The following is a 139,404-nucleotide window of genomic DNA, read 5'->3' as shown; positions in this document are numbered from 1 at the left end:
ATTGGACCGGGACCAAGGAAAAAGGAATGTCTCTACCGCTGGTGTTACCAATCCCGCAGGTGAGCTGGAAAAACCCCGAACCGGGAACGGATTGTATTAGGTGTTTCCCGTGTTCGATTGGAGCTAACTCGCGAGACGATGGAACGATGGTGTAATGGTGTGGTTCTTCCAGCATCAGGACGTGGGTGAACCAACAATAACGATGAGGATGCCGAAGGCTTCGATTGCACCTTCAAGTAGCGTTGACTTTTTCCGTGCCGTGCGCGCTGAGTGGTTCTACACCCACGACGATTCGGGTGGGAAGATAGCTCAACTTTTCTCTTACCATTTGAAAAATTCCAAACCGACCGACTTGCCCAAAATCACCCTCGCACCTAAACAGGTAAAAAAAAAACAGCTCTCGAGTTCACCGTTGTTTGCTCGCAGACAACCAGTCCAAGGTTTGTGCCGTCTCTGTAGCCCCGTAGGGCTAATGGTATTATAATAACCCGAATCGACCCACTCTTGAAACCGCTCCTACGCATAATATGCAAGTCTGTCTTACTGAGGATACACTCACACACACACGGCTTATGTGCGCTACCACCCGGCTTTTTAAATTTCAACCAAGCAAAACCACCTGATAAGAATGTGGGTGAAGTGGCCTTACCCCTATACCCAGGGCAGTAATTAAAATGGTTTCCAGAAAGGAGGTCTCCTCTTCTCGTGGCCAACAAAATCCGAACAGTATTTGCCAAACATCGACAAAATCAACACCCATGGTATGATGACCTCGGCAGCAAACACCCAGCTTCAAACCGCATCATCAATCAACTCCCGTCGTCTGTCTAGATACTACATCCAAGCCCGCATTCATCACCTCACCCATTTTTTATTAAACTACAAACAAAAAAGTCGAATAAAATGCAACGCTTGTTTGGCGCGTGGGATATCAATGATTTGACTGGATCGTTTGTCTTGTCATCGTTTTGCGCACAAATCAGATCTCGGGTAAGCGCGAATAGCCAGTTACGTACTCAAGTGGATGTTGAGGGAAAACCGACAACATTCAAATGAAGCCGTTTTGTTTCGAGGAGTGAGAAAAAAAACGCATTCCGATTATATTTTTCGATACGGTTTGGCATACAAACGGGGGAATCGTGTTTTGATTTTATTACCAACTCGTTTAACACACAAACGAATCGTTTGAACTTTTGACAAATGGAATAAAATGCATAATTGTGAGTTCTCATTCACCATTTCGGTGTAATCGTTGCAATGCTGATCGACGCCATCACTTCTCCTCAGTTAGAGTCTTCGCTTTCTCTGTCGATTTAGACTACTTTTTTAACAAGAATTTATTCGAGTTGGATTTTCCATTTTTAAACGTTCCACCTCGACGAATCTGGTGAGATTTGTATCTGAGTGTGCGAACAGTATGGACCAGGGCATACAGATGGACTGTATCTATACGGACCTAAAGGCAGCCTTCGATAGTATATCCCATGAAATACTACTCCGTAAGCTCCATGTGCTAGGGTTCCCCGTTAAAATCACGGCATGGTTGAGCTCATACCTCCTCAACCGCACATATCGCGTCCAATTTGGCCAATACACCTCTCGCCCTTTCACCAGCACATCAGGGGTTCCACAAGGAAGCAATCTGGGACCGCTTCTATTTATCCTGTATGTCAACGATCTGTGTTCTGTGTTACCTGACGATGCCTACCTTCTTTACGCCGATGACGTGAAATTGTTTTTGCCTGTAAAAACTGCCGACGATTGTGAAAGACTGCAGCATGCTGTTACTGTTTTTAACCTGTGGTGCGTCCAGAACTCATTGACGGTTTGCACGGAAAAGTGCTTTGTGATGTCTTTCACCCGGGCGCGCTCGCCTGTGAGGTACGACTATCAGATAAACGGAGTCAGTATAGCAAGAACCAAAGAAATGCGTGACCTAGGCGTTTTGATTGACAATAAGCTGACATTCAAGCATCACTATGACAACGTTATTAACCGCGCAAATAGAACATTAGGCCTACTGTTTAAATCGACGAGGGACTTTAATGACCCACATTGTCTAAAATCTCTGTATTGTTCGTTGGTTCGCCCGTTATTAGAATACTGTTCAATTGTGACTTGTCCGTATACTACGATATCTATAAGAAGACTTGAGACCATACAGAAAAAATTCACACGATACGCCATAAGAAAGCTAGGTTGGGCAGACGCATCCTTGCTACCACCCTACAAACAGCGTTGCCTTCTTTTGGGCATGGAAACATTAGAAGTCAGGCGCAGCAGAGCTCAAGTCATCTTTATTGCAGGACTACTACTAGGAAACATAGATGATCCCTCGCTAGTAAGTAGGATTCCGTTTGCTGTTCCGCGATCGGTATCTAGATATCGACAAATGTTGCACGAAACTCGCGCTAAGACAGTATACGGCACTAACGCGCCACTTAAAGCCATGATTAGACGATTCAATCAATGTTCGTGTCAGTTCGATTTTACGATGTCCATGTCCCAATTTAAAAGTTCTTTGCGTTTATTGTAATTCTAAACAATGATCCTCGTTAAACCGTTCTCGGTGGACGAATGAATTAATAAACATTAAACATTCCAATAGCGTCACAACCCCATCGTAATTTGGTCAGTCTAGTTCACAGTACAATGAGTAGATCATCATCATAGCATCTTCTTTACTCTCCTCTGATTATATAAAAAATAAATAAACCGTAACATTGAAGATCAGCAAATCAATACAGCCAAATATTGTCAGCCAAGATCTGGACATACTACCCAGATCTCCGAAGTCTGTACTACTTTAACTCTTCTCCTTTTTTAGTGGACTGTAAAAGTATTAAAATCACCATCATCTAACATCTGGAATTTAAGTATTCCGGTTAGTCAGATCAGATATTCAATTGAGATCTAACAATTGAATGTGAAGTTGTTGCTTTGACAGCTCCTCCAGTGATCACATGTGATCTATATCTGATCAGAGATTAATTTTCTCCGTTTCTGTCTATTCAATAGCTTTAACGAGCGTTACAATTTGAACTTCAAGTATGAGGTAGAATTCCTCATAGGCACAATTCTGAATTTCAAATATCATCGGATTTTCTGAAATATAGGCAATTATCATCTTATCATCTTCTTTAATATGAGTATATCTTGGAGCTGATTAGAGCAAAACACAGACACATTTTTTCTATAACAATTTTTGAGATTCTGATACTTAAAATAGATGATTATTGATGCTGTCATAATCATTCTTCAAAGTTCCGAGTACTTCTCTAGCGGTGGGTTGATAACATCTGGTTGATAAGTGTTCATATTCCATTCGTTGTTTAGGCAACAACTCATTAAACATTAAACAACATTAACATTAAACAATCTTATTAAAGTATTAGCAATCTGAGCACAAAAGAACGAGCAGACGAGTAACCCTGCAAACCATGAATGTAATGATAACAACCCCTTTATTCACCCCTTCCAACAGAAAGCGTTCATGTCCTTAAATTCAACCATGTTTTTTGGTTATCGCAGTAGAAGAAAAAAAACACCTCTAAGTGGTCACTAACACACAGGAACATCTCGCTCGGTGTGTGTCGTTAGTTCAGCTCATGAAGCAAATGCACTTAGCACGTGTTAATTACAGTTCACTCCTTTGTTATTATACACTTAAAATTAACCATCTTATCGGTGGCCGAGTCGTCCGACGTACACTAAAAAATGCACGAATGCACACAATTGTCCCTTTTCTTTTCAACATTCTTAGTCTCTTCATCCCACCGGTGCAATGTGCAAATGCGACACCATAATCGAGTACATTGGCGCAACACCTTTATTCCCGGGTGGTGTTCCGGGACGGAAAACGGTTTTGAGATACAAAAAAAAAAAACAGAATCCAGTTCCAGCGTTTCGATTCACAACGACAGCTCATCACTTTGCCGAGGAGAAGGCGCATCCTTCGTACGCCGGCCAGTCAAACGGTCAATTAGTGTCGGATATGGTTTTTCTTCTCCGTTCGCTTGATCATACGCCCACGTGCCAGGGAAAATCGGATTGCCTACGGATATCATGTCAAACTCTTCCACCCAACAACCGATGACGGTGTGTTCTGGTGATATCCGCAACCAAGGCGAGAGGGAAAAACGGGGCACCTAAATAAATAGTCTTCCATCTCGTCAGTAAATTGACCACCTTTCATCCAGCTACCAGAGCGGTGATGGTGAAGCATTTCGTTATATATTTTTTTTCCTTCCCTTCATTTTCACGGCTTTATTGCATTAGGGAAACAAGCAGCAAAACGGTGCAGTGGCGAGAACAGAGAAGAGAGAGAGAGAGAAAAAAAAGACCCAGAATAGGATCTCTGAACTATCCACCGCACTAACTGCAGCAGTGGAGAGGTGAGCCGCCGAGACTGAGTGAGGGGTTTATTAATATTCATCACTTCCCGTGAAGCGTATGAGCGGTTCTTCAACGGAACAAAAAAAAATTAAACAACAACTACCCGTCAAAAAAGGTCCCAACCGTGTTAAACTAACCCCGTTTTTTCTTTCAAACCCACCCCCCCCAAAGGGATGGCCATTTTTTTATGAAGTGAAGTAAATTAGCATCAGGTTAGCCCGACTATCGCAGGTCGCAGCAACGTGGTTACACAGCCCAGAACCGGAAGCTGATATTCACAGACAGTGCAATCGCTCACGTTGGCAACCGTGAATTAACCTCTAATGGTCGGGTCGTTAGCGTTTCGCAAAGTGCTTGACTCGTGGGAGCTGGGCGCGTTAAAAGGGTGCCTGTCCTGTGCTTCAATTTTGTCACCAGCTGATGGCAGGCAGGACGCTTCAGAAGAATATTGATTCAGAGGATGTCAGAGGTATAGCAAACCAAATGAATTTATGGTAAAGTAATAGTAAAGTGAAGTAAAGAAATGATAAACATTTTATTAAGATAAAAGTCTGATACTGCTTATACTGACCAAAAATTCTTCCAATAATCAATAAAACAGCTCGAACGATTCAATAGATTCATCAACAATTGCCGTCGGCTAGATAAGGAAAGAGTTCCCATTTGAATGCCGAGTTGTGAATGAAAAATGTTTAATCAATCAAAATGAATCCATCGTCGACCCACATTCAGACCAGTAGCACAAATTATCACAACCGTCAACAATCATTACCTCCGGGCAATATCAGAGCAAACCAAACAAAAAATCAACCCGATAAGCACCAACATCAACATCGAGCTATTCCCGGTGAACGATGGGCAACCTTTACGTCAGCGCGATTGGGTTGCCCTGTTCGTAGACAAATGGCAATAACCGTTCCGATGGGAAGATGATGCAAACGGGGCAAAACGGAAATAAGATATAAGCGCCCTATAGGTACCCCGCACGCACGTGCCCTAAATTGTTCCCTCCGTCTTCCTTCCGGTGCGGAGTACGTGCTCAACAATGGGCAGCTGGCACTGGTGGAGAGCACAAATTTGCCGCCTCGTTTATATGAACGCTTCTCCCATCGATTGAGACTCTACTGTCAGGCAACGAGAGTGCTGCCTTACTGGAACTTAAAATCGCTTCTTCACCCGGATGCTTATCGGTTGTGCAGCGACCAAGAAGAGCCCAAGGTTTTCGCGTAATCTCAGCGGAAGGACATAAACATTATGCGCTGCATTATTCCAGCCGGGGATGCAAAAATGAAGCTCTCGAGCTATTCCCATGACGAGAGCATTTTCCTTTGTTTTTCCGCTACTGTTATATGGTGGAATGTAAAAACAAAACATTTTACACAGAAAGCTGAGGTACACTAGAACATCATCATCCTGACACACTAGAGGCGTGAGAGAGGTGAAGGTGATGTGGGGTTTATGCATCGCTGGAAGCAATTTCAGCTCGTCCGAGCTCTAATCCACAGTGGAATCATTCACCGTTAACAGGTATCAGGATTCAACCGTACACAAAAATGGCCTCCGGTGCAGTACCTAATGTTGCATCGTGCAGGGTCTGGCCTTGGGCTATCGACTTTCATGCTCTACACACGGTACGCTAACGTTGAACGAGCTTTCTTTATCGATTGGACAGCTAATCCAGTTAACAATACCCTTCGTTCACGCTAAACACAGCCTCGTTCCATCGTTTGAGGTTTTGCTCCAAGTCCTTTACCTCGTTCGTGTTTATTTTTTTTGTTATATGTTTTCTTTGCGAACTTCGAAAGCATAATTTCTACCATGCCTTTAGGCACTGTATTTGATGGATGAAGTGAAAATTCGGTCCGACCCAGAAAAGGATTGTTGACCATACAGGCGGTAAAGGTGGTGGTGGTGTTGGGAAAAATCAACCATTTTCCACCCGTTGCGTTAAGTGTAAGGATATTCCATTGTGCACCGAGACGAAGCAACAATACTGTCCAAAAGCATAGAAGCATAGAAGAAAAAAAAGGAACCAACCAAAAGCATCCCCCAAACACTTGGACCATTGGCTAACGAGTTTTGGGATCAATGCCCCATCATTTTTATGGCAAATTTTGGACGAACAAATATACATCGCTTTCGGGGCGCTGATAAGGCACAGGGCTGGCACGACGACACATGAAAAGGAACCAATTTGACTGGGTGGGGAAAAACCGACCATTAAACCTGGGTTGGTGCGCCCATTACGTGCGATGGGATGGTCAGTGATCCGAGGAAATGGCGAAACATAAAACCTGGCCAGCGTTTGAGGGGGAATTTTGCTGGGACAGCCAAGAAACGTCGTCCAGAGCATCCATCCAGATGATCATGGCTACCTTTTTGATGTCGCGTGCATTTGCTGCTCCTTCTCCCATACAACGACACAACACACTGAAGCGAAAAGACGAAAAAAAAATGGAACTACAAAAGGAAAATAAAACACCAATCAACCAGCCGAAGACAGAGAACTAATATGAGGACGATAAAAACCCATCAGTCGGCACCGTATCGAAAAAGGGAAAGAAACCGTTCCGAACTGAGCGATCGCTCCATTTCTAGTAATCATTTCACATTAACTTTATGGCACATTTCGGGGCCTTTTGTAATCCGTGAGGCGCTGAAATTGTCGCGCGTTCTTCGGGGCGCACACGAAGAAAATGCGTGAAACTGGTGCTCATGTTTAAAGTACAGTCACCTTCCAATGGTGACCTTGGTGGAAAATTGGACGAAAATAACACAAAAAAACCGTACCCAATTTGTTGTGTAGTTTATGAAGCATTTTTCGTTCATAAAATGCGCAGACTTGTCGTAACTCTTCGCCGTGCACACGCAAAGAAAAGCGCCGGGTGTAACAGATCGATCGAAAACTGTCGTGTGGCGTGTGAATTTTCCAACTGTAACATGCCTGCAAATGCTTGCGCTGATAAAATGTTTTCCATTAGTCACTATAAAAAAACACTTATGGCCAAACGTTTGATAGTAAACAATAGTATTAAATTGATACAAGCCTAACTGTTACTGGATTGTACTGAACGCAGTAGATTTACAGTGATGGTCATTAAAATAGGAGAGCCAATGTATAAAAATATTGTTCAATTATTTAATTTGAAGGAATAAAAAAATGTCCTTTGTCATTACAATAGCAATATTGTGAGTGAAGTGTATAAACTGGCTCATATATCAACTATTTTCTGATTTCTGTAATGCTATTTGCATTTGTACCTGTAATTACTGATAGAGTAGCTAATAAAGTTGAAATTGTTATAATCTTAAATATCGTAGCACTAACATTCTTTCAGGATTCCACAATAAATTCAGGATTTATTTATTTTCTTTGAGGTCCTTCATTCTCATTTCTCATTCTCGAATGCTGGCCAGGGATTCAGGAATCCTCAATAAATAAATAAATAGCATTCTTTCTTTCTTGCAATGTTATTTAAGATACTTCAATAAAATTGTAATAAATGTAAGATTCTAACTAAAAAGATTAAGATATCTAAAAACACATTACTTATGAACAGCTGTCCAGAAATAATGCCCGCGAACTATTCTACATCAGTAGGGAACGCAAGAGTCAATGATATTTGTCACTGGCATTGTCACTGAAGTGGCAAAATATATATTTTACTTTAAATTAGCAAAAGCTGAGCTAAGAATCGCTAAGCAAAAAATAAATCAACTTAAAATATGTAAATGAATTGAAGGTGAATTCTTTAGTGACCATCATTGTATTACCACTAAAGATTACGATTTTTTAAACCACTTTATTTGTTTGATAGGTTCATCCGGCTTTTAACGTCTCATCATTCATTCAAGTAAGTTACTCACATAAATGAGTAAACCCAAAAATTCAACCAGAACGAAAAAAAAAACACTCAAAACACGCACACACGAATCACAACATTAAATCAAACCAACATCAAGTGGTCACTCACAACGGCACCCATTCAATGCGTCTACATCTGTACAATAACACGCAAACCCGAACCATGGCTCTCCCCATAGCTATCGCAAAGGGTCAAGCATTTTACACGTGCAAAAATTATTCTTTCCATATCAAGCCACAAACACATACTAAACGTCCCAACATAAAATTAGCCAGCCAACCGACCGGCGGACCCACGAAGCTCCGGCCGCAATGAAACACCCGAAAAACTATCGTAAACCGCTTACACAATGTAGTTGTGCCAAAAAAAAACAGGGTGGGAAAAGGCTATTCGTTACCTTGCCGACTAAATTCCTTTCCAAACATACCTCTTTTCCCTAAGGGCGCATACGCGTCCCACCAGAAGCGTAGGGCTTGTTCACTGCTTTAACAAATTTAGTTTTTTACTGTTGTTTCCCTACCCTTCCATCTTACAAAAGGGCCTACCAGTACGTTTGAAAGCGCCTTAAAAGAAACACCCCCCCCCCCCCCCCATGTAGGTTCTGTGCTCAGAATTCTCTCCACGAAAAAAAAAAAAAACATCCAACATCGTTCATCAACCCAGACGCCTATATCCCTTCGGCGGAAAAGCAAAGTACCGGCACTAGCGCCCTCACCCGCAGGCCCAAGAAAAACCCCGAAAATAATCAAAAGTGATGAAACCAATGCCAACGAGCAACCTTCGCCATCGTATTATGTGTTCCCGGGAGGGACAAAACCTTCCCCAAAAAAAAAAAAAAAGGTGACAAGGCTTTAGGTCACCGCCGTTTTTGCAGTGCCCACGGTTCTATCGGCGGGTGGCAACACGCAGAGACAACACACCACTTTTCCTGCGAAGAGGCCAAGCAAAATCATGTTACCGGTCCCATCTTTTCGACGCTGTGTGTTGCGCTTGCGAAGGAAGGAGTTCGGGAAAATTTATCGAATTTCCTTCAAACCGGTAGCATGCATGGTGGCGGTGCGAGCGACGAACAACGGGGGACGCGGTTTTTTCGCTGTCGCCAAAATCGGGTTGCTGAAAAGAAAACAAGGTAAAGTAGGCCTAGCGAATGAAATAAAAACACCAACACCGATGCGCCCACTCCACCCCATCATCCGGCCGGCAAAATGGGCAAAACCGATTCACCTTCCACAGCAACCTAGGACGACCTTCTCCGAAGGTACAAATTGAGAAGTTATGTCAAAGCGATGGTCGCCCTTGCACTGTGTGCGGCGGCTCCCAGGTTGTGCAAAAACGGCAAAAAGCCTAACCCCAACTGCTGCACAGCTCCTCATTCTTGAAGGTGGGTTTTTTTCTTGTTCCCGGTCTTTGCCGGCCTTCTTTTTTCCTTGCTGTCCCCATTTGTCGTCAGCACGACGACGCCCGCGTACATGGCGAGTGTGCTGATGGATAAGGAGGCATAATTCTATGCTGAGTTTGAAAATCGGTTTCACTTCGGACGGAACTGGGCAAAAATCGGGCAGAGAACCAACAAAAAAAAAAATAAACACACAAAAAAGGTTGGTGGTGAAAACCAACAAACCGACCGTCAACGTGTCACCTTCCTGCTACCCCACTTGCGTACGTAAGGCCGGATTGGGATAGACAAAACCGGAAGCCGGGACGGAACCACTTCAAAAAACCACACCGTCAGCGGGTTTTCGGTAAGAATATTACACACACATACATACAGTTATATACAGTACAATACCAAAATAAAACCCACACACGCACACACAGCCAAACCTACGTTACAACGCGTCAAAGGAAGTCGGCACCGGAAGCGAGAATAAATGATTCATGTTGCCCAGCGTCGTGAAGTCCGTTGGTTGGAAAATTTGATTCATGCTCCATCCCAAGCGAATGCCCTACCTTCCCTCCCCCAAAAAAAAAAACTGGTAGCTGAAATAGAATAAAGGACCTCAAAGAACCTTACAGCACGAGTGCCAATTTGCTATTCATTTAAAGCGTATCGCAAATGATGGGCAGACTCATCCACATCCAGCAAACTATAAGGTCAGGCTAGAAGTAAACAAATTAATTAGCCGGTATGATTTTTTAATTAATGCTGTCCGAGTGAGTGGACAGTCCTACGTTTGCGTCATGGGGGCAGGGAGATGGAACATCCAAAAAAGAAGTGATGATAATTCTTGCAATAAATTAAAACTATTGGAAGGCTTTCTGCGTCTGCACGACCGAATTATGCTATTGGAAATCTTGGAAGTACAGATCTCAAGAGCCACGAGCCAGAGCTCGTCAATATACGAGCGACCCCTACGTAATGTACGGGGAACTCACTGTCGTACAACGGACTCTTCTGGCTCCGATGGGGTGGTCACGTCATGAGAATGACACCGAACGACCCAGCTCGTAAAGTTCGTTTAGGTGGTCCACATGCACAGAGGAGGCGTTGTTGGTTCAAACTGAGATGGAGTGTTGGCGTTAAAGTGTCCATCAGAAAGGCCGTGACGACGCTCGACCATGACCAGACTAGAGGACTCCAGCAGATATGGAAGTGAGCAAATATTCTCCATTATTATCAAGAACATGGTAACGGAAGAATGAACTGTACTCAGGTGACGAGTTGACATCTTTTGGATTGTCAGAGGAAAGAATCTTCATAGAGAATCCACTGCCTGCCACGGAAGCCTGCTCATATGCAGCGGAGGCTCCACGCCCAGGGAACTGCCCGATTTGCCAAAGCACCTACGGACTAACAACTCCTCAGGCCTCAGAATCTATGCCGGATGGTCCGTTAGGACATTTACGTCGGTGATTTTCCGAGTTGACTTAGACTATTACCTAAAACATAATCTCAACAGCAAGATCTCTAGAGTTGAATGTATCATTAGACAAGGAGTCATAACAAGCATGTCCAAATATATTTGCAGATTATTTAACAAATCCTTGAAAAGAAGTAATTGTTAAGCTGAAACTGTTTCATACGAAAGAATCAATCTCACATCACATTTCATTTGACGAAACGAAACCAAAACCTAAAACCAGACACCGAAAATAGTGGTCTGAGGGACATACACATTACCCCGAAACAGGGTGTTCTTCTCCGGGCTACGCATGTGCATCATTTCACCGATATCTTCCGGATGCGTGACATAATCCGCACGCAGCAAAACCGATACAGGATGACACCGATGGAGCAGCAAGAGAAGCATAGACTGAATGGTGCATGCACTCACACACACACAGAGACGAATCGATCGGGACGCACCTACATGGAACGTGCGTTCGCACGATGCTGTCAGTCAAGATGCAAGGATACGCCAGACACAAAACACACACCCGGGGCACACGAAAAACCACAAGGGGGAAGCGTTCCTAATGCTTCCGTAACCGGATCAATGTACTGTTGGGTTGCAGTTTGCAATGCAGGTGGCGCATGATTCATACCTTCGCTTCGGTTGTGTGGAGGGCGGTGATTACTCCCATGCTTCGGCACATGACGACACCGAGTGTGGAAAAGTTAATTAGAACTGAAAGCATAGGCTGTTAATCTAGTGGCGGTGGGAACAACACCTGGAAAAAAAGGTACCACCGCACCGTGGAGTGAGACAGACCGTGAGGAGGGAGTCTTCCATCAGGACGAGCCTATTTCCTTTTTTTTCAATCTAAAGAAACCCAAGGAACATACCAAACCGATGCGATGAAAATGAGGGCTTGACACGAAACGTCAAAACACCGGCACCAACTTTTGCTGCGGCTAAAGGGAAAGAAAAACCCCCTTGGTTCGCTAAACTCGCTGCAATCGATCGCACTCGGGGGAATGGGTGTATCGCAACATAGCGCCGGGACCTCTTTCAAACTAGGCCAGGGAACTCCTTCGCCTTTTGGTTCATAAACACACACACCTATCAGCAACAGCAATCATCTTTCCTTCCGGCGGCGAGCATGGGGGTTCAAATAGAAAATTTCCCCCATCCCCCCCAAAAGATCGTTGGTCGACCTGAGTCGACAAAGAAAAGAATGTCGCCCAAGGCAAAAGACGAAGGACGATAGACCGGAGCAGCGCCTTAATTCGATAACCTCTCCCCGGATTGGGGTGGGACGTGGGAAGGAGATGGGATGGATGGAGAATGAGCCTACAAAATCTGGTACGGTCGGTGGTGGATCGATAAAATTATGTCCATAAATTGATTGCTGAGCGACCAACAACAAAAAAACACACACACAGCAAGGCGCTGATCAAAAGTCTAACACGGCGTGGCGTAAAAGGGAAAAAGCCCGTGTATGTGTCAAACAACTGCTTAAAACAAAATCTAAAACATAATAAAAGCCCACCGACCTAAAAATCGATCGTCCTACCGGAAGTACCAAACCCTGCTGCCGCCGCAAACAAAAATGAACTAAAAACATAGAACACACCCCAGAGCAAACCCCCGCGGGACACGGGACACGAGAATCTTTAGCCCAAAAGAGAGAATCTCCCTCCTCCGGGGGGGTTGCTTTCTGGTTTACACGCGCGCAGGGACCCTTTATGGGAAAGAGGCGCGTCAAGCACGAATAAAACTCAAATCCAGGACTCTCTTCCTGCCACTGCCGCCCGAAGCAAAACCTTTCCTAAGGATTGTGAGCACTCGTAATAAAATATTTAATCGATTCCCAACACCAGCTCCACCCTCGTGGGTCTTTTTGCTGCCGCTCCCTTTTCTTCTGCGTGTTGCAGTGCTGTGAAATCGAAATAAATTGTTTCGTTTACCGCACTTTCATAAAAGGAAAGGCAGGAGGAAGTGTCTCCTTCCGGGTTTTTTTTTTTTGTTTTCATCCGGTTTTGCTTTATTTGGGACCCCAAAACATGCTGCATTGGCATCAAATATTACTAAAAGACCCTCGTGTTTTTTTGTTGTCTTTCTTTGGGGATTTCTTATTCCTTTCGGCCAGGCTCTTCCTTACCATTCAGCGAAAGATGCGTAATAACATCCGCATAAGCACCCGCAAGTGTTCCTGCACTTGTAGGAGTAAACATTTCCAGAGTCCGGGGAAAAACCTTTATTCCGTTCGATATATTCTTGCCCCAATTTGGGTATTCCAGCGGGTATCGTTGCGCATTTCATCTTTCACGGCGGCTCGCACCGGGTAAGGGCACTCGATCGTGCCCCCCTGGACTGGACACTGGAAGAAAGGGGGGAGGGGGGGAAGGGGGGGGGGGCAACAACAGCCTTCCTTCCCAATCGGCCCCAAGTGCTTCCAATCGTGAAACACCGACGCAACAAGCTAGCAGCCCGATATCTGCTACTAACTGCGAGGTGCTTTCAATTTCTTCCCTGCATAAATCATCCGTCGGCGTAGTAGAGTGTTTTGCTTTCGGTGGCAAGTTTATGAGTTTACTGTCGCATCGTATCGTATCGTATCGGGTGTGCGTGATTTTAGAGCCACCCTTCTCGCATTCGGTTGGCGTTGGCGGGGTTTTCGGGGAACGGAGCAATATTCCACGATGTGACACAGTTCGAACGTTTGCGTACGTTCAGCGTAGTTCATCGCCTAGATGCGGTTCCGATGGCCCAACAAGCGCAGGAACTCACACTTCCCACAATACAACGTAACATCGGCACACATTGACGAGCATCGCCAGTAGGTCCAATTCGTAACGTTTCGCCTACCTTCAGACGCACACACGGCATGCATAAATTGGCCACACATCGCCACCGGATCCCCAGGCCCCCCGCGGGCAGCACCATCTCGTACGCCCCACGCTTGCAAGTGGGGGGATGGGGGGGGGGGAAGGCCAAAATGTAAATCAGCTTATGGTGATTAACTTAGCAGGAAACAACACGACGACGACGCTTTTCGACATTCGCTGTTCCCGGCCAGTTCCTTCCAGCGCGCCGCTAGGTTGGCAGGCACGGCACGTGGGCTGGAAGCGCGGGTGGTTTCACACACACACACACACACACGTGGGAACCGAAAGCTTGCGGGTGTACGCGTTGGCAGCTGGGAAAATTGGCGATGCGTGTATGCGAATGAGCTTCGGGGCGTGCTCATTGACTATCGTAACCAGTTGGAGGTTGAGGTTCACGGCAAAAGTCATCTTACTTCAATGTTCAATAAATTTGCTGCTACCATCTATATGGTGAAACACACCCGGTATGAGTGTGTGTACCCCGAAGATAAGCGAACGAAACATACGTTAAATATTGTAAAAGAGTAAATGGCATAAATTAGTATCACACCACTTCATACCGTTTGGAGTAAAATAGCATCGAAGCTGTACATTCATCTTTAAACACACAGGATTGGTTTTATTTATTTCGTATGTTTCATCAAAAATTTATTTTCAAGTATATCTCGTTTCCCTTTGGAGATCATCTGCATAAAAGAATCGTATTAATTTCCGATAGAATTAAATAAACTGAGCAGCTTTATCTTACAAGGCCCGACTTTACGATAAATCGACTGACTTTTAGGCTAAGATTTATATCAAACAATAAGACTTAATTTAATAAGGGTAAAGTCTTCAAGATTACTAACTACTGGTCATATAACTAACATTCATTAATTCGTATTGTACTATTTTAGGCTGCTTAATTGTGTTTTGCTCCGCAACTCTTTCGAAAAGAAAAGAATCATTCATTTGAATCTTCAGTGAAAAACTCTTGCGAATCATGAGTTTGATGCAAGAGTTTGATTCATTAGGATTAACGAATATCTGAAGATCTATGAACATACGCATATTTGAGCTTTTAGTTCGTATACTCAGAATTTATTACCATAAAGTTTCTGAATGTGGATGACGGAATGTGTCGAACTGATCGTGAAAATTCATTAAGAGTCGTGAATCGTGAATCAATTCAGAATCTTTGAAGATTCATGAATCTTTCGAATGAAGCTCCAAAGTCATTCATTCAACTTCATTAATCGCAGCGAGAACTAATCGTGAAAATCCATTAAGAGTCACACATCGTAAATCCATTCAGAATCTTTGAAGATTCATGAATCTTCCGAATCAAGCTCCAAAGTCATTCATTCAACTTCATTAATCGCAGCGAGAACTGATCGTGAAAATCCATTAAGAGTCGTAAATCGTAAATCCATTCAGAATCTTTGAAGATTCATGAATCTCCAGAATGAAGCTCCAGAGTCATTCGTTTGGGTAAAACATTCCTTCAAATTCATGAATCGCAGTTAGATTCGGTCAAGATTAGTTTGTACTTTGCTTTACATTCAAAAACTATATATCCGACAATTCTACACCTCTACCACTTTCATGTCGCTCGCTAAAAAAGGGTGATCGTTTTGCCCGAACCTGGGTCAAGTACGGTTAACTTCTGTCAATTTTGTCCGATTAAATGATAGCCACACTCGGTCCAAAAACGGTCCGAAGAGTGGAAACAATACGAACTGTGTGCGAACAACATTAGACGCTCGTGTTGCTAAGCTAAAGATTGTGGGCAAGCGCGATTTTTTTAAATATAAAAAATGAAAATAAGAATAACATTCAAGAATTCGCAATTTTAAAAGCAAAATATTTTTCTTATGCCGATAACACGTATGTAAGCAATTTGTTTGCCTGTAATGCATACAAGCTCGATCCCATCCCGAAACGCACACATATTACAGCTAAAGTAAAGGTTTAAAAATCCATACGTGTAACATTTTCCACACAATCGTTCAAATATGTTTCCACCTCGCTGTTATCGCATCGTTGTGGAAAACAAAACAAAAATTTTCCACAAACCCACCAACACGGGGGGAGCTAAACATTGGACCGAAATGTTCCACAATAACAGCCGGCAGAGTGTGATAAAACAGACATCAAAATCAAAGACCCGATTTACGCGTCGAAAACCCGCGAACACGCATCGCAATGCATTGCTATGAGCGTGTGAGCGCGGGAGCGTGCGCGTGCTCGCGCGCCATGGACGGCACTGTTACTGTTTGGCGGGAATGGAATGTTCAGCAACATCTTCGCTCAATCGCGAACCCAGTCGGTGCGGGTGTACGGGGTGTACCGGCACACCACACAACACGCGGCTGAGAAGCAAACAAATCTATTTTTATCGAATTTTAGCCAGTATAAGGCATTGGATTGATGGTTCGATTGTGGGGCGCAAACAAGACGTTCGCGTGTTTGCTGGCAGCAAGGAATGCAACTGGTGGCGTTATTAGTTGCTATTAAGCAGTGATCGAGCTGGGAGAAATACAGCGACAGCAACTGTAACAACGCAATTAATGTGTTTAGAAGTGAAAACCAGTTTAATCACTTATCGCTGAGGATATGTGATGAATTAGAGAGTAGTTATTTCAACTAATTTCATAAATTCGCATCGTTTTCGGAATGGTTCACCATTTTCACATCCAGTTTTAATTGCAAGTCGCAAAATACTGATTCATTAAAATCTTTTTTCAGCTGTCCAAAATCACCCCACATGTGGAGGGTAAAAAACAATTATTTTGTAACTAAATACCATACTTAACTACAGAATTTCAATAACATTATTCTATTGTTTATTCCATTTCTACACGAAGAGGAGCTTCTTATATTGATTCCACATCAAAATTGCAAATGAAAACGATCATTCTAAGTGCACAAAAGCGTCACCCATTTTTGGGATACGCGAGAACCTTACATTATTTCGCGTCACCCACATATTGGGTGACGTGGTGCGAAACATGGTAATACTTTAACAAGTTATAAGAAAAGCACGTTTTTGTGGTACATCTTGCTCCATGCCACACTGCTTAAGTATTCAATCTTGATCGCGTTTAGTTAATGTAGCAATTCATACGCAAATATTGAAATTATTCTGCTTGACCACACAGCACAATGTTCATCTGGTACGTGAGTTGAAATTGATGGATCATTCTTTAAATTTAATTTTATCATTTTAAAGAGAACATAAGATCAGAATACATAATACATCTTTGAGCCAGCAGAGATCATTTAGAATTCCTTACAATTTTTACACAAAAAAGCGCAACCCAATTTTCCATCTCCCAAAGAAAAATTGTTACAAATGGTTTTGGAAACAAAAAAGTTATATTTCAAATTCAATTGGCAACAAATCAGTCCGCCTGTGAAGAATCAAAACAGTAATAGAACCTTTGTTTTCGGTGTTGACCACCATGATAGCCTCAAACATTCCGCACACTTTCCCTGACCGAAACTTATCGGAATGGAATAATAGGATTATGTGAAAATGCCTAACTTTTTTCCGCCCCCACCCCTGGGTAAAGGTACTTCCTTCCGCCGTGGAATTAATCCTGCAATTGAACCCTCGGGGGGTACTACGGGAGACTTTTCGCCATTAAGGATTTTTTGTTTCATTCTTCGTTTCCTCTTCTAAGTGCCACACTTTCCCTTATCTTTCCCTATCTCCAGCGACTGTCTAGCATCGAGTTTAGGCGAAATAAAAAAAAAAGTAGCATTTGAATTTGAATACTTGAGCAATACTTTAGCTACGTTTCCGGTGACCATTATACCGGGGCCATGAGGCGAGCGAGAAACAAATTTTGAGCCGCACGCAATAACAAAATTACGATCAACAACGGACCGACCTTTGGAGAAAATATTTTCTACCCCTCACAAGTAATTCGTTTATCAAAGGGACGTGATGTTACTTATTTATTTCACAGTTTGTCATTTATTAAGCACACGCAAACAATTGTCCAGCGCAACAAAGCAGGGCGAGCTGCAGTTACGTCAGCGGAGTCACAGTTTGTCGTTACCGTGCATTGACTTGGATGGTGGCAGAAGGCGGGTTTTGTATTGCTTTTTTAAAAATTGCCTTTCAATACTGTTCGAGCTTAAGCGCCCGTGGAATGAAGTGATAAGGAATGATGCTGATTTAAGGTTGAATTTGCTACTAAGCGCTATGTGAGTGTACGAGTGTAAAAAAACTGAGTAACATTATAAACAAACAAACAACGCTGTTGTATTGACCGATTCGTCTATTTACCTCTTAATGTACCATAAAATGGAAAGTGTAAACTTAACGCTGTTTCTAATTGATATGGCTGTATCATAAATGCATGCATTATATTATGATGAAATTAAACTTCCACAAGCTTACATATAATTTGATACAAAAATAATATAAATTTCATTTAAACATTCAAATTTCAAAGCTTAATTTTCCGGAATTTTATACCACATCATATTACAAACTGTACAACAAAAAAAAAATTGCTACCAAAGCCGAGCACCATCTATGCACGTGGTAACTCCAGGAATGATCCATTAGGGCGCTGGGTAACAAGATATTAGACGAGCGAAATATGTTGCTGCAATGGACGCTCAAGCATACTTAGAATTGTACGGCATTAAGCATATGTAATCTATAATTAGATTCTAATAACCCTGAATAACATTAAAAGCATGAAAGCAAAACGCTCGACAGGAACATAATCATATCAGAGTAGCAACACCAAAACTTCCATATCAAAGTACTGACCCATATCAGAAGGCTAGGATAGTTCTCTAAAACCCTTTCAGTTCCAATGAATTTGACTGACGCATATCAACATACTGAAATTCGTGACAGCCCTTTTTACAGCGTAACATATTTTCTCGGAAACTGAACTATCTAACACTACTTCAAAAAGGATTTACGGAATTACTGCAGGATTTGCTGATTACTTCAACGAAATATTGCTCCAACACCTGATTTTCCCAGTTCTTGCAATTGGATTCAAAGTTTGTTGCATAATGCTACATGGCGAAAGTTGAAAAAAGGAGCTTTTTTGCAGAAGAACCATACAAATGTAAATTTAAAACAAAAAGTACGACATATAAAATGTGGTGTAATGCTAAGGTTCAACCTCCAATTCTCATAGCTGACAATCTCCAGTGTAGCATATATTTGGTACTTTAGAATTTACGGGAACAGAGTCCCAGAATTAAATTCACTCAATGTTTTCTTCTAGGACGTCCATTAACTATAATTATAGAGCGAGTTGAAGGTTTGTACAATATTATTTTATTCATGACGATCGAGAGGGCAATTGTCGTTTAGGCAAGTAAGGACTTTAGGACCAAGCTGTAGGGTCCGAATATTTGTATCTTCTCAAAACGTTGTCTATTTTAATTATTTTTATTTTAAAATAATTAAAGTATAAACGTTGCCGTCAGAGCTACACCAAATGCATCTAGCGCAACGGAGTCAAAGGAGTGTCCGCATTTAGATCAAAATATCACATTTTGTAGCCAGAGAATGGTAGAATAAACATAATTATTTCCTTCTTGTCTCTTTACTAATCCCTTAATGAAACCAACAAATAAAGCAAAACCCTCAACCCCCCCCATAAATAGTTAAAAATCCGTTAACAATTATGTCACTTGAGATGCGAAAACCAAAACAACCAGAACCAAAAACAAAACCCCACCGGAAAAATGTACACCAATTTGTGGTAACGGATTTTTTTCTTGTTGTTTGCAAAAAATTCAAAAACCTTCCTGCGCGCATACTGCTGACGCGTGCACAAAATGGACCATAACACCGGATATAGCCACCCTACAGCAGTGTCAATCAACGGAAAGGGAAACAAACAAACAAACAAACAAAACCGAAAAAAAGCGACAGGGATCATTTACAGCAAACAAAACCGCAGCATAAAGCCGGTCGGTTCGGCTTTGGCCGCATAAATCCGGTTCGCCGGGATCGGTACAAGGGAGAAAAGGTCCAAAAAGGGGGCAATGAGTTTAGGACGGTCGGTAAAGTTTTCAGTAACGGGACCGAGCACAAGGTATCCTCCAAGTGATCGATAAGTGGGACTTATATCTTCTATCTAGCGATGTCTTTCCCCCGTTTGGTATGGTAAATCGTTTAGCCCTGTGGAACGAGGGGACGAGGGAAAGCGACACACATCGTCATAACGATGGTATGACCATCACACCCAACCCACGGACGATTTCTGCCCGACCAACCCACGGACTTGGTGGCGTGGGCGCTACTTGTGTGTGGGGAGTTGATGATATGCTTCTCGAACGTCGAAAAGCATACAAACGAAAGCTACGGAACATACGGTTGAAGGTGGACGCATAGAAAAATGACCCGTTGGTTGTGTGGTCGCGGGTGAATGCAAAATCTTAAAGCGTTCCGGTGGTCACCATCACCAACTATGTGAAGGAGTCGTCCGGAAACCTACGCAAAGCCAAACCTCCGCATGGGAAGAATTAGTTTTTCTACCACGCGGCACCAATACGGGAGGAAACGATTTTCTTTGACATTTTCCCACCATTTTCCAGCCCATCTCGGCACCGCGGAACTGGTGAAAAACAATCATTTTCATTGCGACGCACCGGTTGGTGCCGACCGTACGCCGCTAGCCGCCCGGAAATGACCTTAAATACTTACATAAACATACAGCCGTCAAATTTCGTGGCCGCCGCTTCACAACGACCGATCGTCAGCATGCGTGTTTTTCTCAACCCCTTCGACCCCCTATACACACCCTTCGCCAAAAAACGAAACCGGTACGGCAAGACACACAAGCGGCAAAGGCCAATGGCCACCACCACCGCTCACTCGCGCTAGCACTTGCTTCTCACTCGCAACCAACTCACACTTTTCACCGGCAGTCAAAGCGAGAGACTGCGAAAGCATGCGAGATATGCTGACAACTCTGCGGGGCTTTTGCTTTTGTTTACCTACCCACACACTGCTGTCGCTTACGTGCGGCTGACACGCACACCGATATACTGCACGCGCGCAACCATTCCTACTCGTACACGCACACACACCACTAATGCCACCAATTCACCTGCACCCACTGTTGACGAGTCGCGAGATGAGGTTTACAAAACACTCGCTGCTTCACGAAAACCGGGATTCTCGCCCAGCATACAATTCACGACACTGAACACGCATTTCACAACCTGCTACCATTGCACGCTGCCAAAGTACGCACATTTGTACACAAAACGCACACACCGTCGCTCTTCCACCTTGTGTCAACGCAGCTTCCGTGCAAAAATTAAAAACATATACCCACCACCAACACCACTACACCCCGAGCAAATGACGGCACACAACTGTCACACGGTGTGATGGACGATGCGAAGAAGCATCGAAATTTCGATGGATGATGCTGGCAACGCGAAAAAGGACACTCGGCATATCGGCTCAAGCGGATGGCTGTGTGGTGGAATTCATCAGCGCAATGCTATTCTAAGTTTGGCTGAACAATTAGATGATGCTATTTTGTGCGGAGAACGAGACCCGGTAACTGGCCGATCTAACATAAACCACAAAGTTTCCCAAACAAGCGGGCACATCCATTTAGCACCCAGAAATGGCTGTCTGGCGGGAACTTTAAAGGACACAATTTCACGACGACACGACTCCTACACGGAACATCGATAATCTGTCAATCACGGCTGAAGTTCCACGGTGTACGCTTGTTTTGCCGCAATGTTTTTTCTTCCCCAAGAACGCACCACACCATTTGCTTGCCAGTGGACAATAACAATCAGCACGTCCCCGTAGTTTAGACAACACGATAAACACGGAATTGATGATGCACGTTGATAAACACTTGACAAACTCTAAACCACAGATACCGGGACCGGACATACAGCACCCTGGTGTGTTGCTGGTGATGCGAAAATCGAGCGATGTGCGTCCTGTTTGACGGTTCGATCGAAACAACAGGCGCGCGTGCGAAAGAATCGTTGTCGATTAATACAATTCCCCGTTCCGTCTGCCCTTTGGACGAGAGCCACAAGCAAAATATGCTGCGCGGATTTGACATATTACGAACCCACGCACACACTGGCAGTGCCGTACGGAGCAAGCATAAACTCAGCTATCTCTTTCTCCTTCTGGCACCTGGTGGCGAAGCGTGTCGAATTGCTCGTGCGCCTGTGTTTTCATGGACGGCATGCATTCCACGCACGCACACTTCCTTGCCTAACCGCACCCACACATAACTGCGAACTTCATATTCATCACGCACACCGATACGTTGATTTGACGTTTGTGCTCAATACAACAAGCTGCTTCAAAATTCAAATAAAAACAAATCATTTCAAATTTTTGAATGCGCATTTTCTTTACAGATTTTGTGTATTATATTAAGTTCTTTCGATGGATGCTTTAATAAAAAATGAATATTTCAAATGAATGGTTAAATGCATCCAATTACAAAGGCTAGATCTATCACGTTTTACACACGTTTGAAGTCCGTTGCCATGGAAATGGAGCAACCATCAACAAATAACAAATATTGCCGTACAACAGAAGTAAAGTGATTTTTCTTCCGTTCATACCTTTTGCTTTTACGCTTAAAACCATGGGTTCCAATTTTGACGACGACATTTACGGTGGATTCAGCGGAGTTACGAACAAACTCTTCAACTACGACGCCAAGGAGGATCAAGCCTTCCAGAATGCGGTCCGCACGTCCAGCTACGGCAAGAAAGCGACCACACCGAAGTTCTTCTGGAACGGTGACAAACTCGGCTCGGCAGAACCGGCAACCGCGATGGCACGACCGTCGACCGCCATCCGTCCCGTCGGCTATTCATCGCACAATTCGAAGCTGTTCGATCCACTGAACCAGGCATCCAAAAAGATAGTGGTGATGGAGAACAAAAAGGAAGAAACGCCCGAACAAAGGTACAAGAATTTGGAGACTAAAATTTACTCCCTGCTGGAAGAATCGATTGTTGCCAGCACGGGATCCAAACCGGATATGGCAACGAGCTTGGCGAAGGCGAAGGAGGCGTCCTCGCTCGATCGTACACTGCTACGGATGCGCGATCAGGACGGGGGGACCTATACGCACAACTTTGATCTGACCTTCTTCGTGCTGTTTAATTTGGCCAACGTGTATGCGAAGAATGAGATGTACATTGAGGCACTGAACACGTACACGCTGATGACGAAGAACAAAATGTTTCCCAACGTGAACCGGCTCAAGATCAACATGGGCAACATTTACTTTCAGCTCGGGCTGTACACGAAAGCGATCAAGATGTACCGGATGGCGCTGGATCAGGTGCCGGGCAATCAGAAGGAGCTGCGGCTGAAGATTACGCACAATATAGGGATCCTGTTCATCAGGATGGGCCAGTACTCGGATGCGGCAACAAGCTTTGAGTTTATCATGTCGGAAAAGGGTGATCTTAAGACGGGTTTGCACCTGATACTGTGCTATTACGCGCTGGGCGATGTGGAGAAGATCAAGCACGCGTTCCAGCTACTGCTGGACATCCAGATCGACTACAACGAGGAGGAGAAAGTGTTCCAAGCGAATGTGAGAATGGTTTTCATTGGAAATATTGCCGGATAATGTACAGCATCTCTCCCATTTCTCTTTCCTTAGTCAAATCCTTCATACGAGTACATTAACGAGCTGATCAAATCGGACGAACTGCATAGCTACGAACGGAAATTGCGCCACCTGGCGGAAAAGAACATACTCATCTCGGCAAACTTAATTTCCACGATCATCGACGATTACTTCAACGATGGATATAGCTGGTGTGTGGAAACGATCAAGAATTCTTACTTCTCATCGTTGGCAACCGATCTGGAGCTTAAGAAGGCGGTCATATACTTGAAGCAGGACGACTTCCAGCAGGCAATCGATACGCTGAAGTATTTCGAGAAGAAGGAATCCAACATTGCCATAAACGCGGCAATAAACTTGAGCTTTATTTATATACTGGTAAGTGCGAGATCACTATTTGCAAGGAGATCAATATTTACGGTGTAATGATTGTACCGTTTCAGAAAAAGGATGTTACTGCAGCTGAGAACTACGCTGAGGCTGCTAAAAAGATAGACAGCTATTGCCCGGCGGCTTTTATCAATAGTGGCGTTTGCTTCTTCATGAAAACTGACTATGAAACGGCAAAGCTGATGTTCACCAGTGCGCTCGATATCGATTCTACTTCGTTCGAGGCGCTGTACAACATGGGACTGATCTTTAAGAAGCTCGGTGATTATAACAGTGCGTTGCTGTATTTCCGTAAGATTATTTCGAGCCTAGGGCACGAGCAACACCCGGAGGTGTTGTACCAGATCGCGAGCCTTTACGATCTGCTCGGAGATGTTGGAACGGCTCTGGAGTACTACCTGCAGCTGCTCAGTTTGGTGCAGCAGGATAATCGCATCATCCAGAAGATCGGGGAACTGTACGAGGCGGACAGTGAACGGCAGCAGGCCTACCACTATCACCATGAATCGTACCGTATCTATCCGATAGAGGCAACCGTCGTTAACTGGCTCTGTTCGCACTACATCGAACTGCAGGTGGTGGAGAAAGCGATTGGATTCTACGAAAAGGCGGTCCTACGGAACCCACTCGATCCGTACTACCTGCTGCGCATTGCAGGCTGCTACAGACGGATCGGCAATCAGCAACGATCGATGGCATTGTTTCGCATGATCCACGAGATATATCCGGAGAATACGGATTGTTTGCGGGCGTTGATGCATCTTGCCCAATCGCAGGGCAATGGGGAACTTTATGAGCGGTACAGTGGAGAGTTGCAGAAGCTCGAGAAGCAGAAGGAGGTACGCCAACGCATCGGCACGAGCAGACCAACGAATTCTGGAAGTAAGTTGTTTGTGTATGCCATGACCGGTGTTTGTCCATCTACGTTTTCTTCTGAGCTTTTAAACTCTATTTCTTCTACATTATCCAATACAGGTTCACGAATGTCTAGCGGTGACTACAGCGTACGTTCGGCTGGTCACGAAGGGTATCAACCTCCCGCGACTGGAACTGGCTCCGGCCACTCATCTGCCGGATTGCCATCGAAAAGTGCCGATGTATCGCCCGATTACAGCAACAACTTTACTCCTCACACCGGTTACGGTTATGCGGATCCACTTGGACCACCGCAGGAACGACCACGTACCGGCGTGCGTAAGAATCTCACCTTTGACGATGATTCCGATGAGGATATCAACACCATCGATCTATTGCCCGCATAAGTTGGCGTTTTATTGGTATGAATCTTTGACAAATATTTAACATTACTTCATTATTACCGTAAAGCACTCATAAATTAATTATGTCCTAATAAAAAACGAACTCCCCAAAGCTAATCACAACAATAGTTGTTATCACGTTAGATTATCGTCAGCGACGGGTCTACTTCCGTCAGGAACATTATCCATTGGTGAAAGAGTGCTTTTTCATCCGGTGATGCGATCTTTTTTAGTTGCTGTTCGATTAGCAGCAGGTACTTTACATCGTCCCGATACTCCAACAGCAGCTCTGCACTCATGGCAACGCCTTGGAAAATCATCCGGTCATCGGGAATGATTTGCGGTACAATGCGCGCTCCTGGTGGACAAACATGCGAATTGGCTTGAGCCTCCCGTAGTGTTGCATCGATGGTAGAAGACGTTTCGGGTGCTGGTTGCACCATAATCTCACGGAAGTAGGCAGGTAGCTGATGCATATCACAGTATGCCCGTAGACCGATCAACAGCAGGTCAACGTATTGTTTCTGAAAGATTTCACATGTTTTCATGCGGGTACGCTGGGTGTTAAGCACTGGATAAGCAGAAGCTGATTGGCCGGAGCCGCCAGGAGCTTCATTCGGCGCACAATCTAACCATCCTCGGTTGAGTAGCTGCTGAAAGAAACTGCGCACATTGCGAAATTTCAGGCTACGATTGAACTTCTGCAGCAAATGCTCCGCAAGGTGAAGCTGTAGGAATGGCGATCGTAGGCTATGGATCGTACTGAGACATAAAGGTATGGTAAAGTATCCGGACGATTCTAGTGTTTTCCATAGCTGTCTTGCGTAATGAACGCTGTTATCCTTCACACTCGGGTACTCTATCTGCCCCTCGTTGTGTTGGAACTCGCTGAGATTCACTGCCACCGTGACAATGTTCAACAGGCGCTAAAAGAAGGGAAGGTTTTCATTTGGTAAATCATTTTATCCTTCAAAAATGCATTCCAACCCTACCGAAACAACGGTGATGTCATCTCGCGGGTATTGCAGCACATTCATATTAATAAACATTTTGAAAAGCTTTTTGATGAAGAGATTCACACTGCCGTGATCACCGTTCCAGACCAGCTGAGCCACCAGAGGGCTCCGCGACGGATTGCATAGGTTTTGATGTGTTTTGGTTGGATTGCTGAAACGGAAAGAAATGAGGCATTAACAGCGAGGACAATTCATCTCAACCGTGTTCTGACCAGCCCTACCGAAGAATCCACATGGCAAAATCCATCTCCAGCAGTTTGACCAATATTTGCAGCACCGCAAACAATCGTTCAAACTGTTCCACGCGCGATAGCTTATTGAAATCGTAGCACAATCTGTTCGTCTGCATCCAGGTGTTGTAGTTGTACGAATGCATCTCATCGTCTTCGATCATTTGGACACGTTTGATTGTTCGTTTCCTTAGCCCAGAATGGTGCACCAGTTCACGGTCCGTTTCGATGTTATGTTCGATTAGATGGAGCACATTACGAAGCAAACCTTCACGTTGATCGCACTGTCCAAAACACGCGGCATCTAGCTGGCCAAACACGACGCGATGATAGGCGGACCGTAAATCCCATCGGCAGGGTGGAAAGTATTTTAGGCACTTTTCCAATACTTCACCCATTCCCACCACTATGTCCACGGTGCCGTACTCGACCTGCAGCTCTTCCGAGGGACGATTAATCGTTAGCATTAGCTGTGTACCGGCTACGAACAACTCCGAGCCAATGAATTCCTGGCGCATTATGGCTTGGTTCAGAAATCCTACGAACTGATCCGGCTGCAACTCTCGGATTTGGTCGAGGGTGTTTGCCTGCCGCATCAAGCTGACACATTTGGTACGCGGGCTGCGCTTGCAAACGTGCCGCTGTGCACACTCGGCAATATTCCTCACGCAGTGGGGCACATAGTCAAGCGCCAAACGTTGACAAACATCGAAATAGTGTCGGCCCAGTACGAACCGCAACCTTTCGAAAGCAACCAGTTCCGGCTGGGACGGGTGGGCACATTCCTGCGGTGGATTTGGGTCGGATTTTCTCTTCTTTTTCGCAGGCGATTCCTCGCCGGTTGACATCCTGAGCGTGTTGGTAATGTTGCGTAGTTTCGTCTGTATGGGATTGATGTGGCCGGAATTTTCATTTTGCGGATGCTTTGGAACAGACTTGGCCGCGGCTCGTGTGTGTCGCTTTGTGGTAGACATTTTGCTTCGAATTTAGATACCGCTCGATTATCATAGTACAGTTAAAACGTAATTTATAGCTTAAAACGCGATGCCTACTGCTAGTTTCGGGTTCACGATAAACAAACACAGACGCTTTGAGAGCATTTCGGCGCCATTCCGATTATCCGTGTGCTGTCACCGAATATTCGAACGGCACGGATTATTGGGTGTTGGAGAAATTTGAATTGTTCTAAGCAAATGACGAATCAATTTCAAATTTATTTTTCCGTTGCCAACTGAAACGGCATGAATAAATAATAATGTTATCCACACATATTTCTAACATAAGAAATCAATATTAGCAGACAGACAGACACAATCTAGTCTTCCTTCATTAAACTTAATAGACAATACATCGTCAAACCTACTGCTTACTCGCCATTACATTCATTCTGTTTTAAAAATGTCACATGATATTCGTAAGGATTGCCAGTCGCAGTCCAATAAGCAACCATCCAATGTTCGCAGCATATAGATTAGCATCAATTACGTTCAGATTGGACTTGTGCAAATTCCAACATGAATGATTTCCGGTGACCAATGTCCCTTACATCAAAAACTTTAAATTGAAAATCAGTCACCTCCACCGTATCTGTTGTTGCCTTTCTCTCGCATGGAAAAATGCAAGCCCGTAACGATTTCCACACCGATTCCGTTTGTCTGTGCCACGATCGGCGACGTAATGCGGTCGTGTTGACACCTTGTTCCTTACGCTTGAAACCATGTTAATTTACCGAAACTGGATCGATTATTCGTACGCATCGCACCACCAGCAGCAGGCAGTTTGGGTCGCCAACATTCTCTAAGGTACGGGTTTTTCGTACATTTAGTTTGTTTAATATAATTAATAATGCAACCACCGTCCCGAAGGCAACGGACCATTTGCGCCTCGATGCTTCGCAACAGTGCACGATTTTAATGCTTGACGATGCTGAGCTATATGCGCGCGTCTCGGTGCGCAATAACAATCGCACCGGCTAGATTGTATGCTCACTGTTCGGTACTAGCGCTTTGACGAGCTTTTTCGCGAATCTGTTGTGGGTCGAATGGAAAATAAACCATAAAGAAAGCCCATCACCGGGAGGGGTGATCCGACGGAGGTAAGGCGTAGGGTAAAATAACCTCAAACATGAACGCATGTATTATGCAACTGAGGCGATCCAAATCGGCGGGATCAAGATTCGTACGATTGTTCATCAACCTCAGCATGTTGATGGTTTGGCATGAAAAAATGAAAGAAAGAAAAAGTCATACCATGCCAAGCCATCCCGGCATTGATCGACGGGCACTGTCGTCATCATGGACATGATTTGCAGTATTTTCTTTTTACTTAGTTTTCCCACTCTGTATTCGGGCTGTGATAAACCAGTGGTTCGTGCATGGCTGAAGGTGAGTTGAGGAAATGGGTTGAGAAACTGACAGCATCACGGTGGATGTGCTCCAGATAGAAAGAAATCAATTTTCCGACGATCAAAGAATCGGATTGGTGCACCGGTTGTCACTTTCATGAGCTAAAAGGAAGAATGAGCAAGACTAGATGAATGGGGGGTATGGAATGAAGAGTGAAAACTCGAACACGAAATTTAGTACACGAGATGAGACAAATTGTGTTTGAGAAAGGTGCTTTATGGTTTCAAACAAATTTTTTAACTTGAATCTCTGAGTAATTAGGTTGGAATTAGTCAAGTAGCTACTCCAATTGCAGTTTTGTTTACTTCCTTTTTACTTCAATCGCTTCGTTTTTTTGTTGATTTTCCCACAAATACTTCCTTTATTTCGCTAAGCCTGAAGTTATGCAAACATAATTTATGAAATGATTAATTACCTACCAATATGTTGCATTCCTTCAAGAGCCCAGGAAACGAAGATTATTTTTTAATAACCCCGCTACAATTTATTTACAAACAATCTATTTCTTATTTACCACTTTAATTAGCATATTTTACAGCTCTTAACAGTAAACACAGCAACTTTTTAGAAATATAAATTATTGTTGTAGTAACATTAATAATGTTCTTCTAAAATCACATCAGCTTACACCTAAAATACATTAAATTGTGTACAACAACAACCAAACGAAGAAGCAAACTTCACATTAGCCAATTATTCCATATCTGATGTACCAAATTACATTTGATGCGTCCAATTTCGGCGATCAAACATTCCGCCAGGTTAAATAGAAAAGTACCAGAAAAATGGGTAAAGTGGGAAGAGATTTAATTAACTGCACACAAACCCATATCTACTTCACCTTGAAGTATTACTTTTTGTGTAAATTTCGCAAATACCTAACCAGCTCCTCGTGCACCTGGCCACCTTGACAGCCAGGCCGCCAAACACAGCGCGATCAAAATTTGCGAACCATACCGGTCCGGTGCGCACCTGGAACGATCTCAGACCAACTGCTGTCGAATGCGAAAAACTAATGTAAAACCGCTTTACACAATCACACAACAATTCGCTACAATTCATTACTGCGGTGGAGGAAAACTTGGTTGCCAGTACCGTCTGGGTGGGTACCGAGCGTACCGAGCGTTACACGTGAAGCAAAGCGAGGCTTTTTGCACCGCCATTTACATTAGCCACCGGCTGGAGTGAAATGCGGTGACCGAATGGATGATTATGCTAGTGATCGATCGGTTTTGGTTTGGTCCAACCCGCAGCCAGACGTTCACGTTGACTGATTCTGTGTAATGGACCATGTTTCACAAGTTGACAAGTGGGAATGGTCCGGGAAGTTTGCGTGTGGATGTGTTTTTTTTTTTGTTCAGGGAAATCATTACTGAGCCCATAGTGTGCGCTAGCGACACATTAGTTTTGCATTGTTACTTTTGTTTGCTTCATTTCTTTCCGTTTTAATTATTTGGTAAAGCTAAAGTTGTGTTGTTTGTTATATGATAATGAACATTATCGTTTCCGTCGGAAATGTAGATGAAGTGGAGGACATTTAGTCGTATGTCATTGTCCAGAAGCTAAAGACCGACCATAACAGAGTTTTAAACAATTTACCCAAAAGCCCAAAATACCCAAAAGATATTAAAAAAAGGTTATCATCTCAAATGGTGCCCAAAACCAGGACTAACGACCAGGAAAATTGTACCGCGTATTTGGTGGGACGGGAAGAAAATCGTGTATTATGAGTTACTTCCACTAACCACTAACTACAGAATTATATTATTAACAACTAGACCGTTTGACGATAGCGATTGGCCAGTAACAGCCAAAATCGACTAGGAGAAAACTTGTTGTGTTGTGTTGGAGCTTTTAACGTTATCTATTATTGAGATTATTTAATATAATTTATACTATAAAAAAGACTGAATTTCGATTTATATATATACAACTTTCATTACCATACGCTCATAACCTTTCCGTATCGCCTCATTAGGGTAGTTAGATTGATTTACAAAATTCATACCACTTCCCAATACCATTGGCAATTTATTTTAATGATCAGCAATGTTGATCGATGCAAACAATATTGCACCCGCCGCTGTGCACTAAACATAATGCATTAGCCTGGAACATCCTTACTGTAGCACAAAGAAAAAAACGAACGATCAAATTATACGATCGACGGACGGTTGGATCGTGTAACTGCAGGTAAAAGCGCCACCAAAAGCAATGGCGTCGGCCACACGAACCCGCGCAGTACGTCGGCCCTGGCTGTTGGGTGATAATTAATTTGCAGCCAACTTTATGCTGCTCCTAATTAGGTGCATTGTTTAGGGCCGTGTGTTTTGCCGTCCGCTTCGCGCTTCCGGACGCGTCGTATTAAGGAATTCGCATCGGAACATGGGCACAGGCCGGGAGAGCATCCTTTCGTCTGTCGATGTGCGGTCATTCATAAATAACGGCTAATCAATCTTCATCTGTACGGTATGATCGCGATCGCATAATCGGATCGCCGTGGGATGATAACTGCACGCGGTACGGCGCGATTGCGCGTAAATACATTAACGTAACGCGCGTAAGCTTCCCGACGTACCAGCTAATCGTGCCGGCAATGAAAGCAAAACCGAAGCAGAAAAAAAACATCCACCGCTTACACCAAATAGCGTGTAATTCGTCTTAATGCTTAACATGCATACACACACTCACACACGCGTCGGTACACGTGGTTAATTCGATATGTATGAAATAAATTTGCCGGCCAAAAGGCACCGTGCTCTAATGGTAAATGGTGTTGAAGCAGTTTTGGTTCGTACTGATTTGACCACAAATTGTTATTATATTTTTTATCTCGACAGTTTTTATGATTATAATCAATGTTACATTTATCTATTACGATTTTCTCAGCTATTTATCAGATTTTACAGTAGTTACTAATTTGTTAAGTTAATTTAATTCAATTAATAATTCTATTTATGCTTGAATTTTACATTTTTTTGGATTGTAAAATAATGTTCAAAGTTATGTTTCTGTTTTTTGTATGTATGTATGTTTATGTTTTTTTGAGTTTAGTTTCTTTCATTTCTTGTTTCGTGTTTTGTATTAATTTTTTAAATGAATTACTTTTTTTGTATTTGCTGTCCAAACTTTCTGTATCGTAATAGCACATTTATTTGTTTTTCATAATCAATTTCTTTTACAGTATTACTTGCTCTTAAGTGTTGTTAGTTTTATCTACGCTTTTTTGAATAATTCACTCTCCCAATTTTACACTTAATTTTTTCTAATTTATATACCAAATTTTTCATAAAAATTAATTGTATATTTTTGATTTTTTTATATTTATATTTGAATCCTTTCTATTGCACAGTGCTCGCTTTCCTGAGGTACTTTTACCGTAGAGACACATTTTCCAGTAATAATTACCTTATCACGCAGATCATTATCACCCCTCATCGGTTTCTGCATTCAACCAATAAGCTAATAGTTTCCAATGTTGCATCCCCTTTACCATCATCATTCAATCATCCCTTCCGGCGCCTCACTTCAAAAGCTCAATCATCACGATCATGATCACATTTTGGGCAGATCGTTCTTCGTCTTTTCGTGTGTGTTTTTTTTATTTAATGTAGCCTCTTTTTTGTACACCACACGCTCGTTTTTCACGTCACATCAATTCCCCCCGGTGGTGGCGGCGGTTTTTGTTGCGGTTGTAATTTTTTTTTGCGTTCGTTCGCATCAGTCTTTTGCTGCCATCCTTTTCGGTGCCGGTACCCGATTCGATTTTCCCTACGCTTTTCCACATTAAATAATCAAACTTAACGCGCCGTCATGGTTGTGCCCTTCTGTCCCCTACCTTCACCACCCTCCCGATCATGAAAGTTTCTCGTGTAATTCGCGGCTTTTCTTAAATAACATTTCTTTTTTGTTGTTGTTATAGCTGCTATTTTTAACACACCTTCAACGTCTGATTGTGGCAGGTGTGCGAACGGGAGGGCACTACTAAAAGAAAAAGGTTCGTCGTCTGCTTTCCACCGAAATCGTTTGTTTGAAGGTATTGGTTTGCTGGGTATATGGTTTGCGTTGTTTTTAGGGAACAAAACAGCAATGCGGGCCATTTTTTCGGTGCGGTTCCCTCTATTGTTTAAGGGTATAAATATTGTTGTGCGCCACCGGGAATGGCACAGTCGAGCGGTGCTTTCCATCGAAGAAAGAAGCAATAGTCAGCCAGATCGAAGCGGCTCCGTAGTTCGTGCAAGAAAAGTGGGGAAAAAGGCAGGAAAAACAAATCATAACGATGGCTTTTCTATTCAAGGTGGGTTGATTACCGTGGTGCAGTGTGAGAGATTAATGGTCGAGTTAATAGTGCTGTCCATCACTGTGGGAGATAGTGGTGAAAGGAGTTCAGCTGTGTGTTCTTCGGTTGAGAGTGAAAGTGATGAGGCTGGAAATTAAGCTCGGACTGATCGGGAAGCGTTATGATGCCGTAAAATGCATGATGTGTCCAGATGCAGTGAATGTGAATGAAGACACAGCATGCAGTAGGGGGTGCTTATATCATGTGTGCCATGCCGAGTCCTCCTGACCCATAGCAGTGTGGTCTAGTGTGGTCATGGTGTTATGCAAATCCTTTTGTAGCGCCGCTGCACGTCCCCTCAGCTGTGACTTATCATTGTGTGGTTTTTCTTCTTGTGGTTCTTTTGCAGACCGTTACCTGCTTGGCGCTGCTGTCAGTCGCTGCCTGTGAGTACGGCGGCGAGGAGGAGCACCACGGACACCATAGCGTAGGCTATTCGTACGCCAAGTTCAGTGGACCGGTGAGTGGACCGGCGCACGAAATCCACGTCGAGGACAAGCACGGCCACGGGCACCAGATTGACTACGTCGCGAAGCCGGACTATGTGTTCGAGTACGGCGTGGAGGATCCGAAGAGCAAGGTGTCCCAGAGCCGCAAGGAGCACCGGCACGAGGATGAGCTGCATGGCGAGTACAGCCTGCATCAGCCCGACGGCAAGCTGCGCACGGTCAAGTACAGCTCGAGCAAGCACAATGGATTCCAGGCTGAAGTATTGATCGATGGAAAGCCGCTGCACGAGGAGGAGCTGGCCAAGCTGGCACATGAGGCCGCCGCCCAGAGTGCGCACGGTGCCCAGCTGCACCAGCACCAGCATCAGCACCAGTTCCACCATCAGCACCAGGACGAGCACAAGGCGTACGGTGGCGCCGAACAGCAGACCTACGGCGGTGAATCGTCCTACGGTGGCGGTGCCGAGGGTGGCGAGGAGGGAGCGCACGAAGAGTACTACCACTAGAACCATCGGCATCGGTGGCAGGCTGTTCAACTGTGAACGAAACGTTCAGCATTACCACGATACCCCGCAGCAAAATGAGAGCACTTCCCATCAGGTGGGAGCTGGAAAAAGAACTGATGCGCATACACATCCTTCCGTACGCTTTGCGTGATGCTCACCGAAGCGTTGACCAATGTTCCTAAGCTTTAAGAATGCTCTTTAAGACTATCTCGCTGGCTCGCCCGCATAGCAACGACCGAATTTAGTCAAACATTTTGGTTCTAATTTTTTTAATGACGGTCAGTTCAAACGAGTCACAACTACCTTCGGTGCTGTAAGCGCACTGCTTAACTATTTCACAAAAGAAATTTTGATTTCCTTGCTCTAGGCTCACGCAGTTCAATCGCTGGCACTTGTGAGAGATTGAACTTCGGGCTGACATTTTATGGTGCACGTTAACCCTACGGGGCATGTTAACTAGTGTAGTAGTCTCGTGTAAAACCAAATGAAATGAACGACTCTTCCATGCTGGAAGAACGAAATAAAACTTATTGAATTATACAATTGTGGTTTTGTATTACCTTAACTAAAAAATAAATCAATCATTAACAGCGTTTCCGTGGTGTAGCGGTTATCACATCTGCCTAACACGCAGAAGGCCCCCGGTTCGATCCCGGGCGGAAACAACATCAACGGACATGATCCACATGATGGGTGAATCTTCAATGATCTCCCCATTGCGAATTACTATGAGTAGCATAGATGGTGGTGAATTTCTCCTTTTGTTGAAATATTTCGAATTTTTTGAAATTGAAGTACTAGCAGCATAAATCGTTGTCTAGGAAGACGAAGAAACAATAGAAGTTTCCGTGGTGTAGCGGTTATCACATCTGCCTAACACGCAGAAGGCCCCCGGTTCGATCCCGGGCGGAAACAACATCAACGGACATGATCCACATGATGGGTGAATCTTCAATGATCTCCCCATTGCGAATTACTATGAGTAGCACAGGTGGTGGTGAATTCCTCCTTTTGTTGAAATATTTCGAATTTTTTGAAATTAAAGTACTAGCAGCATAAATAATTGTCTAGGAGGACGAAGAAACAATAGAAGTTTCCGTGGTGTAGCGGTTATCACGTCTGCTTCACACGCAGAAGGTCCCCGGTTCGATCCCGGGCGGAAACAACATCACCGGATATGATCAACAGGGATCTTCAATGGTCTCCCCATTGTGAGATTACTATGAATAGCATAAGGTGGTGGTGAATTTCTCCTTTTGTTGAAATGTATCGAATTGTTTGTCTCTGAAGTACTAACAACATAAATCATTGTCTAGGAATACGAAGAAACAATAGAAGTTTCCGTGGTGTAGCGGTTATCACGTCTGCTTCACACGCAGAAGGTCCCCGGTTCGATCCCGGGCGGAAACAACATCACCGGATATGATCAACAGGAATCTTCAATGGTCTCCCCATTGTGAGATTACTATGAATAGCATAGGTGGTGGTGAATTTCTCCTTTTGTTGAAATATTTCGAATTGTTTATCTCTGAAGAACTAACAACATAAATTTCTATAGAGGAGGACGAAGAAACAATAGAAGTTTCCGTGGTGTAGCGGTTATCACGTCTGCTTTACACGCAGAAGGTCCCCGGTTCGATCCCGGGTGGAAACAGAATTGCTTTAGCCAAGCAACATGCCTGCAATTTTTTTTTTTTGAGAGTATCATTTACCATAGCAAGAGAAAAGTTTTGGGTATAAGTTACAAATAGTATAAGTATACAAATAAAACAAAAACCTGCTTATTTCATTGAGCTTTCGGTTCCTTAAAAGACAATACTATGATTTAAAATTGATCATAAGGGTTATAAGAAGCTCCATGAAATAAATTCACCACTTCCTTGACTTGCAGTTTTGCGCCTAAATGTATGCAATAGTACGGTGTGACGATGTATTTTCAACCACTGCATCGAATTCAACCCTGCCACAACATAAGCACCACTTGCACAAAAGCAACACGTGTTACCTTTGCAGCATAAACGTTATGCTCGGTTAGCAATCGTTTTACTGTGCTGCATCCCCTTTTATACGTTCACCAAATGGATGGTTTAGCATTCCTTTTGAGGAAAATGGTTGCAGCGCATATGTGTGTGCATTGAAGACAAAATGCACTGTACCCTAATCAACCGTTCTGAACGCAAAAAAGGTCCAGTGCATTGCTTGACGTTGCAGACACTATTACATCGGACATCCATTTCTGGTTAGGTAAATGCCGCACGGTGGTCGAGGCGCTAATTAACGATTTAGATAGACGCAGCGACGAATTAAGGAACGAGATAGGTAGATGCGTTTTTTGGTTTTGTTTGGCTGACTGAGCAAGCATTTTAATCGCTATGTCCATCGCTATCTTATCTTCATTGGGTGCTTAATTAATTTAAATGATCAGATTAAATACACCGATGAAATGTGTGTTGCTGATTTTAGCGCGCTTGTGCCAAACACAGTGCATAGAACATTCATCCGATAGTCAATTCGCGTAATTCGGCACAGCATCAGGCTGGAAGTTAGACAGGACAAGTAAATCACTTATCGCTTTTCTTTCCTATAATCACCTTTCAAGTCGAGACGAGAGGAGATCCGGGAGTGGGAAAGAAAGCAAGAAGGTGCATAAACGATGTGATGGAGATCGCTACCGGTTGATCAAGATTCGCGCTGGACGCCCATTTTGGGTACGTTACAATTTACCGTCCCGTAGCCGGGAGGAGCATCGATTCGGCAAGCATGGATTCTAGGTTTGCCACGTGTGTCTGAAAGAAAAACCGCACCGGGTTCGCAAATCAAGCTGATCGCGCTACCGCCGATCGGGCCACGAATAAGGTAGTAATTAGCGTTTGACTGGCTAGTTATTATTATTTCGCAAGCCCTGTCGAACCATCGGTCCGGGCGGTTAAAGTGAATAAGTCGCGCGATTTTACACGTTGCGAACACATATAGCGCGGCAAAGGGACGAACAAATAAAACGCATAGGAAGGCGTAGAGACAATAATTGGCACGTTTGCGAAGTGATTTATAATTTTAAAGTGCACGAGCTTTTCCGAACCGTGGTCGCAGGAAGCGAAACACCGCCGTCTAACGGTGCGAACGATCATGCAAATGTGGGTTAGCCTGTTTATTTTTAGTTTTTGGCGCTTTGCAACACTATTAATGGGTGATTTATTTTTAGAAATTTCGACTTATTTTTTTATCGTTTATTTGAGTTAGCGTAAATATATAGTACAAGCACATTGATAGTTTGACGGTGGATCTAGTTTTGATTGACCTACTTTTGTACCAACTTGATGGCTGAAGTATCGTACGACAAACTCCATGATCGATCATAATTGGTAGTTTGTGGGGATTATACGTTTAAACGGAGGTTTGGAAAAAATGCATTGGAAACTTCCGCATATTGATGTTATTAGCTATTCATTGAATAATAGGCAACAATTTATTTTAATTAAATTTATTCTTTAAGCACCTTGATTTTCTAATATAATCAATACTTATTTTAGATGAATTGAACTCCTTCGTACATTCCGATATTGCTCATTGCATTCTTTCCACGTTTACTTTGGCAGTAGTTTGAATTGAAGGGAATAAAAAATAATGTTTAAAAAGTACAATCATGCGTGCAGTGAAAATGCGGCTGGCACGCATTCTGCAACTGATTTATTATGACTTAATTAGAGCAAAATGTTCGACCCCACCTCCGGTCCCGAGGTTAATAGTGGTCAAGCGAGGGCAACAGGGAAAAGTATGCTGCACGCAATTCGCGATTGCGTTGCATTAATATAATTAGTAAAAGCTGTCACTCTCCTGCTCGCGATCGTACTACCCAAGTAACCGCGTACCGCATCGGACACGTTTCGGCCCTAGCAACGTTAACGTGAGCGTTAGGGAGAGCGAAAAAAAAATGGACAAGAGTACACCATTGAGGTAGGCGAAAAATCAAGTCGTGCTTGTTTTGCCCTGACAGGGTTTCCCTCAAACGGGACCAAAACCTTCCCACCTTCGGTGAGTACGGACAGGGAGCATACTTAGAATCCGAACGCAGTTGGATTTCGTTACGTTATGTAATGTGGTCTGGGTGACCGGTTCGATGGTGGTCGCTTGGTGCTGCCTGTGCTTAAGCTACCGACTCACTGAATGCATCGACACCACGTGGAATGCTAGCTATGAGCACTGGCATGTGCAGTGAACGAGAGGATCGCGAATGATCGCACAGTGCCCTGTGCTTTTTCATTGCGGGTTGAGGGTTGAAAATTCTTAAAACGATTGAGTGAAATAATTTTATACTACTTATTGCATGATGTCTTTCAGAGTCTAGGAGGTGCCACGGTGATGGTGAATAAAAAGGTACAATAAACATGCAGGTCTATAGAGTTTAAGGATAAGTTTAGTTTAGAAAGTTTAGTTGAAAACAATATTAATTCGAATGTGATGGATTGATGGATGATGTCAATAGTAAGTTTATACAATATCCTAATTTAACATAAGTAGCTTATAAAGAAGTTTAAAAATATATAATTTGATTAATTTTCCATTGACACTTTCTTCGGGAATGCGTAGAGTCACAATGGTAAAAATGTGATCCAACCTTTCCGTCATCTAATTTCGATGCTTATATGCTAGAGACTCAAACTTGTTGTAGAGTACGGTTCTTCTAATATATCTTTCTTTTGCTCAAATTGTGGTATGGGTGATACTCATCATAGGTTAAGACTTGGTTTCTGGTCAATTCTACAGGATTCTAGTCATTTCGGAAGATTTCAATAATATTGGTTGCAACGATTCCGAGTTGGACTAAACTCGCCATTAGAACAGTTGTTGATAAATTGGAGCGTTATCTAACAGAAATGTATGTGGATCGGGTAGCAACACATTCCTTGGGCTATACGGATTTATTCCGTATTTAAACTGGCAAAAGCATCAATATCCTTTGTCAGTTTAAGGTTTACAGACTTCTGAATTCCCAGGGGATCATCTTCCACGAACGATGGCGATAAGATAAACGTCAATAACATCTCGCTGTTGTAAATCTATAGCTCAATATTATTTATGATACTCGTCCTGCTAAAGTGTGCTACAGTCTGTACGCAGATGAAAATCCTGGAACACAGATTTGTCAAGTGCTCTACTGCTGCTGGAAATAATGGTCACCATTCTAGACCATACTCAAAACTTCCTCATTTAGTAAATGTTTTTAAGTAATCCCTTGATGTATTTCGCGCATAGAATGTTTGTCAACTAAAACAAAAGTTGTTTTTAAAAAACCATGATTTATATCCTTTAGGGCGCAAGAATATGTATGCAAACAAGGAATAGATAGCATCAATGTTTTATAATTTATCGTCTTGTATAAGAACTAAAACAAGTAACTAACACGTTTATTTTATCAGTCTCTTTAATCAAAAATCATACAATATGTTCATGTAGAGTTTAAGGTGAGGAATAAATATAATTGGGAAGTATCATTAGAATTAGACTAAGTTATATTTAGCGATAGCAGTGTGGGCCTGTTGTTCGTTGTACAACATTTTATTACCACGCAGCAGGGTTTTAATACCCTGTCTGTCATCTATAATTAATAAGCTTGACGTTAATGTTTTCTTCGAGGGATAAGGATTTTTTTTCTTGCAGCAAAAACACAAAAAAACACCTCTTCACAGCATCAGCAGAAGCATTGTGGGAGTGTTGCTGTTGATTTATGATGCACAAGCACTGCCATGATTAACTCTGGTACCTCATCGCAAGTATCAATCATCGGCGGACATCGGCGGGCCGTTTATGCTCGTCCATTTAAAGATTGCAATTTTGTAGCAAAACCTGCACCGGGATTTTTTTCTCTCTCTCTCTCATCCTCCCCTGCACTGTTTAACCGCCCCACAGTTGGAGGTGTTTTGTGTGTGTGTGTGTAAAGAATGAAGAAAAAGCCGAAGGTGCAGAAGGGCAAAAAATGAGCCACATTGCGAGCGAAAAATCCTCATTACAAACATCTAAACTGTCGCTGCATACTAAGGCTGCGATGTTCGATCGCGCCGTCGATCGCAAAAGGGAAGCCCAACCGGTCGTACGGTTCGGTTTTGCGACCAACCACGGGCAATGGAATCTGGGGGCGGTGCGTTTGTGCCGAACCGGACTGCAGCACTGATGATGCTGTTTGCTGCCGGTGGTGATGATGAGGATGATGAAGTTAGCAAACCAAGCCATGAAGGTGTACAGTGTTCGTGTGTTTTTCTGTTGTTTCTTCTGCTGCGTTTCGATAATGGCCATTAGTTGATACCATTTATGTGTACGTATACGTTCGGAAACAGTGTGCTTTTTTTGGTGCCGCATGGACGCGCATGGGATGATTCGGAAACCACCTCGCTTCGGATTCGCACCTCAATCAGCAACCGATCGGGTTGAACGATTTCCATTTATCGATTCATTAGCCTGGTTTCGCGATCGATCCGTTCGGTATCGATGTGAGATGTAGTGCACTTTTCAATGCTGCTGGACTTCCCCAAGTGCAGCGTCAACTGCAGCAGCATGAAAAGAAGAGTTAAAAACAGCCAAAGGGCCGTACAAGAGCCGGCTATCTAGCGTGATCGAGCTCGATCATTCGAGGAACTGTGACACACACGCGAACACACACGAGTGCTCGTGTTCGCGCTGTGGTCCACTGGCCGACTGCACGAGTAACCTGACCCATTTTCCAAACCCCGGCATGCACCAGTACGACCGTTGGTCTGACGGGTGGCCCTCGGAGGTGTAGAAAACTCGACAAACTCCCCGGTTCGAGCGAGCCCTGTGAGACACGCGGATACGGATTATGTAATGTCCGCCCGCGTGACACTGTCACCACGACCTACGTTATAGCACGGTCTGTCTGCAAGTGTGCCTGCATGTGTGGTTTGGCCGTGTAGGTGAATGAGGTGGTCGCCTGCAGGGGCCCTTTTGCCTTTGCCTGCTGCGGGGAACTTCAGCCGTCTGTGAATGGAAGTTTTTTTTTGTGAAACACACCGTCGGGATCTTGGACTTTTCACGTCTTCACCACTCGCGTCTGGCGTGTTCTGGCATCCCCATTGAAACTGGTGGCAGTAATCAGCTGTTTCGGGTTGGGAGATCGAAGCTCGCGTGTGTTTCGTTCCAACCTCAGCGCAGTTCATGGGAGGTTGGTTTCGGCCTGCTCCGTACCATCGGTTCGGTTGTTCGGGTGTTCGAATTGTCATAAAATCGAAAATTATAGATCATCTCGGAGACACGCTGTACGCGAAACGGTCCCGTTTCGATTGACGGTGATGCTGAACGGACGTGGACATTGCCTGACGCACGATACACCACTAGTGGCGGCGCTACTGACGAAGCGATTGCAACATCTTTCGGTTTCGGACCGATGCTGCGCATTGGCTGTCACGCTGCTGAACCCGTGCGGGTATAGGTGAGCGTTTTTATTTTTCGATCATTTGCAATAATTAGGTTCGACGTTCGTTCCATTGAAGAGGTTTTGAATGAGATTTTTGAACGGTGTGAGTTTTGTATTTGAAAGCAATATTAAATTATTGAACTTAAGCTAAGTTTTATATTACTCTTGATATATTAAAATGAAATGAAGTAGCAAAACGAATTTGAGGTTATTTTATGTATTAAATTATTATGTTATTCCGAAAACAGTTGTTAATTTACATGTTTTAGTGTTATAATTTTTATAATAATAATAATAGTTAATAATTCATATTTTATAATTTTTTGTTCATTTAGGCTTCTGTTTTTTGTTTAATTTTTACTTTTTGTTTTTATTGTTTAGTTCCTGGTTTTAGTTCTCATTTCATGTTTTTCAATTCGTTTTTCTATTAACTTTTACATGCTCTATTTCTTTAGTATTTGATAGGTTTATAACAATAACAACAATAATAATTAATAAATCGTATTTTATAAATTAATTTTCATTTTAACTTTTGCTTTTTTGGTTTGATTATTTGCTTTTTGTTTTTGTTGTTTAGTTCCAGTTTTTTTATTTCACATTTCATGCTTTTCAATTGGTTTTTCTATTTACTTTTTCATTCTTCATTTCTTTAGTAGTTGATCGGTTTATTAATTTTGTTATTGATTTATTTATTTCTTAGTTCAGTTGTTAAGTCATTTTCTAGTTGCTTTAAAAACATTATAGCTTTGGTTTAGGTTAGGTTAAAAACATTTAACTAAAACATGATCTACAAAGGCTGAAAATGTGTTTGTCTATGATTTATATTACTCACAAAATATATCTTTCCATTCCTTGCATTTAATTACCCCGCACATAACTGCATCTGCTTAGGCGCCGATGCCGTTTTACCACCGTAACGCGATATTGCACGTACAATGCAAAGCATAAACTCACTCGCAGGTCATCATATTTCTGCCGGCAAGGAACATGAGTCACGATTTTCGTACGGTGTGCCCTTTTGCATTCGATCGCATGGGCATCGATCTTACGCGGGTTGAGGTTAGTTTTTGTTTCTTTTTTTCTGCGCAAAACACTGTTGTAGGTGCATTTTGTGAAGTTTGTTGCACCGGTGTGGTGCAACGATGGCTGCAGATGAATTTAACGTTGGCAGCGAAGTAATTAGGAGCTTTATACGGTCGATTGTCGAGCTGAAATGTGCATCGTGCGCTCTAGGAAGGGGGGTAAGTGTGTCTGAGTATATCAAGTGTCAGGTGTTTTATGATCAGGTGGAGATTCTCGTTGGTTGCATAGGCGTTGATGAAGTGATAACTTGATGATAGTGCTTGGCCAAGCGTGATGAAATTGCTAAATTGAACTAATGAAAATCTTGAGGAAATTGGCAGGCATTGCATAGTTTAGCGGCATATTTATGTATAAATAAATAAACAGTTGTAAGAAAATATTACAGTTTTAACTTTGAATAACTGCCAAGGCTAACGCATACCGTACCTTTAAATGGCGTTAAAGCCATGTTCGTTTTGAGAAGGTTGTTTTAGGAGCATTAAAAAAAGTCATCCATAATTCTGCAACGGCAAATATCGCCTGCATTATATCTAATCACGCGTTCAAGAGCATCATTCCACACCGCAATGGAACGTATCTGGCCAAGGTTAGTCGTTCACGGGCATCGAGAGACCAAGACCCATCGAGAGACCCACATTCTGCGTCCGTTGCGATCCGTTCGCAGCATCGCCTAGCCCGACCGATGATTACAGAATTGGTAGAGCCGGTGTCGTTACGTTGTTGTTGTTGTTGTTGCATCGTTACTCCTCCAATTCCCCCACACGCATCCGAATGCGATCTAATATTTATTTTGTCGAGCGTCTTGCGCAAAGGGACCTTGTTAACATTGCGCGCGTCCGTCCGTTTGCGTAATGAGGCATTCCTTGGGGCGCTCGAGGATGCGTGCGGTGGGAAACGTGACCGATCGAAATCGGACCACCGTCGTAAAGCAGCAACAAAAAAAACAGGGGCTACCAGCAGCATCAGAAGACGACGAAAAAGCGGGAAAGAAAACCTCCTCAATCTCATAATAAACATCAATCAACCGGACGACGTTCTAGAGACGCTAGCAAATGGTGGCTGAAGTGTCGATGCCGCAAGGGAACTTTTCGATCGTAATAGGGTTTTGTGCGAGCACAGCGACGAGCGGGACCTTTTTCTTTTGAAGCACATTGTTAAAGTCAAATAACGATCCGCCACATGTAGGCAATTTTATTATCTAGCACGAAAAGCGGTTTCATTAAATATAGAAATAAATAAGCTTGGGGGAAAATGAAAACATTATTTGTATGATTTAACCATCCGCGATTTGGATTGTGTACAACAAAATTGGCAAAAAGGAAACTAACTACTGGAACATATGCCTCCTGCATACGGCACGCTAATGAACTCTACTCTTTAATGCTAATTTATGTTTCGATTATTCTAGCCCCGTATTTCATTCCGATTGCTCACTTAAGGACCGGCGGGCATCCGACACCAGATCGGCCAAACGGTAATGGATCGATTGTTTCCTATGCACCTGAAACAGAACGGTGTCGTTAGTCGCGCGACGAGATGCAAATGACGGTGCATCGGTTACGACAGCGTGGCGGTCGAGGCAGTAGTAGACAGGTGGAAACTCGGTTCGTCGCTTGGTATGAATAAATCGATAAATTTTGTTCACTACAGACAAACCCTTCGTCCATCGCTAAATGACTTCATTCCTACGCTGCTGGCACGCTAGTGTGTGTTTGTGTGTTTGTAGTTATAAATATTCGATAGGGAGATTAGACGATCGAAAGACTTCAACGAGGGCAGCGAGCAAGAGAGGTAAAGAAAGAGATCAACGTTTTTGAGGTTCATTCCCATCCAATCTAATGGGGTAGTGGTATAAACTGGCGCATGCTTGGTCACGACTGTCAATGTTTGTGGTCCGATCGGGCATAAGATTGATCGGTGGATTGATCGCGCGGGTTGCTCAAGACTACAAAGGATGCCATTTTTAACCGGTGGCTATGATTTAGAGTTTCGCGGAGTAGGAGTTTTCCCTGTGTTTAGCGTGAGAGTTGGAAAAGTGACGTGTGTTACATATTGTTACGGTTTTATTTTTGATATCGTTTCACTACAAAAATCTGTCTTTAGATTGAAAATTAAACCATTTAAAAGGAAAATCATAATCTGTTTCAGGGGTTTATTCTTTAACTGGATAGTTCATCATGCGTACCCAACATTCTATAACAATATCAGTACATTCTAGCATGAATCGACACCACAACGATCTCCGACTATGCCGGCAAAACTCGACGGCAACCCATAACATTTACGAGTATGAAACAAAACTCTGCAGAGTTTGCAAAGTTCGTGATGCAATTAAAGTTATTTAATAGTGCCATGACGAGGTGCTGTGAGTGTGCCAAGATTTTCGCAACAAAATGTCCATTTTCTATTTCCATCCTTCCGTGGGTAAATTATACGATCGCAATGGTGGCCACCGTGCCACCGGTTTTGCGAGCGAAATAATTATACTCTGTTTTGACACGTCGCTGTTTTGCAGCGCCTCGGCCATATTGATAAGTAACCTTGTCAAAAGCCGGGCGCGTGCAGGGTGCTCGGGATGCAATAAAATTGCATCGAATAATTCACGATCACCGCTCGTTAGTTCAAGGATACCGCTTAAGCCCTCCGCCACTCGAGGGGAAAACTTTACACCCGCAGCAACCAGTTGTCATTCGCATTGCCGCTGCAAAGCGTCAATTGCATCACATCCTCCGTTTCCGGCGCAAAGCCCGCAGGGAGAGCTCGCGGTGTTCCATGTGCCGTCGTGGAGACCTTTCGTTGCTTGACCCAACCGAACCACAGCGATCGGGCGGGCGGGTGCACTAACCCATACGAAATTGACGGTAAAGATTCCCCGTTCAGACTTAGCCATAAATGCCACAGTACCCGGTCGTGTACTTTGCCCGAATTCACACCGGCTTCGTTCGCCAGTGTGTTTGCACTGGTGATTAATAATCAAAGCCCGTAATGCAGTCACGATTATGATTATTTCGAGTGCTGGCGCGTCCTAAGATCAGCATGATGCAGCGCAATTCTCGAGTGCGGGTTGGACAGAACTCGCGTTCGGGTTCTCTGTCGTCCGTCCGTCCGCGCGTTTGGCACGCTCGCCAAGCAAGAGTGTAATTATGTCAACCAGAGCCTTGAACGTGGAAGGTGGCGATGCTGGGTGGTGGGTCAAAATAAATAACCAACATTTGCCGGTGCATAAACCGGTACATTAGGAACGGCTCCTCCGGCCCGCTGGATACAGTGTGTTCCGATAGGTGATTAATTATTTTATACCTTCAGAGAAGACTTGAAACGACAACTGTGGTGATGGATGCGAAGTTTCTTTGCTAGCAGTATCTCTTACCGATGAATCATCCGCATCGGTTTCTATGCGGATGAATGACACTCGAGGTGGGAGGAAATTGTTTTAAAATTGATGCTAATTTCAACCGACAGATGGCAAATCGATGCAATTTTGCGATTCAAAGTGTGTGTCTGTGAGTGGTTTATTGTTTTTTTTATATGGAGCTACAGCAAGGAGAGTTATTTAATTGATTTTTGTATGATGTTTTTTTTTCAATTGTTTTGAAGTCTGTTGTGTTAAATGAGAAGAATATGTTGTCGAGTTTCTTTGATTTTTTTGTTGTGAGTATTCTTATAAAGGATTTGTTTTGTAAATTAGCTGATGAATGAGCTCTAAATTTAAAATAACGGATTGGATTATTTAATTGCTAGACGTACGAAAGGTTTCGAGCACTAAAGAACAAATTGCCACTGAAAATCGGGTTCGTCGCTTACAAAACTACAAGCAATCGAACCAAGTCTTTTGTTATGCGCGTGATTGATGTTCAGCTTTACGTTCGTTCTGTTCATTGCGGAACGGTATGAAGACTGACGGTGAGTTTATAAAACCTTACCAAAAGCTTAGGATGGGCAGCATTTAGCAAATCTATTGGCATCTGAATGCGTGGTAAGCAAGTACCACGGGTATGTGTTAATAAGTACCGCTTCGTTCGGGACCCAATTGGGACAACGCGCAAAGCGACATTCGAGGACAAATAGTTCAGCGAATGAGTGAGTGTGTCGTGCCGTGTACACCGGAGCTACCCTTAAAATGCAAATATCTCCCAATCCGGTGGACAGCGCGCTCGGTGGAGAGTGTGAGCGCAAATTTCGAAATGCCATAAATCTTGTGCCAGTGTGTCACGGAAAGGCCCCGTGCACATGCAACCGGAGCGCAAAGAGTCACATTGGGCCTTGCGCGAGGTTTCGCGGAAAAGCGATGGCTTTTAAAGGAGAAAAGGTACTGTTAAAGAGAGAGAGATAGAGAGAACGGGAAGCAAAAATAAGGAGCGAGAGATAAAAAGAAAGGGCAAGAAGCCATTCTGTACCGTGAGCATATGAAGTACTCATTTGAAGCCGATTTACTCTGACCGCGGTCCAGTCATTTGATCTAGTGCGAGTATGTCTGAAGACAGCTTTTAGTAGACTGAGGCCGTTGTGGTGAGCAATTGAAATGGGCTTAAAAGTGATGAGGCATTTAAATAAAATGGTCAATGTAATATGCTAAAGCGGAGTAATTACTGCCAGCTCGCTTTACCATCGGTTGGTTGGCTCGTAAATTAAACTCAATTGCAACTCTCTGTAGGTTGATTTATGCAGCTGAAAAATAATAAACACTATAGTGATTTAATGAATTTTAACAATCCCTCTGTTGGTGTCAGGTGTATGATTGCTCGTGACTGAGAGTCATACACAACATTGATTTAAAATAACGATTTATGGTGCAATACAAACAATTAAATCATCGTATTACGTTTTACATAAAGACGTAGAGCATCAGCACTATGAGCTTCGTTTGCTTGATATAACCCAACACCGATCTGCTGACTGGCCACCACAAAGCCAAGGGTCAATGCGATGAAGTTACACGTAAATGTTTCGATCGTAGCAATTTGTAGTGGATCGGTCGGGTAATACCGTTCGCATAGGTCACCCGGTGGGCTGTACGGTTCGTGCAGCATAAAGGGTTCGTGCAGTGCAGAAAGGATCAACCGGGCTGTTGTCGGGTAATTTACTCCCGCTTGTTCTCCCTTCCCTGTTCGTGGGCGCTTACAGGGCCAGACACGCTTGCGAGCATGTTCAAAAAGCTGCTGCTGCTGCTGCTGCACCTGTGACAATCGTACAAAACCCATTTTCGTCGTCGTCGTCGCCGCGTCGTCGTGCCGTGGCTTCCTTCTGGTGGGATTGCAAAAAGGTTTGGCAAAAGCTAATTGTTGGTTCGCCTAAACAATGGGGTCACCATGTGCAAAACGGTTCACAGCGTTCAAGCGGATTTTTGCTTTGTTTCCGAGCGGTATGTGCGAGCGGTTGTGTGGACAAGGACACGCGAAGCTGTGGGCAAAGAATGACGATTTGAGGGACAGATTTGGGACAATGGTGCTGGTGCACAATTTGGAGGTGTATGTTTCGTATGAGGTGTTGATCAACCGCGCGTTTGCATGAAGGTCGTGAAGAGAAAAGTTTTATTTAAATATAATTGTTTGCAGTGCGGTAAGATACATTTATTGGGGCACTTACGTGAGCATTTTTTGGGTAACGCTATCAACATTTTAGTTAATTTACTAAAAAAAAAATTAGATTGAAATATATTTCATTCCCATACAAAGCTTCATTTGCATGGAATTAGTTAGTATGAAATGTGTGCGCCGTTAGAACGTAGACATTAAATAACGCTGTCAACCCCGTGAACGATATATTACGTGACATCGCCTTCATTTCAATTGTTTTCTTTCATTTCCTCAGAAAATCTTATTTCCGCCGTGAATACTAAACAAAAGCTTTCTAATATCATAAGATTCGTACGTCCAGCGAATTGTGCACTCGAACCTGCACCGTTGGTGCAACTTTGTTGTTGAGTTGAAGTTGCATCGAGACGGCATTTCACCGGGCATAAGTTACGACAGCGAACCAACACCATGGCGTTGACAAGCTCGGACGGTGTCGCGTGGTTTCGTGATGATCGTCCGTGGCGTCAAGCGTTCATCAAGCAAAATGTCAACCGTTGTGCAGAGGGAAAATTGAACGCAAAAAAACGGACCACGCTATCCGAATGAGGAACCGGAGAAGTCGCACGTGAAGCTTGCTCGGTACTCACTTACCTGCGCATTGGTGACAAGTAGCCCGGAAAGTGATTAAGAGACACTTTCAAACGGTTTGATATCTATATCTTATATATATACGGACAGGGCCATGAAGATGGCATCGGAGCTGGTGAGGGACGGTACGGAGTTGCCCAAAGAGTTGCCATCATCAGGTTGAATTGATAAGGCGTTTAGGGGTGAAGGGAAGATAAATTGATGGGACACTCGCGAATGTGACAGGATCGTCTGCCAATGGGATGAAAAATGTGATTGATTGATCGCTGAGTGACGTGTGCTGATGTTGAGAAGAAATCGTAATGGATATTGGGTGTTGAAAGACGCATGCCTATGTTGATATGTGGCTATTTCTGAGGGAGCTTTAGCATTAATGTAGACAATTCAATTCTAAGATTGCATTTGATTGTATCTCTACTATGGATGTTGCATCGGTTTTGCTATTTAATGCATAGTTTGTTCGGAAATTTGCTATTGATTTTCCAAATAAAAAAAAATTTTAGGATTGTTTCTATGAATTACAGATGTCTTTTTTGCAATAAATTGCAAATTCTACTTCCGATATGATTATTATTATTGATTAACTAATTTTAATTTACCATAATATATTGTATACTCAAGCTAATATATTCTATTTGCAAATACAACTTAGGATTAAAGTTGCTTTAGTTAATTAAGCAAGGAATACCTTTGCTAGTTTCAATGCTGATTCTAAGAATAAATAACTAGGGTAATATTTTTCCAGTGGTGTGAAAACCGAAACCCTTCTCGCGGTGGCCAGTACGATTTGTGGTCTGTGATCTCGTTAGAAATGACTAAAATCGGTTTGCTAATTGACAGGAGCGATACGTTTTATGATTACATAAAATTATGGCATTAACCATTTGATAATTGCGAGCGAACGGCGTTCGTCCAGGGCAACCGGCATCGGTACAGTTTAATAATCTTTGCGCCCGGTATGTTTCAGATGCTGCCTCCATCGACGAACGCCGGCGATGCCAACATGCAGTGCGATTTCGCGTTCGGTTCGGCCAGACCCGGCTAACAAGCGTTCTCTTGCCCGTGCGCCTGCCTAATGCCAGCCGGGCCGGGTGCGCCGTGCGTTCGTCAAATCGGATAACAGGTTTGTTTCGCCGCATTTGCCAGATTATGCGGCGCGTCTAGGAAGAGAAAGACTGCCCGGCACGGTTTTATAGAGCAGAATGTTGCAATCGTTCGTTCGGTTCGTGCGTGTCCGTGCGGTTGCGGTCGTTTGGGGGCTTTGGCGGATTTGGTGACAATGTTTATGAGTTCCATTTCTCCATCGTCGGACGAGTTGTCGCTCGGTGGTATAACGGTGAGGTGCACGAAAGATAGTTAGTCTGAAGAAAAAACGGCACTGAGAGATCAAAAGCACAGACGCACAAATGCATACATACAGAGCAACATTCATGTGGACTTGCGATCGATCGTCCATTGATTGGACAAGATGCCATTTCAATCGCTGCGAACGAACGCGAACGAACGCGACAAACCAGATGACCCACTGACATGCGGGTAAAAATCCAGTACACCTAATAAACAACGTGTCAGGGCCGAATGTGAGCAGAATTTCTTCTTCGGGGTTCGTTTAATTTGAACGTTGCTGCAACTAGCAGGTGATAAAGCACCGAACGTAAATTTTCTTTTTCATTGCTGAGTACTGAGCCATAGTAAAAGTGTGAATTGTGAGTATTAAACATGTTGAAATGTATAGAGCCACTTTCAAGATTTTAGTATGGAACTTATTATGTGGGATTGGCACATCAAGTTAACACTTTTGTGATTTGACAATTAATTATATTTTGGTAATTTGCGTGCAATTTGTTAAAAAATCTAAACCTGTAATTAAAAATCTGGTGCAATTTATGCTTATGCTTCAGCTGATCTTATTCTGGCGATCAGATTAGATCAGTATTACAGCACACAATGTCGCAATTCGTTGAACTTTTTAGCATTAACTGCATATATAAAATCATTAAGACCGCATTTTCTTCAAAAATAACCTTCAAAAGGACACCTAGATCACCTAGCCTTCCCGCATACTGCTGGATCATTTATGTTGTAAGAATAGAATGCCTTAAAATTGTGATGCTGTTGCGCACATTTAAATTTAAATCGTAGGGTAATACAAACGATAAATTCACCCAAACACTAATTGATAAATATTACATAATTTAAAAGTCAATTTATAAAATAGGGACGGAAGCATAATCTCATTGATTCAGGATGGTCTACTCCTTCGAATAAGTTTAAATGAAGTCGGCTTATTTTCTGTTCTACATGCTGTTCAAAATCTGTAATAATGTTATTGACTATTTTTGTGGTGATCGTGCGATAATTAAATGTGATTAAAATGGTAAGATAATTGAAAACAATATTCGACTCATTCGACCAAACACATGGCGGTAAATGAACAACATACGATATCCATTCAAGCTCAGCGCCAGATTCACCATCGTACCCTTAGCCCCACCGGGGGGTCAACCGGTGTCGGTCGGACGATTAATGTACGAAGCTGAGCAACCAGCGGGCGGGAAGGTTGCAATGTTAATAGTGCCGATACATTAACTATCGTCGAAAGCGATCATTCATTTGTAGGCCGAAGCAGCAGGCATCGAGCCGGTAAGGTTAGAGGCCGCATCCGCGGTATCGGCCGCGCAGGGTCCGAAGAGTGGCAGACGATGTTGATCTGGGAACCTGCGAATCATCCACGTTCCGCACCGGAGTGGGACTAAACAACACCGACGACCGGCATCAGATCGGTATCGAGGTGAACCCCGTTCGCAGCGTCACGGCGTTAACCTTTTGCACGGATCGTTTCAGCAGCAGCAGCAGCAGCAGAAGGAGACGTTATTGATTTTGCACCGGCCCTACACGGTACCTTCATTACGGTAAGAAACAGTCACAGCTGGTTCACAGGAGACGATGCGATTGAAGGATAGGTTAGATGTTGTTCTCTTTGTCTTTTTCTCATCGCTAGCGTGCGGTTTTCTGGCGATCCTGCTAGAAATTGCACGGAGAGCAGCAACGATCATGCAGCCCGAACCGAGGGGACATCGGGTCTCTGAAGTTTGCCATGCGGGAAGGGAGAAAGAAAACCAACACGTGTTCTGCCGGTGTGTTTGTGTGCCGTCGCCTCAGTAGGTTAGCGGAAAAAAGCGCACCCTGATCACCCCGATTCGCTGGCCCTTTTTGGCGAGCAGGGAATCAAACAAGGGAAGAGAGCCAGCAGCAGCCGCAGCAGCAGCAGGGACCCAGCGCATTATGTAATCCGTTTAATTGTGCACGTAGTTCAAATGGTTCAGAATTTGCATACGCGATCATGGACCGGGCCTCCTTCAGCTCCGGAGCCGATCGATCGATTCGATCGGTGTGGGTATTATTTTTCGCAAGCTGCAGCATACTTCTATCGTTCAACAAATTTCCAATCGTTTCAATGGCTTACTTACTTTAGCCAAGTACATCACAACGGGTCGAAAAGCGATGCTTTCTGTCATAAGCTAATGGGTTCGTCCGTAATGCTGCTTTGTCCTTTGATGATGCTTCGGTGTAACACTTCGTCAATACGGATGTAATTGAGTGGCCAATTTTTTGTAATAGACCACGCGGTAACGGACAATTTTGACCTGTCAAAGTAAGGTGATTATGCAAATTGGACATCAGTGTCCGTCGCTTTAAAAGTAAAGGATTTGATTGTTTGTATTGTTCTCATGGTATATTTATATTATATAGTCCAATAGTGGACTAAAAGGAAGTTCATTCTTTAGCTCTTAATGTTGTTAAGAAAGTTCCAATTCGAATGATTGTATATATCATCGGTTTCGTTTCTTTAATACCTGTGTTTAAGCATTTAACTTAAAGAGTATAAAAAAATTTTCCACAAACATTAATCATCACTCTCCCACACAAAGTTAAGGAAACAAACTTATTGTACTTATTTACATAAACATTCAACTTTAGTACGACCAATCTACCAGACTACAATGTACTATCGATGAAGCACAATGTAATGACCGATTACGCGCGTTCAGGCTTAAAATAACTAAAGATTATTTGTGAGATTACACTTTGCACAACACGATGTGACACTCCATCGAAACATTCCTTTCGCCGGGTGAGAAAACAAACCAGAAACAAAAAACTTTTCCAACCAACGCGTAATCTCCAACTCCAGTTTCAGCCGAAGAAGTCCACCGATTGGCCTGCGAGGGGCAGAGTAGATTAGCTTGAACATACCTTGGCAGACCTTGGGTACTTAATCCGTCTGTCAATCGAGACGCCAATGCCAGAACAGTGTTTCCCCCCCCCCGGCGGTCGGTCATTCGGTGCGGTTTGTCGTTGACGTTTTTTTTGTCTTACAATGCACGCACCTTTTTGGTGACCACCCCCGCATCAAAGCTCGAGTCGCAAACGAATTCGAAATCGTGGGTTTGTGCTGGATAAGGACGATGTGAAGTGAAAGATATTGTAGTGGTTCTTTTGTATAAATCACGGTTTTGCACAATCATAAATCAGACGCGCAGGAGATAGAAGCCGCTGATGACAGACGACAGGTAGCGCGATCGTGATGACCCCATTGCGTTCATCGGTAATGATTGAAAGACGGAGCTGGGCTGGGATGAAAATGTGGCCAAATTTGAAGCCTCACGCAGTCGGTGGCGGTAGCGTGTTAATGCCTGGCTATTGTCATTTGGACAAGTTGTCCCAATCAAATTAATCTTTTTTAGGGGCTTATGTGGAAGTTTGATTGTTAATATTAGTGTTTTAATTTGGATTAAAACTTATAAACTTTCATACAATTTTTTTATGTTTGGTTATCCGTGCAAGAAAGTTTTCTGGGGTTTAAAGTGGAAATTTAATTTATTAGGATATATTAATAATATCTATATAAATGCAGGTAGAAGGTAAGGGTATAATATTCCATAATATTTTAAAGGCTAGACACAAAGAAATGCCTGTATATCGATTGAAGGAGTCAGGGTGACTCCCTTAGAGAGTTTCAATCAGACAGCAATCGTAGGCAGAACGCTAACATGAACCTTTCCTATAGACGGCGCAAAACTTAAGCATAACGAAGCACCGTACCGGGTCATCAAAACTGGCATACGAAAGTAATATTGTTTAATGGTGTGGCTGACTTGGTGAATAAATAATTATTGTGCTAGAAGCGTAGTTTTTTCCTTATGAAAACTCTACCACGCACATCTGTTAAAGTTTTATGTATAGAGCGAGGCTCGGAGCAAACAGGAAATGAGTCGATGCATCATTTTTATGAGACGAAGTTTTGCTTTAATTAGTTTCCCTGTTACACTGATTATGATCGATTGGCGAAGGAGATGCAGGATATGGTAAAGGTCGCTGCTCAAGGACATCGGGTTAGTTCTTGCGATCATTTTTGCGAAACGATTTTTTATAGCTTTTCTTCGTCTAACCAACTAGCTCTGGTTTAATAGTTCAATAAAATCTTTAGGGATTATTTAAACGGGGGTGCAGTAAAACAGAAACATGAATTCTATCTCGGTTGGTTTATTGAGAACGAATGTGGGCACCTTTTGACTGGTAACAACGAAGTCGCTGATAGTTTGAGGTATAAAGATCTAATATATTGTAAGAGCTTGAAAGAAGGAAAAATTTGCAATGCAATGAACGCATGCAATAATGTATAAAAGAAATATATTTGAGCAATAAAGACTAATTTCGTATCAAATTGCCATGGTTTTTGCTCCCATTGGATGGAATTCTTCTGGGAATGAATAGAAAATTCTTCGTCTTTTTGAAGTAAAAATGAGCTCCTTCCTGGGCAATCTTTCGATTCGCTTTCCCCACCACTCCTGGGTAACGGTGACAACTGCAATTTGGCCTAAAAAAAACCATCTGACCCGATCGCATGTAACCTTCGCCAACGCGAACCATCGGTGGAAATGACTGCGAAGTAGGTTTATGTCCCACACCTGTGACCTGCACCGATTGACAGCGACAGCTAATGCAAAGCAATATCTCCACCGCATTAAGATATCAAATCAAGCAACGCAGACTGTGGCGACGACCGTGGCGTCTACTTACGGGTTTAGTACAGCTTTCGGTGCGTAAATTCGCGCAAGGTCTGGAACTGTTTTGCAATTTCTACAACCCGAGCGCTGGGGCGAGCAAGAGTAAGTTAATGCCGGACAGTTCCGAAATGGTTTCGATTTTGGACGGTGAGGATAATTTACGTTCCACCTTTTTTTCTGCTCTCTTCTACTTGCATTTTGCTCGCATGTGTGTTGCACCGGGTGGTGCTAAACGGTTTGCTAAACTGAATGCGTATAAGTGTCATCGAATAAGGTCGTAAAAATTCGAGTAGCACCGAATGGTGACCGACCCCGAATGACCCTGGCCGCTCGTTGGTGGTGCGAAAGGTTGGAAAATGGATCTTTCTTGCGTTGCGATCGTGTGGTCAGGTTAAGTGCGACGATCATCGGACGGTTTCGTCGTCACCATTGCGCGGCCGTTGCCGAAATCAAAACCAATCGATGGCGAGTGCGTGTGTGGTGTACGGTTTGGGGGAGGCGGTGGGTGTTTCGCAGGAAGAACTAACACAAAAAAGAACGAAATGTACGCAGCAAATGAGAACTGATTACGAAATTGGCTCTTTTCCTTTCCTTCGCTTTCATCTTTCAATAACGGGTGCACCGGCAAGAGGTGCTCTCTTCGGTGGGTTTGAGTGACTGCCCGTGCTGGTGGCCGCCACGGTAGATGAAACGTTCGTGCAGCAGCCATAAGACCCGCAACGAGATGTGGTGGCGCAGTTGGCAGTTTCACATGGATTGAGAAATTCCGCTACAAGCGCTGCAGTGCTACGGTGCGCTCGTGTTCTTCTCGCGACACCCCGGGTTCGGTTGGGTCGACCCGTACCATGTTCCAGGCCCGCGGGACGATCGCCTCTGGGGACATAAATAAATCTCCAATATCTACCATGTGCGAGCGGCTGCCCGACCGTTCAGCTAGGCAGACTGTCAGGCAACCCCGAGGCATTGAATGCAATGCATCCGTTCGGTGTTCCAAGCAAAGGCACGATGGCTGCGAGTGCGTTTTGATTGAGCTTCCTCGTTGTAACGCTGCTAATGTACAGTATGTGTGTGTGTGTGTGCGTGTGTGTTTCAGGTTTTATTTTGTATTTTTCACTCCTCCCACAGCCCTTGACCCAAATCGAGCAAATCTTTCAAACAAATCTAAAGAAAAACAAAAACACACACAAAAAAGGGTTCGTCGCTTGTTTGCGCGTATGCGCGCGCACAAGTCTTTCGTTCTTGTTTCTTCCTCCAAAATCGATTGCAGCGCTACAATGGAGGTGTTGTGCCACCGTGCCGTATACGGTGATGGAACGTTAATCGATGGGTTTGGGGGGAGGGGGGGCATGTTAGGGGTTTAGCCCTTCCTTGCTCGGCTGTAAAAACCCCTCACCCTTCCCTTCCCCACACACAAACCCACCAAACGAAAGGCGAAGAAATGGTAGCATGAACGAGACAAGCCAACCATTTTTACGATACGATCGGTGTCTGTTATCGTGCTGGTTGTACGATTAATTATTTTTAAAACTAAAAGACCCACTCAACCCATGCACGGGCTACCGGTTGCCACACTTTGCGAGCTGCGCTTTGTCGCTTTCAATGTGTGATGATTTATCTTCGTTCGGGTGCCGCTGTTGCTGTTGATTGCCGTTTATGTGTGAATTTGATGATACATCTATTAAAAGCTCATTAAAATGATGAGATGTTGAATCGTACGAGCAGACGAGCTGGTTGTGGTTAGGATAGGAATTCATCGAAAATATATTTCAAGCGTTTTTAGCAGATTTTTGCCCGTTTCGTAGAACTGTCAAGGAACTTTTCATCAAGTAGGCACAGCTCAAATAATTAACGTTCAAATAATTAAGTATTTAAACGTAAGAACGAATTAAAAAATTTAAACGTAAAGTTAAGTCTGAAATTTTGAATTGAATTTTAAAGTCTTCAAATTGGTGTAGGATTCAAATTTATGAAATAGCTAGAATAGTTATTTGTAACTTATTTATATTAAACGATTACCTTTGACATTGCAACAGTTTTAAAAGCAAATATCAACGATTAATTGGAACACATTCAAGGATGGAATGGTCAAAGCAGTTTGTACGATCGAATTGTTAGTGTCTTAATTAAAAGGGACAAAAATAGGGGGTAATGACACAAATTATGTACCATTTGATGTCGCATTCCTTTTATGGAGCCCTATTTACCTATCCACAATCGCTAAATTGTATTGTCGCGCTACGTCGGACGCCGGTGAAGCGAAACGATTACAGCGCCCGATAGTGTTTTTTGGCTGCGGATCGAAACAGACCGGGCGGCCCAAGGCAGTCAGAAACTACGCAGCCACCGCCGGCCAATAAGATGCGCCATAAAAAAGCATCGATAGATAGATCGTGACTGAAATTATGGTCGATTCTTGTGCTGCATTTTAACCCATTCCCATTTTTACGTGCCACAATGGGTTGGAGCGCACGCGCCCTTGCCTGACGTTCAACGAAAAGGCGAATGCCATTTCCTCGGGCCATTCCTCGGCTCATCAAGATCAAGATCAATCGCACACGCCAGCCAGGCGAACGGAAGGCGGGAGTTGGTGGGTAGATGTTTTGGCGCGGCAATCAATCTCCACCGCATCCTTCTTGGGGAGACGTGCGCGATGTCTGTTTTTATTTCGTTTGTTGTTAAAGATTGATTTCGTCTGCGTCGCGCACCGCAGTCTCTCGTTCTCGTCTCTGGTAGTGTTTGCGTTCGGCCACATCGCGTTTCGCGTTTCTAATCAATTTTCAAACACTCTGTTCAGCGTTTGGCCCTCCAATGTCACCGGCACGTGATGCGTCCCTGGCATCGCTTCCCGGGGCACAATAATTACACGAAGCCGGAATGACGCATTCCATTTTCTGTATCAGGTTTTGCATCATCCGAGATACGGTTACGTTTAAAAGTTTAGTGTTCGGTTTTTTTTTTACCAGACCCAATCTCAGCAACAGCAATCGATCGATCGGAAGAAACTAGCGTGACATAAACATACATAAAATGGCAGCCCGCAGCGTTGGGAGAAGTCCCCGAGTAGTGCCAGCGTTTAGCGGGGCTTCGATGCACGATTATAAACGGCAGTAGAGTCCGGCACGAATGAAGTTCTCACACATATGGCCTTTGGCCGTGATGTGAAGTTTGTGATGCGTTTTTACTCCCTCTCTCTCTCTGTCTCGCAGTCGCTCTATGTTTTCAACGGGAAAACATTCAACAGCCCCAGCGGGGCATCTTGGGCAATCATGCTGCGCCGGCGTTTACGCCGCCAAACGGTTTCGTGGTTTTTGGGCACAATTATGAGTGTTCTAGTAGTGGTGGTGGTGGTTCACGCGTGGTAATTGAAACCTTGTAAAGTGTGTGGTAAACGAATCGAAACCAACCACACCGGGAGTCAGAGGGGAGTTTGTATGTTTTTTTTTCTCTTTCCGTGTTACTTTTCTTACCGTTGCTGTTTTGTTACTTATACATTGCTACCGATCCGGTACGGTAAATGGGCAAATCTAATGCGTGCAAAAATTAAACGAACAGCATGAAATCATCAAAATCGCTTTCCGTTTTTGTCGGTTCGTTTAACCTACCATCAATTATGCCTTCGTTAAGTGATGAAGAGATCATATGAGGTTGCTTGCGGCTTAAAAAACGGAAGATTAGTATAAAGGTTACTAGCGTAGCGTTGAACTTGATGAAAATATGGCGAATTCATCTTATTTGCTTTATATTTCAGGGTCATCCTCATTCAAGTACGGTGCGAAAGTGATTTAAGCTACAGCAACATCAATTGCATTTGACTGAAGCAAGAATTCTTTGCGCAGAAAATATCTTAGACTGATTCAAATCATAATTAAAATTTAAATTGAAGCACAAACTTCTTAAAGTCATTTTAGTATTTGTAATATATTGAATATTGAGTATCATTTCAAAGTTCAAGAACATATCTTATGATCTTATTCAGTCTTCAGGATATTTGTTTCTTTTGAATAATATTTTTCTTAATATTATATTATTTTTAGTATAATTGATATTATTAATAATATTATTGAAACTTTTTACTGTGTGAATAACACAAAATTCATTCATTCTATTTTATATTTTTAATTTGTGTAGCCAAGTGTAGCCAAGGAGAAGAATCTGTGTATGTTAAAATATCGAGCTATGGCTTTTTATTTATGTTTCCTAAATTAAATGAATTCTCCTTCAATAAGTATGTGCTTTTCTAATGTTCTGATATCTGACGTTGTGGAAACCTAATAAGAGCCATGATGCATAAGTTGAGCCACGAATTGTATGAGAACCACGGTATAATTTATCAATAAAAATCTTAAGCAACCATTTAATGTTTCGGTATTACAGAACATATACGACGAGATTTATTTCATTACAGAATTTTGTATTTATTGATATAAATAGCATATAGCATTTTAAATTAACAAAGGGAATTTCTAACTTCTCCTAAAAAAAATAAAACACAAGAGTGACACATGGGGACGTTTCTCTTCGACGACAAAGTACTTAAATGAGTAATCAAGTAGTCCAATTTTTAAAATCTCCTTTCTAAAATAGCTTATGTTTAATGTTAAAAAACAAATAGCTTCGAATTGTTGTCACTATTTTTTCTTTAAATAAAACAAGCTCACTAAAAAACAGTTCTCGTTGAGTGCTAATAAATTACTTAAAGAACCTGACCAAAATTTCTGTTTAATCAGTTCACAAATTTTCAAATGTTCTGGGGTCAAAAAGGCGCATATTATTTGCATTTTTTATCTGCAATTTCTTCAAAAATTACGAAAACGAGAATACAATAAAAACAGAAGTTTTATTTCGAATATGCTCATTGTTTTTTTATAACTTAAACACTTCTTTTGTAAAATGTTCTTTTCTTCTTAAGTTTTAAGGTGAAACATGCTAATAAAACTTTTTCAGCAATTTGGAATTTCCATTGATTTTAATGTACTTTCCGAAACACCAATCACTCGTTAAAAAATAAATATTTCAATTCGTGAACAAGCACCAACTACATAACAAATCAACGTTTTATTGTAACGAATAATTTTGTAATTCTTTCTTCGGTTCTTCCTAATATTTTACGATGAAAAGAAAATTAACACTGCACAACGCTACAACATGACACAAAATAGATCACATCCATAATGGACATCCAAAAACACACAAAACGATTCGATCCGACCATTGCGGTCAAACGATCCAGAATGAAGTATGCGCTACGATGGCCGCGGAAGCATTAGCGACACAACGCTCGCGCACGGTTGCGGCCGCCGGGACAAGGGCAAAACGAGCCCGCTGGAAAACTGAGAGATGGATTGAGAAGAAATCCTCCACCTAACGCGATCATGCGCCGCGATCATCGATCCGCACGGTGGAGAGGGAACCATTCGTACCGAATCGTGGATCGGGTCCGAAGATTGGGCTGTGTTCTACCCTTCCGAAACGCGTGCTTGCCAGCATGGTTGCCATCGCGGCCACGCGCTCTTCCCCGAATCTCCCCATCCCCCATCGCAGGACCAATGTGTACCCAAGTGTCCTACTCATTACTCTCACTTTTAATCGCGTATCGCGGCACGTTATGTTGGCTACGTTTGGTGGTAACGATTTCATTGCTTCCTCTCGCTCACTCTCACAAGCTCTTTCTGTCTCTGTCCGTGGTTCTCTTGCATGATTTCAATTCCTCCCTTGAGTTTCCCTTTCCACCCTCTGATCTTAACTTTCGCTTTCGATCTCACTCTCGCTTTCCTGTGCATCGCGTGCATAGAACGGTGCTGGCAAAGAAGATCGAATGGCACGGACCCACCAGACTCGGTCAGCCTCGGTCTGCTCCTCCGTGGCGGGGTTTAGGGGGAGGCTTTTGGAACTTTTCAATGAAAACTTGTACCGCGTTGAGTTCCTTTTTCGCGATCACCCATCGCGACCCAACCAACCCCGCTAAGGACCCCGCGAACGCAACGATGGTTCGTGGGAGTGTGTTTGGATTCGGTGTTTGCCCAATGGTCTCCCCCAGCACCTTCCCCCCTTTCCCTTCGTTCCACCACTTCGTCTGGTGGCTCCCTTCTCAGCGAGTGCTTTTTTCGCCCGCACGGGGTAGGAGTACGGTACAGCCTCCCGGCGGTTTATGCGACATGTTCGATCGAGAAACATGAGCGAAGATCACCACTCCACCGTTGAGACCCCATAACGTCCCCACAACTGCCGTACCGTTGGGTGCCGTGCAAGCCATTCTTGGCGCGTGGAGTTGAATTTCGGTATAAAAGACGTTTTGGCCATAGCAGTCGGCATCAGTTCAGTTTTGGTTCTCACCGAAGTGTCACAGCAAGTACGGACACACACTCACGCATTCCTTCAGCACAGTACAGTAGCAGTACAAAACTCCTCCAAACATGAAGGTACGGAATACGGGTTTTGCATGTGAACTTTAGTGAAATTAAAACAAATAGAGTGCGAATGAACAGTGAATATTGCAAGATAAATTCTAAATGACAATAGAATTCGCTTTCTGCCTCAGTGCATGACGAATTTCAACTCAATTGTGATCCTCTTTTTCGAGAGGATAAAGTGTCCTAAGTTTACCGTACTTTAAGATCATCGTGATACAGTGCGAACCCGGATGAATGCTTAAATGGTTTTCGTTTTGTTTCATCTACTTTTGTAGTGCTTCGTTGCCATTGCTCTGCTCGCCGTTGCCGTCAGTGCATCGCCGGTCGAATACGGTCACTATGGTGCGCCCGCTCTGGTCCACGCCCCGCTCGCAGTGCATGCCCCGGTGCTGAAGCACGTCGTTGCCGAGCCAGTGGTAAGTATTGCAAACGCAACCAGCAAACACAGCAATGTTAACCCTGCGGGTCGTTTCGTGATTTCGTTTTCCGGCAACAGGCCTACCCGAAGTACTCGTTCAACTACGGAATTAAGGACCCGCATACCGGTGACATCAAGTCGCAGGCCGAGGAACGCGACGGTGATGTCGTCAAGGGCCAGTACTCGCTGGTGGAGCCCGACGGTTCGGTGCGCACCGTCGACTACACCGCCGATGACCACAACGGATTCAACGCGGTCGTCCACAAGTCTGCCCCGGTTGCCCACAAGGTCGTCGCTGCCCCGGTTGCCCACTACGCTCCGGCCCCAGTCCTGAGCCACTACGTGCACTAAGCGGTCCATGGGGCTTCGTCTGGGTTGTTTGGGGAAAAAAACGGGCTGACTGAAGCTGCCTGGATTGATACCGACGGCCTGATAGCTCCCGGATTTTTTTTCCTGCCACCCATCGCGACCAGACAAAACACTCATTCAACTCAAGCCAATTTATCCACTTCTGCTAGAAATCGTAGTCACACCACTCTCACTCTCACCACTATCTCACCGCGTAGAACGTAGACCAACGAAAGCAGGTTTATACGAAGGAAGGATGTAGCGTAGCGACTCACTCACCCTGGACATCCCAGGGGACCCAACCCCCCCGGGGAGTGTTCCAACTGGATTCGGCCCACAGGACAGAATCCAAAACCAATCCAAGCCCAAGCCGTACTAGAGCATTTTATTTTTCATTTGATTATTGCGATCAATGGAGCCATTGGATATAAATGAGCGCTCAGCTCAGTTTTGCTGCGATGTGAATGCTGGACATTCGGAGTTAAGCGCCGGGTAGGGTGGTGAATTCGCTAAACGCCTAAATGGCTGCAATTCGCTGCACAGCTCGAGCAAAGGAGCTTTTTTTGTAAGCTTCCTGCTTCCGGTGCGCTCCAGTGCACGAAGTGTGGCGAACCTTAATCGTTTCCATCCTTCCATTCGATTTTCTCCATTTCCGGTCAGTTCCGGTTCTGTTCCTGCTTATGCTCGCCGCTCACCGGTGAGTGGGACCAGCCAAACTCCTTTCCAAATGATCTTCTACCGTTCGACGGGGTGCCAAACGGGGCCATCTCCGCGAACAAAGCGTACCTCCCGCGTATGTAACTCGATATTACACACACAACACAACACTCTATCTCTCTGTGATCTGTTACTGCTACTATAACTTACTTACTTTACTTACTTACCAATGTTACTATTTGCTGCTTTTGCTGCACAATGCACCCGGCAAAGGGCACCGTCCTTATAGGGTCGGGCGCTTTCCCAAAAAAAAACCCATTGGCAGCGAAATTGCACGAAAATCGTGTTACCCCCCTTTCCTGCTCCCACCGCATGTCATTTGCGGGCGATGGGATGTACGGGGGGGTGCAGAGCCAAAAAAAGAAACAAAAAAACAAGAAGGAATGCAAAAATGAACAACAAGCGAAGCAATCATTTACATCCATGTGAAACCAGTTGCAAATATCGACACTGTAAATAATGAATAAAAACCAATCAATGTTTTTTTTATATATATATAAAAGTATTATGGATTCAACATTGTTTACTCTCCCATGAGAAAGAAACTATAAGTGGTGATGTATAACTCTTTCATTTATATTTGATTAAATAGTTGTTATCCGTATCTTATTTATTTTCATTCAAATTACTTCAAAAATATTCCTGATGCTTTCATAACATATAAGCCTTTGGCGAATATTACTGTGTTTATTAATTCTTTCTTAAGATTACATCAAGAAATGACCTAAAATGTGTCCTTTTTTACATTTCCTGTACATTTGACGTGGAAATGCAATAAAATTGAAACTTCTCTATTATATCGAGGTCACTGCTGACATCAGTAAATGTCAACCCATAACCTGATACAATGCTTCTAGAAGTCAACATGGAGTCCCTGGAATGATGAGGTAAAACGCAAATCAATTCTAATGAAAAGCTTAGGTGACAATTCGCGATCAAATCTGTAGCATTCCGAACTCTGGATCTGTTTCTTGACTGAAGTTCGAATCCAAACTCAAGATTAACAAAAAGCTCCTGTTCCAATCCGAACTCTGCATCGGACCTTCGTATTAATGCCTGATTGAGCAAAGAAAAATCGATAGATCTGAAGCAGTGTGGACTGTTGGTATAACTATAGAAAAGTTAGAAGGAATTCGAGTGATCTAAAGCAGACAAAATAGTCCATAGTATTGTTAAATAATCTGGTGGAAGCTGGAAGAACCCGGAAATAATCTGAATGTACAAAGTCGGAACTTCAGCGGAGTCTTTTGTAAAGAAAGTTGTGGAGATTGGGATTCCAATTGTGGTTAGATTCGTGGATCTATTGATGGTCATGGCTTTATTTTTCTACAAACCTAGCTTCAATAATAGGCTTCAATAAAATTTGCCCACAAACTTCTCCAGGGCACATGTCGAACTATCAAAATATGTATACTCACATATACTTTATATTCATGATCTTATGTGCGTTTGTTTGTACATTACAAAATCAAAATCGTAGTTCTACGAAGAGGATTGTAATTCAAAACAGGGTAAGCAGAGCTGAAATCTGGAGAATATGAATGTTACTCCTAAAATGCCTTCAGAATGGCGTAATAACTTCGTTTTTAACAACTTTGAATAAACCCATCTATAGAGAAAGTTATACCGCACACAACGGTAGCACCCTTAAGCATCACACAAAAATGTTAGCGAAAGTGTCGTTGACGGTCAAGGAATGACGTCGCCCCGCATTTGTGGTTTATTTGTTCCTTCAACTAAGGCACACCACTCTAGGGAAACCGTTCAGAAGCCGTTACCACACCTTATCTCACCGTCGAGAACGAGCTATGAATCATTTGCCGAAATGAAAGTTATCTGACCCATAGACACAGACACGGTAACGTTTGTGCCATTTGTCCTAGATTTGTCTTTACATCCAGGAAGCAGCAGCATTTAATTGCACACCACCATAATGCTAGCATTGTTTGACATTTACATCCCATGCGGCAGGATCATAAATAAGTACGTGCTCATTTCTCACCAGCAATGAGTCACCGTCACACCGGCGCAAAGATGCCACGATTTTGTCGCATTAATTTCGCACTAAATCTTTTAACCGCTTGGCGGACTCATCACTTAGCATTGTTCTGCCCAAATGTGCTGTACCCGGGAGAAGAAAAGGCACACGCATCGTTTACATTTGTCATACTGTCGCTGAAAACGGTACCGGCGGCGTGCAGAGGGCTAGCGCCAAGCATACCGGTTCAGCTTCCGATTCCGGAGAGCAACTGCAGTTGCTGGCTTGCAATGCCCGGGGCACGTGATGACCGAACGTTACGCCCACCGGTATCGGTTTCACGATCGAGCGTCAGTTGACAAATGTGTTGCTTTAAAAAAAATGTGACCACCAAAAAGCATCCAAGCGCCACTCTCGTGGGAAAGAACTTTCTTATACACGCGCATGAATGATGAAGAATGACGAAGATGGTTGTTTAAATCCGCTTTTCATGTTGCCCCATTAAATCTCTTCTAAAAACTTAACGATCGCAGTGATCTCGGTGACCACGGGCAAATAAAATTCTTGTCACCACTGCGGGAAGGCGTAGATAAAACGCCTTCAGCCCTCCCATATGTTATCGTGCCACTTTTTTCGTGGCATTATGTTCTCACACTCCCCAGCAAGTCGCAACGATTATTTTGCGCACATTTTAACGTGTTCGTCAGAAAGTTTTGCAATTTGTCAAGTGTCCAAAATTTGTGTGCCTCTCACCGGTATGTGATCTGCAAAGAATGGTTTCCTTTGATTTCCACACCTTGCCGCACCGGTAGAGAGAAACAGCTATAAAGCGCAATGTATGAATCTGCGAAGCTCGCTTTCGCTTGTTTTGAAACGACGCCACCTCTAAACTCGTCCATTTACAATGGCTTTTCGGGGGCACGGTGCCATGAGCGTTGAAGGGTGGACACTCTGTGCGTATGTGTGTGTGTGTAGGTGTGTTAGTATGTGCGGAAAGTTGCTTGGACCGTTGACGAACTGCCAAAATTTTTATAAAAACACACAACAAACGGTGATCGCAGATCAGTCTGAGCGAGGGCGATCATTCGATAGGAAGTAGCAACTTCCGCAAACCAATAGGGGTTGCATAGTTGTGAGGAAGTGGCAGAAAACGCGAGGGCAAATTGAATGGTGTGAAAAATTGTGTAAATTACGTTCTGTTACGGTATAGATGCTGTAAAAACCGAGAATAGAGACCGCGGACGAGTAAGTGTAGTGAGCCGAGTGGGCAAAATCAAATTCGAACGCAATTACGTCACAGTTCAGTTTGCAAGCATGATGAGGGCGAAATATCGGGTGAGTTATGATTAAGCCGAAAGTATATCAGTGGAACATTATCAAACTTAGTGACATACAATAATGGTGCTTTATTAGTGATAAAGGCAGACTCATAGTAAAGAATTATTGTACTGAAAGTTATTTTTCTGCTTGAAGAAATTATTCGTACAGTGTGGCGGATATCAAATGGTACAAAGGATAAAGGATAAACATAGTTTCAAAAATAAGTTTACTTTATTATATTTAACGAAAATGTTATTGTAAATATAATCACGAAGAAAACAAAAATTACGTAAAAAGTGATAAGTTTTCTTAAAGTTTAGTGGTACATTAATATATTATAAACATGTTAAGTATTATGACTAGTAGCAAAGTAAATATGCATTAAGTATACTATTTTTGAAACTATTCTAAATCGAATAATTTTTGTGGTTAACATACTGAGCAATTTTTTATTAAGAAAAACTTGTATTATGCAAATTTGTTCATTCGTCATTTTGTTATAAATTGTGATTGTTTTCAATTTACATGTATATATTCCCTTAAGAGTAACTGTGCAAGCATTCTTGGTGAAACTGTCTTGTGAAATTTGGTGAAAGAATTTGACAGATGTTGTAATGAAAATTTGAAAAGTTTGTTTGTTTTTTTTTATTTTTTTTGTAGATGCTTAATCATATTACAATAATAATAATAATGACCCTAGACCAATTAGAACACGAAAAGTTAGATAAATTATACGTAGATAATATTAAGGACAACAATTATCATTGATTAAATGAACAGCAAATATTGCTCTATGTAAAATAGCAAGCTTATCAGTATAGTGGTTGACACTCAAACAACAAACCAAATAGATTTATTCCCAAAGTTCCCACATGGATGCATTTATGAGAGTTAACTGACGATAAAAAAAATCATTGATATTCACTAAAAATCCTGAAGAAGCAATATAATACATCATAAACATTTTATTTCTTCGATAAGACAAATCGTTTCGTCGATAGTCTCACTCAAGCTTCAGCTAACGGAACGGGCATTATTCCTCATATCCGGATGGAATCGTTCAAATGTTGAATGAGATTTTCGTCTATAACGATAGGAAGAACTCTAAGTCGATTATAATTGCGGATTAGAACATCTTAATGAGCGTGGCAAATTGCAATATGATCGGATTTATTCCACAACCTGACGAAAGATGTGAAGGTGTTCTTAGCATCCACACCAGCTGTAAATCATATTCTCCCCCTCCTAATGATTCTAGAAGAGAAGCTAGTCTAACAACAAACATTAGCTTCCATGGACGAGGTTTGAAAATGGTCGGGTGACCATTTTTGGACCATGGCCTATATTTAGCTTCCTAGAACAGGTTTGCTTCACTAGCAAGCATCAATTGGTCAGCATGGGATCGTAATGAACACACAGAACGCCGGAGATGAACGCTGCCGCAAATGAGCACGCCTTCAGTCACGCTTCCTTCCTTCATTTGCGCAGTTCGTTCACCTTTTACCGGCTGTCTGTCAGAAAACGGCAACCAAACGATACGAAATTTAATTAAGAATTGAGCGATCAACCTACTCCGCGTGCGTGCGTGTGGTAGTGGTGGTGGTGGTACAGCACGGATGCACTCACGGGTGCAGTTGCAACCCGCTGTGAAAGTGTTCCCGCGAATGGGGGTGTGGACGAAATTCTAACAGTTACCTGTGAAACGTCCTGATTCAACCGAAATGCATTGGCTTTCGAATGGTACGTTCGTCGCTTGTTCTTCGCACAACTCCTAAAACAGATGCCGCGCGCAGCACGGCATTTGGGATGCGTGAAGAAAAAAGAAACCCCGGCACTAAACGACACCGTGCCCGGGTCAATGTGTGCAGTGGGTGGATTGAGTAGAATCGGAATTGAATTCGGTGGAACACAGGGCAGCGGCCTACACGCGACCGCGATCACTTGAGCGGCAGATGAGATGTTTGTAAATTGCCTCTCAAGTGTTTCGTGTTCGGTGGTTTTTTTGTTGCCTTCCTGCTCGTTGAGTGCACTCAGCGTCAGATCATCGTCGCTGGGGCAGATCAAGCGATACTTTAATTGGAATATGATGCCGGTGTCATCAATTGAGGAAGAATAACGATCTCGTAAAGTGTCGTTGTTTCAAAGTGGACAGTTGCTCAATTAATCAGGTTACTCCCTTGTAGGAACTGTGAGAGCCAAAGCTTCGGAGAAGGTGCATAATTTTAGTGTTTCCGAAAAGCTCGATAGTATACTCGATCGTTGGAAATGTATGTGATAATTCGGGTGGGAAAATATTTATTATAATTGGTGATTGTATATTATCTCATGGTGTGGGGTCTTTAGAGGTTTAGTTTTATGACATTATATTGTGCTTGGAAAATGGCAGTATTATCCCATTCACTAAATTTGGTTAATTTATCATAACTTACAGCAAAAGCCAACGAGAATTTAAATCCTCAAATCGTTTATAGAGCAATAACTTTTAAAATGGTACATGGGGTGGGATTTATAATACGGTTCTTTCAGTACTATACATTTTTGCGTGTTTAATGGTCAAGTGAAGAGAATTGTTTTATTTTTATTTCATTTAGGAGGATCAATAAAAAAATATTTGGACCTATCAAAAATAATTAAAATTTCAAGTCCAGAATTTCAAATTTTATTGTTGTTGGAATTGTGCCCTGACAAGTTTAATTAACACTTATCTCTTCGCATTCATATAAGACCTATGTTTATGCTGTGGGAATCATCGTTTCCAACATAAACGTAGACAGGGTGTCAGTAACGTGAAAAACTTCATCCCCTGCTTATGGAATACTTTCATTCGTATCGTCCTTCCAGGCGCTACTGATGCTAGCGCTATACGCCTGCGCTTATGCAACCGACGAAGCACCACTCAACCAACGACAGCGAACAGCGAAGCTGATACGGAACTATCCCGACTTCGAACCGATCACCCAGCGCGTTCAATCTTTGGAGAGTCCCATGTACAACTTTATTGACCCTTATGGTACTAAGCTTTATAGTAATTTGGTCTATATTATGCCTACTGAACTGTTGCATTTTTACGATCCTTCCTTCAGGTCCCGGTACATATGCATTTGGGTATGAAATCGAGGATCCCAAGAGTGGTAACGTACAGTTTCGTGATGAGGAGAAGTTGAGCAATGGTACCGTGCGCGGTTCGTACGGTTATATGCAACCGGATGGGTCGGTAATCATCACCAGCTTCGTTGCGGACGAGGGTGGCTACAGAGCAAAAACGGAGATCAAGCGAGCCAACGGACAAACGGTTGCATCCTTCCCAGCACCAGCACCCCAGCAGGATCGCTACTTTCCGGCGTACGATCAGCAAGCCAGCACCATCAATCCAGCAGTCGCAGCCGCACTTCAGCAACAGCAGCATATCAACCTGAATCCCACGTACAATCCCATCCTAGATCCGGGCGTTATCGATCCTCAGTACGCGGCAGCAATATTGGGCCACATACGCGACCAGCAGTACAGCCCCGGGCAAGGTTTGGTTCAGTATCCGTACGGCATTCCCAATACACCTTTCCAAACGCCTCACCATCATCAGTATCAGCACCATCCTCAGCACCCACAGCACGCCCCTCTGTACGATGCACCACCGAATGCGTTCTCCAACTTTATCGGCCAACTGCCGGCCAATCTGAACCCGTACAATCTGTACCAAAACCTGCAGTCCTCTTTTCCCCAGGTCCTACCACAGCAGAACCCACTGGATCAGCTAGCCACTAGCATACAGGGGAACTTTCCACAGCAAGGTCCGGGATCGGGATTTGGTAATTTCTTCAACGGTGCCCAGAACTCTTTCCAACAGCTGGTACCGCAGGGTTTCGGTAGCTGGATTGGTCAAAACCGTGTACCGGTTGCTGTTCCCGGACAGCAGCAGTTCCTCCCAGGGGGGTATGGCTTTCAGCAACAGGTACCGCACCAGCAGATCCTCTCGTCGAACAGACCAACGAATGTTCTGGGCGATATGCCAATAACCGGACCCGGCTCGATGGGATCGATGATGATGAATGGTCAGTACGTTCCGACTACGAGACGCCGCAAGCTAACCGGTACGACAAAGAAACGCAACAAAATAAAAACCCGTGACGGTATGGATTGGTTTGATGATTTTCTCGAGAATCGAAAGCGGCAGGTAATGTACGGTGCAGGAACTGCCACCACACCGGAAACGATCACGGAGACGGCACTGCAAGATGTCCCTGAGTAATTGGAAGTAATTGGAGAATGGACCGACTGGTACAATATTTATATATTTATTGACTAACTATTTATTACTATTTCAAGTAAGATGAGCAATAGTTTAGAAACGCCTAAAGGTATGCAATTCAACGTAAAATAGTGTTTTTTGGGATGTTAAAAGGACAACTCCTTAAAAGCATTGCGAATTAAGAAAAATCATTCTACTAATGCAGGACAAATACACTTAAAGTAAAAAAGAAATCACTATTGATAAGGATCATAAATGAAGTCAATATAACAGTAGGATTGAAAGAATATACAACCAACGTTTATTTAAGTACTTACCTCAGGTGAAACACTAGATAACAAACCAACCACAAATAAACTCCAAGTGAGCACTAACAAAACTCATCACAAAACTGCTCAACCCGTGAAGATCGCTTGTAATTTTATCAACATGAATAAACATTTATTTTACTAGAGTTTTTGTTCGTTTTTTTGGGGTATGTTTTCTACTTTCATTGTTTGTTGTTTTGACATGCCTGTTTTTGTTGTTGCTGTTTCTACTGGGTTTGAAGTTTAAAATTGACCTTTTCATTATTATATTTGGAAGTTTACTGTACCATTGTGTATATCAGTGCGGGTTTGCCGGGCATTTAATTGAAGCTATTGATCATTTCGTATATTTTGTGTGTGTGTTGCTTTAACGTTCCGTTTTGGTTTCAAATACTGTGCATGCAACCGGCCGAACGCTAGGTACAGGAGGGTAGGTTATTACGGGTGCGTGAATTATTCTACGGAAGAGATGAACATTAAAAGGGTTTTACTAACTGATCTGCTTACTAAATTTGTCTACCAACAAGGTTTTGCAGTGATTGTGTAATACATGTCCCATATATTGTGTTGCAGTTTTTCTGTAAAAAGTACTTTCACTAATACCCAACAAACAGATTCGCCGCTACTTAGATATATACGAACCATTCGCCTAATGTTTTGTAGTGGTACCTTGTTTGCTTCGGTAAGATTATGCACTAGGGGGTAAAGAGTTGCTTCATCAATCTTGCTTTGTTTTGTCTAAAAATCAGTCAAATTTTAATACCGCTTTTATGTGTACACGTACTTGCATCTTTTAGCTACAAAAAAAAATCGAACAATCTTTTTCACTTATGTTTGATGGGAGCAGTTTTTTTTTGCCTTCTCCCGTCAATACACGTGTTGCTCATTCGGTTAGTCTAAACCCGCTACACCACCAACATACATGCAATGCAATTGTTCTACTATTTTGGGGACTTTTTTTTCCTTTTTGTTATATTTTGTTTATAATTGTATTTTTAAAAACTTTTATACTTTTGTTTACCAGTACCAGCCCAATACTGCTACGATCTGTGGAAATTTCGTACGCCCGTTATGACAAATCGAGAAATTGTCTAGTAAATTCCATTTCAACCGATACACCTGAAGAAACCGGCAAAATTCACACTTCAAAAAGTCTTCTCCCGGATGCCGCATGGAACCATGATTGTTTGTTTGGTGGCACAAGGAATTAGAACGGCTACGGGGTGCATTGATTTGTCTTTTGTTTTCTGTATACAACGAATTCGCTCGCACAACGGTTTGCGGAGCACCATTTTGTTATTTTGTTATTTCAGAATACGATTAAAGTGTTCATGAGCGAAACATCTTCCTTTTTTTGTTATTGATTTGACTCTTTTCTATACACACAACCACGGCCATTTGCCAGTTTCAATGGTTTGAATTTAAATTGCTCAAAACTTGTAAAAGATGATTAATTTTATCGCAATAGATAGCAATTAAAGTACATCGTGTTTGTTGGATGATAATATTCTTGTTTTGTTTTTTTTTTGCTTTGTTTTTGGTTTCGATTCCTAGGAAATTCTATCGACTGATCGACTATCAGTGGTTTTCACTACTTCCCATCGCCTGTTCGTTTGCACGGTTGTGCTCAGATGCAGTCAACCATATAAGGTACAATAAATAGTGCTCGAAAGAGAAAAAAAAACAACAGTTACTAAAGCTATTAAAATCATAACCTTCTTCGGTTGGGTGCTTCGGTCATTTGAAGCGATGAGATAAGGGTTTGGGAAGGGGAAATATAGGGCAGGATTATGTTCAATATATCTACGCTTACTGTTCACCGATCTATTTGTAGCTGCTGGCTAAAATGTGTAAACTACAGCTCCTGTCCTCCGGTTTTTTTTGTCCGTATGTACAACCAACTAATTGTAGTGCTTTACTGTTAAGATGCACTTACGCTACGATTCGGTTGTGATTTGCAAATAAATAACTTAACGATAAGAGACGGATAGATTCATAAATTAAATTAAAAAAAAAAGTTCGGTAATGTGTGCTTTTGCTACTTGCGATTGTTTCTTTTTTTAATTTACAGTTAAATATGTACCTTTGATAAGTATATCTTTACATCTTGTCTAAAATGTTTCCATTTCGCTCCTTCTCTCATTTCTTTGTTGCTCTGATTTATTGTAACACTTTTCAGTATTCTTCATACATGAACAACAGTTCTGGTTTAACCTTTCTTTTTTCGACAGTTCTGGCATGAATCAATGCTGCATGAATTCTGATCGTTTTGGGTGGGTTTTTATCTGTGAAATGCAAAGAACAGACAGGTTTTATGTGAGCGTTTATTCACATTCCACGGAGCGCGTGTTACCAACCTGCCAAAAGCGCATGTGCCGCTGTGTTGGACGTCGATGTAAAATCCCGTCGTGCAGGAATCCTTCTGCATGTGGCACCAGGAGTGATATGTTCGATTGTTGGTACCGCATAGTTTGATGTGATCGTTGAATGCATAGTTTTTGGCATCACGGTACGCTTTTCCGTAGCCCTGCTAGAATGAAAAACCGGAGGAAATGAAAACTTTACTCTCTATCTTGCGGCAGTCTAAGATCAAGAACTTGTACGATCAGTCCTATGTATGGAAGTTAAACTGTATTTTTGAAGGATTCAAATATGTTTCTAAATTCTGTACTTCGTTCTGATTCGTTTCTGAACCGTCTGATGTCTCGACGAATGTCTCTAACACGTCATAAAAGCCTTGGGAATATAAATAACTTTAAATAAAATAATATATTGCACCACTATAAATCTGTTCACCAATGCTGTAAGATTTTCCCGCAACAAAATGAAATAGTTCCCATTGGCAATCGTTCCCGCAATACATAAATCTCGACCTCTAAAAAAAGGGGAGGGAGAAAAAAAAACTACCGAAAAACTTTCCAATATTTCCATCAATGTCGCCGTCTATCAACGTGCAACCAGCGACGGATCGTGATGCATCTGCGATGCAATCAATCGCCAACCGGCGCAGCAGGTGTCTACGTTCGGTTTTTGCGCATATTTTGGGTCCATAAATACACAGCACCGTGTGTCCTTCTCTGTCTCTCCATCGGGGTCTCTTTCGTCTGTGTGAATATTTGCGCGAGTTTTTCTTTTATTGCTTGCCTCTCCGCGCTTCAATCGGTGGTTTGGTCGAAATAAATGACATGCTGCAAGCATAACCTCCTCAAGGCGGAATGAGGGGGAGAGGAAGGAGAAAAACTTTTTAAAAAATCCGCGCAACATTTCTGTGGAAAGCAACACTTTTTTTATCTGGGGATCTTTCATCGTACCAGCGACGTTGACGTGTGGATGTCCGTGGAAGGAAATACTCTTCGGTTGTGTGATGGAAACGAACCGTACGCTTCCCGTTTTCGGTGGCATGCAAATATGCACGCATTGGTTTAGGTTATTCGAGGGGGAGAAAGAGAGTGGGGCAAAAAAAAAACAAACGATCCCCAGGAGGAGCCATGAATTATGATCACGCCCAATTGCATTGACAAGGATCTTAGCCTAACGCTTTGAAGCGCCTTCTCGGGATGTGCGCACTTTGCATGCTCACATTGCTGGCGCGCCGGCAATCGGAATCGTGGAAGTGAAGGCAAGGGAAAAGCCACGAAGGGAAAGACGTTCTGCCGCAGCGGCCAACGCCAAATTCGATTGAAAGCATAATGGACGCTCATTGAAAAGCAATCGACAAATCGATTCGAGTGTGCCACGGGAGTGCACGGTGTGGGAATAATGGTTCCGTTTCGGCAGCGTTCGATCGATCGATCGATCGATCGGTAACCGAAGCACAGGCCGAATGCATTAGGCAATCGAGCCACGATTCCCGTTCTGCTGTTACACACGCTGGGAAAGGATTAACATGTGCCGGTGCGCTTGGCAACGGGTTTGGACCCGGGGCAGATGAAATTTGCATTTTTGTTTACAATCGACTTAGGAGTTCTGATTATGGGCGATGGGTGGCGGAGGCAGCGAGTGGACAGAACCTGAATGATTGTATTTTGCTTATAATCCAGCCCGGTCTGTAGCTCCCCTTTTTATCGCCGTACGATGCAGACGCGGAACTTCGGGCTCGCCATCGAACCGTTCGGCGCAGACAGAATGCATCAATCACGGTTGCATTGCATCGACAGAACAGTGGAACCAACGAGAAGCAGATACAGCAAGGAACCAACAACAACAGAAAAAAACCAAGCAGAGAAGATAAAATAAACGAAAGTAGAAAGAAAAACACGTGAAACCGTGAGGTGACACTTACCTGCTGGCGTTTCATCCGGGGACATTTGTAGCTGCAGCTGACACACCGCGGTTTATGCGTTTTCAGATCCGTTAGACAGTGCTGCCGATCCTTGCACTTGATCGTCTCGCATGTGGCGGCTTCTGTTGCCGATGTGAGGGTTGATGGTGGTGGTGGTGGTGGTGTAAAAAAGAGATGGAGAGAAAGAGCAAAGAAAGAGCAACAAAAGAGACATTTTAGTAAAAAGGTTCTTATTTTTTGTTTTGTTTCGCCATCGGTGCAGTTTCCGTCTGCGTTTTTGGTTTGTTGCAGTTTTGTTGAAGCATCCGGAACGGCACAAGCAACCGGCACACACCGGGGAGGGGAAACGCTGCATCAAAGATCCACACCAGAATGGCGCTATGGTGTGGGGAAAAGGGTGTAGGCACGAAGCGAGGAGACCCCAATTAAAAGGCAATTTGGTTGGTGGTTGAAAGTTTATGGCGCATCCTGCGATTGGAGGATACCCCGCCACCATCCATCGCCGTCCCCCCCATTTCGGCACATTCCGGCACAGCCACGTTGCGGATTGCAGCCCGACGGGCAGAATTTTACGGCACGATCATTTAATTTATGCTCGGACTGTAGATTGTAGACATAATTTCCAAGCGCCCGGGCCCTTTTTGACCATCCGGTAACGGTTCGGAACTGGGCGAGAAGTGGATAGAAAGGGTGGGAGTAAGACGTTTGGGGGAGAAGACTTTTGTAGGGTGAAGGAGATAAAGGTGCAACCAGTGTTGGCCAAATACAAATGCCGGAATTGGTTGTGTGCGTTCGCTTGTGCGCATATCCGCCGGTCTTAGATCTTCGCGTTTCGATCTTCGGTGCCCAGCCGCCGCCGCGAGTCGGATATTTCGGTCCGGAACGCAACAGCAAGCAGCTACTTGCTATTTTGCCATTGCTGTCAATATTTTTACGACTGAATTTTATTTTTACCTTAGACGTAGTGTGGTCATTAAAATGGGTTTTAATGGCGTTTTACGTATGTATTTAACTCTTTTCTCTCTTTGTGATGTTTTTTCCCCCCCTTCTTGACCTTCTGCTGCCTGCTGCACCATGTGCTACACCCGACCGTTTGCACCACCCTGCGTGCAGTGTAGGATTTTGACAAAATTATATTTTATATCACATTTTATCGCCTGCGTAACGGTGTACACTGTATGGCTGTATTTTATCCCGAAAGATTAACACGCCACAGCTGGTTGGTGCGCTCGTCCAAAACAAAAAACCGCGGAAAGGATTATGAGGAAATTCAATTTAAATACCTAATCATGATCGTACGTTAGTGGTTTGCACCTTATTTATGGTTCAGAAATTAAAATAAAATTTAAAGTGCTAAAATGAGAGTAATTAAACTTTTCCATACGGTTATAAACATTATGGTTGACAAAAATTAATATTTTAATTCGAGGCTGTCATATTGCAATACTTATAGAACAAAAACGATATTCTGTATATTTGTTGCACAATGTTATTTGTATTGTTTGACATTTACACTAAAATTCTTGGACGGTTCCCAGTACCTTTGAACCACGATTAATGATCAGAGTTATACAATTGTATCAAAAATCTTGTTTTGAAATATTCGAATTATGTAAAATCCCAAATTGTTTTTTTTTATTTCATTATCTGCAGGTCAGATGTATTTAGATGTATTTTACCATTTGTTTTTGTATTTTTTTATCTAAAACAAAACTTAATAAATAATTTTACATGATAATTGAAAAGACGCGTTTATTTTGTTAAACATTTGAAACAAATGGGTGTGTATTTTTAAACTAACCCCAACACTGCCGATCAACAAAAAATGGCCCATTATGCATCCATTTTATTTTATTACTTTCATAAAAAAAATCCACTAATGTTTTTTGACTCACCCCATGCATATATTTAGGAATGTCCTATCCAATTACTTCATTCATAATTACTAACGACAGCGTGGGATAGTTAACCTGCTTAACGTATGCTGCACCACAGACGAAGAAAAAAAAATACAACATTCGCCTGAATCGATCAATGTAAATAAAATTGTGGTTAAACATTCTTGGCACCGTTGCGAAAAAGTACGCCGACAGCGGGCACGATGGAATGCTTGGCAAACGTTTTTGCGTACCGTTTTGTCATAGCTCGTTTTGTCATTGCCAAAAGTTAAATCGAAACATATTTACAACACGTCTGCTATACCCTACGCAAAACCCTCTCGTCCGCGAGGAGTGTTGCACGGTTGTATTTTTTTTTTCTTCATGTCGGAAAGGCGGAATTTGACCATTCCCGTGGCTGAGATGGACGCAACAATGTTGCCGGTACGATTTTGACAGCGAATTATGTGCATGATTTCGCAATCCGCCCGCTGACGAGCGTAGTGTCAAATTGTGCTCATAAATATCGGAAGAAGCGGGATGGGGTCGAAATGGGGGCCTTCATCTCGGCGACCGGACCGTTTGGTTGCAGTCGGGACCGTCCCACGGATATGTGGGTCCCCCCGCCCCGGCGGGACAGATGTCCATCGAAAGGATAATAACTTGTGCGCAATGAGCTTAACGTTGCCTGTTCCGCTTGTCGTGTCGCTGCACGCGAACATCAGCATACAATGTTGCTCTCCCGGAGCCGGAGCTTGGAATGGTAGAAAATGTTCGTAGCTTTATGCAGTTAATAAATATGTCATTGCCTTATCCTTATCTTGAATGTTTATTTATCGTGGGGCCCAGTAAAAAAAAGGTCTTGAACATGGTGCATTTGTTGTGCAAGAGGTTCTTGAATCTGCATTTGTTAAACATCCAACTGTACATTATGTTTTGCCCATTCCCGCAACGGGATGTGCCAGCTGGGATGCAAAAAACCGTCCTATCTTAGGGGTAAGAACAAAATTGTTGAAAGACAAAAACAAAACAAAACAAAAAACGCCATACCCCACAAGCTTGCAGGGAAAATGGAATTGTTTCCGAAACATATTTTTGCCCTTGTGTTCGCTTACATTCTACTGGACGATGACCACTTGACACAGGGGAACGCTACGTTCCCTTAATCGTCGAACGTTTCGAAAAAACTGCAAGCGGCCGATAGTATGCCGACAAGGAAAAGGAGAAGAAAAAAACATTATCATCCCCCTGTGGGACAGGCTTATGATTTTACGCTCTTTTTTATACTTCCGGCTTAGTAGAGCAACGAAGGTTTTCTGCTTTTTTTGTTAAAGCATTACTACCCCTAAAGAAAATAAAGCACTGTGCAATGATCGCCACGAGTGAAACAATCTGTTGTCCATGGAATGTTCTTGTCCGGAAAACAACGTTCCAACGTTCCAGCGTTGAAAACGGAACGATTTTGCAATTTGCCCAGATCGATTTCAACGGCAGCTAGTGATGGATTTTATGGCATCCGTACGACGGGTGGAAATTTTTTCCTTTCCTCTGGATAATGTTGTGTTTTTCTCTTACAATATTTGCTCTTAGTAGACGCTTCCATCAACGGAAAATAGCTGTGGTATTTTATTGCATCAAGATTAAAGCAATATTTTTTATAACAAAATAAATATAGTATAATTGAAAGAAGACAATAACGTATGCAATGTGCATCTAGTTTTTTATAGTAAAACAGTTAAGAACAAAATTGAAGTCAAGATGTAAAACTACCATCTTTACTATTCTTAAAACCATACACACGTACGTAGGTGGATGTCTCTTTAAAACTGTTGTTGTTCAATGTTATTTATTTATTTATTATTGTGTTATGCTCATCGACATTGACGGACAGCTGTGTGACGGACGTGCGAATGTGTGCAGGGCGTTGCAAAAACCGATTCAGACATCATTGGCAGGCGCATGTGGCGTAAGTGTCTCAGCGACACCTGGACACAAAACCGTCCGCGAGCACCAGCAAAACCGTTGACACTGGCGATCTCAACAGTGACAGGCGACGAACCCCGCGCACACACGCAAACAGTCCCGGTCGATGCAACCGTCAATAAAGCTGTCTCGTGTCAAGTGTAATGCGTAAACCGCTACCTGTCACCAAATCGCGTGATACGCAACAGATCAATCAAGCTGCACGTTACTGCAACGTGCACGAAAAAAATCAAACACGCTCGCTAAATGTTTCTTTGTCCATACGGTTGAAAAAAAAAGCAGAGGATGAAATGTGCATTTTATTTATAGCAGAAAAAAAACGAAGCTTTTCCATCTATTTCAACGGACTCTAATAGTATCAATTAAGTTTGCAGCCGCACAGGGAAAAAAAAAACATGTAAAGTCGCGATGGCAACAAAAAAAAAATGTAATTAATTCTCCATAGCCGCTAATTACCAGTACCAGCTGATTAGTTGTTATCACATCAAAAATGCATTCCATCAAGACGTTTGATACACTATATCGAAGCGGTATGTTTACACTAGTAGCAAATACTGCTCCATGTTGTCTGCAAAGTGCAAACTTAATTAGCATAATTATGTTAACGATCATTCGCGCTCGGGTATCGTGCAGGTAGCTGAATGCTCTCTATCCGCTGGGTGTGTTTTTTTTTCTTTGCTTCATTTTGTTTTGGAAGCAATCCAATAGAAGGCGTTTACAGGCTCCCCTGGAGCTTGTTCTTGTGATGTGTGAACAACAAGTAATACCAATAATATTAATAATAATAATAATAAGAGCGCAGCAGAAAAAAAACATACACACACCCAACTAATTATCACTTCTTTTATTTGCCACACCATCGGCAGCGTTTCGCAGCGGCGGCATTGCGTCCTGTGGCTGGCAACTTGGGCAAAGCTGGGCGAAATGATAATCAGTGTCAAGCCCGACGTTTGGAGCGCCCGGCGAGATATGGCGCACGGCGTGCAGGTCTAAAGTTATGCTAAGCTATTCCACCAGCTGTCACTGTTGATGATCGTCAGCCGCAAGGGTACACGGTGTAGTTATCAGCACTGAAAGTGACACTAATTTTCCGCGCAGTAAGCGGGGAGAAGAAAAAAAAAGTGTCACGGTGCAATGAGTGCAGGTTATGATGTTTGTTGAATTGAGGATTTTTTTTTCTCTTTGCTCCAACTAGTTTTAATGATGAAAATTAATGATTTGTTATGACCAGTTCATTAACACAAATTATTGTCTTTTTATTAATTCCTGATGAAGCTTACTCATTATGTTTTGAGGTGTAATAAATTTAAAATAAACAGTTAATAAATCTCGAGTAGTTAACACTAATAATTGTTGGTGAAGAACAAGATTTCATACGGATCACTAAAGCCCTGCCCTGCCCTTTATGCTCCCACGAGGAGATTTGGGGGATTTAGTGTTTCAGCGTACCTTCAGTGTGGTGCATTCTCTTACAGGAAGTAAAAGTCATCGTACTTGACCATTTCCTAGTCTTCATTTCATTGCACACACCTGTGTAAACTCTGATAGTAGTCTCTAGTAAGTATCCCTCTATCATTTTGTGACCTAAAAATTTCAATTATGTTTAACAAACACTGCTAAATATTATGTTTCATTGGGTAGTTTTTAATTTAATGTTTTGCTTCTTCGAGCAAGGTATGTAGAAAACTCTTTCCCGATTCCGGACACACCAACAACTCTATCCCACTGACCATCGGCAGTTACAGATGAATCGAACGGACTTCGTGTTTGAAGCGGACTAATTTCCGCCCCGGCTCGATCGGTTCATCCGGTGCATCTGACCCGGTTTGCTGAGGGTGAGTGCTTTTTCTCGTGGCACATCGCCCCCGGAGCAGCAGGATGAAGCGTGAATAATTACCCAGCTGTAAATCAATTTGGTGTGGTGTCTCTGGGAGGAGTTGGAAAGCACAAGTGTAACCTGACGGCGCTTCAGGTGAGTGAACTGAGAGTGAAATCAATTATGCAAATCGGTACATGCCACTGATGTACACACCGGGTCGGGTTCGTATGACACAAATATATCTGTCTATCGGTGTACTGCACTGTTTCGATGTTGTTTTTTTTTTATTGAGTAATACTGTCAATGTAAAGACAGGTTCTTGGCTTGGTTTGGAAGTATCTAATCAACAATAGGTGGGCTTGGTAGATTTTCATTTAAATGTTTCCGTTTAAACAGTCCTGCGGTACCCCCATAACTAGACATTCAAACAAACTCCGGGCTGGACGGGCATTGTTACTGAGCAATTTAACCTATTCTCGTCTATTATCCCCCGTTCCTGCAAAGGCAACCGGATAGCAATAATTTCACGGTTTATGTTCCGGAAAAGCCCAAAACCCGCAACCTTAGTCGAAGCCGAAGCGGAATCCTTGATTGCCCGTTCCCGCAATCCGACGGACGGATTCACAACCCCAACACGAAATGCATTGACTGTGGCCATGGTTTTGTCTCGAAGCGAACCGACGCGACGGACGCATTTCGCATGCGGGATGCTGCCGGCCAGAAGGGATGATGCATTATTCAGAAGGTTTCGGTCTTGAATTCGAATTGCAAAACCCGAACCCCGGGAGGAGCCGCCCGGGATGATTTAATGGCTGGGTAACTAAACTCGGAACAGGAACGTACAGAGCGGTACATACACACAAACACACATTCACACGACCCGTTGGAGGACAATGTCGTCGTCCTCGGATGTTGACGGCAGTAAAGTAAAGGGGAGGGTACAGAGTTTGGATGGGAAGGGTTTGGATCAAATGTACGTCGAAAACAATGGCAAAACAATTGTATTTGATTTATTGTCTGAACTTTCGATCGAGTGTTGGGGTTATGCAATTGATGAAAATCGTTTGCATTCACCATTTTCTGGACGGCAACACACAGAAAGAGGAACGTTTTTCATGGCGCAAAGAAATGCCAACAGGAACAGTGTTGCTGAATACAACAAATTACAATGGTTTTGTGGCAATAATAAGGAAGAAAGACTTTTGTCTTAGTCTGTTGTCTTCAATCACTAATCGTAAATGTCAGACCCGGGCAATAGGTCTTTATTATCATGAAATTGATAAAAAGCCTAATGAAGGAACATTAAAAAAAAGGGCGAAAGAGCAATCGATAAGAGATTTATACACTTTTCCTATTCGCTAGCATTTTTTTCCGCTTTCAATAATTCTCAATCTCACCACGAACAAATCAATGCCTTTCCTACCACACTGGATCAGATTGATAGTATCGGCATGGGAACAAAGCGTTTTTTATTATACTGGCAATTTTACATAAAAATGCAATCGATCATCAAACAGGTATCATGATGATCTCGCGAACCGCCTCTGTCGACACAATGAATGGCGTCACGCGTGGAAATGATACAACAATCGCGCTCCTCCCGACATCCATCTGTGGCAGGCAGTATTAACGAGACGAAAAAGGGGGAAAAAAAAACCAGGGAGAATAAAGAACTAAATGGGAAAGCAACAGAGCGTATGCGTCAGTGAGGTGCCCCAATCGAACCGTCTCGGGATGGGTGCATCTTTATGATAATGAGTCGATTTGCAATAAAAATAATGATAATAATGATAAGTTGGTTCAGCCTCCGGTTTCATGGTGGCGCATCGAATGATGCTGCACACAAGGCACCGTGGCCTTGTTTATTAAACGGGCAAGGTGAACGCTACGTTCGGTAGAACGGTCTTTTCTCAGCCAAGTTTTGTCTCGGAATGGGTGAAGCGAGGGAGGAGGAAGCTTTTGATGAGGTGTAAATTATAGCCTGGTATCTAATAGCACCTAACTGTCGCCTGTACAATCATGCGATGTTTTTAAGCGGTGCGATGCAACACCCCAGCAGAACCGTTGCAGGATCGGTTGAGGATGATTTCGTTCGTTTCGTTGAGTAATATCAGCCAAGAAAATATTAAACCAAGCGCAAACAGCTCACAAATCCGCTGGAGCCGTGAAGAAAAACATTAGCAAATGATTGATCGCAAGATGATCCCCCCAAGGGACAACCGCACGGGACCGCGTCGGCAGAGAGAAGAGCCCGCGATCGACGAGCCGCACTGCTTCACGGCGAGAATCCTGCCCGTGTCCGCGACACATCACGGTCATTTTTTAATTCCCCAGAGCCTACGATCGGCTGCGTAATCCAATCCGCAACAGGTTGCGATCAAGGTGCATCGGTACAGAGGCAATTTGTAGCATCCATGGCAATGGCCGACGGCTGCCGTAAGGGATACCCGGGCTAATTGTGGATTTATGAGCCCGACGACCATTATTATTACGGCCTCCAGCCCGCGGTCCCGGGGTAATTTGTTTCCTAATAAGTGCAATTAATTCACACACATTTAGTCCACACAACAGCAACAAAAAAGGGAGGGAGGGCAACAAATCGTCACGCAAATCGTCGGCCATCCTTGGGATCATCCTGTACCGTAGCATCCGCTTGCATTAGGGACGCTGGCATCGCACCACACAGTATCAGTGGAAGGTGTTGAAACACGGACCGCCACCAAGGTTTGCTGATGCTGATTGCAGATGCAAACAACAACAACAAAATCGCAATTTGTATCGGATAGCTCATTTTCATTTGCGCGCAAGATGTGTTGCGCACTTCAGTGCGGTGCAGTGCAATATAGTTGCAGCGGCAAGAGGCTGCAGCTAGAAGATGTTGACCGATGAAGAAATGTTACGCTCTCGGTATTCGCGGCTACGATTGCAATTACTGTTATTATCGTTGGCGCATTTCGCTGATGAGGGTGACCGTAGGGTAGAACTAGATCCGGATGCGGTGATACGCCGCGGACGATAATGGGTGCGAATTGGGAACGAAAAGCGTTAGCACGAAGCGGAACATTAATGTTGTTTTTAAGGCGCATGTTGTGGTACCGAACAAGTCTCGTTTTAATCGGGTTTAATGCAGGCTAGAAATGAGCAATCTCTGCTTTCCGCTAACCTTTTTCGTCATGTCATGGGGAAGGGTGGAAATCTAAGCTGAGTGCGATTTTCCACCGTTACAAGACTGGCCGTTTGTTGGTTGGTTGGTGCGCTAAAAATTGTAGGCTATCACATTTAAAAACTATCCAACCGAAAGGGCACATAATTTGAGTGTCAGTCATGTTAAATATCAAGCACGAAGTGATGCTGTACCTTTGCGTGGAACAATTATTCCATTTGTCATTAGCTTACTATGTTGATAGGGTAAACAGTTAATAATTGAGGGTCACTCCGTAGATTAAGCAAACAGAACTATCAATTACATTGTTCGTTACTGCGTTTTCGTGCACAAGTAATAACGTTATTACAACGACGAGGATTGTATTTACGATGTTCTGCAATGTGCTGTGGTGAATTAGAAATGCTTCAAGCTTTTTGCAACTGTTTGAAAATTATTGTATTTGAATGTCTTTCCCACATTTGGAATACTTTTAGTGAGTTCAGTCAAGAAATCTTCGAATAGAATTGATTTTGGAATGGATTTCGGTTGGCAAAGTTTCCCAAAAAAGGGAAAACTGTTGGTTACGATAGATGGGACAGCTGTTCTAGCTTCTATATTGTTATCTTCTTATATATAATTATATTATATTCTTCAAGAAAGCATATTATGTAGTAAATTGATACAAAAACGTATGATCGAAGTCGATGTTTTAGGAATGTAGGGACTTTTATGGTCAAACTTCAAGTCAAGATTTAAATAATTCTTACATGAAACGGCGATATAAATTGATAATGATTCTGTAGTTGTTTTATTCAATTTATTTTTCAATAGACTGAACTATCGGAATATTAAAGATTCCGAACTGAAAATTTAAGATTGAAGATTGAGATGAAGATTGAGATTGAAAATAAAAGAAAAAAGTAATTTATTCGCTGACTGTAATCATAGCATTGTGGAACTAATAGTTTCCTAGGCTAATAATTGCAATATTAAACGATGGTTCTGGAATATCATCAATTTTCCAATCAAATCGCTCTATTACTCGTCATTTGCGGTACATTCGAGATACATTTACATTCGTTACAATGCACCATTTTTTTGTACCATCTGTTCCGGTCGGTTGCAGTTGCATCGCTCGCTGGGTGTGCATTTCCTCACACAATGTCGCTGCGATTGATTGCCGTTGTCGGTCGGTGTGCATTGTTGATGCCGTTGCGCAGCGGTAAGAAGAAACCAATTACGGTCCCATGCCATTCAAAGCACGCGCGTCAAGACGTCTAGTTCCAGACGGAGCCCGCGGGGTCTTAAAGTTGAAAGTTGGTGCTGCTGGTCCTTTGTAGCTTTGCGATCGATGCGATCGCGCACTGTGTGGCTGTGTGTGATGTTTTTTTTTTTGAACCGTACAAACAGGCACAATGAAGAAAAGCGACCACACTTCACTTATCGTACCAGCGCTATCTTAATCGGCTCCATCTTAACCAGCCGGGCGACCAGGTTACAAATCCCGCGCCAGAACCGGCCCCATCGAAAATTATGCCTCGTTTCGCAGACTGGAGTGCAATTTCGTTGCAAATTTGTATTACTTTTTATTGCAACCAGGGCTGGCCGCCGGCTAGTGGGTGTAGTTGGCCTCGGTTGTGGACATAGGGGGAAGGAAGCAGCGGAGATGGAAAGACCGGTAAAGAGAGGGGCATTGTAATCGCTCACGTTTTGTCTGGTGGGCTATACGGCTTTTTGTTTTATTTGGAAGGATAATTGAATTCGGATGCTGATGTCCGTGATGCCCGAGATGGACATAAGCACAGAACTGAGGAGAAAACTTCTTAAATGCCTCACAGCATTTCTGTAATATCTGACTCTCCTCGCGTCTTCTGAAGATAGAGCGAGATATGCAGCTAGGAAGGATGGATAACATCGATTCAACTACTCCTTAGGAAGGTCCACATTGCTCGGGCAACGCTTTCGTGGAGATCATTCGAACGTCTTACTTTTCCTTCCAAACCTCTTCCCTCGCGTATCTCCACAACCAACGTTCCGGAAACGGTGAATCTGACCAGCTTTACGGTACCAGGCAGGAAAAAGAGGCGAATGCGAAAGAAAATCCACATAAAAGCGCAAGGTTGTGGAGGTTACAGCCACAACGCGAAGGTCACCCGAAGATGCACTTTGCTTGCACGTCTTGTGCCGTCCACAGGGCAGCGCACGGAGCGAACAGGAACACGAGGGATCCCGGTTTGCAATTAAAACCCCACAGCAGAACGATCCATCATTGTTTTCCTACCGTCCGTTTTCCCTTTCTCCCATCCGGTGCGTCCCGGTTTTCGTTGGCCGGCACTACGAAACGTGCGCTTTTGGGAAAGCGTTTGTGGCCGCCATGCAACCGATGCACTCGCGCGAATGCACTTCTGCCACAAGCCAAAGAACGAAGAGCGAGCGAGCAAGCGAAAAGTTCGCAAACGGGATGGAGCGAGCTGGAAGCAGCCGCAAAAGAAAAGACATGCAAACCGTCTAGACTTCTTAATGATTTCGTTGTTGTTATATAATTTTTGTTATTACACAAAACTCCCGGCTATCGAAAACAATTTGTTCATACCCCAAAGTTGCATCGCATGACCGCACGGGAACTTTCGTTTCCGCGCTGCGGCTGTGTGTTCCTGTGCCGGCTACCGGTGAGCTTGAGCCTGTAGCACCGGCTCGTGTGCAGCACGTGGGAAGGTGATTGCAGTTGCGTTGCAACCCCGTTGCAGTGGAATCTGGAGCTGGAAAAACCGCCGCACCCGACCAATTCCCTGTTGCGGCGTCCCTTCAGGTGGTTGTGTGGTGCGCAAAACGGAAGAATCTTGCACGTTCATGGTTGAGCGCAACGACACGGCGATGCACTTGCGAGCTGAGCGAAAGGTGCGTGATCGAGTAGGGAAACGGGGAGGGGAGGGAGACATAGCTTTTGATGTAACAATTAAATGTGTAGCTTTTATCATTCGGCGCCGTCTGCGTGCTTGCCATAAGCGATTAAGCATCGGATTGAAACCCATCCCGGGGTCCAGCTCACGAGGGGTTTAGCAGTGAGTGTCTTAGAGTTGTAATTGGAAACATCTTGAGCGCAAATCATGAATAAATTCACATCATGTTCCGTACTAATGAAAATGGACGAACAGTGCCGGGCTACACATATGGGCAATTGAGGGTCGTATTGAATTAAACAGGTTTTCTTATCGGATGCGTTTTCTGTTCCATCTGATGAGTACCATTCAATAAGCGGAGATTTCCATTACACAATTATTTATGATCAATTTACAATAACTTCATAATAATGATAATAGTGATTGTTTAGGATAAACTACGACAATAATTCGAAGTTGTAACTTATTGGAATTTTTACATTTTTAATAATTAATCATAGAAATTTTTGAAAATTTGTTGTAACAATTTCAGCAACGACGAATAAATTATCTTTTATAAGAACTTTTCTCTAATATAAGTAGAGTTTTCTTATAGCCCTATGGTCCACGCTCTAAAAATTGTCCTTTCGACTTCTAACATCAAGATTTTAAACTATTTCATAGAAACTTCAATAAATAATCAAGGAAATAGTAGCTAACCCAATCATTAAACTAATACGTGAGAATATCATAAACACAATAACTTGAGTTAATAATTATAGTTGAATTTTGCGCATAGGTTTAACTCTTCAATATGTTTAATCTTCTCTTTATAACTTAAATCTTTTTGCATGTTGTACATTTTGAACAGAATGAATTCCCAAGAATGTTAAATTTTCAACGGACGGCGGATTGTGTTTTTATTAGAAAAAAGTTATTGTTTGTTTTAGGTTAGCTTTCTATTATTTTTTTGTAAATTTTTAATTACTTCATCATTTTACTATATTTGTGTATACATTTTTATTTATTTACTTACTTTTGTTCATTGTATTTAAATTTTTATAGCAAATATAAAAGTAAATAAATAAATAAATGAATAAATAAACAAAACCGTTTTTAATACACGTTTTTTTAGCACAAAACACAAAAGAACACAAAATAAAACAACAACGTTGAACACTGAAATTAATATCTCCAAGAAGGAATAAAGCCAAACTAACGTTGCGTTCGAACACACATTGAATTGAACAAGCGTAATTTTGCACAAAAAATTGAGTGAAAAAGATGTGTTACAGCTTGCTAGCCGCCAACTTAATAGCATCCTCATCCAAACCATATTAGACCCCGTCATCAGTCACGGGACCGTACAGGCCGAGCCCGATGCACGTGGTCGTCGCCCGTCTGCCAGCGGTCGGGCCCCACCGTTCGACCCAATTCTGTCCGTCTAAGTTTACGTCAATTGCCGGTTAGCCGGGGCAGTATCACGAACGCTGCTCGATACCAGTGATCAAAGTTTGATTGCATTTTGAAACGCAATCGGTTCTAATTGATAGCTGAGCAAAAACCCGTTGGCGATCGGGCGTTCGTACACTAGCCACGGTGCACTCGTTTGCCGTGCGGCTGAGGGTGCACTTCTGATCGGAAGTGAGACGGTGATGGCACTGACGGGAAGAAGATCAAATTTCTGGTAGCAGGCCCGGCGATGGGAAGGTCCAGGCAAGCACTAGAAATGGAGTGTTTCCTTCCTTTCATGGACGATGTGCTTTGCCGGACAGCCCATTCATAACTTGAGGCGCTCTCGTGTGCAGCACGGTACGATATGTAATATTTCGCCCGAGCAAAACACGCCGCACATGCAGCTGTTCCGTGCGCGAATCGCTGCACATATGAGAACGGTTTTTTTTATGTTGCTGCAGAGAATAGGTTAAGCAAGGCAAAATACTGTGAGGTCGAACAGATAGTAAGAAAAGAAAATGAACGTAAAACTTCCCACACTACTGGAGTTGGGGATGAAAGCGTGCGAGCGTAATTAACTCTTTCTACAAGGCAACGTTCAGCCGGGGGAATCATCGTTTTCGATGTAATCAAACTAAAATTGGGTTGCTGGCTGGGTGTTTGTGTGTATAGTTTATTTTCCTGTTGGCTTAAATCTGAAGTTGTTTACCATTCTATGCATCTTTGCAATTCGGTTCCGGACGAGTTTGGTCCGGGGTGGAGACTGAAAATTTATTGAGGAAATGCCCCAATTTTCTGTGTGGGTACTATTTCTATTTGGCTGGACGTTTGGAGTTGGGTGTTTGTAGTCCGATCCTTGCAATCAATTGGTGTAGATGCAGGATTTTTTTTTGCTGAAGGTTCAGTTAAAGTAAATAAAATGAAATAAATCCCAGTTGAAAAAATAAATCATGTGAAATCTCCTTTCTTCCATTTGAAGTTCATGTTTGTTGGAATTCGTCACGTATAGATAAATTGCTGTAGGTCATGATTTTTGTCCAAAATACATAAATTAAATTCTGTAACTTTGATAAAAATTAACAAAACAAATAAATTAATCATTGAAATTTAATCATAAAAAAATCATTAAGAACAAATTCAAATGAATCGATGAAGTATTTTATGATTATTAATTTTGAATTAATATTAGCGAATAATAAAATAGGAATGACAAATGACAGCATTTGTATCATTACTGGCGATGCATTGTAACTACTTACAAGCAGTAAAATGGTAACATGCTGGTGCGACACTTCACACAGCTACCGTTCCATAACAACCTCCTTAAAACCCCCCCAACCAGTAGCAGTCAACAACCCAATTACACAACTTTTGACTCCAACAAAAAATAAATAAAAACCGTTGCATTAATAGTCCTTGCACACTTCTACCCCCGGCCCCAAGTCCACTTGCAAGGCGTCCGCGAGATGACAGTGTTACAGTATCTTTTTTTCTCTTTAAATTTATTTTATTTTATTTACATCTTTTCACCATAAGTGCGGTACACTTATTAATGCGTTGCACTTGTGGTGCGTGCGGCAAATATCCGAGAGTGCATCCGAGGGCGTAAGTGACTCACCGATAAAAGTGCACCCCGCACATACGCACAAGCACACACACGCACACACGCACACACTCGCAGGCATATGCAGAGGGGCATAAAAGTGGAATCGGACAAGCGGGTCAACCCAAGTCGTGGCGTTGCGTGCGTTTTTCATCATCTTCGTCCTTACCGGTGCCGCCCTGCCTGATACGCCGACACGATGCACGCGATGCAAACGCACGCACACACACACACAATCACACACGCGCGCCGGCACCGGGTCGTTGGAGTAATTTAAAATCTTGTTTTGACACTTTGCGCTTTGCGTGTGCTGCCCATTAAGAAGAAGTGTTTGCCTTTAAGCCGGTTGCTTCCCAGGCGCCTTTGGGGTAGTTATGTGTGGTTATTCTTTTTCGCTTATTATTATATCTCCATTGGTCTCTTCTTTCTTTGGCTTATTTTAGTGGTAAAGCAAGAAAAAAAAAACAACATAACCGGGACGTGTGCGTTGGACGCGTGGACATTTTAAATGGGTCGCGTCAGGGTCGGCGGCACGGTAGGCAGTAAAAGGTCGGGACTATTCCGAAGCCAACGCCGGAACGAAGCGTAAACTGGGGCTGGTTTATTTATTGGCGATGCTTATTTGGCCGGCCCATTTGGAGGACCGTCGAGGACAACAATTGATGAGCGACATCGGTCATGGTATTGTAAGGTTTTATACCTACAGGTGAGGTACTCAACGGCGAAACAGTTGGGGAATGGTAGGCGATCGGGCTCTAGTACACCGAGGTATTTAGTACCGTGGAGGACTTCCGGATCGCAGGGGTGTAGTATAGTTTAATTTAATTGTAGTAGTAGTATAATTTAATGTAGCATATACAGTTTTACAATATATAAAAAAAGGTTTGTATACGTAACTAAAGCGAAGTTCAATTTTTTTTCGCGAGTAATACATCCAGGTTCATTTGAGTAGATACGTACAGTTTAGCATGTGACAATACATTTTTTCCACTTTCTCAAAGTAGAAGATCTCTGAAACATCTTGAACTCATCCTCAACAAAAACAGAAATGTCCTCCAAAAAGCCTTCAGTAAGAACAAAAGTCTTTACGTTGCAACACTGTGGTTTGCAACTCGTTATTTAGAAATTCTCATAGTCTTTAGCAAATTGAACTTCATAGATTTTCGAAATCAGACATTTGTGGATTTTACCAATATCCTGCACATCGTGTATTCTTCAGATATGTATTATTGAAGGAGGTTTTCTACGTTTAAAAAATAATATTATTTGTTTAAGATCAACAATCCCTCATTCACTGTTCGTTAAGGATACCATAGTCAAACTAATTTAATTTAATTTAATGATTACTTAGGTTATAATGTAATAACCATTGTTAAAATTAAACAGAAAGGAGAAAAGAAGGCGATTGAGTTAAATCAGATGATGTAGGAATATTATCACTCTTTTATAGTTGGTGTAAACTTGCGATAAAAGCATATTCTTGAAAAAAAAAAAGTACATTTATAACTGCATGTATTTAGAATAACAGAAACCACTTACCCACGCAACGGCCCCGATAAGCAACCGGAATGGCACGACCAGTGAGACATGCTTGACGCTTCAGCTCGCAGATGCTCGGATAGGTGATCCCATCCGTGCCGCATACAACTGATTTGGGCGATCGATCTGCACGGCACTCCGTTCCACCGCAGGATACACAGTGTGGTGTCGCATTCTGGTCCTCGATGCAACGCTTCCCATCCGGACACTGGACAAACTTACAGGACGCTAAGAGAGCACGGGGTAAAGCGGTAAGAAAAGAATAACCGTATTAGCACACTTTGACACGTTACCGTGGGGTGTAACGAGAAGGTTGATGTGTTTTTTTAATGTACATTCTTGAATCAGCACGCGCAACAACTGTGTCCACTACGGCACGAGACGATTCCAACTGTGACGATAAACATACCGCTCGGTGGCCCTGCAATACACACCTTGCACGCGCGATTTTAATGCTTGCCCGCCCGCTGTGAGGCCGATGCCACGCTTCTTAGGTGAAAGATAGCGGTTAAGTGTGTGCTCCCACACGGCCAACCCTCCAGTTCACACTTGCACACGGTATGGGCAGTTACTTGTAGTTATATTTATTTTTTTGTGTAGTTGATTTAATTTTCTCGCCACTGTTAATCACCTGGGCCCCGAGGCCACCTTATGGCGGGCGTGTGCCAAAAGTCGACACGCCACACCAATCGTTGATGAGTTGCGGCTGCCTGAGCAGCCTCAGGGCTGCACGGGGCGATGTGCATGTGCAGTGACAAAACCAACCACAAAAAAATACTTAAATTGCAATGCACATGCATGCATGTTTATTTACCGGTGATTTGAACGTGCAAAAAAAGACATCAATTTGCTGCTTTTCATCTGGCTGCCAAACCCCTACCGCCATTGGAAATGGAGTGGATGGCAATGAGTGTTCATGGGCGGAGAGTCCTGTTAGTTTTCGTTTCGTACATCATAACCACTGATTGGTGCATGCTTGTGAAAGGAGAGTGCATATTGTCATACGCGTTAAGATAATTATGAACCGTTTATTGGTGCGGAGTTTGGGGTGCTTTTGCGCTGAAATTGGCGAAGCAAATTGATCCAGGCGAATAAAATGTGGCGCAAGTTTTTCCCCGCACGAAACTAGTTTTCTCGCAGGGGTGAATGTTGATCAATTCTCAAGAAACGATTAAGATAAGAATCACAACGTGATGTATGACATTTCGAAGAGGTTATGCAATTGAAGCAATGGTCGGTAATGCAAGCAAATGTCATATCCAGTACAAGGTGAGTTTAAGCTGAAAATGTATATTATACTTTTAGCGACGAAAATCATGCTGTATTTCGAAACTTCTCTTTCAAATTATTTTTAAACTATTTGAATGTAAAAGAGAAAGACGATATGGCCCTCCTGCAGAAGAAAATGACTCTACTTTCGCTACGCAAACAAGTTTTGTCCGTACGCCAGGCTAATAAAAGGGTAACTAATTCACCCACGACTAGAGAAAACAAACCGGCACCGTGTCCGATGATCGTTCGCGATCGTTAAACCTACACCGTGGTATGCAATTACATCCCATCACCCTCAGCTGAAAGGCTGGTGATCAGAAGCAGCATCGTAAATACTTCAACCGCTGATACAGCCCAGACCGATGATTACCGTGCACCACGGCAAGAACAATAATCTTCACTGAATTCCGCACATGATGATCACCAATTTCCATCAGCATTTGTGCACTAACTATGGGCACCCGGCGCACCGCTCACTTCATGCAGTAGGGGTCAGTTTCCTTCGCGTTCGACAAACAAACGTAGACCCTAGCGGATTCCCATCTTCAAAGCAGTGGATGCAGTGGAGCAAACGCACCCGTACCCGCCTGATCGCATCGTTAATCGTGCGTCCTCCACCGCCGGTAATCGTCAGTCACGCAGCGCGGATGAGGGTGAAAATAAATCAGAGTAAAATTTACGACCGCCAGCGTTGCGGCCCCGTGACGATGCAGACGACACGATCGTCTTCCGTTAAAAGTTTGCGACCCCGGGGGAAGGGTTTGCGCTTTTTTTTTTTTTGGACAGTGTGTGATGGAGCAGAACGGTTTGATCTAGTGGTTCGCGTGTTGCGCGAAGTGCTGAAGCATTCTGTCATCAAAGTGAGCGTTCACTGCGGTGTAGGTGAGGGGGATTGTTTGATGTTTAGTTTGGCTCCGCACATACTGCCGCTGACAGCTTGCTCAGTACGATGGATGCAGGAAGCCATGTTTTTCCCGGCCGCACTCGATCATGTGCGGGAGGTGCTGTAATTAGCTTCGGCAGTATTGCTTTTCAACGGTTTAGAGCGCATTCCGACGAATGTTATCTTGGCATCCACAAAATTAGGATGCATTTTAACGATGGGTTTGTCGGTCAGGAATGGTCATCTTATTTCACGTGGTTGAAGGTTGAACAGTGTAAATTTTACGCAGAATTCTTCAAAATTATTAGTATGAGACTCAACAACATCTACGGTTTTTATCGCAAAAGGGTCCATTTTTATGCCTTCAGAATCTCCAACTATATTTATTAAAGTTATTGAACTTTATGAAAGGAAAACTCCCAATTATTATCGCAACCATGCACGCGGAACATGAATGATGAATTAACTATTAAAAAATATGAAGAATATTTCCACGGATTTTTGGTTCAAGTGACAAATTGGGAACCATCTCTGGTATCTGTTCATGAAGAACTAGAAATATTTGAAACTTTTACAAGCTAAATGTGCTTAAATGTTGCTTAAATCCAACATAATTGATTTTCCAAACATTCCATTTCCAACAATAGCAAATATTGTAAAGGAAACTGGGCGTTATGCATCGAATTTATTAATATTCGCAAACTTCAGCTTCTTAAAGTGCAATGAAAAATGTCTATAATATTAAAAAAATAATTCCTATCAATTTCTTCAAAAACGAAACACTTAATAATAAGACTTATACTTAGAATAATACTTACTTTGGCAATGTCCTTTGTAGGCAACCAACAAGGAGGTAATTTCCTGCCTGCAAGCCCGCTTTTTCAACTGACATTCGGTTTTGTACGTTCTACCGTCTGTACCACAGACTGGATTGTAGAAGTTTGTTTGATGCTGCAATAAAAAAGGGGAGTTTTTAGCATTAGAACTCAAGTGCCGACAAAATAAAATAAAATGCAAAACTATGACTCAAACTAAGAAATAAATAGTCTATTGGTGCTTGTATAAAACGCTCTAAAAATAAAATAAAATCAAATTTAAATGCCTCAACCTCAATCCAACAACCAAAAAGGCACAACAGAATTAAAGAATTCGTTCCAAAACGCGTGCAGATGATCTTACCATAATTTCATTGCCCCAGTAATCTGCCATCGGCAGGCCCTGGTGCTTTCGATTTCTTCGCTGCTGCTGGTGATAGTTCTCGATGAAGAAGACGTCGTCCACATAGTTTGGCTCGCGGCGCGGTACCCGTACCGCCGTGCCGTTCTGCTTGCGACCGACCCGCGGAACACGCAGCAACTTTGGCTTCCCGAACGCGATGAACGGTGCGACGGTGGTCGACTTTCGGTGGGTTTGTTCGTTCATCGTCTGATTGCCCCGGACCGGCGCATCCTTCCGATGGTGGCGACGCGTTGTGGTGGGTGGCATAAAGGTCGATACAGCACCGCGTCCTCGGCCCTTGGCCGCTGCACCCTTGCCGCCGGTGGGATTGAAATTTAAAGCTAACCCGCTCTGCTGCAGTACGATCCGTTCGCCACCGGTCCAGTCGCGCCCGGATGGGGTGCAGCCGGGCGGTACGGGACCGTAACTCGCCGCAGTACAGTTGCGGGGCTGGTGGGTGAGACCTTTGGACGTGCTGGTGCCACTACTTCTACTATGCTTACTGCTATTACTACTACTGCCACCCCGACTACTACTCACTAATGTCACAGATTCCAATAAATTATGCTTCTTATCCTTAGCGTTATCCTTGGCGCTGGGTTTTGCGCTCGCTCTTTGGCTACCACCGGGTGATCGGTTTTCACTTAGGCTAGACTTTTTTACACTCCTGCCGCCGCGTCCGTCGACCGTGTCCGGGCCGGTGTACCGTAGCTGGCGCGGCCTCGGTTGCCGCCCGGTGTCGGCGAAATACTGTCGGTGGTTTCGCTGGCTTTCGCTCAGGTTGATCACCTTAATGTTTTGCTGGTGAAAGCGGGGCTGCTGCTCGTGTTGCTGCTGGGGCTGGTGCAGCTGATGCAGCCGGTTGTTGCGTCTGGATGACTGTGGGCGCCGTTTGTTGCTGCCACCGCTGCACGTCGGTGCACAGATGCATTTGGGACGATTGCGGCGCATCACACAACGTTTATTTGGGCCACATTTTGCACGGTCGCAGGTATCTGTTGGATGAGGATAAACAGTAGTTTAAACCTTCTGGTAAGAATTCCCTAAAAACAAGGATTCATTCATTCATTCGTATTTTGCTCTCTTTAAAAAGTACAGAGACTCTTTAAAATATGTGTGGAGTAATATTTCGGACAGTTTAACTTACAAAAATTCTAAAATTTATAATTGTTAGAGCAGTTGAGTCTACTTCTTCCCAATATATTAATACAAATTATTTAAAAAAATTTGTCAATTTCAGTATGAGTATGAGAATCAGTGATGCTTGTTAAAAAATGAAAACTATTTCTTAAATTCATTAGGTGAAGGGCCACGAGAGTTGACAAAATGCTGACAAATTTGTCAAGTGACAAAATCAGTTTGTCAACTGCGAAAATCCACTATACCGTTGCCGCGCCCACAATTTTACTCTTTGACAATATAAATTGACAAGAATATTCACATGATCGACGGAGCATTCGACAGTTGTTACTAAAATAATAAATGATTTCATGATTTTATTTTTTGTGTAAACATTAACAGACTTGAGGAAAAATGATAAAATATAAGTTATAGTTCATTAAAAAATCAAGCTTATGTACTTCAAATGCAGAATAAAATATAATTGTCCGATAAAACGGTGCCACATTTTTGTCTTGTATTGCAGCTGTCACAAAAAATTTTGTCAGCTTTTTGTCAACTTTTTGTCGTGGATTTTCTTCAAAATGAAGTTTGATAAAAGCTCACAAAAAGTGACAAAAGCTCCGTTTTGACAAATTTATCGCCATTTTGACAGCTCGAGTGGCCCTGCACCTATTGCCACTGGAAAAGTATGTTGCACAAATTTATTAACACTTCAAAACATATGTATCGTTGCGGTTTAATTAACAGTCAATATGTCAAATATTTAATAAATTTTCATTATTTCCCCATCGCTGACATAAAAAACTATCGAGTGAAATATAAACCGACATTGGGCTTAACAAAGAAAAGGATATTTCACCTACCTAAACATGACGAGCACTCCATCCCATCGTTAAACGCGTTGATGAAGAACAGACCAACATCCGGAATGTCCCGCTCGCTGAAGCCCTTCCCGCCATTAGCGCCGGCCCCGCAGCAACTCTCTCGCGTCACATTACGAGCGAACAGCTGACTGCACTTTCCCGACGACTCGTACCGCCGCAACCAACAGGTACCGGCTGGAATGGAAGCAAAAACAATAAAAAAAAAATCAACCAAATGAGATAAAAGCTGAAATAGCAACCCTGAAATGCAATCATCAATAACGCCACACCACGGCGGGCGGCATGGCAACACCGTGGTCCGTGGTCAAAGATCGCCGATAGGATGGTGCAACAGGTCGCCTCATACGAACCGGGAGTTTTTTTTTTCTTCTGCCCCAGCTCGGATGCACTCCGTTCACACGGTACACGGGTTGGACGCTTGATTGCAAATAGTGAAATCATAAATTCAATATAATAGATGCCGCGATCAATTAGCCTCCCGGTACGGTGCGGCGACGGATGGAAACCGAAGCGAAAGCCCCATACACGGCACCGCCTGCAACGGATCGTGCACCGCCTGGCAACGAGATGGGTCGATATACGGACGGGACCACCACCGTCGGTTGGCTGCGGTGGTTGCATCGTGTGTGAAACCATTTCGTGGCCGCGGTCCAGATGATAGACGGTACGTCGCATCAACGCACGTGTTGCACCCGTACGGTGCAACGTGGCCCAGAGTGTGAGGTTGCGGTCTCTTTGATTGAAACCGAAGATGCATCTCTCTCGACGATACGGCAGCAAACGGTACTGGCAAATTGGTTGAAGGTGCCGGTTAAACTCTGTTGGTTTAAAATTTCGATCGGCAACTGACATGTATCCGTTTTGGTGTGTGGTTTATAGTATTCTAGGTCGAGTCCATCAATCCGTTCAGTTTCAATAAATGTGTCAAGCTTTACGCAATACTTAAAATTGATTTTATACTGAAAATGCGAACGTATTTGATTATTTACATTAAAGGAAAATAACCCAATCATGAAGCTAATTGAAGGAGATTATTTTGTGATATGAAGTTAGCACAGAGCAATCAAACGCTATATTACAGATAGTTTCTCACATTCTACTGGCTATTCAGCACACAGTGAAGGACAACAATACAGCATTAATCGGCTACGCTTGATTGTGAAAGAACCACGCGAATGTATCTAAAAACTCGCTATCAACTTTCCCATCTGCGATCGGTTTGCGTCGGTAATCTGCGCGGGCACATATATATCTGTATATATTTTCCGTACATATATTCCGTGCACGTGCACCCATTTCCACCGATGGCAATCATTCATTTTCTATAGCCAGCGTGTCGGGAATGGGAAATGAGATGGTACAGCGCAACGCAAAAAAAGGAGGCCTTATTCACTCTGAACAAAACCGTATCTCAATTGCATTCATCCCCGAGAAGCCATCATTAGGCTGCTCATGGCAGGCGCACACAGCGCAGCCTCCTGTGGAGAAGCACCGATTCTGATCGCGCGCACCAATTATCGTGGGTATCGATTTGAAGTGTCTTGTTTGATCAAGCATCCGTCATGTTGTTTTTACTGGGTGTTTTTTTTCGTTTTTTGTTGAACTATCCCACAATAGCTCATTAATCTTGCGACATGCGGCCACGAGGTAGGAGAAAAGTTTGTTCATATGTCGAGATAAAGGGTTCACCGGTGGTATTTTAATGGTTTGAGTGTGTGTGTTTTTTTTTCCTTTTTGCTCTGCACGGATTTCGTTTCGATTTATGTGACGGCACACTGAATGGAGGACGTTCGTTAGAGGGAAAGTCCATTGAGCTAGGAGAGTTAACGTACGTCCGTGAAACAGGAATCGCTCAAACATCGCCGATTGTTTCGCTTCGCAATACATCTATTCATTACAACCTTCCATTAAGTGACCTGCGCTTGTTTTTATCTGCACACAGAAAACCTCATCTAATAAGGAGCTTTGTACGCTGGCCTATGTTGCCCAAGCCAGTTGAATGGACGGTGTGAGCAAAAAAGTTGAAACATTTAAATACCTTCGCTGCTTACAGGTTGCAAACCGTCGTTAGTTGAAGGTTTACCGGGGAGCTCAGTGACGGGCTTGTCAGAAAATGCAATTGGAGCATAACCGTTCGACCACCCAGCGGTTTTTGCGAGCTGAAACCTGATCCTGCATTATGCAGGAGCGCCATTTTGTATTCAATTAATATGATCACCCGATCGCACCCGAACACACACGCCACCGGTGGTATAAAAGTTCGTGAATCATCGGTAGCTCACAAATATCGCCACATCACAGTTTTCAACTTCGGGGGTGGCGCACAGCATCGCGATGGAGGCGCACGGTCCGTCAAGGTTAATTGTTTGAAAAATGCATTTTTATCCCCGGAACGGTGTCAATTAACGGTAAACTAATGATGACCGTTAAGATCGGCAATGCCGGCTGACGTTAAGGGGTGGTTGGGGCTACCGTGCTTTGATGTCTTTGACAGGGCTCAAACCGCTCAAGCCGCGGTCCCGGCGCATTCAATTAACACAAACGTTCACTGCACGAAGAAAATGCATCAGATTTGGGGTTGCGCAAAAGAAGGGTTTTTCACACAGCGGTGGAACTTTTGATTTTTGCGATCAGTGATCCGAGATTCAGCACACGGCGAGAAGATGGTGCAAAATGGGGTTTGGTGGCAGAACGTGACGTGGTGGCAAGCGTGAACCCGGGGCAATGCGGCGAATGAAAATCATAAACTAGATCGCATTTCAACTTTGTATGCTGCACAGGGAATGCTGTGCGGCGGTGAACTGAATGGGTTACCTGGTTTTACAATTTTACGACTGTTTGGAATGCACAACATTGCTTGTTTGCAATGTTCGGTATTTGGTCGGCGCGATTGCGATACCGTATTAATTATTTCATTAATGTTGTCTCCATTAGCCGCGAGATGTCTTTTTTTTCTTCAAACCACCTCATTATTGTTTCATGTACCGGCGGCGTTGACTGATCGATACATCAGTAAATTGAATTGATCTATTTAGCCGCCGGCCGTGTACTGCCCGTACGTGATCGGGGTGTTTTATGTTTCGTTTGTCGGTAAAATTTAAAACATGCTGCACGTATCTTATGAATCGAGCGCATTTCCACTTTTTTATTATACGCATTACAGCACATACTGCTTGATTAATGCATTATGTTGCCTTTTTGCTTTACTTCACTGTGACATTGTACAGTTGAGAGACCTAAACGTTAGATAAAAGTAAAATGAATTTAATTAGTCTAATGTTAAAAAATGTCAATGATTTTATTTAATTTAAGCAACATAACCTTTTTATATACAACAACCTCAAGAGGTCTAGGGCTGTCATTTTGTATAACAGGTGTGTTTAGAAATGATTATTAATTTTATAATAATAATAAAAAAAAAACAATTTTATACAATAATTCGAAACTGCAATTCCATCATGATAGGATAACAAATGAAAAAAAAAACAAACTCAAATCAGATATATAATAATTAAATAAAAAGAATGGTTGATTTAAATAAGTTATTTAACATAAACTAGTCAGACATATAGAATAGACCTCACTTGATTAGGAGACCGAAGAAAAGATAGATAAAACATGGAGAATAAAGGAGAACAGAAATTCAACAAGCGTGTACACAGTGCACGCGATCACAAACGGTAGATATTTTCATAGCTAATGTATGCTAATGCGTGGACTCTAATGTGACGGCAGTGATGTATATTTAAGCATCTTCGATGGTTTTACACATCATTCAACTGATCTCTGCTTATTTCTTCCCATCCAGCTTGCAGGATCCTGAACCATTCGTAACGCGCAGTGCGTCATCAATCATTATTTTAATGTTGTTGCCCATCGTTACACTCTATTTAGCATACGCCTCTTGTCCGGTGACGTCTTCAAAGCGACGAACAAACTTAAAACAACACCAACCGCAACCGCAAGAAAACTGCCAGCAAGAACGAAAAAAAAAACTGTGCTCATTAGCAAGTCACAACTGTTGGCAAAACACACTTTATTTTAACTGAATGAATATTATTTCCAAACAAGGTGAAGCTATAGAAAATATGGATTACTCAAATCAAATAAACGTTAATGAACGAAATTTCTTGAGAATATATAATGAAAGATCATAAGTACGGTGTTAAAGCAGCGATTATTGTGATGAAACCGTTCAAAAGACATTTTCCGCCTCTCGGAGCGACGTTTAAAGAAACTTTTTCATCTTGACCAGATTGTTACGCGAGGGGTAAAAAAATTATCCCAAAAAAACTAAGACTTTTACAAGTGGATGGATTTTTGTACAGCACCTAGTTTTATATGAAGCACCGCAGCAAAGCAGAAGCCCAACCACGGAGTTTGTGGCGTAAAGTTTCCGGCACGAAGGCATACCGTGTCCATGAGTAACCGTATTAGAGTGTTTTTCCTGAAGATATTCTCTTCTCTTTCCCTCCCGGTACAAACTGACAAAATGTTCTCGTCTAGAAACGCACGATGAACACAATCTGGTGAATCACGACGCAACGTACCATTTCAATTAGAAGCCGTTTGGTTGGTATGCTAAAACTTTGCAGACGCTCGAAGAAAAAACGCGTATGCTGGCTTTCCTTTTGGGTATTCTAACCTTCGTTTCGACTGACCAGAGCATCACGTGTACGATTGTTTGATGGTAGTAAAACATTAAAAAAATAGCTTTAGACTGATACGGTTTACAGAAGATGGGATGTTTGGGATGTAAGTGTTTTAAGCTAACTTGGTGCGTACTTCTTCGGAAAATAAAATAATATATGTTTGAATAAATCAAGATTTGACTAATCAAAATTCGTAATGGAGACGCCTGGCAATTTTCAACAGTGTTGACATCTACAGTATATAGAACTAGATTTTTTGAATGAGACTTGTAATTAGAAGGTTTATTTATTTTCATACAACTATTAAGCGAAATAAGCCTGCATGTTGAAACTTAGATTAATTTCTCTTTTATTTTCTTATTTACACTGTGTGAGTTACTAACCTTTGTGACTAAGGGTAGAAGGGTGGCAACCCTATGGCTTTTGACTTTTGGAAAAAAACATAGCTAAATAAGAAAATAGTTTGAGTTCTGACAATATATATGGCTTTCTGTTTGTGAATTTAAGTAAGGATTGTTATTCACCATAAAATTTGTGTCGAACCCCAAATCACTTATACATAGTCTAGGAAGTCTATCCGTCTAAATGATGTCAAATATGTCCATGTCAGCTTTCACTTTTACGAGATCTCAATACATTATTCCGGACCTCGAAACATTACTCATTAGCCCTTGGTTTGGATAGTATTTCTAAAGAAAAGTTTAAACCAATTATTTGAAAAATAGTAAAACAATGCACAGTTTTTAGTGACTTTAATAACCTTTGGTACAGTTAGGTCAAGGTTCCAAAGTTTTCCAGCCAAAGTTTACTAGATTATTTGTTGTTTATTTTATTTTTTTTATAGTAAAGTCCGGCCGTACCAAAAACCTGCTTGTGCTATGCGCGTCTTCAAAATTTTACAATTTCAACAAAATAATTCCGAATATCAATAAACACAAAATCAGATTCCTCATACAACAGTCACAATCGTTGTATGGTTCCATTTCTTTCTTTCCATCCATTGACAACTGCGTTATAATGATTCATTTGAGCCGATCATCTGCCCGACGCTTATGGTGCTAGAGCAACGCAAAAATCCATCAATCACTGCCAATTCCAGTCACGTTTCAATACGCAAATGAGTGTGAACCGTTCAGCAGTGATCGTCGCTGCTGTGAGCTGTTGTTTTTCTTTGCCGTTCCATTCATCTTTCATCTTCCATCAGGTATATGTGTGCAGGTGGGCTGGTCACGTTGAAATTTTGAGCGATGAGACGGAAATCAACTGCCCAAAAATACAATCCATACAGCTCGGAGTGTAACGAATGCGGCGTGTGACGGCTGTACCGATTACTGTGGGCAGTGTCCTCATTGGGCACTTGTGAGAATCTCCAGTGCATATTATTATGATGCATTTTGTGACCGCAGCTTTCGCCATTTCGCCATGCACTTTACACACGGCGAATGCATTTCATTGGGTGATTTTGGCTTTTCGAGTGTGTCCTTTCTTTATAGCTTTTTTTCCTTCATTCTGTTGTGGTTCGTTACACAACAAATTCATTAAAATGAAATTTAAATTCATCAACACAAACATTTACGCTGGCCGTGCTGCGTCATAAATTAATTTGAAAGTAGTCCCATCTTGCTCGCGGCGTGGCATGCTCAACGTCACGGATTGGCTTGGACGATGGCAAGAGCTAAACCGTAAAGTGTGATGTTTATGCTACCTAATCGTTTTAAGCCAACTTCGATGCCGCACCAGAGCGAGGATCGTAAAAGAAACAACAGAGAAGCGATTCCAAATAAAATAAATACGTTCGCTGGTTCGCTACATTTTCGGTGCGCGGTGTGCAAACCGAAGATGGCGTGTTCTGGAGACGCATCCCGCAGCGTCAGGTTGCATATGAAAATGGCGATGCGGTCAATTGACCAATCAGAAAAGGCAAACAGGCACACCGCGATGCTGACCGCCTGACTTGACTGACAAATTGCACTTACCGCGATGCAGTTTTGTGCGGGATGCAGCCTACGATCATTCCATGCCACTCGGCCGGTTAATTGGAAGGGAAGGGACAATTTGTCGAGAACAATCGGGTACCATCTTCATTGTTGAACGTCGAGCACCCCATGCTTTGATCTTGACGCATAGAAACTGCGCCGTGCAAGATTTACGTTCTAATCGATGATGGCTTTGGAAAATTTTATTTCAATACTGCTCGATTAAATTCCACCAATTATGGGCGATGAATCGAAATCATATAAGTAAAAATTGTATGTAAAACCAGCAATCAACCCAATGCGGAGAGGTTTATTTGGTATGCGACCGGTGTGCGACTGGGCGACATCGCGTGGGAGCATAAAAATGAAGGTTTATTGATCATAAAACCCAATCGCACTCGATTGCCGATCATGTCTGGTACGTGAGAAGCTTGAATTCGGAGCTATGTAAATTGTGCATTGGCTAAATTGTAAACGATCGCTTAAAGTGATCACTAAAAATTAAGCAATTACCAAAGCAAATCAAAACTTATTCTGTAAAAATATGCAAAATTAGCAGCGTGATCCTCGAAATAAAAGAATTTAATATTTCTTATGAAACCTTTTGAAATAATAATTAAATAATTTCTATTGCCCTTATTACTTAATAAAACCAGAGCAAAATACATTATTATTTCTATAACTACTCTTAAGTAAAGAAATAAAAATCTTCCCGTAACTGGGAAGGGAATGGCTAGGTAAATAAATCTTAAATTGCACTAATTCCACTCGACCCTAGATGACCGACTAGACGGTTGGTCGGACCGTACCGAGGTGCCAACGTCGAATTGCTTCGCAGAATTGCCAAGCCCACCAAAAGGTATCGCTTTCCATCCCCGGGGGATGCGGCTAGCAAGAAATTGGTTTTAATTAAGTTCCACCAATTGCCCGACAATGATGTAAACTGATACCGAGCCCTTTGGCATCCCTTTGGCATCATGAATAGTTAGGCGTACAGCCGGTTGGGATGGAAAAGAGGAAAAGGAAAAGGAAAAGGGTTTACATCCAATCAGTGTAATCAACATCAACAACATAATCATTATCATCATCAGCATCATCATCAGTGATGATCGCCATTTGTCGGCAGGGAGCATTGTCATCTGAAGGGGGCACCAGAAACCGAGGCAATGGAAAACCGAGAGTTACCATCCTTTTGTTGGTTATTATAGACATCATAATTGAAAAAGTACAACTCAATAATAATCAAGCGATCGTCGAAGACAAATTCCACACAGGGCAAGGTGCCGGGGCGAGCTACGGGCGGGATCACCAACACACTACTGCCGCAATCGTCAGTGTCGTGAAATACGCCGGCTCCAAGTGCACTTTAAATTGTCTCCTGCAGTGGCGCGATCTGTTGCTTGTGTAACGATGACACGAGTGGTATTGCAGTGTTGCAGCAGGGTGTGCTAGGGTAGATTGAAGCTGCATTTCTGAGGTACTAGTAAGGGGTTGTTCGTTGGACGGTGTTGTTGATGGGAACCGTATTACACGGGATGGTTGCTGTTAAATAGCGACAACGTATCAAGCGAACAAAAGTGTCCTTTGTGCGCCATGCCATACTAGGGAGGTTCAGCTTCTATTTTGTGCGGTAAACGATGTACAAAAGATACACGAATTCAATGGAATAGCTGAACGCAATGGTTATCTATGTTATGAATGTTCTATCGCAGCTATTTCGAAGAAGTTTATCCCGGTTTAAGTTTAAGTCAGGTAAAAACGATCAAATTCAACTAAAAATGGTTTAAGCAAATGTGAAGAATTCCGGATCTTCAACGCCTTATCGTTAACATATTTAACAATAACACAATTTAATTTCAACAAAGTCTTAAATTAGCACAATTTGACCGCTTTAACTTGAAACCCCGGTAATGGGTAAATTCATATTAATCTGAGTTCCTGTGTAACCCGAGGCTTCCGAGTTCAACCTTCAAAGTTGGAGCCTATTCTTTATTCGTCTCTGTACTTCAGGTAGATTTGGAATTCTTCGTCCCTTTTATTACAGAAGACTGGAGTTTCTTGGATATTTTAGAAAGTATTTATATTTCTTATTTATTTTTATGTTGTTTTTTAATCAAATGAATTGGTGATTTCATCAAATAATATTAAATTTTATGTGAATAAATATTTCGCCAATTCACAATCAAAGACAATGCAATGGATTAATTTATAAATTACTTACGAAATGTACAGCATCCCTTATGACTGGATGCTCGTTAATTTTGAAGGTACAATTTTACAACCATCAAACACTATAACGGCCAATAAATAATTCACCCCAGCATAAAAGGAACCTTTCAATTGTCCATTAGCAACTACACGATCCTACTTTCAGCTGTAACCACCGTCCGACCACGCCAACTGAGTAAACCAAAGTCGAACTTCAACCGACTGTTGCATCGAATCCGTTCGCCGAGAGACGCATCCATCCACATGCACGATAGAAGGTGCTGCCAGCTACAATACGACCAAAAATTTAGAGTGAAAGCTTACACAATATTGCATTAGCTTCGATCGATTCGGGCTGTATACTTGCACCGGGCGATACGAATCGGCCCGCCACGACGTCACTACTGCACTAAATTGACTAATGGTTTATTCTGTCCCCGATTTCGGTTTCAATCACAACGGTTCTGGTTCGATTGCGATCGGCGGAACGGTACGTACGGATGGTCGTTGCACTGTAAGCTATTCACTTTGCGAGATATCGGTCCGTGGCGCTGGCAAAGATGGTGTGCCAAAACCGCAACGAATTGGTAGTCAATGTGGGTTTTTTGAAATCAATCTTTAAACAGGTGTGACTTGGAACGAAGAGTTCTATGTTTCGTTCAAAATGAGTTGGATTTAATAAACCAGTCTGGGACCATCGTTTAAATCATAGTTTGGGGTGTGTGTTCAACTACAATTAGAGAGTCATTTTTAATAATTCAAAATGTCATAAGTCGGTTTTAATTGCATCTTTATAAATATCGGAGTCTGTCTAGTTACATGGACAATTTAATTAATTGTTTATTTTGCAATGCACACATAAATTAACATGTTTATCTGACGTAAAAGGTAATAAACCAGCATATTATTACTAACTTCACCCATAGTGTGCTAAGCACACAAATTATTCCTGTACGAAAGATATGTTCCCGGCATCTTACACCACTCACCATGGAGTGTCAATCCGATCTGGATGCAAATGTGACCGAGCAGATGCATTTGCGCTCCGTTCTCTCTCAGTTCCCTTCCCCTGACGCGCAATCCCACCACGGTTTGAAACTGATGCAAACGAGCTCCCGTAATGCAATCACGGTTATGTAGGATCGGCAAAGCAACCGCTCGCAGGTGAGCAGGATTTGTGCAGTCGGTCTGTAGGGATGGGAACGGCACACAAACGCCTCCCACCCGTGCGGAGGACGATCGTAAAAGTTGAACGAACGCGTTTGAACGAAAAACGTAAATTGAGTTTACAGCATGGCGGCAAAAGGTAACTTTCACTCGTGCGTCCACGTGTCGCTCGCTCCCGGGGGGATGGTAACCGAGGGGGGAGGTGGAGAAAAATCGATACATCATCGTACGCTGTGTTTCGGTGCGCTCGGTACCGTCGGTGGCCGTTGTGCAGGTTTTGCGAGAAGTAAATCAATGATTCTATCTGCTCCGTTCTGCGCGTTCTCATCACCGCTCACCCGTATCGTTTGGCACAGATCAGCCCCATCCGGTTGGAGGATTCCACGGTGCCTGGCGGACTGGCGGACTCCGGTGTTCGTTGGCCTATTGACTGGGCAACGGTTGATTTACAAACTTACACACCCGCCGACGGTGGTTCATCGGAATCGATTCGTAGTAAATTTACTTCGTCAGCATTACTACGATAGCAACAGGTGGCCTGGTAACCGTACGCCATGTATGCTGCTGTTAGCCCCCAGGGTTAGCCATTGTAACACGTTTAATAAGCTGTACATTTCTGGCGAAGACCAAATCACGTGTACAGATGTCTTTTGTCGGATGGTACGAAGGTAACCACTGAAGAGTGATTTGTTCTACAATATAATTTGAGACTGATCTTGTTAGTCGTTCGCGAAATTACAACAATAATAAACCATGGAAATAAGAGCTTTTCCAGGACTGGGAAAGGAAAAACATGGCATGTGATAGGAATTGATGGGAGGCGATGATAAGAAAGGTGATGAGTAAAGCAATTGTAGAGTTAAGATATATTAAGATATTCTCTCTGATAACACAAGATCGACATGTTTCGCCCTTAGACAAGATTCTTGAAATCCATCAGAAAGGATTCCGAAAAGAACAATAGAGCTGATCAAATCTTCACTGTGCTATTAGAAGCTTAGGGTAACATTTTTTTACTCAACCTCCTGTTACTGAGCTCTTTTAGAATTATATGCTAAATATAGCTGAGGGCCCCTAGCGACTCTGGGATGAAGAACTCAGGAACTATATTCTAGGGTAATATATCTGCTATAAATCAATAAATATGTTGGCATACGAGGATAATATAGATATCACTGGTGCACGGCTCTCTTGCATAACAGATTGCTACCAAAAGATGGAAAAAATGACAGAAAACCTAGGGATGGAGATTAACGAGGCAAAACCCAAATAATTGGTGTCACCATCAGCGGTCCTTCCTTACAAATAAACGTAAGGATGTGATCGCAGCTTTGGAGTCGTTACCTGTTACCGTTGGAGTCACCTACCTTACGCATATATATCAAAGTAGTACGGTGAACTCACTACTATACAACGTATTGGAATCGTCAGAGTCCTAAGCGCCTGACTCCAAAACATATTTTAAATTAGCCAAAAGATTAAGGAATTTCATTACTGAAGCGAACAAAAATAAAACATTATCATAACTAGTCTGAATCATATCCGCAAGCATTCAACATAATTCCAAAAATAAAATCATGCATCAACTCCAAACGAAGCATAAGTAATGATTCAACACTGCTGCTACCAATGATGAAGCCAACCATTTCGACGAACTGCCATTCTTTTGCTAAAAACCAGTAGCAAGCGATCATGTCACAACAATTTGTTGTCCACAGCCGGGGCTAATGTTGCATGGCGCCTGCTTTTGCAGCTTTTCGTCTGAGCTCCATCACGAACAGGGGAGTGTGGCAACATCGCTATTTGACGCTTCTTAATGCTGTCTTTTCGGGGGTTTTTATTTGCGCCCATTAGCCAGTGTGCGTCCAACAGTAGCATCGTACATGAATGGTTCTCTGTCCGCTGAATGTAATGATGTTCTTCTGCTGTATTAATGGTTAAGAAAATCACGTTCATCTTCAGCTTCCGTTCATTCTGCTGTTTGGAAGATGGTATTAATTTAGTCGTCGATCACCACATTTTCGCACAGAAGACGGTGCAGTTAACAAGCAGCGCATGGAGACGAAACGGCGAAAAATAAAGATGTTTATCGGATGTGATTAACGACTTCCTTGGCCGGGGTTTTGGATGACCGGTGGCTATCTGTCCTTGGCGAAGGTACATCGCGATAATGACGGGTTGGCGCGGACAGGTTTGCTGGCCCAATGTACCAACATACCACCGTTCGGTAGGGGCGCATATGTGTGTTCGAATCCCACACGTAGCACTCATTACATAGTGACATGATACGTTGTCGTATTTTAATTAAATAATTAATTGTAGCTCAGGGAAAAAAAACCAAAAATCAAATTAACATCAAATTAATGGTTTTAGCGCAAGATGCTATTTGTTAAGTGAAATTCTCCTGCACAAACAACCGGTACGTGATCTATTAAAGCACCAGCTAGGTGATCTAATCGCGCGTTAATCATCGACGTAAATAAACACTCTGGAAGCCCCGGCATGCAATTCGTCTAGAATGATTGTTTAGCTCAAGTCGTCGCCACCGAACCGGTATGCGGTTTGAGAAGCGTTGCATTTTTAGTCACTTTTTTCTCACCACGAATCGAAGCAAACATTCCACGGCCAATAATTGATAGGGTAGCATTCTGCAGTAATTACATAACATGTGTACTGCGGTATCCGACTTATCGGTACAGTTTTCCATACCCGTTCCAATTCAATGTGAAAAAAAGGCGATCGTCCGTATGCACCGTACCTAGGCCGAGCTGAGTGACAAACTGGTTGACAAACGCCGTAATGAAATGACAAACTGGGAAGGTTTGTTTCTAACCAGGCAAATTAGTCTCGTTGAGAAGGAAATTAATTGACCGTAATTACTCAACTAAGCATGAGTAAGTACGATTAAATCGGTTACTATTATCTATGATCCCGCTGCACACGTTTTTGGTACACGATTGATTTCCTTTTAAGAAATCATTTTTAATTCAATTAAAAGTTTAATTACTGGGACAAACTCATGCTGTCGCGTTGGGTAGCATACGCCATCCGTACACCTTTAATAATCGGGTCGATTTTTATCTGAAACAAATTTCAAATATACGATAAACTGTCTGGTAGTTTGGTAAGTCCTATGAAACACTAGACTATATTTAAGCGATTACAATTTAAGGTATAAGTTTTAAACGAAAATAATAAATACAAAACAAAAATTATGTGCAAAGATTTTTGCAGATCATGTAATCAAGTTGGATGTAATACTGCAAAACTTCCAAATTGAACTGGAAGGTGTTACAAAAGATCTAGAATCGATTCTAGTTTAACTACAGAATAATTCATATGTAGCTCCAATTCTACCATTTCATCTCTTAAACCCCTGCAATAATTGTTGCATCACGAAGTGATGCAACCGTATGCATGCAAACACTTTATCGTTATTCCGCTAATAAGTGACTCGCTTACAAGTAACGCCGCAAAAAGCCATAAACAAATATCGATCGCACGTTAAGTTTGATTCGTGATTCCAAGAAAAAAAAAATCCTCCCAAAAAAGTCAAACCGCAACCGCCAGACAAATATCCTTCCGCGACCGTCAAACTTCCGTCGATGCAAATTCAATCATCAAATAAATAAAACTGCCTCAATCGTCGCGGTTTTTTTTCTCTTCTACACCCTCGACGTGCAGTCAGAGACAGAGGGAAAGAGAGAGAGACCGCACACTAATCGGTCGATACGTCCGCGTACAGAGTAAACCATGTCACGTCACCGTCTGAAGCGTTTCCCAATCGTTGGGAGTCGAATTCCACCCGTCCACCCGTACAGACGGAAGGAGCAAAATATTTCAAGGTCAATGCGGATGGCGGATAATCCAAAATAAGGGCCAATTGAGTGGCTTAAGCAATAAAAAAAAAAAAGATTGCGAAAAAAACAACCAACAGATAATTCATTTCTTTCTCGAGTGGAGAAAATCCATTGCTTTTAAATAAAAGGTGTCCGAAATTGTGGAGCACCGTGAGGAGTGTTTCTTCGCCGGAATTCGTGATGTTTACGCCTATGCAATCATTGCACGTACGAACCGAGGTGAAGAAATAAGAACCGAACAAATAAGTTGAACAATATCTGGTGAATTCGCTACGGATCTGGCGGAGACATCTTTATCGGACGTTCGAATTTATACATTTTTTCTCCCCCCGCTCATTCCACTTTTGGAAGTTCCCGACCAGCAACACACCTTATGGCGATCGGAAACACTATTCGTTTTACCATTTCGGGAGAAAGGAGTTCCGAAGGGGGGGGTTGATCTGGCGAATGGAAGGGAGCATTTATCCAAAAGTTAAACAGACTTAGCGCAGTGGCCCGTCACTCTGCACACCAAACGGGTGTTGCACGAAGGTGAAGAAACAGAAATCAATTGGCAGTATTTTTTTTGAAACGATGAAAAGCGAAGCGAAATAAGTACGAAAAAAAAAACCGGTGCTATGGTTTATGGCTAAAGCGTGATGCTAAAGAGTTTTTAACCGCACGCTTGTTGATAATTAATTAATGAACAAAAATCTGTTCAAGCCAAAATATCTGCTTTACCCCCGTTTTTCTTTTATCATTGCCTAATGATGGCAAATGCATCGAAACGTAGGCATTAACATTAGGGTTAACCGTAGTCGGTAGCTTATTAAATGGTTCACCGTAACTGAAACGATGGACAGGCAGGTGTCATTGCAGCAAAAGAAGTGTTGTAGTTGCAGTTATGGCATACGTTTTTTGCAAATACAAAGTGTGCAGTAAAAAAAGGGAATGTGAAAATAGTCATTACGGTCAGTCAAGAGCGTTTAAAGGGCAATTTGTTTCGTTGTTTTTTTACGATTAGCAGCATGGAATCTAAATTAATAATTGATATAATAAATTTATATGAACAATTAATAATATTGGTATTAAGTTTCTTATCGCAACAAATTGCTTCTTTGAATATTTATGACTTATTAATATTCATCAACTAAATTGATAACAATGTACCGATTTATGGTTTTATTTTTTTTTTATTACTTAATTTGAATAAACTTGTATAAAAATATACAATATATTTATTACTTTTGTATCCCAGGTCTATGATTAAAAAAATTTAATTGCTATTGGCTATAAGCATCTCTAATGAGTGATTGGTAATTCAGTTAAAAACAAATAGTGTCGAAGAAAATCAAAAAAGGCTACAGACAAAAAACAATGAGGAACATTTTTAAGAATTATTCCGTAATAGTGTAATAAAAGCTTTGTTACTATTGTGTTCGTCACGTATAATTAATAACAAAAGTTTCAAAACTGTTCGTTGATAATATTCCTTCATAAATTAATTTAAAATCATCGTCGGCCATGAGCGAATAAGCCACCAAAGCGCGAATGGGAATGAATTATGATGACATTTGGATAAAATTTCATAACAATTATGCAATCACTTTCATCCCCAGTGCAAAAATGAAAGACAGTACCCCCCAAACCAGAACAAACGTCAGCAACCGAAAGCAAAGCTATAAAAGCACACACGCACACCGTAGAGCTCTCCAGGCACTAACGCTTCACTTATATGCCCCTTCACTCATCACACGAATCGCATCATCATCTCGCACAAACGGGTCTATATTCGCTGAGATAAACCATGGCGACCTTGAAACTGCAACCATCCAACACGTTCACCGCGTCTTCCCAGACACTGCCACCCGCGCTCTTTCACTCCGCCTCACCCTTCCTGCCTTTTCTGCCGTTTTCTCCTCATCCCGCCCTCCTACGTTACAAGATGCAATCGACACGTTGCAAATTTTGCGAAAAAATAAACACCACACAGGCACACGCGATACGGGACGGGCGTAATCCGCGGGGGATCAGTAGGCAAAACGCCAGACCGCAAACAACGTTCACAGACAGAGGCAAATGTGGAGGAGACAAATATAAGCGATTGAAGCAAAGCAAACAAATAGCACACACACGCACACACAAAGGCACCCAAAAAAAAAAACGCCATCATGCTGCACTCATCTGCCACCAAAAATAAAACAAATAGAACCACAACAGGGCCGCCGAAAACACGCCACACTCATAACAATAACCGTATAACAAGCGAACAAATACACGGCTTTTCGCGTCTGTGCTCACCCTTTGGCGTGGGCGTACCGGCTGCCTGAAAGATGCCAACATGCGAATAACGAATGCGTAAAGAGTCAGCCGGGGGTCAGCATGGAGCTGCGAACGAGAGGCAGAATAAAGCTAAAAACGAAGAATTAAAACTAGAAACAATTGTACTACCAAACGTAACCAATTTATCCGCTTCCTTTGTCGCCTATTCTTTTTCTGCCTTACTGCAGGAGGCAAGCATCACTCCGTTAGCACTGCCGTTCCAACGTGCCAAATCGCTTTGACAGCCATCAAATCGAACTGCAACAGTGCAGTGCGATGTCCCCCATCGTTCGTTCGCGTTGGTGTTGATCCGTGAATTCTTTGCAACTGATTAACAGCAGCAGCAAAAAAAAAAACACAAGAAAAACAGCACAAAACAACATCATTTCAATCGCCCAATTTTGAACCATGGCACGGCAATGAGTGCGTCTGTCCGTGTGGAATAAAAAACTAAAGCCAGTCATAACACTGGCGCGATGATGCAAACGAAGCACGAGGGCGGAAGCGAATACGGGAATGCATCGATAAAAAAACGGAGGAAAAAAAAACCCCAACGAAACTGGACAGAATTAGTAAACCATGGTTCGAACGATGTCTGGCCGATCGCGATCGCGAGTACAACCCCACGCAAGGTTGCCACGGTCGCGAGATATTAGGTGCGTTCGTATTTTTGCTCCTTTTCACCGTATTCCGCGAGCTGCTGGACGAAAGATGAGTTTTGAGATGGTTTTTGTTTTTTTTTGCTGTTGGTTTAGTCATTTTTTGTTACTCTTTTTGCCTTCATCATAGGCGAGTATTTTAAGCAGCTCACCAGACAGTTCGGTTGTTTAGATTAGGGTAAGGCGCTGTACACAGGACGCTTGCATTGGCTGCATCATCATCCCGCCATGCATTACCTAACCGGATTTACGTTTTCTTAGCAGGGAGTTGTTGACGCTATGTCCCGGCGCCCCATGTTTATGTTAGTAGATGTATAATTGATAACCATCTACTCCCGGCAGGGAGAAATTTAATCAAAGTGATAACCAAATATTAACAAGTAGCTGTACATTTTTGAACTTAAGCATTCAATATCATAGATTGGCTGGTATAAAAATTGTCGATAACATATTTAAAGGATTAAATACGTATCAGATCTCTGGAAGTCACCGACATAGTTTGTAAAAGCTTCCAGCGATTCCGACCTTCGTATTCTACCGGCCTTTGCCATCGACAAGATTAGACATCTTGTCGCCCAATTACATCGCCCAACTACTTAACTAACTCGTAGTCACCTCGTTCACAAATAGAGTCTGAGCCTGTCAGAAGCACTCACTTCTCAAAAAAAGACGAGAATGTTGGTGTCTACCGTCAGCATTGTTCAAGATTCTCGACCATACAGGATGGCCATAGCTATTTCATTTATTTTAAATTTTACAACAAAGTTAATTTATAGCAAAAAAAATTAATTAACAAGGTAGAAAATTGATCAAAAATATCTTCCATGGTTATATAAAACATTTGTTTCTATGTGATAAATTAAATGCAGAGAAGAATATCGACTTTGTGACTTTAAAGTATAAACGAAATTGCACCAGGACCAGGGCACTAATTTTCCCGTTGGTCGTGAAAAATTTCTTCGAAAACTACCAGTTTCCGAATTTAAAGTACCAGGAGAGCATGCACGGAAGAGGTAGCACCTAATACAGCAATTTCGGTCGAAAACCGCCGAAAGGTATGCAATGTTTCAACACTAACTTTCCCGTTGGTGGAGAAAAATTTCTTCGAAAACTACCAGTTTCCGCATGTATAGTACCAGGAGAGCATCCACAGAAGAGGTAGCTGCTGGTACTGCGCCGCAAAGGTATGCAAAGTTTATACACTAACTTTGCAACCAACTTGCAATGCAATGCGCCGTAAGGTATGCAATGCTTATACACTAACTTTGCAACCAACTTGCAGATGGCAACCAACTTGCATCCGAGCAAGATGGCGTACAAGATGGCGCCCAACTTCGTACTTGCATGCAACAAACTTGCATGCAAGCTTGCATGCAAACTTGCATGCAAGTTCTTGCAAGCAAATTATTGCATGCAAACTTAAGCAAATTATTGCAAGAACTTGCATACAAGAACTTGCATGCAAACTTGCATACAAGAACTTGCATGCAAACTTGCATGCAAACTTGCATGCAAGTTTGTTGCATGCAAGTACGAAGTTGGGCGCCATCTTGCGCGCCATCTTGCTGCAAGTTTCTTGCTTGCACCAAACTTGCATTGCAAGTTGGTTGCAAGGTTAGTGTATAAACATTGCATACCTTACGGCGCATTGCGTTGCAAGTTGGTTGCAAAGTTAGTGTATAAACATTGCATACCTTACGGCGCAGTACCAGGAGCTACCTCTTCCGTGCATGCTCTCCTGGTACTTTAAATTCGGAAACTGGTAGTTTTCGAAGAAAATTTTTCACGACCAACGGGAAAGTTAGTGTTGAAACATTGCATACCTTTCGGCGGTTTTCGACCAAAATTGCTGTACTAGGTGCTACCTCTTCCGTGGATGCTCTCCTGGTACTAAACATTCGAAAACTGGTAGTTTTTGAAACAGTTTTTTTCAGTGGTTTTCGAGCAAAATTGCTGTACTAGGTGCTATCTCTTCTGTGGTATGCTCTCCTGGTATTGGAAAGCTGAAAACAGCTGGTTTTGTATGGAATTTCGTACCAGCCGACGGAAAGTTTGAGCGAAATAAAGGATGCTTTCCGTTTCATCCATCTTCCTTACACTAGCGATCGCTCTCACGAATTTGTTAGTATGCAATGCAATAGTGATGGGCAAATTTATTCCACACTGCAGGTGTCACCTCTTGAAAAACATGCTTTCCTGGTTTCGCAAATCTGAAAACAATTGTGTTGTTCATCGCCTAAATCTTCAACATGAGCGAAACAGGTTTCTAAGAAATTTCTCTGATTGTTACCGTAAAGTAAACCGATTGAAAACTGTACCTTAGGCGAAAAATCGTAGCAGGCGCTGGACTAATCAGGAATCGTAAATGTACGTAAATCGTTGAAAATGTGATCTAAGTAGTGGCGTTATGGTTCTCCTTAGCGCATACAAACGTTTATATATAGACTAGCTTACTAAGCCCGTTTACAGGGCTACGCAACAGAACTCTGAGATGTACGTAAGGGAGCTTTCTTTCCGAGACTTTGCTGGTGTTGTTACATCATGTTTGAAGTACATCTCCCTAACACCCATAATGCCGTAGCAAAATTATGGGCCCCCCTTGAAAAATTCCGCCCTGGGCCTCCAAGGGGATTGATCCTTCACTGATTATATCAATGACAGGTTTATTCAGAAGCTATCCGGTCTCTTTTGTGTCTTTTAACTTCTGTGAAACCTTCTTGAGAATTGGCACAATTATTTTTTTTTCAAACGTGCTGATCGAATGTATGAACTTATATTTCTTATTTTAATATTATACTCGCTGAAATGTAAAGTTCTTCTTCAGGGAGTACTAAATAATTCCTCATATTAGCTATATTACACAATTTAAATGTTTGAAAAAAATACATTAAACTGGAACGAAATGTGTTGGAAGCCGGCAAAAAATTGGTACTGATATCACGTCAAACCGAACTTGATCTAAGATGTTGCAATACCAAAACCGGAGGGTTAAATCGCTTCAAATTCTAATAACAAAAAGAACTACATCGTGTCGCGCAGATGCAGATGCAATATCAGTTTAGTGTAGCAAGTGCAACCCCCTGCGAGGAAAACCAAAATGTTAGAACCACCATCACACGGATGTTGCTGAAAAAACGTGGCAGCAACGAATGCAAAGCGATTAAAGCGAACATACCAACGCGGAAGTTACCCCACGAACGGAGCAAAAGAAACGTTCGCCGCTAGCGAAAAACAGACGCCGGCAAGACGCCTCTTCGTCACGGCTAAACGGTGTCGCACGCTGTGCGTTCTGTCGTCGAAATGAAAACGACGTTCGGGCACACATAGCGTTCGGTGTTTCCGTTTGTTTGTATTTTTCCACCAACCGTTCGCCACCCCTGCTCGACGGTCGCCGCGTGAATGAAATACCCTAGAACACTCCGTAAGATGTCGAACCGCCCCGGGGAAAGTTAACGACATCGTTCGGGTTTGGTTTGTGCGGGAGGATGGACTTTCATTTCCGGTACCATCTTGTGTTTTTCGCCCGTTAGCTTCAATAAGGATAGGGCGATAGTGTATGAAATGAATAGCATCTGAAAGGGATCGGAATGTTGGAGGGGTGGGAGGGGGGAGTCGGGGAAAGGAGAATTTCAATCTCCATTTAAGCTACATGGGCACGGTGCCTTTTCCTTTCGCTTATCGTTTTTCCCCACTGAACTAGTTTTTCCCTACCATCTCGTCTTCGCGCTTCTTCGCGCACCTCCCTGTACCCAAGAGCTTTCCTTCTGGGGTTGCCTTTCCTTTTCATCGTCCACCGGCATGGAGTGAACTACTAATGATGCTGGCGATATGTGAGAATGCAGAAATTAGGGCAATATTTCACTGTGCTGCATTCGGGGCACGCTCAGCATGAGGGCAGCCGGGCCCTGCCCTGATACGGCAGGTCGATTTCATTCTTGGGGTAGGTTCTGGGTTCTGCGTGTCTAAGTGTTGAAATCACGGCTGATTTCTGTTTCCGTGTAGGAACTTTGGGTGCACGCGAGTACGATCGCACCACCAGTCAAGTGGGCGTTGGGTGTGGATGGCACTCGAGAGGACGTCGGTGTTATCAAGGGGTGGCTTACTACGGATTGGATGAATCACATTCGCCACGAAAGTATTGAAACAGAATGTCTTACAAAATTAATTTTGAAATTAAATAAAATTAAACTAATTTTGAGAAATTGATTACGTGTAAAATACAATAAATACAATATATTTATGATGTGCACTCCGTAAACCATTTTAACAATGCTTAAGAGGATATAAAAGGACTTAATATTTATTTATGTAAACAATGCCACATGACAATAATTAAAGTTAAAAATAAATAAAACAAACTTTACGATTAAATTATGGCTAAATTCAGTTAAACCGTTTAATAAGCAAATCTTCTTTGGTAGCCAAACCTGCGAAGATCGTAAAATACGATTTAAAAAAAATCCTTGAACAATGTTTCATAGCAAACGAACCAAAGAACATTTACACCATCCAAAACGAATAACGCCAACAGCTACATTGCATCCAACTAACCGAAACTAAAACAAAGCCTCCTAACTGACACGCCAGTAAAGTGGGATAAAAAATGGCCCCACCGGTTCCTGCGGGCGCACGGTAAATTTTACGATCCCGCCAACGAATAGTGCTGCATTCCACCGGCACGTTGACACTAAATAGTACCATGCAAAAGCATCTTGTACGTACAGCAAATATTCATATTAAAAAAAATATTCCCCACACACGCACACGGCGCGCACCACTCTCACCAGTCCCAGCCGGCTAAAACAACGCTCGCCCGTTCGCCTTCCCCAGAGGAGCAAAACAGTGCAGCGGGAAAGTGTGTCCACTAACGATGCGCGCTTGCATCATACGCGCTCTTTCGGATGGAGTGCCAACGAGCGACACCGATAGGCGCGTGCCGCATTGTATCATGGTCGGACACTTGCGGCGCCTCGTCCGTGTCGATGCACTTTTGTGCAACAGCGTGTCCGCTTGTTCGGCGCTCGCTTTTGCTTCTTCGCCCATCATCTGAGGCTGTGCGATGGCGGCAAACGATGCACGCGCGGCAACCGAACGGTGGCCCGGTCCGGTACGAGAGGACAACAGAAATAATTAATATCATAATCGGTGTGTCGGTCAGCGGGATGGTGGGAGGAGGGGAAGGGAAGGGAATGTGTTTCCCCGCCAACGGGTTCGGTGGATCGGTAATGAATGGTGCAACGTGTTGCAGCTAAGCGACGCAATGCAACTGTGAGCACGATTTCGTACGGTCACGGTTTGTTGGCCGGTGGCGCGTATTTTTGGGCAAACCATACGTTATTCATTCTTGATGAATCATTTTATCTGTTGTAAATTTTTCTCAGGTGTAGTAAGAAGATATATCGCTACGTTAAGTACGTTAAGTACGATACGCAACAGAAGATGTGTTTAATCAGTGCGGTCATGTTGTACAATTTAAAAAAATTTACATTAATAAAACATCACCTTTATACTTTGTGCTTTTATGAATATTGATATGTAATGTTAATTCGGGAAAAGAATTATATATGTTTTAGGTTACCACTGTTAAGAACTGTTAAGTTAATAAAAATAAATGGTAATAATAAAATAATAAAAGTTAATAAAAAAAACCTCCCTAGCCATGACTCTTTGCAAGTACAATCATTATGAAAAATATTTCATTTATTTTTAATCAAATTTTATCAAATTAACATGTTATCAAACAAATATAAATTAAATGTGTCTAGCGTTACCAACTGATTTTTTTAAATATTTATAAACAATGTTCAGCGTCAATAAAAGGAACCTTAACCTTCAACGTCGAATAAACAATGGTCTATACGATTCCCGATCGCACCAGCAAACAAGATTACTTACGTAATGCTGCTGCAATCTGGCTTTTGCAATCACATTACCAAGGTAGTTCTGGTTCTGGCAAAGCGAAGAAAAAAAAACCAACATTCATAAATATAAAATCAGCCCCAAACCGTCCAGGTGTTCTAAGCATCAACGCCTTCATGTCGCGTTGAATGCAATTGCATTCTTCCACCCGGCGATGTGTGTTTGTTTGGTGTTTGCTCTCTTTTTTCTGTCGCACTTTTCTGTCTCTGGTCTCTCTCGCTAAAACATGCCCTACACCGAAAGGTCCAAAAGTGCAAAAAAAATAATAAACCAACCATCTCCAATCGGAGATTGAACGAATATTAAATATTCATCAATAACACGATATTTATAATACGCTTCGGGGTACCGAAGCACGCCAACATACCAGACGGTGGAGTAAATATTTAAATTACGTCTTTCGGGATTTTTTCGTGTCTCCCTCTCCCTCTCCCTCTCTTTCTCTCTATCACACACACACTGATTTTTTCTTATCCCACAACCGTCCGACCAGACAGACGGTGTTAAAACAGCCGAACGGTACCGTAATATCCGATAACGGCTGGAATGCAATGGGACCGGGACGGTAGACAGCTCAGACACACGTCCATTGGGTGTTAGGGGAATTGGAGTGGTTTAACGCCAAAGTCAAAGCCACGAAGGAGGCGGGAAAAATAAATCCGGAATGCCGAAAATATGCCGTCTTCGGTGGGGACACCCCTGCGGGGAAGCACCCGATGTACAGCGAAGGGAAAATTGGTGGAAGAAAAACAAACAACAAATACGCAACACGGGTAGCGGACTCGGTCGGAAAAGCGCACCGAAAAAGGTGTATTAAAGTCGCCGTCCCAAAATGTCTAGATAGGAACGGGGATTGGGACGGTCAGACTGCTGAAACGGTGGTGCGTACGTAACCTTCACCCAGACGAGTGACCGTGAAATCATCCACATCATCATCATCATCGTCATCATCGTCCTGTTCCCGTCGTTGTGACCCATGCCACCCCAACATCCCCAGCAGGCTTGCGGTAGAGTACTGTCTGGGAAAATGTGGCGCGGATTTTGGGGGGTTTTTTTTTTTGCTCTTCTTGCCACCCTCACCGCCAGGATTTCATCGCCATTGTTTTCCTTTAATTCCGCGCCCAGTCAGTGACGTACCTCACGTGTTCCAGTTGCCCGCATGGGTAATTGTATTAGCCCGTGCCATTCCCGCCCAACAGCCACCGATGGCCCCGGGGATTGACGAGCGACTGTCATCGTCAGTGCCGGTATCGCCACAACCCTGGCACCTTTTGCCGGTCACCGGATTTCCTGACGCGACTTTTTTTCATTCTTCGCCGCACCAAGAATGCTTGAAGTACGCACAGCACGAAGAAGACTAAGTAAATATGTCCGGGAATTTTATGGCAGCAGCGGTTGAGGATCTCGAAATATTTTTGCCTTCCCGTGCGTATATAAAGCAGCTCCCTTTTTGTTTTATTTGGGTGGAAAATCCTTCACGAAGAGCTTTTCGGTTGGTTCGGCGCACCTTACCGATGTAACGAAAATAATAAAAAGGGAAGATAAAAATAAAAGAAATTACGTTTGGGCTACGAATGCGAGACAAAACGGGGAGTCCTCCGGCCGGCTCGCCCACCCCGCTCCCCGGGATTCCTCAAGTGAGCCAGATTTTCCCTTTCAACGCCTTCCCCGGCAGAGGCCGATTTTTACAACCGGCTTTTCCACGGACTGGTGACTCAGGAGCGAGGAAGGAAAATCCATGGGAAAACCGTACCGATGGGAACAACCAAAAAAGAATTCCGTCTGTACATCAGTCTGGGTCGTTTGTCGCGTCTTTTGTGTCTTTAGCTTAAGGGTGGGTGTTTTCACACGCATTACGGCATCATTTTAGGGGGCCAATTTTTAACCGCTACGATTTAATTCACTTAACGCACAGTTTCAGCCTAATCTCTGCCCAGACAGATGACAAAAGCTGTATTTTAATAATGTCGCGTCCAAGTCAGCGAACAGCGACAGCCTAATAAACGGTTTTGGCTTTTGTTTTCTTGTTGCATAATTAATTGAGTTAGGCATTAATCGGAGCTTACAGTTTAATCCCGTTGACACGCCACGCTTACAACGGTTAAAAGGTGGCCTATGGTCGAATTGTCATAAAAAAAACCTTCAACAGTCCCATCGTTGTCTGTCAATTGTCCATCTCGTTCGAATGCACGAAGTGGACGCGAAAGAGAATTCATTTCGGGGTTGCATTTTAGCATCCTGTCGACCTTGTCGCGTTCGTTTGCTACGGTATATTAAGCGACCAAACGTTTTATTTTCAGGATAGCCACTCAATATAAGAGCTGTAAGCCGAAGAGAACAAACGATGGTTCATTGATGAAGGATAGAATTTGGATGGACCGGACCCGATGGATCAGACTTTTTTTTTAAAGTATTTAGCCTGTGGCTGATGGTGACATTTGACGATAGAGAAGCGATGGAGATCGTAAAGAATCAATGTTAGACCATTGGATGTGATTTATTGGGGTGGTCTGGCGGCATGATGGTCGCGGAGCCGATCTTCACACGAACGGACCGGACTAGAGTCCCATTCGGAAAAAATCCCCTGTAGGAAGGACTGACTATCCGGCTACGTGGTATATAAAATAAGTCAATAGGCCGTTCGAATGAAAAGAAAAAATTATAAGTGATTTATTGGAAATGTGTTCGTATATCGAATTATTTGAACCTACTCAGGATCATTTTATTATTTACTACATCATATTTATTGCATAATAGTACACTGGTTACCGTGTATCGTTAGCGTGAATTTATTTGATTTCAAAAAGAATTCCTAATCAACAAAAACGAGCATGTTTTCGACGAAATCCTCGAATTCATCAGACTACTACAGATCATTTCGGTAGATGCGAAAATTGCCTGCATTCCATTATGTTCTATCAGGAAACTTAGCTTAATATAGCAATTTCGAACTACTTTTACGTTGCAGCATCGGGCCGATTAGTTAATTGATGTCGAATTCCAAATATTAAAACCACTAGGAAGGCCCTGCAGGTGTGTTGTATTACGCACATCACAATCTGATCCAAAAGCTGTACGAGATTGTTAATATATTAATTTATTAAGTTAGTCTATTTTTAGATCGTTTGAGGTTTGTATTGAAGAAGGTACGATGTATAAATTTATATTATGAGTTTTAAACATTTTGTTCTGCATTAAGTTTTCTGATTCCATGTAACTATGCTATAGCTTGGAGATGAATTAGGTTTTTCAACAACGTACTTAATAATCAGTAACACCTTGTACGGATTCTTCACCTGAAAAGTGAACAAGAAACACCGTGAAGCTAGCCGATTGTGGCAAACAGAATTATAAAGACAGACCCGTTAGACGGGCCGCAGTCCAACACTGGGCCACTTTTGCCAACTGTCTTCCAAACCCCCCCTGCACAATCCCTACAGCGCCACATCGCCTAAAGTGCGTACTTCAACATTCCCTCTTCCCGACAGTCGAAACACCGTCCACCGAGCGGGTTTTTGGGCTGTACGCGCGGGTGAAAGGCCGCCACTTGACATGTTGACAATCTGCTGGTTGATCTGCATTTAACCTAGTTACAAAGGTGCACCACAACTCCATGACGCTAGCTCATCCTCTATCCAAACCGCGGGCCAGCGGTACGCGAACAGGCATGATGGATGATGCCATTAAACTTCCGACTCCCGAGTATGAGTTGGCCTATATTTGTTACCATCGCCACCGGCACAAACTCACATACACCAGACAACCATTGCGATCCAAAGAGCTGGAGAGGCGTTCCAACAGGTACATCACACAGGGATGCATAATTTGGCACAGTTGTCGAGGCTGGGACTTGTACAGTCGGTGGGTAATTTTAGAATAGTTCGAAATATGTTCCATGCTTATTATAGCGACAGCGAGGCATGGGATATGAAATAAAATTAATTTTAAGCAGGATGCGGTAGCTCTTTGCAATGCTTCGACTGGCTTCAGTTTGTACTCCGAACTTTGTATGTAACAACTATTCATCATACTAAAAATCTATCAATGAAACATTATTTTATGTAACACAACAGTTCCAAACAAGCGCCAAACTATATGAAGTTTTAACAAAAAATCTCACGAAAAATTTTAACTAACTCTATTTTCAGCATGGTGTTCAGCACGGCAACAGCTTTCATCTCTAGACCAACGCGGTGTACGACGGCACATTGCATAATGCTCCAGGGTATGGTACGACCCTCAACCGTTAATGTTGCGCAAATCGCGCAAGAAACATTTACGCTTCTCCTTCGGGGAAGGTAGTTGCCGCATTTTGCTGTTTGCTTTCTTTTTGTTTATGAGCAACGATCAACGCAACGATGCGGCTCACAACCGGCTTCGTGTGCGCGTCCGGCGCGCCAGTTTGATGGTTGGTAAAAATTATCTACCAGGCCAGGCATCTAGATATGCTGCCGTCGCGGCAGTAATTTGTGTCCGCAGTCCTTTCGATTCATCCTCATTTGCGTGTGCCGAATGGGGCCCGAAGGAAGTTCTCGGCACGCGGCAGCACATGGAAAAAGTGCCCAACCCCAGCATCTGATTGCACGTTGGATGAGGTATGGATAAGCCAACGCCGCTTTATACAAGTTCGATGATCTTTCACTTCCTTTCGTTATGCATTGTGAAAATGAAATGACGTACACTGGCTGGAAGACGTTGTTGCATATTGATGATTGAACGGATGTGTAAAAAATCATCGTTTTTTTTGTTGCTGTTGTTGTTGTTTGCCCATGTGTTGATGGTACGGGTGGCGGGCAAAGCAACTGGAAGGAACTGCATAACATAAATACAGTTTTCAAGGACAGAACGGAAAATAGATACACGGTTGACCTTTCTGAAGGAGAGGCTCAGTGAGATTGATTGAATGTTTAATGCTTCGAATTTGAATACGCGAGCCATTATTTAAATGGAGAGAAGCTCAAGGTTGTGGCGACTAATAAGTATTTCATTTTAAAAATACACCAGAACCAGAACCACAGGCAGAAAGTGCATCAAACCAGTTGGTTAAAAGTTGAAAAAAATGGTGATTTTTCGACTCATTAGACATTTAAATCGTTACAGAATTTTCCTATCACATGATTGTATATTGCAATCAGTTAGGAGAATCGCGCGAATATGAATGAAGGTGTTTTGCAACTTTTCGTGAAGGGTTTTCAATAAAGCCTGCCGATTAAATTAATCTAAAAAATGGTTTATTAAAATGATTTTTGTTCGTAAATACTTTTAAAATTAATCTACCAATATTTTAAGGAAAAAAAAAATGAAAATTTTGAAAACAAAATTATAGGATATAATGTCCATGAATGGTATAGTTGCTGCTAATTTGTTGACAATTTAACCCCGAATATTAGGTTGACATAAGATAAAACTTAATCATAAAAAGATTTGGTTTGATTTGGTTTGAATTTAAGTTTAAAAATATTTCATGCAAAAAATATGTTAGACAACCCTGCACCACAACTGCTTGATAAATGCGTAAGCGATTCTATTTGATTGAAAACCCCTGTATTTTGTAGTTCAACCCGTATCAAAAATTAAGCTTGCCTCAAAGTAATGTTTTTGCAACGTACGAGAAACACTCGATTAATCCATTCGGATGCAGCAAGTTTCACGTGTACATCATCTTTCCTGTTCGGCGCCATTGCTCAACTTCGCTAGCGCAGAGCGGAAGCGCACTGACAGTTAAAACCATTGCCCTTGTGCAATGTGCAGGCGTTGGCGAACATTTGGCCATTCGGTTCAAGGTTTGAAACGTGAATGGAATCATCCCGCCACCGATGATTGTCCTACGTCTTCCGCCACGCCACACGGCGCACTCGGTAAGTAAACCCACTCGCGTCCACCCAGCATCCAGCTACTGCCAAAAACGTAATCCTACCGGTCACCTTACGGTGCGTTTCGCCCGTTCGCGTGGGCCTTGAACATTTGTCAGCAATTTGTCGCTGCCATGTCGCAAGCCGATCGACACGGGACGCGCGCAATTGCAGTTCACTTTACAGCAAACACTGGCAGCGAAACGATCGATGTCCAGGCACGGGAGTGCCGAACCGGTAGGCGGATGGTACCGACCGTAAGCCGTAACAAGAGCACAGCAGAGTGTTTGGCACAGTGTCAAGGTCGCCGGTGATTACACTCCATCGGAACCCGACTGTCCATGGGGGCTCAACGGTGTTCGCTTGCGATGGGCAAAGCAAACATCCAACGGGCACCAAGGGGGCTTCCAAAGCCGACGAGAAACGCGCGTGCGAAGCGCAGGGGCTTACAATGCTGCCGGTGTGGGCAGGCGGGAGAACGTACCAGGACATCGCCTTAGGCCACATGTACACCAACGTGCACAGCTGTCGGGTTTTTTTTTCGTGCTGCTTGCTTAGGCAGCCAAAACCACGCTCAAAAGGGACTTTTGGTTTGTGTTTAGATTGCTTATGTTCTAAAAATAAGCATTATTGCATGGCCGACGTGCAAGTAATTGCAGCGGATGCAGCTGCCTTTTTGTCGCATGGCGTTACAAACCTGGGAGAGAAAGGTGAGAAAGTGGGCAGGTATATTTGTAAAGCCCCGCTGCATTACTTCTCCGCAGTTTTCGACATGGACGTGGAGAGTAAACAATGTTTTGGCCTTGAAAAATATAATGCAGAACGCTGTCTGGATGGCGTAAAATGGTTAGATCAATTTTAAAAACTTAAAAAAACAAACAATTTTTGATTAAGGTATTTTTTTTCTAGGTACTCTGCTAAGGATCAACATAATTTCTAACTTATATCAACCGTCAAGGGTGTTAAAACGTTAAATGTTAAAACGGCACACTATTTTATTTATTTTCATTATGACGGCCAAGAGCCGTATGATCGACATATTTTGTCGAAATAAAAACGGCACACTAATTTACATTTATTTCCAAATCACTGCAGAGGTTTAATCAAACACATCAACATGAAAGTTGAATCTACTTAATTCAATGTTCTAATGTTTTTCACTATTGATTTATGGCTTGAAATAATCAATCCTTTTTTGGTATTGAAAATAAAATTTACATACACATTAGATGTTTTGAAGTTTTCTATAATTATTGAGATCTTAATTCTCTAAAACTTCTTCCGAACTAGGTCTCGTTTTAACGCCATTGAATTATTTCAAATTTAACGTTTATAGCAGGTACAAATAGACCTGGAAATTGTGCTTTTTGAAGATTGATTGAGTGTATTAATTTAAAGACGGTAGAGAATTAATTCGCTAGTTAATTAACTTTATACAAATAAAGCGATATAGTACTGTTTCGTTACAGAACTGCTGTTAATGTCTGAAGTATTGCTGTGGTAACTTTGAATCAAAAGCTGTAATATAGTCTGTGGAAAGCTTTTTACAAGAAATACATCGCAGATATCCTTGTATTTTCGTATATTTTCTCCTTTTATCTTTAAAGAAAACTTTGAATATTTTTAAAAATAATAGTACTAAATTTGATACCAAATACAGTCTACTTTCAGTACAAACTTTCAAGATTAAAAACCGAATTGCAAATGAATCTGCGGAAGTAACCACTACACAAAAAATAAGGACAGTTGTGTAACAACCACTTTACCAAGTTCTGTTCCCATCTCATTCCTGGCACCAGTGGAAATGAAAGAAAACACAAAGTGTTTTCGAGATTGTGCAAAAGTTGCCATATTATCGTATGCAGCAACATGTCACAACAATGATGGACGGCCTGGCCATGGTCCCACGCGATCAAAGCCCTCTTCGTGCGAATCAATTTTGCATCCCTCGATCGATCGAATGACGAATGCAGCAGAAATTAATTAATCTTCGATCGACACCGGGACTTGGGTGCAATGAAAACAAACGCATGCACAAAAAAAAAAAGAACAGCACGCCTCTAACGGCAACGGTCCTACTTTACACCTCGAAGCCGAAATGAGTACGCTTGGCCCAGCCCTGACAGACAGTGCGCCCGGGCTGGAATGCAACTGCAAGTGCAGCTGTGTCTGTTTGCCAAAGCTTGCAAACGCGTCGCACCCCTATCGTACGACGCCGACGAAAACCCATAAATCAAAGTTTCCTCTCGTAAAGGGGGTTGCTACTCGATGGGGTTACCACTCGAGGCTCTACGTGAGCCTCACGGCAGAAAGGGGTCGAATTCGAAGAATAGGACCTGCAACCTCTTGCCGAGATGAAACAACATGGCGCCCGTGAGGAGAAAATTACTTTCGCGACCTACCGACGGCTCTCTAATTGATCGCAAGTGAATGGAGGAGTTTTGTGCTTTTTTTTGCCTGTGCTTCCCCGTTCAATATACACCTAGGGAATATGCCTGAAAAGCAGATAAATTACCTTCACTATGGTCAATAACGGCAATTAGCAGCATAATCAGCAGCGTCAGCTTCGCCGTCACGTCGAGGGTCGGGAACATTTTGCCACCGATCGCCGCCGCACCACGACCCACCGGCCGGTCACTGGACGGGACGGAGCGGGCGGTTAGTGTGGGCGCCATCGTTCCAGGCGCACGGTGCGATGGTGGTGAGATCGATGCATGGCCGCTGCCGGAACCGCTGCCGGATTTTCGCTGCACTACGGCCGATTGGATGCTCATTGTTTGCTGGTGCCGATTTGAGGAAGCGCATCTTTCGTCGCGAATCACTGCCGGCCGCGCAACCGACACTGCAGCTGCATTTGCGGGTGTTCGATAGGTGACGGAGACACTTTGCTTTACAAACAGTTGGCGTTACACTTACATCGGTTCACACAGAATACCGTTGAGCAGAGTGGCACAATTTACAGCAAGTTGGACAGATTTATCTAAAGCAGAAGAATGATAAAATCATTGAGAAATGTTAGCAAATTTTACATTTAAAATAAAATATTGTTTGACACATAAGGATTTAAAATTAAGTGTTGGAAAAATGCTAATAAACAATAAAAATCCGTCAACCAATTAAAAATTACTTTTCTGACAACCCTCAATATGTTAATGTTTCAAATATTAAAAAAAATATACAAATATGAAATCCATAAGATAATAAGTCATAAGGCTTCTTAAGAGTATTTTTAGGGTTGAACAAGGAATTAAAACGATCCTAACTCCTAACTCCTCAATCATAGCTTGATCTTGCATCCTGCAAAAGTCCTCACGAGGTATCTTCTAAATATTTAAAGTAATTCACCTATTTCTTCAACTGAATATGCTGCAACGAGCAACCAGTTACACAGTAACAGGTGGGCTGATAATTGTTTGGCCTAACACATTTATCGCGCTAGAAGATTTTTATCCATATCATATTTCGTTTGTACCAACCTTCAAAGGAATTCTGTCCAAATTTGACAGCACTCGGGCCACAACCTAATGAGCTAGAGCTTTTTGTGTGACGCAACTTTTGTGCTTTGAGTAATCGTGGAAAAGAAGGAATTTCGCGTGATGATAAAATATTAGTTTTTGAAGGGGAAACATATAGTTAAAGCCAAAAATTGGCTTGATGAAGAGTCTTTGGACACTGCTCTACCAAAATCAACCATCAGATATTGGTATGCTAAATTTGAAAGTGGTAAAATGAGCACTGAAGGTGGTGAACACAGTGGACGCCCAAAAGAGGTGGTTACTGACAAAAACATAAAAAAAAATCACAAAATTATTAGGAACACCCATAATGTGAAGCTGATCGAGAAAGCTGACACCCTAAAGATGTCTAAGGAACGTGTTGGACATATCGTTCACGAGTATTTGGATATGCGATAGCTCTGTGCAAAATGGCTGCCGCGCGAGCTCACATTTGACCACAAACAACAACAAGTTGATGATTCGGAGCAGTGTTTGGAACTGTTTGAGAGAAATAAATCCGAGTTTGTGCGTCGATATGTTACCATGGATGAGTCTTGGCTTCTCCACTTAACTCCACAGTCCAATAGACAATCATTCGAGTGGACAGGACGCGATGAACCTGCTCCAAAGCGGGGGAAAACGCAACAATCAGCTGGTAAGGTTATGGCGTCAATGTTTTGGGATTTGCGAGGAGTAATCTTCATCGACTATCTTGAGAAAGGAAAAACCATTAACAGCGACTATTACATCAAATTTTTGGAGCGATTGAAGGACGAAATCGCCAAAAAACGACCGCATTTGAAGAAAAAAAAGTTTTGTTTCGTCAAGAAAACGCACCGTGCCACAAACCAGTGAAAACAATGGCAAAAATTCATGAATTAGGCTACGAATTGCTTCGCCACCCACCGTATTTCATAGATCTGGCTCTCAGTGACTAATTGCTATTCTTAGATCCCAAAAAGATGTCCCCTGAGAAGAAATTTTCGTCGGATAAAGAGGTGTTCGCCGAAACTGAGGCCTTTTTTGAGGCAAAGGACAAATACTACTACAAAAAGGGTATCGAAAAATTTAAAGACCGCTATAATTGGTGTATCGCCCTTGAAGGGACGTATGTTGAATACAAAAAAATAATTTGGCCAAAAAAAAGTGTTTTACTGTCATAGGCCAAACAATTATCAGCCCACCTGTTATAAGATAAAAACAAAGAATAGGTCAGCAATGTTTATCGTTGTACTTCAATTGTCTTTTCAATACTGTGTCAAGGCGTTCGTAAGCTACCTGTACTGTTGAAGAATGGTAACGTTTTTGTTTTTAAATTGCACAGTAGCAGCCATTTAAAACGTTTTTATAGAACTAGTCGTTTTTTTCGCAATTCCATTCTTGCAACCGTAAGCGTTCGGGCGTCATAACAATGCGAGTTGTAGCAAAAAAGCACCAAGCTTCATAATGCAAGGGAAATTAGCATCAAATGCCAGAAAAAAAGAAACTACATATGTTTTTGTATTGCTTTCATTGTTTTCATTTCTATTTACTGCTTTGATTTACAAGTCTTTTTTTACTTTTATCGTTGTATCTACGGATACGATGAACATTGCAGCGCGTTGTACATCGTTGTTAGTTCTTTTTTTTTTGTCACTTGCTAACATTACATAAAAGTGTCATAAACTAAACCTCAACAAAAATGGGCTACAGGGTAGTTTGTTCCATAAAGCAAAACGGTTCGTTTGCCGCTCGATTAAAATGATTTCGTACGAAAATATTCCTACCCGGTATCGTATTCGCTGACATTCCTCGTGGTAAATTATTGAATATAAAACCAAACCGTGTTTCAATGTACCGGCACCCAGTTTGGCTAAAAATAAGTCACGCAGCCGAAACACAATTCACCGCCAGCGTGCCGCGGTGGTTGACAAGTGTGTTAATAAGCGACAATACAGCGCCCCGCTCGGACGTTTCAGCGCGCCCATAAATCATTTCACTGCCGCCCAGGTTATGCGCCGAAGGTGTCGTCCATGCGCTGCGTGTAAATATCGTAAACGGTCGCGAGTTCCTAACGAATTTACCGGTATCCCGGGTTTCGCGTAGGTTTTACAACGGATCGTACTGCTTTAGTGCATCGCAAGTGCAGTTTTACGAGCGACGGTGTGAACACGGCAACGTGTTACATTCTCACTGTGCAATCATTGAACCCTTTTTTGCATCAAGGGTGTCAAGTGGGCAATGTAAACTGTGAGAATCCGTGTCGTCACGCTGTAATAATTGTTCTGCAAAACGATTTATGTAACTAAATTATTTACCACTGTGATTAATGTTAGTTATTTTGGTAAGGTTTTGAGGCATGTTTGTCGGAAAACAAATCGTATCAAACGTTCAATGTAAATCGAAAATGCGATAATTATTGAAAAAGATAATATAAAATAATAAATAATAGTGAAGCCTATCGATGAAAAATGCATATCAATTAGTTGGTTTCAATAAAATCTCTCATTGCAAAACTTGCTCTTGCAACAATGCCTTACGTGATGTTGAATATTTTTGGAAAAAAAGGATTATTGAATACATGATTCCAAAATGTGAGATCCTCCACGGATCGGATCTCCATCATGTGGAAAGCTTCGAATTAAAATGAAAGGGTATCAACTGTGTGACAGCCAATACTTGATTCACTTGAAAGCTCTTTTGGATTCTCGGTAACAAGACTTCAAAGAGTGATCAACGTAGATGGAAAATTATTAAGTGTTTGGCAGAAAGCAAAGGATAGTCAAATGGTAGATGACCATCCACGAGAAGTTTGAGTTGCTTGATAACTTAACAAAAAACTAAAATCTTAATGTTAAACACGATAAAACTTAACATAATATTAAATACAATAAACAATAACATAAAACACAATAAATACTAACTTATAAAACGAAACTGTTTGAATTTGGAGGAGAAGCTGAACAGTTTTGAACAGAAAATGAACCATCAGAAGAATTAATGTAAAAAAGAAGAAATGTGATCATGAAAACAGACGAAACAACATTCGATTAATGTAATCTGATCCGATCAGGGAACGGATTTTTCAGTGTTTTGCTCATGCAGTTAGTTTTACGACCATCGCCTTCTCCTGGCTGCGATGCACTTAAGCTAGAAGCATTTTTCCTAAGGAACTCTTTCTATTCTCACATTTTTTTTGTTGGCTGGCCAGATTAGCTTTAAAAAGCTGCCGCGTTTTATTCCTTTCCTCGCCGATGGTGCTCATTCATCGTAAGCTTCCGTTCGTACGGTTGTAACGTACGTACGATCGCTTGTTTACAACCGAGCACGATTACGGCTTAGCCTGTAATCTAATACAATGCCTTACACACGTGGAAGCAAACGCGAACGATGGAGGTAAACAAAATACCCCGGCTTTTCGAAATGTGAATACCAGCGTGTGTGTGTGTGTATGCGCGAACGCTCGCGCGCGCGCACTGCAATTGCAATGGCACCCGATCCGACCGGCTAAGCGGCTGGAAATTGGTTTTGACGAGCCCGGTCCCGGAATGTGAGCCGGTGTGTGCCATCTATGGGGCCCTATGTTTTGGTTTAGTTTCGCGTGTGTGTGTGTTTTTTAAACGAGTGTATGCGTACAGTAAAGCATGGAATGCTCGGAAGAATGGCTCCCAGAATGGGGACAAAAACAAAACGGCGCGGAACGGTCTCGTAATCCAGAAACCTACATTTGTGTGTTTTGCTGTACATGGGGTTTTTTTTTGTGCAACCATTCTTTGCCTGCATTCTAACGATGATATTGCCCCATGTATGGTTGTGGCTGGCTGGTGATCAATGGCGGCGTGTTTTAGGTGAACCCAAAAGTGTGTTCCAATGTTTGTGTTTTGAAAAGAAATAGAACTAAGAATTGAACTGTTTGAATTAAAAATAATAGAATAATTAATACATTAAATTCAGTAGACTTTTAGTAGAGTACTTCTTATTATAAATTAACATAAATAATAATTTAAATTAATTTAAACATTTGATTGCTCTTTAAAAGTTTTATTAATTACAACTAATAATAGATCGTGCTCCAGAAATGCTTTTTATATCCAGAAATGCGAAACTTTTATTACTTGCTGATAGCTTTAGTCTACATAAACTAGTTACACTTTAAAAGCCAAACCAAATGCAAGTGATTGAAACGCTGGAAACAAATACAAAATAAGGCCAAAATAAGGCAAAGTTTGTCGACCGTGCCACAGTTTCATGTCCCGAAAAAACCTCCTCCATCCTCTGCCAAAACTCCACACACCTTCCAACCGGCCATGGCGTGTTTGGCCCGCAGGAGTAAAGAACAACCGAAAGACGACGTCGACGACGACGATGGGCATTCGACGACAACCATCGGGGTGATGACGGTACACCACGGCACACAGCGCAACTGCAACTTGCAATTCAATTAAAAACTTCAATCAAACCGAATGCATTTTTGACAAGATCGGGTCGCGTCAAACCGTCCTTGCCATGACTGACCGACTCGTACCGCCGCGGTGACGACGATCGTTACACCGCAAATATGCAAAATTGAAACCGACGGCGCACTCTGGCGACATGGCGCATGATACATTGCATTTCGATGGTGTGGAGTGCGTTAAATAAGTTGTTTTTTTTATCTCAGCAGATAAAGGGTGCGGAGTAGTGCGAGATAGCTTTTTAAAAGATTATAATTTATTGACTGCACTTAGCCGTCTGCTGCAACCGCTTTTCGGTGTTTCGGGAGCAGTTCGTTGCTTCGGGGTGGAGTTATTTTTTCTTTATAAAATTGGTAGCTTGTAACTCAATCGAAAGAAGTGTGCTTATTTTTAGACAGAAATCAAATGAAGCATAAATTATAATTCGCACACACACAGCGAGACACGCAGATCAGAAGCAATATTTTACGCTCTTCGCACATTCACCTCCAATCCAAAGCACAGCGGCACGGTTCGGAATAAACCGAATGGGAATAATCGTTAGGTACCGTTTTGCCTACATTCCTTGCCACGTGCGTTTTTATATTTCTTGTCCTGTTTGCTCATTTCTCGCTCATTTCCTGCTCACACAGCATGATCCATGAGGCAATATCGTCTCTGCAAAAGCGCATCGCATTGTGTGTGTTTGTTGTTTTTTTTTTGTTTCCCGCTCCCAGATTGTCGCCTTGGAATTCGCAGCATTCGCGTTCATTCGCCTTCACTTGTGCCACGAGTGAACGAAACTGCACCGTCCAACGAAAGTTGGGAATGCAAAACAAAAGCAAAAGCATTTAAAGGTAAGTGAATAGAATGCAAATAAAAGGCAGAAAAAATCAAATCATACAAAAAGTATGAGTTGAAAGGAAGAAAGAAAGAAAAAAAGGAACAAAATCTCCAACACGACACACACGATTGTTGGATTGCAAAATGGTACGCGAACAGTGGCAAAACGGGGGAAAAATGGTTCACATATTTATAAATAACAGCATAAGCTGCTGCCCCTCCGCCCCTGTTGGACATCGGATCTATCGTGCCGTGCCGGAATGTCACCAGATGTCGGACCGTGCCCCTAACCTACGCAATGCCGCGAGATGATTTATTTTATTTTATTTTTCGTTTTTGAAATTGATTTTTGACAGACGAAGCTTAAATAGTTACACACTTGGAAAATACATCAAACCACCGATCGTCTCCGAAACCACTAGACACATTTGTTTCTAATTATGTTGCTACACATTGTCCCCATGCCGAAATGGTTCCAAAATGATCTCAAAACAGAATAGCAGCATTAAATCTGATTTTGTTGCTCTTCTGTTTTGGGCACGTATGGTTTAAATCAAACAATTGCTAGAAACCTTCAGACCCTACACGCAGGGTGAATGAACGCCTTTTTTTTTTTGTTTTGCGCTACCCAGTCAGCATGAACACTCGCCAGTTAGAAAAATGGCCCCTAATGAACAACACAAAAATGACACAAACTCATCTGATAGGCAATGTTTGACGAACAACCGAGCGAGCATGAAACAAAATGAAAGCAAACACCATCGATAACACGCATAACGTTCCACCCGGTGGGGGTTTAACTCATCTCTGCTGTACCGGTCTTGTCAAGCGTCTTTTTTGTTTGTCGGTAAGGCTTAAGCCAAAAACGGTGGTACCTCATGCGCCACATGTGCGCTAGACACTTGGTTAATAGTTTTTCACTTCCCTTTTGCGCTCAGTTGCGCGGCAAAGCACCACAAAATGGGTATGGTGCGTGTATTCTTCTCCTGTTTTTTTTTGTCTACTATTCTTTTATGTTTATGAGGCCAATGTAACGACAACCACATAGAGGGGGGGGGGTGGGAGGGAAAGAAAAATGCTACCTCCCCTGTTCGCAACCAGTGTGTGGCTCCCAAACCCCAACGGTATCATCATGGCAACAGGCAGTGCAAAAACAAGTGTTAGACAAGACTGCCAAGCCTACGAAGACATTAAACAAAAAAATAAAGAGTGCTAAAGTCTTAAGAGGAACAAAAACTAAGGCAGTAAGCAAACATGCCAAAAAATATAAAAACGCACCTTAAAAAACAAGAAAAATGCCATAAGAAAAAAGCGATCCACAAACAAATGTAACCGCATGTTGGCGGTCGAACGCGATGCGTTCCTTGCTCACGGCACAATGGGCCACTGCTGAGAGGGCAATGTTACAGTTTCTTCCCGCGTTTGCACAAAACAAACCCTTCCGAGCTGGGCAAAAGGGTTCAGAATAAATAGTGCTGAAATTGCACATGCACCCAAATATGTTCCTTTAAGTGGAATTGTTTTTATCATTTGTATAATATCCACCCACCACCGGCCATAAATAAGGTTGAATGTTTTTTCTTGTCACCAAACGATGTTTTGCTTTAGTTCGTTTTGTTTTAACACTTTGCCGCATTTTTTAATGTAATTAAAATGACGAATTTTGTTTTTTGGTTCAATATATTTGTTTCTAATTGATTTGTGCCTTTGCTGTTTTCCCTGTTAAAGCACACATGACAAATTATAAGATAATAATGCCATGATCTTTCGATGCATCAAGTAGGCAATGGAAGAGTAATGTGAAGCTGAACCGGTTATCAAAGTAGGCATCTTTTCGACAGTTTTTCAATGTTCAAATTTATTCTAAACTAGTGTTTTAAAAAGCATTATTCAACAGCACTAACCTGTACGAGTTTAATAATTTTTCTCTTGTTCGGTATGTTTCGTCTGTTTGATGCACCGATAAGCCACAACCACTTTCACTCACACTTGCAAACCGGGTGGCTTTTCACGGTGCTTAACTTCCCGTACAATCTGTTACACCACGCACTGGACCGCTGGACGAAGACTTAACGCACAATAGCACGCGAGCAATCGGGCTCTGCCTTCAAGAACTCAAAGTGTTGCAACCACTGCACTATTTTTTGTTGCTTTTCTCCACTCTCTATCGCCCTCCTTCGATTGATTGCTGTAGCTGCGTTTGTTTCGTCTTCTCGTAAGCACGTGTTTTTTTTTTGTGTGTGTATTCTTCAACCCCCGCGTCCAGTAGGCCGCGCTTTAGAATTTAAAGGCTACCTTCTGGTTTACCACGTCACGATCGGGGCGACACGCTTACACGTCGATAGGCGATAGTACACTTTTCGGGCACTTTGTCCGGTACGCGTTCTGTACGCGAGCACGCAACGTGTAGCGCACACACGCGAAACGCCCGGCGATCAAGCAAAGTTCACCAAATCCAACACGCATCAAGAATGGAATCAAAATTTTTACACAAAAGTAAAGCGTGGCAAAAAAAACAAACGATATCCAAATGCAAACTACAACAACTCTGCCAAAATAATAATAAAAAAACACAACAACACCACTTGAATGTACACTCGAAGAAAACGAAACGAAGACCCAGGCGTAATAAGCGAAGACAATGTTCGCTGTCGCGCGATTTTTCCGCTTCGAACAGGCGTATATAATATCTTTCCTTTTTTTTCTACTTTAGCGAACGCGTGCAACCGTAGAATATGGACGCTCTCGTGGCGCGCGAGATTAACACACGAACGGTCGAGGAAAAACTGTGCGATTACTGCCAGGGTAGCGCGCTAAAAGAATCAACAGTGCCGACTGCCGCTTCTGCCGGCCCTGCTGCACTCGCCGCACAACAACCGAAACCCACCCCTTTTCGCCCACCCTTCCCCCGTTTGCATCCCATTCGTCTGTTTCCGTACCCCGCGTTGGTGTGCGCTCTCGCTCTCTGGCTTCACGCGGTGCGTCTGTCCTTTAAGCTGTGGCTCCCGAGTCGCTGCTGAGATCTTCCTTCCCGATCGCACAGGCTCGCGAGCACTCGCTCGCCATTTACTTCCCTTTTTTTGTTGTTGTTGTTGCTGGTGCTAAACTCACCCCCAGAAGCAACCCCCTCATTACCCCCGACGCACGACGCCCCAACAGGGATGCAGGTGTGTGGGAATGCACTCTCGCTAAAGCTGGGGAGGGAGGGAAGGTAGGGATGAGTTTGGCCTGGCAGGCTGTGAGTGTCCCCGAAGTTAAAACCCGAGCTAGTAAACCGAAGTAAATGCGTGGATACAGTGGATGAAATTCGTGTAGAACTGCTGGAACCAGATGTAACTAGAAGACGGGTACCGAGTGTTTGCAACGCCTGTTTTGATAAATTCTTTTTCTAGTTTGTGAACAGTGGTTTTGTGAACAGTGGTTTTGTGCACTGTGCATGAAGGAGTATAAATTTGATGCATGGAGATGTCAAGAATTTACAGTTGCGTACAGCAATTTTATTTACTTATTTATTATTATTGAAAAAGCAACATAATTACCAAGCTATGGATTAATAAAATATGCGTTTATCTCAAAATATTTGAAACATATTAAAATCGATAAGTACTGGTTCGATGTACTGGTCATGTATCAACAGTGTTTATCTTTAAACATGTTTTAACAAATTAAGTTAATATCATATCATATTTAATTTAAGCCTTTTTATAATATATGCAGTTTTTCACACAAAATTAAGTATATTTGTACTTTTTTTTGATAAAGTTATCATACAATTTAGCTTAAAATTTATCTGCAATATTTTTTTCTTATTTCTAATAATCTGTAATAAGTAAATCATCTGACTATAATTTTTGTAATTTGAAAAAATATTTCAGGAATGGACCGGATATGTAAAAATCTCGCTTTAAACAGAATAATAGATTTTCCAAAACAGAATTATTTAGAAATTAAGCTGGAAAATAATCCACATAGTTATTCGCATGCCTAATTGAATGGCTCGCACTGCAGCACTCACCAGCTGACCGCACGTTGTGCGTCGCGCCACATGAGCGACCACCCGAAGCGGGCAAACCAACGACCACTCAGTTGGACGAAGTTGCAGACCATCGCTCACACGAAACCGTCGGCAGGATCGTCTGGATGCTGCAAGCGAGAGAGCGCCAAAATGGTGGTCCAGCTTCCGCCGGGAGTATGGTGCGTGGATCGATCAGCTTGTCCGCTGGTATCAGATTACTTGATTAGTTTTTCGTATGGTTAGAACATGCGGAAACGGATTGAATGGGTGGGAAATGGTTAGGAGTGATTTTGTAATATTGCATGTTTGTACACGCGGAGTTTCCTTCACCAAAGTATGATTTTATCTAACAGTTATATTTTTATTTTTATTCATGGTGATATAAAAATCAGAATATGATCATTTAAAATGTAATAATAGACGAATCACATTCAAAACCAGCATAAAATAAATGCGAAATATATATGATTTTATTGGTTTGAAAGTTCCTGTAAAGCGAATTTTTTATGATTTTTCTACACTGTGCGTTATCCACTGTTCTGTATGGAATGCCTAAAAGCGATTCTCCTAGTTTTGCTCAACCGAAACTTCCACAACCGCATGAGCCGTTTGGGCTCATTCTAACCTCCTACAGGGTGGATTTTGTTCCTTACCGTCCTACCGCCCTACTAAACCCCGTCGCGCATTGAGACGATTGGGAGCGTAGTTAAACGCTTTAGCATTAGTTCATAGGCAAACAGGTTACGAACAAGGTTAAGCACCTACAAGGGGAGGGAGGTGTCCGTACGATAACGCTTGGGCAGTGTTAACGATCGTTAGCAAGTCTTCGCCAGCCAAACCTGTTTCCAGCCGCGGTAAAGCGCACCCGAATTCGACGCCACCAGCATATGTGTGTGGCATCTTCAGGGTGGACTATGCGAATCGGTGACCATGCTCACTCGAACAGAGTGTCCCATTGTGAGCCTGAAAGGTGTCATTGGAAGAAGGTTTGAAACCGGGCGAAGCATGCGAGTTAACGCTTTTTGAGGTGTGAATAATTTAAAGGAAAAAAAAAGGGAAACAAGAAGAAATGCTCACAAAATCAAGTTTTTTTTTATTTTTGGCACAGGAGGAATAATAGACGAACCATGAACTGTTTTGTACGGCAAGGCTGTTTAGGTTTATTTGATAGCTACAAGTTGAAAATCGAGTGAGTGAACGAATTCCTAATGGTTGCGATGATAATTTGGATACGATTAGGAAAGTAAATAAACCATAACAAATAGAATTAGAAGCGAAACATTGTCGCTAAACAATAGCTCGCTAAACTAGAAGCTTCTTTAACCTTACTTCAACTTTACACCTTTGATAGATCTGTTTTTCTTCTCTTTAAGGGTTTAATTTACACGTGTTTTTTGTTGTTTTTTATTACATT

The 139,404-nt window shown here is 42.6% G+C and overlaps 6 protein-coding genes and 5 non-coding genes across 11 annotated transcripts; 9 read left to right on the top strand and 2 right to left on the bottom strand.

The window, feature by feature from the left end:
- Positions 1 to 22,583: 22,583 nt before the first annotated feature.
- On the top strand, positions 22,584 to 25,237 carry LOC128303321 (intraflagellar transport protein 88 homolog). Its single transcript, XM_053040245.1, has 4 exons — positions 22,584 to 23,549; positions 23,619 to 23,963; positions 24,029 to 24,857; positions 24,951 to 25,237. Exons 1-4 carry the CDS (start codon positions 22,584 to 22,586, stop codon positions 25,235 to 25,237), a joined length of 2,427 nt encoding a protein of 808 aa, XP_052896205.1.
- On the bottom strand, positions 25,228 to 27,506 carry LOC128303322 (uncharacterized). Its single transcript, XM_053040246.1, has 3 exons — positions 26,472 to 27,506; positions 26,227 to 26,401; positions 25,228 to 26,160 (listed from the first exon to the last, which is right to left on the bottom strand). Exons 1-3 carry the CDS (start codon positions 27,452 to 27,454, stop codon positions 25,375 to 25,377), a joined length of 1,944 nt encoding a protein of 647 aa, XP_052896206.1. The 5' UTR covers positions 27,455 to 27,506; the 3' UTR covers positions 25,228 to 25,374.
- Positions 27,507 to 33,164: 5,658 nt separating this feature from the next.
- Positions 33,165 to 34,179, top strand: LOC128304869 (probable zinc transporter protein DDB_G0282067). Its single transcript, XM_053042110.1, has 2 exons — positions 33,165 to 33,182; positions 33,574 to 34,179. Exons 1-2 carry the CDS (start codon positions 33,165 to 33,167, stop codon positions 34,177 to 34,179), a joined length of 624 nt encoding a protein of 207 aa, XP_052898070.1.
- A 592-nt stretch (positions 34,180 to 34,771) lies between these two features.
- On the top strand, positions 34,772 to 34,844 carry Trnav-aac (transfer RNA valine (anticodon AAC)). The gene has a single exon. It is a non-coding gene; the product is annotated as a tRNA-Val (tRNA).
- A 177-nt stretch (positions 34,845 to 35,021) lies between these two features.
- Trnav-aac (transfer RNA valine (anticodon AAC)) lies at positions 35,022 to 35,094 on the top strand. Its single transcript has one exon. It is a non-coding gene; the product is annotated as a tRNA-Val (tRNA).
- A 177-nt stretch (positions 35,095 to 35,271) lies between these two features.
- On the top strand, positions 35,272 to 35,344 carry Trnav-cac (transfer RNA valine (anticodon CAC)). The gene has a single exon. It is a non-coding gene; the product is annotated as a tRNA-Val (tRNA).
- A 172-nt stretch (positions 35,345 to 35,516) lies between these two features.
- Positions 35,517 to 35,589, top strand: Trnav-cac (transfer RNA valine (anticodon CAC)). Its single transcript has one exon. It is a non-coding gene; the product is annotated as a tRNA-Val (tRNA).
- A 171-nt stretch (positions 35,590 to 35,760) lies between these two features.
- Trnav-uac (transfer RNA valine (anticodon UAC)) lies at positions 35,761 to 35,833 on the top strand. The gene has a single exon. It is a non-coding gene; the product is annotated as a tRNA-Val (tRNA).
- Positions 35,834 to 61,275: 25,442 nt separating this feature from the next.
- On the top strand, positions 61,276 to 62,102 carry LOC128302083 (cuticle protein 8). The gene is made up of 3 exons (XM_053038808.1): positions 61,276 to 61,342; positions 61,609 to 61,749; positions 61,830 to 62,102. Exons 1-3 carry the CDS (start codon positions 61,337 to 61,339, stop codon positions 62,100 to 62,102), a joined length of 420 nt encoding a protein of 139 aa, XP_052894768.1. The 5' UTR covers positions 61,276 to 61,336.
- Positions 62,103 to 66,108: 4,006 nt separating this feature from the next.
- Positions 66,109 to 70,360, top strand: LOC128303027 (uncharacterized). Its single transcript, XM_053039879.1, has 3 exons — positions 66,109 to 66,129; positions 68,956 to 69,124; positions 69,198 to 70,360. The coding sequence occupies exons 1-3, from the start codon at positions 66,109 to 66,111 to the stop codon at positions 70,358 to 70,360; spliced, it is 1,353 nt and encodes a 450-aa protein (XP_052895839.1).
- A 471-nt stretch (positions 70,361 to 70,831) lies between these two features.
- Positions 70,832 to 127,997, bottom strand: LOC128302081 (uncharacterized). Its single transcript, XM_053038806.1, has 8 exons — positions 127,739 to 127,997; positions 96,609 to 96,803; positions 94,585 to 95,618; positions 94,224 to 94,356; positions 91,251 to 91,478; positions 74,951 to 75,072; positions 73,026 to 73,195; positions 70,832 to 72,953 (listed from the first exon to the last, which is right to left on the bottom strand). Exons 1-8 carry the CDS (start codon positions 127,995 to 127,997, stop codon positions 72,950 to 72,952), a joined length of 2,145 nt encoding a protein of 714 aa, XP_052894766.1. The 3' UTR covers positions 70,832 to 72,949.
- Positions 127,998 to 139,404: the final 11,407 nt, after the last annotated feature.

The sequence above is a fragment of the Anopheles moucheti genome, chromosome 3 (genome assembly GCF_943734755.1).
Source record: "Anopheles moucheti chromosome 3, idAnoMoucSN_F20_07, whole genome shotgun sequence".
Taxonomy (NCBI): domain Eukaryota; kingdom Metazoa; phylum Arthropoda; class Insecta; order Diptera; family Culicidae; genus Anopheles; species Anopheles moucheti.
Note: the sequence above shows the minus strand (reverse complement) of the source record. Positions and strands in the feature narration are given on the sequence as shown.

Coding starts and splice junctions, on each gene's coding strand:
- LOC128303027 (XM_053039879.1), top strand. CDS start 66,109: ATGATGAGGGCGAAATATCGG. Junction 66,130..68,955: donor TGATGAGGGCGAAATATCGG/GTGAGTTATGAT, acceptor TCGTCCTTCCAG/GCGCTACTGATGCTAGCGCT. Junction 69,125..69,197: donor CAACTTTATTGACCCTTATG/GTACTAAGCTTT, acceptor TCCTTCCTTCAG/GTCCCGGTACATATGCATTT.
- LOC128302081 (XM_053038806.1), bottom strand. CDS start 127,997: ATGAGCATCCAATCGGCCGTAGTGCAGCGAAAATCCGGCAGCGGTTCC. Junction 91,479..94,223: donor CTACAAAGGACATTGCCAAA/GTAAGTATTATT, acceptor GTGCTCTCTTAG/CGTCCTGTAAGTTTGTCCAG. Junction 73,196..74,950: donor CCCGGATGAAACGCCAGCAG/GTAAGTGTCACC, acceptor TCATTCTAGCAG/GGCTACGGAAAAGCGTACCG.
- LOC128302083 (XM_053038808.1), top strand. Junction 61,750..61,829: donor ACGTCGTTGCCGAGCCAGTG/GTAAGTATTGCA, acceptor TTCCGGCAACAG/GCCTACCCGAAGTACTCGTT.
- LOC128303321 (XM_053040245.1), top strand. CDS start 22,584: ATGGGTTCCAATTTTGACGACGACATTTACGGTGGATTCAGCGGAGTT. Junction 23,550..23,618: donor AGAAAGTGTTCCAAGCGAAT/GTGAGAATGGTT, acceptor CTCTTTCCTTAG/TCAAATCCTTCATACGAGTA. Junction 23,964..24,028: donor TGAGCTTTATTTATATACTG/GTAAGTGCGAGA, acceptor GTACCGTTTCAG/AAAAAGGATGTTACTGCAGC.
- LOC128303322 (XM_053040246.1), bottom strand. CDS start 27,454: ATGTCTACCACAAAGCGACACACACGAGCCGCGGCCAAGTCTGTTCCA. Junction 26,402..26,471: donor TTTGCCATGTGGATTCTTCG/GTAGGGCTGGTC, acceptor TTTCCGTTTCAG/CAATCCAACCAAAACACATC. Junction 26,161..26,226: donor ATGACATCACCGTTGTTTCG/GTAGGGTTGGAA, acceptor CCCTTCTTTTAG/CGCCTGTTGAACATTGTCAC.